General features: G+C 42.2%; 3 protein-coding genes across 4 annotated transcripts; 1 reads left to right on the plus strand and 2 right to left on the minus strand.

The window, feature by feature from the left end:
* Positions 1-27618: 27618 nt before the first annotated feature.
* LOC137294459 (uncharacterized) lies at positions 27619-27966 on the minus strand. Its single transcript, XM_067825481.1, has one exon. The coding sequence runs from the start codon at positions 27964-27966 to the stop codon at positions 27619-27621; it is 348 nt and encodes a 115-aa protein (XP_067681582.1).
* A 2154-nt stretch (positions 27967-30120) lies between these two features.
* On the minus strand, positions 30121-50039 carry LOC137294460 (uncharacterized). The gene is made up of 4 exons (XM_067825482.1): positions 49927-50039; positions 44795-45107; positions 34273-34357; positions 30121-30395 (listed from the first exon to the last, which is right to left on the minus strand). Exons 1-4 carry the CDS (start codon positions 50037-50039, stop codon positions 30121-30123), a joined length of 786 nt encoding a protein of 261 aa, XP_067681583.1.
* Positions 50040-57078: 7039 nt separating this feature from the next.
* Positions 57079-116890, plus strand: LOC137295415 (cyclic nucleotide-gated channel alpha-3-like). Of its 2 annotated transcripts, XM_067826776.1 has the most exons (25): positions 57145-57227; positions 57917-57944; positions 78668-78711; positions 82576-82723; positions 83942-84022; positions 84942-85019; positions 85587-85694; positions 88239-88344; positions 89485-89529; positions 90837-90918; positions 93691-93790; positions 96717-96781; positions 98520-98598; positions 100953-101071; positions 101232-101324; positions 104890-104986; positions 105495-105603; positions 106307-106344; positions 106748-106857; positions 108200-108269; positions 110814-110869; positions 111292-111428; positions 113400-113458; positions 113969-114001; positions 114798-116890. In XM_067826776.1, exons 1-25 carry the CDS (start codon positions 57145-57147, stop codon positions 115467-115469), a joined length of 2640 nt encoding a protein of 879 aa, XP_067682877.1. In that variant the 3' UTR covers positions 115470-116890. The 2 variants fall into 2 exon arrangements, with proteins under 2 accessions (XP_067682878.1, XP_067682877.1); XM_067826777.1 differs by lacking the exon at positions 89485-89529 and having other exon boundaries at positions 57079-57227.
* Positions 116891-119924: the final 3034 nt, after the last annotated feature.

Consider the following 119924-nt stretch of genomic DNA (forward strand, 5'->3'; position numbering starts at 1 on the left):
ATAAAAGGGTCAACGTGTATTTTATATAGTACTAGGGTAGGGTCTATACATCTATATGTCTTTCGAACGCCGTTTCAAAGCGATACAAGCCCCTGTGTGTGTAACATCATCACACTGGGGTACGCTGCAGTATTGCCAATAAACTGTGTAACATGTTGACACTGAGGTTGGTTGCAGTGTTGCCAGCAAACTGTGTAACATGTTGACACTGAGGTTGGTTGCAGTATTGCCAGCAAATTGTGTAACATGATGACACTAGGGCTACGCTGCAGTATTCCCATAGCACCATGGGATCAGTGGTATAACACCACGACATAGAATCGTTTGACTCAATCAAGCACCTGTTGCCCGCCTCCTCCATACTGGTGACTGTTTGCATGTTGTTAGGCGAGTCAAACATATTAGAATATCCATGACGTGTGTGGAAATCCCACCACTGACATGTCCGGCCGTACTTGGTAATGTTATGACGGCCCAAGCAAAGGGTTCCTGTCACGAAGCGCTCACCTGGAGAACAAAAGTAAAGTTGAGCGTAAAGAAGATGACCCACGTTTCTTCATAAATGGTTACTTTACATGTATATGCCAGTAACATCGAAACGTCAAAGTGTATTTATGAAAAGGGTAATATGATATTTTTGGTTCAGGAGACAGGAGAATGATTAATGTTATTAGAGACTGCAATAGATAAACAGGAGAATGCTTAATGCTGTCAGAGACTGCAATAGATAAATAAGGGAATGCTTAATGCTGTCAGAGACTAACATAGGTAAATAGGAGATTCATTAATGCTAAAACAGACTGCTGTAGAATACAGCACTGCTGTTAGACTTGCAGTGCAGTGATGTCATAGCGTTGTGACGTCATCAAATTAATGACGTCATAGCATTGTGAGGACATTGTGCAAATTCTACTTAGGAGATAAACATCATGTGTTGGCCAATTTCCGGGTGTTATTGAGTATTTGAAGCACGGGAATGCATTTGGAACCGACGGCGTGAGCCGGAGGTTTCAAATGAAATATTCCCGTGCTTCAAATACTCAATAACACCCGGAAATTGGCCAACACATGATGTTTATCGACATTGTAAACACAAAAGTAAACCAAAGGGTTTTAGTGTCTGCACTCGTTTACATCGAGTACGGGTACAGCAGTGAAGTGTCATCAGTAGACCGTTTCAGCTGGTTCCCATGGTAACGTCTGGAGTTGCTCATTTATGACGTCATTCTAACTTTACGTCACAATATGATTTGAATGTCGTCACCACTGTTGATGACGCAACAAAACAATTGATTACGTGTCAATACGCAGTGAATAGTCTTGCAGTTTCCGGGAATCTAATACCATTTGATCATGTTTTTCGACCAATCAGATTACAGAACACGGTGACTTTTGGTTTACAATGTCAAAACAATATCTCCAAAGAGATAGCGTCTAATCCCACACAAGCGATATCTCCCGTGAAACACAGTTTTTGATGACAAAGAATTGTTCACTAACAATTTTGATTATTCAGTTATGAATATCAATAACCGCTGGATCGCAGAACCTTGCTATCCTGACTAAGATTCTGCTGCGAATGGCATGTTTAATTGCTTGGAATTCATGTACTGTGAACGAGTGCAGACAGTAAAAGCCTTTGGTTTACTTTTTTTGTTTACAATATCGATTAACATCCTGTGTTGGCCAATTTCCGGGTGTTATTGAGTATTTGAAGCACGGGAATATTTCATTTGAAACCTTTGGCTGACGCCATTGGTTCCAAATGTATTCCCGTACTCAATAACACGCGGAAATTGGCCAACACAAAATGTTTATCTCCTACTTTAATTCTAACCAAGTGAATAGAATATTATAACGTGGCATACTACACTGGTTATATCCTTGCGGATGTTAGAGATAGGATGAGGCAAGATATGTATCTGAAACACATTTAATTTAATGCTATATAGAGCTTAACTGCGTTATGTGAGTAAGTTATGATTTAAAGTCATATCTTCATTATTTCAGCCATATCGTGACTAAAACTAGTTAAAAATTCATAATACAGACAATATAAAATGTAAAACCCTGTCAATGAAGGACAAACCGCGTCGAGGGCCGCCTCATATTACTGTAGTTGGTTTTTCGTGACATGGCAGGCAAGCCATTGTAATATGTAAGAATATGCGATCCTAAATTTCTTCTGAATAGTATATATCATAAGGACGAAAGAGGACGTACGGTTATTACTCAAATTCAGTGTATAAGGTCGTGTAAATGTGAAAAATGTCTGCGCTGAAAACAAAATGGTAACACGACGTCGACTCTCGAAAGTTAAATGCAGTTTAGCATAAGTTCCCCTGCTGTTGTTTACAGTTTAAAAACCATTGCGGCTATCACAATTAGCAAAACAACTTAATTCCTTCAGTGAATGAATTTCTCGACTTTGCATGTGTCCCTAAAACTTAGGCTGTTTTGTCCAACGGCACAAAATCTGCACAGCCAGTCAACTTGCATAACTCTTGAATGGTCTTGTGCTACTCCAAATGTTCCTTTGAACACAGTTCCAGGTAGCGTTACGCCTATTAAAGCAACATACCAACAACAATACCTTGTGCATTGTAGCCATGTAAGGGACACTGGAATATACATTGTATCCATGTAGGGGACACCGGGATATATGCATTGTGCCCATGTAGGGGATATTGGAATAAACATTGTATCCATTCATAGGACACCGGGATATATGCATTGTACCCATGTAGGGGACATTGGAATATACATTGTACCCATCTAGGGGACACCAGGATATACACTGTATCCATGTAGGGGACACCAGGATATACATTGTATCCATGTAGGGGAAAGCGGGATATATGCATTGTACCTATGTAGGGAACATTGGAATATTCATTGTATCCATGTAGGGGACAACGGGATATATGCATTGTACCCATGTAAGGGACATTGCATTATCCATTATACCCATGTAGGGGACACTGGAATATACATTGTATCCATGTGAGACACCGGGATATATGCATTGTATCCATGTAGGGGACACCGGGATATATGCATTGTACCCATGTAGGGAACATTGGAAGATTCATTGTATCCATGTAGGGGACACCAGGATATACATTGTATCCATGTGAGACACCGGGATATATGCATTGTATCCATGTAGGGGACACCAGGATATACATTATATCCATGCTGGGGACACCAGGATATATGCATTGTACCCATGTAGGGGACACCGGCCTATATACATTGTATCCATGTGGGAGACATAAGAAATTATCATTATAATTATCTCACTATCAAAAGCAAATCTTACCTCAACAACATTTGGATTATAAGCAAAATATATGTGGTGTCTGTTTCGTATTTACTTTCTGTATTTAATCCCCCTTTTCTTAACCAGAATATTATCTGATGTCAGTCATGTTTCATTTTCTGAATATAATCTTCTACCTTCAGCCTTCATCAAATGCCCCGTTTTTTTTAAAAAAAAGAGTTCAAGATTCTTTAATTCCAGCAAGTATTCTCATTCAAATGACTTATAACTGTTTGTCTGTGGTGTTGTTTTGTGTTTTCTTAATTTTAAAGCCATTTTAAATATTTAATCATGTGATCACTTTCAAATGTAAAAATGAATTCCCCTAGAGGGAAAAATAAAGTATTGTCATTGTCATACATTGCACCAGTGTGTGTCACACCGGAAATTGGCTTCATTAATTATACCCATGAGGGTTATAATGTGAAGAGCAATCATAATAAATAAGACTTACGCTCATATAATGCCACGTGAAACCCGATTGTAAGATCTAACAGCGGATTTCTAATTTATGAGGAAATTATGGTTTTACCTTCATTAATACTGATATGCCATTTTAGACATCAAGCATTTACAACATCCAATATTTTATATATATTCATTTGGAGCTCACAAGGCAATATCATAGCGTTTACCAAAATGGGCGAGTGGTTTTGGATATATCCGAATAGATTCGTTGTCTGTGTTGTTTATAATACCTGCCGTTTTACATCAAAATATTAGATAAGAGCAGTGTACAGCGTCACCCTGGTGGGATTTTCAAGATGGCCGCACTTCCGGTCACGTGATCCCCATGGTGACGTCATTCGATTGTTCTAGGATGACGTCATCAGTTGGTGTGTACGGGTGTGACGTCATTCGATTGTTTTGTGATGACGTCATCCGTTGGTGTGGCGTGGTCCTTAGCAACGGGGGTGTGGCTAAACAACGGTGGTTTGTGCCCGATCTCGCGGGATCTCGCGAGATGAAGCGTGTTTCAAGATGGCGGCGGCGGCAGACGGACGGCACGGCATGGCACGGGACAAGGGAGGGAAGGGGGAGAGTGGGGAGGGGGGAGGGGGAAGAGGACGACGGCAGCTCATAAAGAAAAAAAAAAGCCGGTTCGAGTGTTAAAAAGATTGTATGTCGAGTTTTCCTTTGGGGAGCGTTTGGGGTGGCCCTGAAAAGGGCCGTTGGTATTGTTTGGGGTTGGTTTATGACTGGTCCACTGCTGCTGGAGACATCATCGTCCATGGGTTCCAAGATGCGTTGCATGAGAGTGTACATGGTGTCCATGCGTTCTTGAACGAGGATGATCTTGTCATGGAGACCAGTCAGTATTCGACTGTTTACTCACTTTCTTCGGCGGTTCACTGGACTGGTTGGTGGGAGCCGAACGTTTCGAGGTCTTGTTAGGGCAGTTCATGCTCTTGTGCTCTTCATTGCCACAGTGACGGAAGGGATGTGGACAGTTGTAACTGCGATGACCTTCGTTTTTACCACAGTTATAACACGTGTCGTTATCGTGCTTGTTGGTACTGCCGTTGTTGGTCTTCTTTGGGCATATGTAATGGCGATGCCCTTGAACACCACACTCGGTACAGGTCACCATGGGGCAGTGCAGATAACTGTGGTCATCTGTTTCGCACAGGCGGCAACGAAAGGACACAGAGGAGGCGGTGGCAGCGACGGCGGGAGACGTCTGCATGCTTCAAGCTTCAGTCAGCAACTGATGAGAAAAGCTGGAAAACCTCGAGTTTATATAGAGTCGATGACGTCACGCTGGTGCGAACCGCCAATCGGCGTCACTGCCCTCGTGTGACGCGACGTCATAGGGGTGTGTGACGTCATGGGCCTGCCCCTCGGAAACAAAATCACTCCTCCAACTCCTGGTGCACTCTGCCAACTCCTGGTGCACTCTACCAACTCATGGTGCACTCCACGAACTCATGGTGCACTCCACGAACTCATGGATGACTGACACTGACTGACACAGGCCAACACTGCCAACACTGGCTCACACTGCTCAGCCTACGGTGACGTCATAGGGTGACGTCATAAACTGTCTATATAAAGCTGGCTCCGCGTGGATCTTGTCAGTTCTCATCATGCCGTCAACGACCACGAACAGCGATGAACTTGAAGCAGAAAAACAGGAAGAGGAGCCCGCGCCCTTCCAGTTGGAATCGGCACCCAAAAGAATGCTCAAGAAGTTCCAGACAGCCACCCACCGGTTCAAGCTCCAGTTCAACGCAGCTTGGCTACAGTGTCTCCAACCCGAAGATTTATCGGTCGTTCTCCGAGAACAGCTCGACGCCGTTTTGTTAGAGCTGAGAGACCGCGTGAACGGCCATGATGGTGATTGGGTTGGGTTAAGTTTAGAACGCCCCGCCCTGGATTCCGACATCCGAATCCCGTTACGTTGCATGGACGAGCTCAAGGGACAGGACATTATGGCTCAAGTAGAAAAGTTCAACAAAGCAGCCGTGAGTTGAACATCGATGACAGCATGGACATTTTCTTGCTCCACGTTGACGATCCTGAACGTATGGGCGAGGGATACGGGCGACCCAGACACATTGTTGGTTTAAACACTTTCCTAGAAAAGAAACAATGCATCATTCAAATCAAGAATGAAAACGATCCACTCTGTTTTGCTTGTGCCATCGTGGTGGCCAGCCACCATGTCCACAAACCGGATCCCGTGACGAAGGAATGGACCAAAGAATGGAAGCGTCTATGCGACCATCGGAGCCCAGTTCAACTGAAAGCAGCCAAGGCCTTATTTCGACAACTGAAGATCCCCGAAGGGCCGTGTACAGAGCATGCCACGTGGGAGACGTTTAGTCAACCTTTGGCTCCTTATTATCAAGTCAAAATCTACTCACAGGATACCATGAATCGTCTCCTGAATAAGAGCGAGGTGCCACAACCGACCAAGATCCTACACTTGTATCACCACCACCAACATTATGACGTCATCACGTCCATGCCAGCTTTCACAGGTGGTGTCTATTACTGCGAAACCTGTGACCAAGGATACCATCACCCACAAAATCATCGCTGCACTCGGGAATTTTGTTGTTCCTGGTGTCAATGTCCTGGATTCTGTGGCGACGTGGACAACGAAGGGCTCTCCTGCCTTCAATGGATGGTTTCGGAACCAATACTGTTTTCAACGTCATGCCAAGCATCCCAGCACTTGCTCCACCATTCACACTTGTCGTCACTGCTATGCCAGAGTGAACGTGAGAAAAATCCAGGGGATGGCCCAAGACAAGTGTGGCACGAATCGTGATTGCAAAATCTGTAAAGAGCCCTTGGAACCAAACCATCAGTGCTACATGCCCGTCATCGAATCAACCAAACACGATGAAGAAGAAGAAGAAGATGGTGAAAACAGCGATGAAGATGAACAACAGCAACAGTGTCAGTTTATCTTTTATGACTTTGAATGTACACAAGATCAAGGTGCACATGTTCCCAACTTGTGTGTCGTCCATCTGGGATGCGGTAAAGGTATTTCCGAGGCCTCAAGTGACCTTTGCGAAAAGTCCATGCCGCAAAGAAGGAGAAGGACCTAGCCGCATGAAAGTGTTTCGAGGGACGACCACCTTGAAGCACATGGGCGACTGGCTGCTCAGTCTGGCGGAAAAGAAAACCACAAAGAAACGGAAGGCACCATCATCAACAAACCGCCCACCCAAGAAACGCTCCAAAACACCCTCCCCAGATGATGTGGAACAAAATGAATACGATGACGAAGAAGAAGAAAACGTTGCCATTGACGATGATGACGTCATCGTCATTGCACACAACTACCGAGGGTACGATGGGCACCTGCTCCAGCAATACTTTCATCGTCATCTCATGAAAGCACCCCAGATCGTCCAACGGGGGAATCTCATCTTACAAATGAATGTGGAGCACCTCGTCTTCAAGGATTCCCTCAATTATCTCACAATGGCTCTCAAGCAGTTTCCAAAAACGTTTGGATTGGCGGAACTCAAGAAAGGGTACTTCCCTCACTTTTTCAACACCGAAGCTCATGAAGGCTATGTGGGTCCTTATCCTCCCGTGTCCACCTATGATCCTGACAGCATCAATCATGTGGTGACCCAGTGGGAATGCGATTTTCGGAAAGAACAAAAAGACAACGCAGATCTGAGAGCATTCCTGGATTCCTGGATTCCACGGACGCTTTCTTTGGAGGGCGCACCAACGCTACCAAATTGTACTATGAAGCCAAGGAAGAGGAAGACATCAAATACGTGGATGTGTGTTTGCTGTACCCTTACATCTGCAAATATGGTACTTACCCCGTGGCACATCCCACGATCAAGGATCACCCTCCCGTGTCTGACTTGTTTGAGCTACACGGTCTCATCCAGTGCCGGGTCTTGCCACCCACCGACCTCTACCATCCTGTTCTTCCTTACCGCGTCCAGGGAAAGTTGTTATTTCCTCTGTGTCGTACTTGTTCTGAACAAGAGTTTGTTGGTTCCTGTCCCCACGGTGAAGAAGACCGAGCATGGGTGGGTACCTACGTCAGCAAGGAGCTTCAGTATGCCGTTCGAGACTGCGGTTATCAAGTGCTTCATATCTTTGAGGCTTGGCACTAAGACAGTCTCACCAAGTACGACCCTGACACGCAAGAGGGAGGATTGTTTGCCAAGTATGTGAACAATTTCTTCAAGATCAAGCAAGAGGCCAGCGGATACCCTGAAGGCTGTACAGACCCAGACGCCTACATCAGAGAGATTCAGCGAAAAGAGGGCGTCACCTTGGATCACGCTCACATCTGCAAAAACCCAGAGCTGTGGGCCCTAGCTAAAGCTTGCCTGAACAACCACTGGGGTCAACGTTTGGTCAACGTGTCAGGTTTGACAAGGCAGAGTACATCAGTTCCCCGGAGAGGTACTTTGCCCTTCTCCGAGACGAACGGTGCCTAGTGAAGGACATCCATGTTGTCAATGAGGACCTCATACGCGTCACCTACGAACATCAACCAGAATTTCACAACCCACATCCTGCTCACAATGATGTCATTGCTGCCTGGGTGACAGCACAAGCCCGTCTCAAACTCTACTCCTACCTGAAACCCTTGGATCGACGCGTCCTCTATTTTGATATGGACAGCAAAGTGTACCGCATGGTGTACACCAAGCAACACATGATTTACGATTCCGAAGGCATGCCCGTGGAAACACTGCGTCATGGCTATAAGGGCGAGTGACTATTCCTGTGGACTCAAGGTGGTGACTGTTGTTCCTGATCATTCATGAACAAGAAAACTGCTAATACTGTATATATGGTTTGTTTGTTTATCAAGAGTAATATAACACCATGTTATGTATTGATATTCATGTGTGTGTGTAGTGTCATTTGTCTTCAGGGTTAGACGTGGTGAAGTCCATGGTCACCCGTTTATGTTAGGCACAGACCTGGTGGAGTCCATGGTCGCACACCGCCCTAGCACCTCATTGGTCAAACCCTGTTGTCACGTGTCATAAAGTCACGTGTCATAAAGACCTCCCCAACTCAACTCATTCAGACTTTAGTCGTCAGAGAGAACACGCATCTCTTGGTTTAAGTCTGTTGCACCCCCAAGCCAAAAAAAGCAAAAAATCGCTTCAGTCTCGTAGTAGCCATCAAAGATGTCGGAGCCGTGGTCGACAAATTGGTGGAGTTTAAACTCCTTACCATCTTCATGGAGGTACGACAAACCTCCTACAATCGGATCAGAGCTTTATTAGATGTCCTCCCCCGGCGAGGACCCCAAGCTTACACCCTCTTTTGCAAAGCTTTGAAGGAATGTGGCGAGACAGAAGCCATGAGACTGTTGTTAGTAGAGACTCCCAGAGAGACTCCCAGAGAAAGGCTCCCACAGAGGCTCCACTCACAGACAACTGACAGAGACGCCCGAGTGACGTCATCCAAGGTCATGACATCATCGCATGTGTGTATATAAAGAAGAGTTTGTGTGTGAGACTTGTCATTCATCATCATCATCGTCATGTTGTTCACGTTGTTGTTTGTGATCGCCACGTACCTGGAAGAAAGACACTTCTTAGAACAGTTCAGAGAAGCGGTGCAAGAGGCGGTGCAGAAGCAGTCACAGGCTCGTGACGTCAATGCGTGACTTCACAGCACGTGCAGCTGTGGGCTATAAAAACTCAGGATCCATCGAGACACCTTCATTTGTACCAGTTCAGTCAGCATGTCAACATCTCCACGCCAGCACAGTAAGTATGTTTTTCACTTACTTAACTCAACAAAGTACGTGACCGCACAGAGCATTTGTAGGCCCAAGGGCATCATGCGTGCACAATGCAATTGCCAAAACGTTGATTTTAATTTTTTTTTTCCCATTCCATGTTACAGGCGCTACAGATTGTCCACTGCTCCCTTCTTCTTCTTCTTCCAACATGGACCACATCATGAGGGCTGAATACATCAAATCCCCTTCGAGGTACTTTGCTTTTCTCCAGGATGAACATTATCATGTGAAGGACGTACTCATCATCAATGAGTCCCTCATCTGTGTCACTTATACCGTTCGTAAGTCGGAATCCTCCAAAGAGACAGAAGTCAAGACACCCAAGGCCGTCCCTCCTAAATGAGTGGTGATACCACCACCACCACCTTCCAAGACGACGACCCCTGTCACGATGAGGAGGAAGGAAGTGGTGGTGGTCAGCAAGAAGAAGAAAACACCCACCAAGAAGACACTGGCTCCTCCTAAGGACACCCCTGCCACGGCTCCTCCAAAACAAAAGAAACAGAAGAAGGCGGAGGAGGAGAAGGTTCCCGTCAAGGCATCCCCTAAGAAGGTGTCCAAGAGTACCTCTCGCAAGGGCACCTCTCCCAAGAGTGTCTCTGTCAAGGGTACCCCTCCCAAGGGTACCCCTACCACGATCTTAAAGAAGAAGGAGGAGGAAGCCCCTACCATCACCACCACCACCAAGGCAGCAGACCAACAGAGTGTCAAGAAACAGATGACTACTGATGACCTGTGGAACAACTATCAGCAAACTGCTGATGTTAGCCCCGGCAAGTCTTAAGTCTCCTCTCCTGCTAGCCCCGACGCAACACCCCACGTTGAGTTGCCTTCTGATCTTCAAGACTTGTATGATCTACTACCGATGCTACCACCAGTGCCTGCACCCCACTGGTTGATCATTGATGATTTGCTGGGCGACCATAGCAAAGAGGAAGAGGCAGAAGTGTTGCGATGGTGTACCAAGAAAAGTAATCATCGCAACACGTCCATGTTGTGCCTGACACAAAACCTCTTTGCCTCGTCGCCTCATCATCGCACCATTAGTTTAAATGCCCACTACCTGGTGTTGTTTAAAAACCCGAGGGATGACTCTCAAATGGATCACTTGGCTCAACAAATCTTTCCAGGAGAGACGGCTTTCCTTCGAGAAGCTTACGAGGATGCCACTTTGGCTCCTTATTCCTGGCCTGCTCCTACCTTCTGGCCTGCTCTTCCCTTCAGTCGACCCTGACCTGCCATGGGAGACAGACGAAAACGTGCTGTTGTTGCCACAGGCTTGTTTAAACCTGCTCGTAACCAAGATTACCAATCCACGCCTGTCTGTGGATGAACGTCTGAGTTACACCCAACTCGTCGCCAAAGGAAACCTCAAAGGAAACCTCAAAGGAAACCTCAAACGAAACCTCAAAGGAAACCTCAGGGGCGTCACTCCAGGAAACAGACCAAGAAGGGCAACGAGAAAACAGCCCCAGGGGCAGCCTTGACCCGCATGGTGTTGCGAAGCCAGAAGAACAAGAAGACAACAGCATTACCCCCACTTCCTCCACCAACGCTAAAATAGAGGTATCCCATCCTTATCCTCGTCAGTTCCATGGTAGCAGCAGTAGCAGCAGGAACATCATGTTAGCCCGTTTGAAACGTCACAAAGAAGCGCTCTGTCATGTGTGTAGCCCTACAGCAACACCAGCCATTTGAAACATGCTCCGTCTGAACTGATTCAAGCCATCTGCGAATGTGTGGTGAATTTGTATGGAGGTAACATTCCCATGACAGCACAGCAACGACATCGTTTACAAAAGCATGGACCACTCATGCATACGTTGATGAAAAAGAAAGTGTCTGTGGCTGAGAAATGCATACTGCTACAACAGAAAGGCAGGGGATTGGGTCTCTTGTCTGCCTTAGCATCAGTGGTGGGTCCTTTGGTGCCTCGTCTGTTGGGGCGATCATAAATACAGGGATCCTCTCGGATTGGGGTTAGTTGCCTCTGCACCATGATGAAGCATGCACGGAAGATGGTGATGGTCCCAGAAGAGGTATGGCAAAGTCTGCAAGACAAAAAACGACAACGTCATTTGCTCAAGTCTAACCTGTTGGAACAGAAACGGTTACACACGCTTCACGATATGGATACCCTCGTTCGTGATGACACGATTCCCTTCAGGGACAGAGAGCAGCAGTATAACACCTTGTTGCAACAGATGTTGGCGTTTCAAGACAAAGCAGCAACAGCAGCAACAGCAGCAACAGCAGCAACAAGAGCACGACGCACTAGCAACACACAACCATTGAACGGAATCCCTGCCAACACCACCAGAGAGGAAGGAACAACACCCATTGGGAAAGGAGGGACTCCCCCCATCTTAGCTGCTACCCGGTTTACTTACCGAGTCACACTCTTGCCTGTGTAGAGGTCGCCTAGAAGTCTTAGGGTCATCCTAAGCATGGAGAGCGCGAAGCCGGTTCCAGAGTCACTGACTCATGATGTTCTTTGATTCTTCTGTTTCAGAGCAATCGTCCTCCTCCTCCGACCTCATTCTGAATGAAGTGCTGCAAACGATTCCTAAAACGCTACAAGGCAAGGCCAAACAGCTGATGGCACGGATTCAAGCCCATCCTGAGTTGGGTTGGAAAGAAAATGGCCAATTCGTGGTGGAAGGGGAACCCATGCCTGGGACTCACATGGTGGATCTTATCAATGATCTGGTGCGACAACGGACCAAAGCAGATACTCCATGGGGTTGGAACGTTCTGGCTCAGTATCTCGCTTCCAGCAATGTCCCTCATGAACTGATTGGCAACCCTCTCCGTTGGTCCTGGATGATGAAAACGAAAGGGGCCACGCAGCAACAGCAACAGCACGCGCCTCCCACACCCGTGAAACGCCAGGCAGAAGGGACCTCCTTGTTTTTGACACCACCCCAATCTAACGTGGAATCCAAGAAGAAAAAGAAGAAGAAAGTAGCTGCAACGCCGCTCAAGGCTGAGACTCCCTCTTCCCCTCTGAACCGAGTTCATCAATGGATTCACTTTTAATCATAAAAGTGAGCAGATGGTGACATCAACAGCAGTGTTAGCATGAGACGTCCAAAGAGAAACAACAACAACAGCAGCAGCAAGTCATCCTCCTCCTCCTCCTCCTCCTCCTCTTTGTCACCTGCCTGGGCACGATGGCTTCACCATACCTATTACGATCCCAAACATCCGTGGCGGAGGGTGGCGTGGTTTGTGGCAACCCATGAAGTCCAAGACCGGCACCACGTTGATCGAAGCCTTTCAACAAATCCTGAAACAAGCTGAAGGATGTGTGCCCTCCATTTTACAGCCCGACAAAGGTGGAACGTTTTCAAAGAACGTTGAAAAACCGTAGGTGGCATTATTTCACCCAACATGGAACACGTCACTACCTCAAGGCTTTACCACAGCTGATGCATGCCTACAATCATCGGCTTCATCGTACGATCGGACAACGACCCGTGGATGTGCATCCCAACAACCCTTACGACAAAATTCGGATGTTGGATCACATGGAACAACAACGCCAGAAGCAACGGCAGAAGCAATGTCAGCAGAAGCACCGTCAACACCAGCGTTCTCTCTTGTTACCTGGGACCCGTGTTCGCTTGAACAAGACCAAAGGGACCTTTGACAAAGGGTATCTTCCCAACTGCACCACCGAACTGTTCACCGTGGATTGCGTCGTGAAAGGACGTGTTCCTGCTGTCTACCGAGTGACAGATGATCACGGAGAAGTGCTCCAAGGCACATTTAACCCGATGAATTACAACCCATTCAGAAAACAGATGACGTGTACAAAGTCAATCAGGTCCTGAAACGGCAGCGGCGTCAAAAGAAGGAAGAAGTGTTGGTGAGGTGGTCGGGCTACCCGGCCAGCTTCGATTCATGGATCCCTGAGTGTCGTACCCCTTCAACTGGTTTGTGCTTCACATGAACTTCGAACGCTTGACCAGGATTTACAGTTCAGGAGCACTGGATGTGACCATGATCGAAGAGAAATCATCCGAGCCGTCAGCGTAAAGGTGATCATTCCAGAAGGCATGTATTCCGCTCGGTGCTTCAGCGTGCGTGTCTGTGCACCATTGTTGGAAAAGCATACAGCTAATGTGTACCAGACGGATGCCAGAGGTCGTTACACCGTCACTGTAAACTACCCCAAAGAAGAACTCCAATTTGAAATGCGCGGCCCAACGCACGTCAACTTTTATGCTCCCACACCGAAAGGCAGGGTCATCTTGGGCTCTTCCTGCAAAACAGCCACCCAACCGGACCACGATGCCATCAGGTCTGCCTACATCACTCAACTGGTGTTGCCTGCTTCCTTGGTATGCATGCTTGGATTTATGCAGCTCCCCATGATCGACGAAGCAGAGGAAATAAGTCAAGTCTACACTTACCCTGTCCAAGTGAGTGTACGTCCTCTTGTTGTAGGGGAACAGGAAGCCGACCATCTGGCTGGCTTTGATATAGTGTACATCTACTCGGATGTGGTGGAAGATCAAATGGCTCCCTTACTGATGCATGTTCACGTATCTCGTCAGATGATGGAAGACAGCGTCGTGATGAAAACTCCCCAGCATGTACGCTACATGGGATTGCGCCAGGGAACCACTGATGCCATTTAAATCTATGTAATGGACGACATAGGACGTCCCGTGCCATTCCAGAGTGGGAAGACCATCGTGATACCCCTTTTCCGTCCCCGTTGTCTGGGCACGTACTGACATGGCAGGGCATCAGTGTATCCAACACCGGTGCAGCACCGGCTTGGGTGGCCAGCAACAACAACAAGGACGAGGTTTAGACACATACCAAGGTCGCATTCATCAACGAGGGAGAGGTCTCGGAAACATCTTGGGAAGCTTGGGCCATTCAGCCCTCTCCATTCTGAAGACGGTGGGAAGAAGAAGAAGAAACAACAAAAACGTCAAGCTTTGTTTTGAGTCGTCATGGAACTTTGTGTCATTGAACTTTGTCATTGGACTTGACATAAAAGGATCATTCCCATGGAAAAGTGTCAGTTCAACACCAGACACGAACCTGTCAAGACCTGTTGGACGTACCTGTTGGGCAGACCTGTTGGGCAGACCTGCCAAGATAATGCGTCAGGATGCTTGTGAATGTGCCAAGTCGCAGTTGGATCTCTTTTCGGTTCCCCCGTGTTGACGTCAGTTCAAGAGGGTCAGTGGATTCGATACAGTCCTCTTGCACTCCCTTCGGTGGTGGGTCCCCCCCCAGTTTAACATTGCTAACATCGATTTGAATCAGTGTTACCTCCGCATCTGCCTCAAAATCAAGAATACCGATGGCACGGATGCCACTCATGATGGGGATGACCGACGCGTCGTGGGGATGAACAACATGATGCATTCCCTCTTTCGAGAAGTGCGTGTGCAAGTGGGACACAACCAGTTGGAAATCACCCCCTCCATGGGAACCTATCCCTACCGAGCCTATTTGGAAACGTTAGTGAGTTATGGGAAGGCAGCCAAAGGGACGCATCTCCAGTGCCCAGGATGGTACACCAATGAAGCTGGGAAAATGGATGACTTCAATGCCGTCGCTCAGAATGTCAATGCAGGACTCGTCGCACGACGGCGGGTCATTCTACCCACACGAGAAGTGGAACTGACAGGCCGTCTCCACTGTGACCTGTTTCTCCAAGACCGGTATCTGGTGGATGGTGTCCCCATGAAACTAGAACTGATTTGGAGCCCGAGTGATTTCTACTTGAAGAGTGCTGGAGATGTGGAATGTCGATTTGAACTGACCAAAGCCGAGTCAACATCGATCCTGCCATCAGGGAACAGCACATGAAACACATGTCACCAGGAGTCATGGCCAAATATCCTTTGACCCGAGTCCAAGTCACGGCTCATGACATTCCAGGAGGAGGGCGCGATTTCCACAAAGATCAACTGGTGGGAGGACAACTGCCCAAACGAGTGGTGTTGGGACTGGTGGACAACGATGCTTTTGCCAGCAGCAAGGAAATGAACCCCTTCCATTTCAAGCACAACAACGTGACCAGTCTCAAACTGAAACTCAAAGGCCAGTAAGTGCATGGCACAGAAATCAAAAGTGACTTTCAGAACAACAGTGGTTCGCTCAAACAGTTGTACATGAACCTGTTTTGCAACACGGGACATCTGTGGCAAGAACATCCCTGCAACCTCACCCTAGACTAGTTCAGGAACGGATTCACACAGTGGGTGGTGGATTTGACGGCAGATCTGTGAGCAGACGAAGGTCATAACTACCCAAGACACGGGAAAGTTGGGACTCGAACTCCAGTTTGCAGAACCCTTACCTCGTCCGGTCACACTCGTCTGCTACGAGGAATACGAAAGCGTACTGGAAATTGATTGGTTCCGCAACGATCTGATGGTCTAAGGATGGATGGATTGATGACCAAACATGTGAATGCCTATGTCCAGCAGGACCCCCTGCTGCGACCCCTTTACCAAGGGACCTTTGCCCGAGCTCACTTTGCCATCACCGTGCTAAGTGAACGACACGGACCTTATCCTAAAACCTACATCGTCAACACGGACCCCAGTCATCTCCTGGGTGTGCGTGTATCATCCAGCACCGGGTGTCTTTGACTACATTGACAGTTATGGCTTTGACTTTCGGAATATCATCACCTACAGTGGATGGCTCACACAGCGGTGGAATGTTCAATCAGTTCAACCCTGGTTCACTGCCTCATGTGGAATGTATTGTTTGTGTGTCCTGGCTCATCGTGCCCACGGATGGACTTTCGACGACGTGATGGAACAGTTTGATCCATATGCTACCCTCGGCAATGAAGAACGTGTGAAACGCTGGTTTCAACTCAGACGCCTGCCAGACAACAACAACAACGACGTCCAGAATCCGCAGCCCTGTCAAAGGGCACAACCTTATCGTTCTGATGTTATGATGTTCTCTTCATGTTCGAGTTCATACCGTTTGTAAACAAAAGATCAGGGACGTCCCTAATCCTGACTCTTTTGTCACCATGGTTCTTGTTAGCAGGGAAAATAAAACGTTGAAAAAAACCCAAAACACATGTCTTGTTATGATGGTATGAAAGCATTCTTTAGTGAGATGTGGGTGGTCCTGAAAAGGACCGTTTTTTTTATCGTTGTGGTGATCACAACGACCACAGGGGCGGCATCGTGCATTGACATGGGGGAATGCCTAGCTTGGTTTTCTTGACGGGACACTTGCTTCCATGGGTAGCATGTAAGTGTCTTTGAGTCCCGTACCACAGTACACGCAGTAGAATGCCATTATAGGCATTGGTCCCGTTGGCGTACACAGGTAAACACCCATGGCCCTGGGTGCATTGCCATGCAGGCAGTGATGGTGGTGGTGGTGGCGAGGATGGTTCCAACGAAATCAACTCTAAATCCCAGTTTTCTTCCATGGTTGTCCGCTCCCGTCCTCCTCCTCATCCTATATAGCAGAACTCAGCCAATCACAGGACAACACCTCAAGATCATGACGTCACAACCTCACGCGCCATGACAACGTCACGACCTCACGCGCCATGATGACGTCACGACCTCCCGCGCAAGGACGACGTCATCGATGTGACGTCGTCGAGGATATATAAACGTTGCCATCACCCTCACATATCGCCGACTCCGTGTGTGACACGAAAAGTGAAAATGGCCCGACCAACACCTTACCGAAGAAACTGTGGACGAAAACAATGTCTCCGGTGCAGCCCGACCCTCCTCCACATGAAGAAGGAAGAAGAAGAAGAGAAAAAAGGGGAAACGCCCCTCATTCCCATTCCCACCACCACCACCACCACCACCACCACCACACCCTCACCACAACTAGAACCCATCATCAAGATTGAAGACGACGATGACGACGACGATGGGACGACGGGAGCTGGCACGACAGCGCGACCACCAACAACAACCACCGCGAGAACAGGCACTGCACCCCAGAAAACAGCAAACGCGGAAATGGCGACATTACAATAATTAGCAGACCGATGGCAATTCATCATGTGCCCTACCTGCCTGAAAGCCCATCCATCCGACCGATTCGATCTCGTCCCCACAGCCAAGTTTTATGTATGCCTCTATTGTGGTGAGGGTGTCCCCAAAGGAACCCAATCCATCCACGATGACATTTGTGTCGGCAAATATGTTTTCCGAGGACTCAAACTCGTCTGCCAATGTTGACTTTGAGGCACCTTTTCAGGGCCACCCCAAACGCTCCCCAAAGGAAAACTCGACGTACATGCTTTTTAACACCCGAACCAGCTTTCTTCATGAGCTGCCGTCGTCCTCTTCCCCTTCCCTCCCTTCCCCCTCCCCCCTTCCCTCCCTCGTCCCGTGCCGTGCCGTGCCGTCCGTCTGACGCCGCCGCCATCTTGAAACACGCTTCCTCTCGCGAGATCACGCGAGATCACGCGAGATCGGGCACAAACCACCGTTGCTTAGCAATACCCCCGTTGCTAAGGACCACGTCACACCCCGTACACACCAACTGACGACGTCATCCTAGAAAATCGAATGACGTCACCATGGGGTCACGTGACCGGAAGTGCCGCCATCTTGAAAATCCCGCCAGGGTGACGCTGTACACTACTGATAAGCACGTACAGCTCAAGCGTAACTACTTGCACATGCTCTGTACGTAATTCATCAAACGTTATCACATCTTTGTTTATCTCACACATATCCCTGTGCCAATGACAACTCATTCTGTACTTTTGTGGTAGTTTTTCTATCTCGAACAACATTTAATCACGCATGATGCACGGAAATATCCGATGTTTTGCGAGTGCAAATCGATGAAAGGGAGATAACTCTAAATCTGCTTTCCTTGTATCGTCTGCAAAATGTAGTGCTGGCCACGAAGATTTGCCTCTCATTTTAATGAATAAATTTTGACAAAACGTTCGAATGTTGGAATCATACCAACTCAAGCTTACTAAGACAAAACGTAAGAAAAAGAGCAAGAAGCAGGATTCGAATCGTTTGATTCAAACAGGTTGGCTGTGCGATCCGATACCGATGCTTCAAACAGTTCAGAATTAGCATTGAGGTGTTCCGTAAGATAAATACATTGTTCACTGGTCACTGAACCCTCGTGTTGTTTGTTTATGTTCCCCTCGTCCTTCGGGCTCAGGAACATAAACAAACATGCACGGTACATCAACCCATGCCGCCCTCGTCACCAGTGAACAACTTATATTGTTTATGTATTGTTTTACGCCGCACTCAGCAGTACTCCTGCTATATGGCGGAGGTGTGTAAACATCGAGTCTATGTCAGACAATCCAGTGATCAACAGCATGAGCGTCGACCCGTGCAACTGGGAACCCATGACATGGATCAACGAAGAAGGCTCGACCCCGTTAGTCGCCTCTAACGACAAGCATGGGTTGCAGAAGACCACTTCTAACCCGGATCTTCGCTGGTGCTACTATCATTAGCGTTATAAATGCAAGTGCAGCAAGTGTTTCAGAAGTGACGAGGCAGTAGGGGTTGGCTAGTGATTAAAGTGTTTGCTAGTCAAGCCGAAGATTCCCATTTCTGGTGTTCCCCGCTGTACCACTGCTGGAATATTGTTAGGCGGCGTAAAACAATATTCACTCACTCAAAGGATGTGAACGCCACTATATTCCAGCTATCATCTGTAGGTTTCATAGGAATAACACTGAATGGTTTTCTATCATTAACTGAATGCTTATCAAAGACTTTTTTCACTCGTAAACTCGGTTATCCGTGCACGCACCGCTGAATGCTTCTTGTGAAATGTAATAAAATCTTCCCTCTTGAGGAAACACTGTTTCATCTTGAATGCAAGTCGTCCGACCAGTAAGGTTTAGACTGATGCAAACGTCAATAGTTTCCCTATTAGGTTTCCCATTTGTCATTTTCATTCCAACGTGAAATAATGAAAACAGATACCCTTTTCTTATGCCTGTGACAATGTTCGTCCTGGTATGCTGAAGGACAAACTCTTCCACTGAAAACAGATCAGCTTGTTTTCTCTTCATCCATTCGAGACATTTACATTTTTTCCGAAGGAAGACCAATTGATCGATAGCATGCATATTATTATAAAAAAATTACAAACTTTATCTACTGTCTAAAAGTTCATTACCAATTTGTAAAACATTTGTCTTGGATTGGTCTTGGTGTGGTGTGGTGTGGTGTGGTGTGGTGTGTGTTGTGTTGTGGTGTGGTGTGGTGTGGTGTGGTGTGGTGTGGTGTGGTGTGGTGTGGTGTGTGTGTGTGTGTGTGTGTGTGCGTGTGTGTGTGTGTGTGCGTGGCGGGTGGATGGGGTGGTGGCTGTGTTAAAGTTATTGATGATTTTGTAGGGGGTGTACTCGTACCCTCACCATTTATACTTCTCGGTGCCTCTGCCACTGGTATATGCGAAAAGGCCTTGCAGGAGGAAAAGGTAACATCAACGATGATTCTGTTTCTGGGACGGGTAATCTGATGGCCGACAGGACGTTTTGGGTGTGGCGTTTTGATCTTGCCCCAGCCTCCACCAGAATGACTATAATCCGCCAAGATCCAGCCAGCCACCAGATTTCATAAACCGCACGTGTCCGATAATCTGTAAGCTATTGTGCTGTCTTTATGAATACGTTACAGCATTCAAAGCAGGATACATGTGACACAAGTGAATGCGGATCATTGTTCTGTAAATCCAGCAAGGAGCCATGCAGGTAGCACTTTATCTCCCCACAGTCCCTGGTATAGTGATCAACATTCATTTGATGGTGATCTATACCCCTTATTTAGCACTGTACTGTAGTCTCTAAGGAGTTATTTTTATGATAGTATACTAGTTTCAAATTAAGAGCTGTGATAATCTAAAAATTATCCTTCGATGAGAAGTTTTACATTTAAAAGGTCATTGACTTCAATATGGATATTAATCAAATTCGTCTCGTCACGACATCGCTGAATATATAGTCTGGTTCATAATTATTGAGAATTTTTCTTCTTACTTTGAGCTATCCTAACACCTCAACTGATTCACTGATACTTAAAACTAAGTAATGGTATAAGGGAGGTAACTCATCTTGGCCTACTGAGTATAGTACAATTAGAGTTACCTCCCCTGAATTTGTAGCAGACGTCATTTTCCTCAGCACTGTCAACAATGTCTGCTGAAGATAAAAGAAGGTTGATTTTTGAGTTGTGTAATCAAGGAATTGATGATGTAAATACATTGGCAGAGAGAACAGGAACTCCTGTTTCTACTGTGTATAGGATTAGGAAGAATTTTAAAGAGGGAAAGAATTTTGGGCACCAGAAAGGAGCAGGGAGACCCAGAAAATTGGACTTCTCAGATCGCGCCCGGCTGGGAATTTTAGCGTCTAAAAAGCAAAGAGCAAGCATCTCCAACATCAGGTATGAAATGATAGAAAGGGGATCAACAGTTGTATCAAAATCTACAGTTAGAAGAAATTTGATTGATCTTGGATGGGAGAAAAAGACTGGAATTCCTTCTCCTCTCATGAAACAAGAACATAAAGACAGGCGTGTTGAGTGGTGTTTGGCACATGAAAACTTTGACTGGGAAAATGTGATTTTTACTGATGAAAGCTCAATATGGGTATATCCCAATAATGTGAAAATATGGACAAAGTCTGCGTCAGCACCGTTGTATCGACGACCTAAATACAGCCCAAAGTTTCATGTATGTGGAGGGATATCCTTATTAGGAACGACCCCGCTGTGTGTGTTTGAGGGAAATCTGACAAGTCAACGCTACACTAACATATTAGATAATTTTCTCCTTCCAAGTGCACATGTGTTTTATGGAAATGACTGGATTTTGCAGCAAGATAATGATCCTAAACACACCGCAAAACATGCCAAGCAGTGGTTTCAGCAGAAAAATGTGACTGCATTACCATTTCCTGCATATAGTCCTGACTTAAATCCCATTGAGAACATTTGGGGGATGATGAAGGAATGTGTGAATCAAAAGGGGTTGACAAAAATTGAAGACATGAAGAGAGAAGTGGTACGATACTGGGATAGCATAACTCACGAGACACTAACCTCTCTGATAGGAAGTATGCCTACCCGTCTTAGACTGTGCCGTGAAGCTCAAGGAGACTTGATAAAATATTAAATTTTTACCTACACAACATGAAAAGGTCAGTTTACTTTCACAATACATTCAATTTTATCTGATTTGTTCTCGTTTAATAATATGAAATGCTTTAGCTATTCTCAATAATTTTGAACCATACTGTATTGCCGATGTCACTCACTATCTTCCACTATGTAATCAGTTTCAGTGTTGCATTGTCATACAAGGCAGTTCCACGAAGTTCACAGAAGAAACCATTTTGTAACAGTCCTATAAAATGTTTGTTTTTGTTTTCCTGCGACCAGCCTAGTTCCTGATGACCAGTCCTACCCAGACACGTCACTGGGAGTGAAGGTAACTACAACAGATGAATTGATTGTGTAGTTTTGAATTATGTTCCTATCGTCCCGCTCATAGGTACATAATTCTTCATTCTGGAGAAAACATTCACGTTGCAATTTGCGTATAATGCTCTTGATAAAAAGGGGCGGTGGGGAAGCCAAGTAGTTAAAGCGTTCGCTCGTTAAATGTGAAGTCAACTTCTGGCACCCATGTGAATGAATACTTCTTGCTTGAAGGTGGCTAAAACGTTCGTTCGTCATGCAAAAGACCCGGGTTCTGTCCCCCATGTTAGTACAATGTGTGATGCCCATTTAGTGTGTCCCCCGTCATGATTTTGCTGGGATATTGCTGAAGGAGGCGGTAAACCATATTCACTTACTCACCCATTCACACACTCACTCTATGCCAGATAGTTTCATAAAGGGCGTTATCAAAGTGCAGGACTAACATTTCAAATAATTTCTCAGTACACTCCTGAAAATAATTAACTGACTCACTGGTCTCAGATACTGAAACGTATTTATATAACAAGTCACACACTCTCTTGTGTATGTAGATGTCACAACTGGGTCGAGGCCCACTCACTTACTCATCAACCCCGTCAATACCTATGGAAAACTTTTCGCATTGGCGTTAATCCATCCGGGTGCGTTGACGACCATTCCTGGTGTTGTAGTAGATGTTTCGTGGTTCAGCTCACACGAAGATGTATCTATGTCGTAGTTGAAGGAGGCAAAATAACATCACACATGCTCTGCATGGCACAATGGTACTGGGTACAGGCTGGCAACAGATAATGTTATAAAGTGATAGGTACTGATAGGTGGTGAACCGTGATACTTTCCGTTGTTATGTTTGGGGTTGCTGCGTTTTCTGCGGCAAAGGGACTGGCCGTTTTAAGTGTGTGTAGACCGAAAGATTCTAAATCTTATACAAAGCACCACGACAACGATTGAAGGGTCATTTCAATATTACAACTGCGGTATCGATTTCAACACAATTGTATAAGGAACACGTACACGATGTGTGTGTTTGCGCATTCGTGCATGTGCCTGTTTGTCTGTGTATGTGTGCGTATGTAAGTAAATTACATTCTTTTCTTAGGTACATGAAATGAGGAAATGAAGATTTATGACTACATATACGAATTTCCTTTGTCTTGTTATACTGGTTTAAAGAATTACATATACTATGGGCTGGTGAATAAAACTTCATCGTTGTGCCCCAAATAAATTCAAAAAAAATACTGAGTCTAATAATATCAACATTAATTTTTAAATACTCCTGTAATATGATTTTGTCATGCATCAGACTCGTAACATTTGTGTAATTACTTACTTCATGTGGCAGACTGGCAGTAGATGGGTGTCAACAGGCATCACTTTAAACGATGCATTGCCACTGTAAAGACATTGGGCACCATAGCAGGGTGAGCCCGGAACACTTGTGACGTTAGCAACACCAGACATAATACTGTGATTCAGCTGTGAACCGATTTGAAAGCTGATGCCCGCCGGCGATTGAATAGGAAAAACTAATTTAAAATGTTTTGATATATTTAACTAGTTAGCTTTAAAGTGGCAGATTAAAATATATGATCCAAACATGCTCATGCGTTTTTGACTGGAATGTTCAGTCTCTTGTTTTGAACGTTACGAAATTTTATAAGTCCCGTTAGTCTATCGACACCTCGGCAGGTGTTATGATCAGGTTGCCCCAAAATTTGATGTACAAGATTATGTTCCCACTGGCAAGCCTGAGGTCTGTGATTGTCAGTTCCAGTAGCATTTGCTGATAATGTTCCTGGCTTAACGGCACAATGTACTTTCTCTTAGAGTTTACCACCGTGATATAAATGAAAGTCCAACATCGCGTTGACTGTCTTAACTGAGCATTTCAGTTAGGGATTCTTCATCAAAGGCTTCGGAAACTCATTCGAAAGAATAATCCAAATGTATTCTAAATATTTCAGTGTGGCAGTACATTGTATGGCGCGTGTAGTTTGTAGCACTTAATTGAAGCGCTCGTGAAATATCGAAGACGACGTTTTCAAGATTCATACCGACGGCATGTGAAGGTTGTGGAACTGGTCCCTGGGTAAAATTGCGATCATTCCATTTGATTGTCGGGGGCACAATCACTGGATTGTCTGATTCAGACTTGCTTTTGGACCGCTCGCTCTCTCGCTTCCTTCCTCACTCACTCGCTCGCCAGCCAGTCCGCCCAATCACTCACTCACTTAATTTGACATTTCACCTCCACATTCTTTTGAAATATTTGACACGAAGCGTCTTCCAATATTAATCTACAATGTGTTTTTACTGAAGTTGAAAGTATAACTGTAAACGATGAACCACGTAAATTCATTCTAAATCCTCTCATAGTTTACCTAATGCGGGGAGTGTGGCAGATTCCCTTTGTAATGTACCTACAATATAAAATACATACTGGCTAGTATTGACTTAGAGCATTAACACATATATTCATGTCATTGTTATTCAATGCTGGAAATCCTGTGATAGAACAACCCCCAAACCCAAACAATTGGGAGTCCACGCGTCGAGCATTTGTATTGATTTGGTATCGGTTACGTAGGTGATCAGCATTTGTTTCTCGCTATTTTCAAACAAAGAGTTATGGACTTTCTTTTACATGATTATATAACGTAAGTTGGAGAAAAAACGCCTGGCCATTAAACTACTTTCAAACCATTGTTATACCCACTGTATTAGAATAGATAAATCTAAGAGTTCACAGTTAATATAAAGATTTCAAAATGTCTGAAGAATAAAATGTCAAACCTGAGCCAAAGGAACAAAATGTTACGTGTACAAAAGCTGAAAAATGAACATGTCTAACCTTTGAGTGTTGAAGAGCAAGAAAAACGCTTTTTGATTAATTAATAAAAGACCGTATGAATATTTTCAGGTTAGATGATTTCAGTACTACTACAAAAAGGTAAAATCCCCTTCTCAGTTAGAGGAGATATATAAGACCACTGAAGCATAAAATAGGTAAGGCGTTCATAACATAGATCTCTCCTTTGACATTTTTCGAAATGCATCTGTTAGTTTGTAAACTGGACAAATGTACTTATGGATATATGTACATTTTGAAAATATGAATAATGATCTATATATTCATTGACACACTCGTGAAATAACAATCATAAAAATACCACTACCCCTAACTTATTTTGTCCAGTAGATATACATGTTTCAGTAGGACACATGGTGAGAAACAAATGGTTGAACTACAATGTATATTTGTTTCGTTTCCTTCCAAATTCTCAAGAAACTTGCATAAGAGATATGCTGTTAAATCATGTGCACTAACGTCACTATCTTTGACAACTGAACATTTTCTAAAGTCGCGTTTAGACATGAGTTCATTGTCTTCTGAAACAATTCAAGCTCGATCTGTGTCTAAAACCGCCAACTTCCACTGAACCATTGACGTAATTGTCATTACTTTTTGCCTTTTAAACCCACTGACTTTAAGTGTACATTTTTCAGTGACAGGTTTAGTTACATTGGACGTTCGATATCTCTGAACTGACGGCAAACATGACGATCAGCACGTCACTGCCACGCGTCAAGAATGCTGTTCAACAGTGCAGGCAAAAGGATTGAACTTTCTTGGCACTTTTTGTAATATGCTTTCATAGTTTATGATGTACTAAGCAAACATTGCTGAAACATTGTTCATGAGATAACAAAGATCATGCAAGACTGAATCATCCCGATAGGCAATGACTGGCAAATGCATAGACCTTCAGTTCATGTGAAATAAACATCCCACCATGTCGGTAGGGGCACAATCTGGACGAGTGCTTAAAAATAGCAGTAACTGTTGTTGCTACTAGGGCCTCCAACAACTGAATGCACTCATGCACCTTCACAGCCAAAGACGTCGTTTAACGAATTAGACTGATTAATAGGCATGCTTGAAACTCACTCCGCGCAACGTGACTTTGTAAACGATTACGTCGTCAGCCAGAATGTTATCAGGATGGAACTGAGTCAATATCCTGTGTTTGCATCAGCGCTATGCAGGTGGTCGACAGCATTCACCCACACATCTGGAAGACCAGTTCCTAATGGTTACTTCAAGATTGCTACCGCACTCGGAAATGGTCTGACCAAACCAAATGGCGTCAATGTTATTGCTCGAAGTGGAGGGCATACATTCGCAACCCAAAGACGCAACGACGCCAACCTTAGGATTGACATGAATCAGGGGGACACTTGCGTACTGGTCTCCACTACTCTTCCGATACGAGGTACTGCCTAGTCTTTACAGAGGGCCCTGCCGATGAGTGAAGTATGAATTAAGAATTTGGTTGATCATGTTCACTGTAGAGGGGTTCAACTGATTTTGGTTCAGCATAGCTGAATGAACCGATCTGCGTGTTTTGCAGTGAACATGATGTCAGGTTGCGCTACAGGGATGATATTCTGGACAAGAATGTGAATCGGATCGGCCTTAGCGAAGTCTGTAGTTCTTGGTTTTGCTAGGCCAAACACTCTTATCTATTTCAACACATGCACGCATGAACATATCGCGTAATTACGGTGATCCTAACCCCATAGTTTGGCCAACGCAAGAGGTCTAGATGAAACGGCATAGATCATCTAGAAAAATGGATCAGAGATGTGACTGAATGTAGTTCTCATGCTGCTGTATTTTAAGGCAAGTGGTATTTTGTCTTCTCTGGACCCTAGATTCGCCTTCCACTGATCATTAATGACGGATAACATTGCACCATGTATTTTTATTACCGATGTCTGACACATCTGTACTCATATGTGTTATACTAATTTACAGATTGTACGCAGTATAAACTGACGGGCAAAAGAAACTCCGCCTGGAAAAATGTTATGGCTTTAAAACAACAAGAACAAAGTGAAATATGGATGTTATTTGTTAAACAATGACACTGGCACATGTTCAGTACAAAGAATTCAGCTTTAACAGAGACTTTGACTTATTTTGGTCGACATGGGGTCAAAATAGAGATTTCACTGTCAGACGGTCCGAACGTGAAACACAGCAATCTGGGATTTGAAGTCACTAATAGCGAGTGTGTCCATCTCTGCATTGAATACACGCAAACACGCATCTTCGCATTGAAGTGGTGAGGCGTCTGATGACGTCAGCTAGTATACGTCTCCATTCTTCGACAAGTGCTTGAGCCATTTGTCGAACTGTAACTGGTGGGTTCTGTTTCCGTTGAATCTGTCGATCGAGGTGGTCCCGCAAGTGCTCGATGGGTGACATGTCAGGAGAGCGTGCAGGCCATGGAAGGACGTTAACGTTGTTGACGTGAAAGAAGTTCTCTAGCAAACGTGCAGTCGAACATTGTCCTGTTGGAACAATATCCCCTGTCGTTGTTGTTGAAGGATTGGCAGAACTGTCGGTCGAAGAACCTGGTCAATATATATCGCTGGCCGGTCAGATTACCGTTGATGTCTTCTGGCCAGCGCAAATGGCACCCCATACCATAACGCCTCCCACACCATACGGCTCTGCTTCCTGGAAGCAGCAGCGAGCTGTCCTTTCATCTCTTCTGTATTCTGTAGCCCTTCCATCGCTTCTAGATATACAGAATCTGCTTGGCCCTGATACCATGTGCACGTAGTCTTCTTGTTACCGTCCGTCGACCGACTGGGTAACCAAGAGCCGTTGCCGCTGATGACGTCACCGTCAGGAAGCGGTTTCTCAGTTGCAATAGCCTCAGGTGGCGATCTTCCTGCGCAGTTGTCACCCTTGGCCTGCCTGTTCTGGGTCTGTCTGAAGTCTGGTCAGTCTGTTGACAACGCCGACGAAGGTTCCTGACGGTAACGACAGAACGGTGGAACGTTCTTGAAACGTCACCCGCAGTGGCGCCCAGCTGCAGCATTCCGATGGCCCTCTCTCTCTCCTCTGGACTTAACCTTGTCATTGTTACGTGTTTTGTTGTTTGTTGTTTTCCGTCCAAAGTGGTAAAGAGTTGCGTTTTCTTGTGGTAATCAAACTAGTGTTTGAGGCAATAACGATGTAACAATTTATATTTGATACTGATTTTATATGTTGAAATTACGATACATTTTGCAACGTCAAATTTCTTTTGCCCGTCAGTATACATGGTTGAATGTATAAACCATTTACATGAAAAATTCACCCAACATGAGTCGTGAATATAAGAAGGCTTTCCCATCGGTAAATCATGTTTGACAATTTTCTTTTTTCAGTTGGCAGTTAAGTTTTGCACTCACATTTTCTGGGGGTTAGAATCGATGGTTTTGTCATGATTCATGTAACTGCCAATAAAAGGATTCAATTTGAGGTCTTGTAACTTTTTGATGTTTTCGTTTGTTTGAAAAACACCCTTTTACATAAGAAATTGACCCCCTCAGTGAAGTATACCACATGCTAAACTTTTGCATAGGTGGTAGAAGATGCAACGCGGCACACTTGCAACAAGTACGTAGTTCGTATGATGTATATTTGTGTTGTACGGAAGCGGTAAACTTGGTCTGATTTTTAAATCTCTTAATTACGTAATTAGGAGATGGGTTCTTTTAACTGCACAGGGTTGTATACTGCACACAAATAACATGTACTGTACATGTACACTGTAAAATATAGTGTCCTATTCACAGCAAATCCTCCCCAGGGAAATGAGTGACAAAGACCTAATGCTAAGCAAAGCGGATTTGTTTTGTATCTGCGAACTCACTGTATCGTCGATTGACGTCTTAAAGAATTTGTTTGCTTGTTGTTTACGCCGCACTAAGCAATATAACAGTTATATGCCGGCCCGTAAATAACACAGCTGGGAACTACAATGACATGACTGTGTCATGCAAGTCAGCGAGCCTGACCACCCGATCCCGTAAGTTGCCTCTATCGACAAGCGTGGATTGCTGAAGGCCAGTTCGAAACCGGATTGTCACAGACAACTGCTGAAATCAGTCTTTGCTTCCGAACAGAGAACCGCAATCAAAAGAACCTGAAATAGCTTTGAATTTCATCTCCAGCAAATACACCCGGAATACATTGATGAAACGATGTAATGACTGAGCCACCACAACCTGTATATTTGCCTTGTTAATGTGTTTGAACAAACAAAACTGAAACTAAAGACTGACAGCATCTGGACTAATTGAATCCATTAATTATTCATAATCACACTTAAGCCAAACATGCAAATGATTTCGGAAAATAGACTCATATTTGAACAGAGGGATTGTCAGTCTCAGAGAATCTTTCGTGTAATATTTATTCGAGAACATAAACATTGTAAGTGCGTTTCAGTTTGAAATGCCTTTCAGTTATTGTTATTTAATGGGGTCAGTAAAGATTGACACACTTTGCTGAGTTTCGCCCTTGCTTCTGGCTGACAAACCAAAAATCACGATTGAAGTACAGCTTCGATTGACAATGTCCGTGTGGTAGGTCGTTTACGAAACTGAGCTCTTCACAGCTGAATGCGGCACGCGTGCCCGGCTTATGACAAATCTTTAAATGTAGATTTAAATATACGGCGTTCCCATCACATAAGACTCATACGAGAGGTCATCTTTTGATAAAACGAATGATTACTGTAAGAACATACGGACGTGGAGTCTCTGTGTGTTGTTAATCGATACTGACAAAGATATACAACTAATCCTTATGTTATTTCAGTTGGATCACTTAGCCAGATTAAGTCAAATTGAGTTGAATTTAGTGTCATGTTAATTATAAACATACATTCATTCACGTACAACTTCCCAAACTTCCAAACTTCTCTCTCTAGAGTGTCTGGAATTTTGTGAGTCCAGAATTAAATTGTGACTCAAATTGTTCAGTCAAAGTGTCAGACGTTACCTTGCTATCATTCCCGTTGCTTTGGCATGCAAGTATGAAAATCTTTGTGACACAGTTAATCTTAAAGCTACAGTTCTGATTTAGTGTTGATTGCAGATTTCTGTCTGCCAATAGCATGGTGCACAACAACCTGTGCGTAAAATACAGTCCACTTGTACAGCGGTACCTATAAATTTATGGCACGCCATTTCTTGATAGAGGTGTGTCTCCCTCAACTGCCTGGTGCATTAGTCGTTTCTGGCATTCAACACTGAGGTACGTCGCAGTGATCCCATCGCTTAGCTGGGTCTGTGGTATAGCACCAGAGACTTGTTACACCGTCGGAGGTTGGTGAACGGCAGAAATTGGCCGCTGACTCCAAAGTGTCATCGTCAGGAAAGAAACTCGCGTGGTCACCATTGCCGGAGTGAGAATGTGTAGTGTGATCGTCCCATCGCTGACATGTGTAGCCCTCTCTTGTAGTAGACAGTGTGCCAGCATAACGAGCACGCCCATTCACCAACATGTAACATCGATTCACTGAAAAACAACACAATATGTATGATTTCAAAGTGCATATTGGTTTCTAGTCTCATGTAGACAAAACTGATGGCCTAATGCTAAATTGATAAAAAAAAAATAATGAAATAATGTGTATTTACAGCGCGTTGAATTCCATATAAAATATATGCTCAAAGCGCTCATATTTCAAGAACATACATAATAAAAACTTGTTTTCTGTGCGCAAAACAATAAAGTGGCTGGAGATATACGTTTGAACTGGTAGTGTGTTTCTTAAAGGGAGGCTTTTCTAGAACTTTCGAAAGTTTCAACAAAATGTCGTAGCCAGGACGTTTCGATATGAGTTAACATACGAGGGTTTCTTGACCAGAACGTTTCTAAATGAGTTAAGCCACGAGGAGTTCTTGACCAGAACGTTTCTAAATGAGTTAAGCCACGAGGAGTTCTTGACCAGAACGTTTCTAAATGAGTTAAGCCACGAGGAGTTCTTGACCAGAACGTTTCTATATGAGTTAAAATTATTTTTCGCCTGCAATACACGAGAAACCAGCACGACAATGTTTACCCCGCCACTTTGAATGCATTATCAGATACGTCGTTGCATATCCATGCGTGAGATTTCCAGTGTATCAGCCAATGAAATAATTTGTCATACATTTAACGTAAACGTGGTGGTCAAGCATGGCGGAGAGCAAGCCGCCCAAGTAGCAACTGCGACCAACATGCTATTTTTTAAAAAAAATGGGGGGAAGGGAGCAATCAAGATGAAACTCACGAGAGAAAGATCCCTTCAAACGAAGAAACACCACCATCAGTTCACATTTCCCCCCTAAAAACTAACTTGGATGCTGACACGAAGAGGATACATACCAAGCCAAGTGAGTGTATTCGTGAGATTATTTTAACAATGATGGAATGATATGCAAATTGTGCTGTGAGTCAAACTTAACACGGAGTAATCCATTTGTGACAGATGATGGTTGTTAAAACTTTTACTTTGAAGAGACATTTTGAATCTGCTGATCATAAACGTCCTTCTGGTGACTTGTTAGCCGAGAGCCCCAATGCGGTCCTTTGTATCGCGATTCAGAGTCATGTCTTGACTGTATAGGTCCGCACAGACTGTATAGGGGCTATGGACTAGTGAATTGTCAGCATATTCAACCTAACAAAGTTCATGATTGGTTCAAATATTAAATGAACATATTATGTTTTCTATTCTTTTTCTATATATTGAAATTTTCAAATTTTCAAGACCCTCTAAATTTTCTGGTGTCCCTTACAACCTTACATGTACATGTAGGGGCCTTGGGGCCATATTTTACGAAACTTTGGAACAACACTGTATATGAGTTAACATACGAAGAGTGCGTGACCAGAATGTTTCTATGAGTTACCATACGAAAAGCTCTTGACCAGACTAGCTATTCTCCCAACGTTAGTTGCGCTGCGAACTTCCTAAGCTCATCGTTAACACATTGGTCACAATCAGAGTTAAGATTTCCTAGGGACCGAACGTTTCGAACATGAGGGTCACGTCAAAGTTACTATTCGTGAGTGATAACACCTGCATCACTCCTTGTCATCTCATCGATACTGAAAATGCACGAAAGGACAATATTTTTCAGGGTAACCCTCTTTGTTAATATTCATTTTCAATAAAATGGAAATGTTTTATTTCCGATGTTTGAAATCGATTCTGTTGTTTATAAACCATATGCAGTTACCGAAAGTAAACAATGTGCACGCATATTTCAAATGCAGATGCGTGTATCTTTACACACAAATACACATCCGTGCTGTAGACATTACATCCCCAGCCTGTTCGAAACATTTGAGTTAAATGGTAGTCGTGGGAATGAAAACAGTAGGAAATATTGTGATTCTTTCACATTTACATATATATATATCCAATGTATTCCAAACTCTAACAATTTTATTTATGTTTTGCTAAGAATCCGACGCCGACCCTCAGTAAACAGTCTTCCACTTACATAGCGTTACTTTATCTCAGCCTGTCATCAGGAACTTGTTACGTTGAAGGTGAAAACAATCATTATTTATTTAGAGTAGTTTCATGCTGTGAAAAAGACCTGAGTCAGTGTGTCATTTGACCTAAAGCATTGGTGTGGCATTCACAAGTAAGGTTAATTTTTACAGAGACCCACCAGAGAATATCATCCAGGAACACAAATGTAAACCATTCCGCGCCATGACATTAAACCGCCGACGTAATATGCACAATATAATACGATGTAAGTGACGCTCTATTTTCGATTCTACACAGTTCACTGGATATAAGTAAGTTCTAAAGAAGTCTCGATTGTTGCTGAAGTGAAACTGACAAGCAAATTATATAAATGTTTCAGCAGGATTGACCAGAACATTTCACTATTTAGCGACATGTCCTCCTACCAGGAACACCTCCCGGAATCGTCTCTGAATGCATTTATTAGTAGGACGGGACGATGGGCAGACTAGTGGTTAAGGCGTTCACTCATCACGTCAAAAACGCTGGTTCTATTCCCCACATGAGTACAATGTGTGAAGCCCATATCTGGTGTCTCCAGCCGTCATATTGCTGGAATATTGCTAAAAGCGGCGTAAAAAGCAGATTCACTTACTCTTATTATGCTGGTTTGGCACATTCATCACTTTCAACTCACATCAGATCAATTTCTCTTTTTTATCTCCCCCAAACACCTTGCCCACTTTCTATTCCAGTACTTTCCAAACGTTTTCTATGATAATGGTGTGTGGGTTTTGTGATGGCTGCTTTGGAGTGCGTCTGTCATTGTCAGATCTGGACAGATTATCCAGGCTGACTTGGTCAAACCCATACATTAGGGCCTCAAACTACAGGGCCCGTGTCATTGCGAGGATTAAAGACTTTTAAGATATATATAATATTTTGAGATGACCCCCCGATTCCAAATGCTTCACAGTACAGCATATCGTGATGTACTGTGAAGCATTCTGAATCGGGGGGTCATCTCAAAAATAATATTTTTAAACTTTTATTCCTCGCAGAGACAGAAGTGCCTTTGTCTCAAACACCTTCATCAAATATATGCTTTTTTATTGTCCAGTCACTAAATGTAACGTTTGACCGATAATTGCTAACTAGCCGGTGAAGTTCAGTGCTAGAATATGGATTCCTCTCAGGCTCTTGGTATGGTTTATCAGATATTAAGTTATTTTCTTGGACACAACATGTCGCTTAAACCTTATTGACACGAGCGTCTTCTGACAGAAGGTTGGATTAGTCCGTGTTGTCATGTTACATCTCCTAGTGCCCGTCTTCTCTGCAATCTAAGAATGCGAAATTGTTATTTTGGGACGCTCAAATGAACGATGGAAATACTTTAAACACGCCTTGAGAAAAGGTTCCCCTGAGTTATGTTAGCTAGTGAGTGAGTATGGTCCAGCAATATCACGACGGGGAAAACCAAAAATGGACTTCACCCATAGTACCCATGTTTGGAATCGAACCCGGACCTTCGGAGTGACGAGCCAACGCTTTAACCACCGTCCCGTCTGAGTTAAGGTATCACTGCCTATGTCCAACAAGAAACAGTTTCTGATATGTGATTAACGTTGCTCATGTCACCAATTGGTAATTGGTATTTACTCATGGTCAGGGAGTGTACTACCAAACGTCTAACGTTCAACAAACATTTAGCCCCTAGATGTTTCTTCTTGAACATAACATGATAACACAGAAAAAATATTTTTCTTGAGTTTCTTTGATACATAGTGTTGATAACCTATGGTTGTTGAACAATTTGCATAACGTGATTCTCACAACGTGATTCTCAACCTACGGATATCATTACTCGCAGTGACCACTTGGTAATGAGACCACTTATATTAAAAATATTTATGATATGATTACCTTTGATGCATGTTGCAACTCCACCTAGAGGCCGACATTGCTCAACAGGCCCACACATATGATTCTCGCAAACGCCCGCCAAACTCTGAAAGACAAAAGAGTTTGTAAGTTATGTAATCGTCTAGGAGATACTGTCGCACTGACGCCCGTACAACAACAATCGCCATGTGATTGGAATATTGCTGAGTATGACGTAACACTTAACTCCCTCCCTCACTCACTCACTACAAAACAATTATCTAGCCTCTTGTAAGAATGCCGAGTTTTGATTGGTCCACGTAACCCTGATAAAAACCATGTATATCCATCACGATCCGCGAGCGGGAGTATAAAAGTCGTGTACTCCTGCTCGGGGAATACAACCTTACTCGGGACTGATAAAACCCCGTATTTCCCTCGACACGATGTGATAACTTATAGTGTAAAATGAACCAACTATCGACAGTGCGATATTTACATTGCTTTGCATGGTCACATTGTCTGGCTCATATTCATAAGTAAGGAACGTATAAACTTTATTGGAGGGATCATGAAACCATAACAAGTCGGGATAATTTCATTTGAAAATCCACCAGCGGGAAAGGGGTCAAACGACCATGTCACAAGCTCAATAACGGGTATGTCCACTATCGGCATTGACAACAGCAGTGTATCGACGACGCATAGAGCCTATCAAACGTGCAAGGAAGGCTTGTAGAATGTCACGCCAAATTCAAAGTTCTGTTGCAAGGTCAAGGACGTTATCCGTCGGATGAGGAAGACGGCGTAGACGTCGATCCATCTCGTCCCAAATATGCTCTATCGGGGAGAGATCCGTCGAATTGGCAGACCCAGGTAATTCAACGTTGTGGTGTTGCAAGAAATCCATAGCAATCCTTGCCGTATGAGGGCGGGCTTTGTCCTGTTGGAATGTTAACCTAGAGCCATGACGTCACAGAAAAGAAATTGTCACAAGTGGAAGAATCTGATCTTTGTAGCCCACAACAGTTAAGTCACCAAAGGCGTTCCCTGGCCTGCTGTTATTCCACCCCAAATCGTCACGGAATCACCACCAAAGCGATTCCTCTCCAAGACACAGACCTGTGCATAACGTTCTTGTGGCCTGGTAGCGTCTTATCAGTGCAGGTGTTCCGGTGGCAGTGGAAATGTGCATGTACTTGTCGTTGAGACATTCCACCACGGACCATCCCAATGGCCTCATGACGTTAGGCAGACGTTAGCCTTGGCATGCTGTGCGTTTCAATAGCCTTTCATTTATTTGGACGATTGCAGGGGCAGGGGTTGAGCTTTACAAAGTGACAGTATTGTGTGGCATTCATTTGCTCTGTTTTTCTTTCCTGAAAGACAACCACAAAACCACTGACGTCACGGAATGTGGCAAGTGCATGCATGTTGGATACATGTCTCTAATCTCTGAATTTAAATCCTTAGGTTTGATAAATTTAGATTTTTAATTTCTGTATGTTCAGTTTTCTTATGTGCTTAGTATAGCTGGAATATTACCGAGTAAAACTAAACTCACTCATTCACTTTAACAAAGGCAATGCCTAGAAACGTATGCCCGAATGGTGAATGAGTGAGTTTAGTTTTACGCCGCACTCAGCAATATTCCAGATACATGGCGGCGGTCTGTAAATAATCGAGTTTGGACCAGATAATCCAGTGATAAACAGCATGAGCATCGATCTCCGCAACTGGGAACCGATGACATGTGTTAACCAAATGAACGAACCTGACCGTCGGATCCCGTTAGTCGCCTAAGCATGGTCGCCTTTTATGGCAAGCATGGGTTGCTGATGTGCTCTTCTACCCCGGACCTTCAAGGGTCATGCTCAAATGGGCCCAAAGGCCAGTCTGAGGGTACATGATATAGCGTTACTGTTACAGTACACCCTCATGGTATCCTTGGTGCCGTTGGCTGGAGACCCTTGTCCTTCCGCGCTGACCATCCCATAGTAACGGTTTTTAGTACACGGATGTATTTAGAAGTGAATGTTCTTCTGAGATATAGCATATCAAAAATGCACAACTATAAACTGTCTGTTATTGAGCCGAAACGTTTTATCAGTGTAATTCGTTGTAATACATGGAGAAGCATTTTGGCAAATTTTACTGCAGTGTTCTTCCACCAAAGGTTCAACATGGGAGCATGCAAAATGTGAACGTTTCTGGAAAATTATGTAAATTAATTATATATGGAGATGTGGAGATGAATTCCAATTTTGATCAGGCATTCAAGTTGAGAAATCAATGTTTACTTTGAAACCGAAGCATCTGTGAGAAGTAAAATTGCAAAGAAATTATATTTTTTAATTAATGTATATGTTTATGTTTGTTGTGTATCAACTGGATAAAGCATCTCGGCTCCTCTAAATCCCCATTTGACCATGGGAAGAGCACATTTAAAATCATCCTGCATGGTGTTGCAGGTCGGATCCCAGTTTCATCACAGGGCTGTTACAAGGAAGAAATTATAGGCTTGGAGTAGATTGCCCCGGGTCTGAATTACATGATCATGAAATGGCTGTCCCACAGGGCAGCTCCCCGTATTGACGCCGGCATCCCACTGGCAGTGGTAAGAGGCAAATATAGCGGGCTTCCTGCTAGTTGTAGGTCACACCCTGTGGCGGTAGAGGAAGGGATTCCAGTAGGTGCAGGAACGGGAGACAGGAACCGCATTCCTTCCGGTTCTACCAGCAGGCTGGTCACGCAACAGGGTACTTTCAGCACATGTACTCAAAGATAGCATTTGGTATTGGACAAAATGTGATGAATTTTAAAAAATCACCAAATACTATTTATGGTAGCTGAGGTTGGAGTAGATCCTCCATATTGACGCTACATAAGTTATCAGGCCATAAAACTCAACCCATTTGCTATTTCGCAGGATATCTCTGGGGTTTTTGGAGAACTCAGAAATATTCTTATCTCTGTGGCGGTTCTGTGTACGGGGACAGTATTCACTGTTATCAGTCGGGACACTTGCCAATACCGAGGTCGATATGTCTGTTACATCATGCGTGACAGGGCATGTTGTCTCGATTAAAAAGCGAGTGAGTATGGTTTTACGCCGCTTTTAGCAATATTCCAGCAACATCACAAATGGGCTTCACACGTTGTACCCATGTGGGGAATCGAACCCTTCTTTTCCTCGGATTAGTGGTGGGCACACTTTGAACAGAACAGAAAACCACTTGACTAATTAGAGAGCTACTGTAAACACCTTTCAGAAGGCTGATAATGATATGGATGAAAAACGTCCATATGCATGCAGAGATACTCTTCAACAGGGATAGGTCACTCGCTTGCTTTCTTTACCATTTGTACTAATTAACGTGTGCCTCGTCATGCTCGTATAGCATTTCATTGGCGAAATGTCATTTTTCACAAACCTCAATTACACCTTAACAATTTTTAAGCCATGAAACTGTCACTATTACTTGCAAATACCTTTCAACTGAAGGTATGTTCTCCTTCTAAAAATTAAACGAATGTGTGAAAGAAGTTTTTATCGGCACAATTTAGTCTATCTTCGCGGTGAATCGAGAATAGGAGCCAGTGAGCTATAACATGCCGACTTGAAACTTTAATACAAATCTACTGTTTTAATACGGACACTAATACCAATTATTGGACTTAAACTGAAGTGACAAAATAGTTCACTTATCTTCTACATGCAGAATTTCAGTTGTCACAACACTCAGCGAACTTAGTCAGCTGTTGAAAATAAACCGGGCTCAATCTTAAATACTACGCTTCCACCATATTGGCTACACTGGTTACGTAGCGACCCGAGACATACGTTCAGCGGCTTTTCGAGGAGTTTCTTCTCCCCATCTATATCGGCTCCCTGGTTCACGTAATGAACGTTTGTCCCAGCACCTGAGTAATGACGTTATTCGTCCTGAAGTTTTGATCGCTGAGACGAGAGAAAGTTTATCGCCGCTCAAGACGGTCGGTCACGCAAAACATAAATCATTGTTGTCATCGTCGCTTCGACAATACACTATTTAAATGATTAGAATTAATGATTTTATGTGTGGATGTTTCCTCGATTCCTAACGTTCAGCTGTTAGACTTCAAGAACATCGATCCATATCCTTTTAGTCACGAACTTAGTCACATAGAGAGATTATTATATACTGTATGCGGACTTCAAGAAAAGGTTGTGAAGTGTAAAACAGGTATTTAGCAAACCGAGCATGAAAACCTAATCTTCATGTTCTGTTTCTTGTGAACAAAATCCGTCTAGGAACAGGTTGCTATGTAGCAGGTACGCCGAGCTGCGTCAAGCAATAAACAAACATACGCTTACACATCTTTGAGAGGCATTTAGAAGTTAAGGCAGTAAGACATGATAACAATATATGGATGAACAACTTTTTTATGCAATCATTGTGAAAGGGAGTCATTGGTACATGGCGACTCATTTCGCGATGTAGTCATTGATTTTCTGCGACAGATGTCAATAATGTACGCGACTGTGTTTTTCCTTTTCACTCAGTGACTTTTCGGTGGATATTCGAATCGTTCAAATATTGAGTAGTTGGTTTAAACGTATGTGTATTTCCAAAAGAAATATGAAATTGATAAACATGCACTATACTTATTTCAATACCGGTCCGGTAACCATGAACAATATGACTGGTGTACACATGTTTCGTTTCAAGACGTGCATTTGAAAAATCCGAAAAGGTCAACAAAGTAAGACTTGGGAGTTCTCGGTGCCAACGTGAAAGAGCTTTGCAAAATGGAAATCATATTACGTTCATCGATTAGAAAAATTGCAAATATTTTCATTGAAATCTGTTGGATTTTGTATAAACTCGTGTGCAGCTTTGATGATGTTGATGCATTTGGGCTCTGAATCGGTAGCTGGGACCGCGATGGGCGAGTTGACTGACATCCAATGCTCGAGGGAAACAAAGACCAGAGCCTTGAGCAAACACTAGTTGCATGGATATGAGCGCTTTATAAATATCCTATGGCATGGCTCGCTGCTTTTATTATCGTCTCCGCCACGCCTGTGGCTTTGACTCCGAGGTCCATCCATGGTATGACCCTGAACATGTCCAGGGCGTCCTGGAAAATGATGCTTTTAAACTTCTCTGGAATAGGCCAATATACAGCCTGAGACGAATTCCAGCCAACAAACCTGATCTTGTCCTTTTTGATAAAACCAATGAAATTATTTATATCATTGAATTTTCTGTCCCTTTTGACAGCAATGTGATTGGCAAGATTCAGGAAAAGCATGATAAATATGCGGACCTCGCCTTTGAAATGTCTCGCTTGCATCCCAAGTACACTGTCGTCAGGCTCCCCATTGTTCTCGGTGCCCTTGGTTTGGTACCTCCTGATCTCTTGGCGCAGATCAGGAGAGTGCCCGGGTTCTCCACCGGGAGCACAGCCCTTCTGACAATCTGGGTAATGCAGAAGGCGGCAGTGTTGGGGAGCCTCCATATTCTCCGGAAAGTTCTTGGTGGGTTCGACTAGGCAGTATTTCCTGGGAGAAGTCCCATTCGCTGTCTGGGCTGCGTGTAGGACAGGTCGAGGGCCCTGAGCTGATGATGAGCTTGACCAGCCTGACTGTGCCAGGATCACCCGAACCCTCTCTGCTGCATTTTCATTCTAATCTGTAAAAAATAATAATGATAATAACGATGTCATGTTTGTTCAGTTCCTTAACGAAGTACTTCGATATGCAGCTGTATTTAACCTATAACCTTCAGTATAAAAATCAGTATTTTCAACATGTGAACCGGTAATGTCTTCACGGTTTCGGTGGATCTACTTCCAGAATCAAGTCCCTGCTTGTCAAATCTGCGGTAGACAGAAGTTATAAATTCTCTTACTGAGTTTACGTTGCTGCTAATTGTACTTGGAAGTGAATTTGCCTCTGTGTTCTAAAGGTGATTGACAGTAGGCACGATCAGTTTCTGAGACGTGTTAATATTACTATGAATCTGCCTTTTGCCGTAACATGATATGCAACAATAATATTCAGCTAATATATAGTCAGGAACTCACTTCTGCCCAATATCAGCACGGAAATCCTCATAGAACTAAGACGAGAACGGTAAACATTTGCAAGTCACGTATTACGCCACTTTTAACATTCCAGCATTATCACGGCGGAGGGGACCTCAGAAATGGGCTAGTACCCATGTGAGGAATCGAACCAGGACCTTTGGCGTGACAACTAGGCTACCACACCGCTCCTCCGGTATAAACAAACAAACCAACCCGAACACTGAAACAACGCAGCACTAGCTTTCATACAGGAACGCTAGTAAAATCTTACAGACAAACACCCAGACACGCCATCAATATTTACGACGGAAATAATGGGCACAAAAACTTAGACAACACTAAGTAATTTGAATTCTAACAGACTCACTCAATGAATATCAAGCAGTTAAAAAAACAAACAAAACACAGTCAATAAATTAATAAACGAAAGAGTAGAAAGCACGCAGGATCTACACAGTTCACGTGGATTTCGGCCATGTTGGTGTGCTTGGTAAGGCCAAAGTGGTATTTGAACTCACAGGAGCTAACTTAAATATATACTGAACAGCAAAAGAAATGCAAGTTTCGAATCCAATCTCATGACTGTACGTTTTCGTGTTTATATTTTCTATTCAGACACTTGACAAAACGTTTTGTTCTGCTGTTCAGTATACTAATGGTATACTAATGGTATACTAATGGTATACTAATCAAAAGCCTACAAAAATATAACATCTTCCCAAAGTGGCAAAGTAACTGCCAGATTCAATTATACCGAGATATCTATTCAACAAGCTTAACACTGCCTTTCTTTGTACCTACCTGCTAATGCGTTTGACTTATGTTTCATTTTGTAGGTAAATCCATGTGTTTGAAATGCGTGTATTTTTTCTATGTTGTGAGTATGGTTGAACTTTTTGCTGACCTTCTTTCACCCCTTTGGTTTTATTCTTAACTACTTTAAGACGCGTCACCCGAACTATGTGTGACGTAATGTGACGTTGAGGAAAAGGTGCATACCGAGAAACACATGAAACCCACCATTTGCCGAAAATCACCTTTTCACTCAAAAAGATGCATAAAACGTGACAAAAGGACCGTGAACCAAAATCACACATAATTTTTTTAAGAGCACTAACTTGTTGACGTCACATAATGTCATGTTTATCAGGTGGTGACGGAGAAAGAGCTGTGGCCAGAAGTTCAACTCTCACAGGTTATCACAGCACCTACGACAAATTTACTGACCACATTCATGGAGAACGTGTGCCACGACCCCGGTCCGAGATCGTCACATCGTCCTCACTCCGATAAGGAGCGGTACCTTTTAGTCCTTATGGGGCACGGTTGTTACATGCATATAGTTTAACGACGATTTCATATCTTATGAAACAACAAGACACAATGATAAACTAATTTATTGTTATGTTTTACAGATTAAGATAAATATGCCTCAGAGATTGTCTGGATGATCGTGGCACAGTCAAGCTGGTGAGGCTCATCATCAACTCTTGCCCCCTCAACACGCAGCCCAGATAGCGAAAGGAAAGACGCTGCCTAATCGAACCCACCATGAACTTTCCAGAGAATATGTAAACTCCCAACATTACAGTCTTCAGCATTACCCAGAGTGTCAGAAGGGCTGTGCTCCCGGTGACGAACTAGGGCACTCTCCTGATCTGCACCATGAGATCAGGAGGCACCAAACCAAGGGCACCGAGTGGGGGAGTCTGGCGACATGTCCTTGCGACGCTGCGAGACAGTTCAAAGTTATTATCATTATCAGAATCTTCACCTTTTGCAGCGGGATAACATACGACCACATACTGCTAGACACAGTGCTACAAGAGTGTATTTTCTCTAATTTATTATTGATTAAGTGATAGTTATTATTGGGTCACGGTGTTTAGAGTTTTGAGTGATAGTTATTATTGGGTCACAGTGTTTAGAGTTTTGAGTGATAGTTATTACTGGGTCACGGTGTTTAGAGTTTTGAGTGATAGTTATTATTGGGTCACAGTGTTTAGAGTTTTGAGTGATAGTTATTATTGGGTCACGGTGTTTAGAGTTTTGAGTGATAGTTATTATTGGGTCACAGTGTTTAGAGTTTTGAGTGATAGTTATTATTGGGTCACGGTGTTTAGAGTTTTGAGTGATAGTTATTATTGGGTCACAGTGTTTAGAGTTTTGAGTGATAGTTATTATTGGGTCACAGTGTTTAGAGTTTTGAGTGATAGTTATTATTGGGTCACGGTGTTTAGAGTTTTGAGTGATAGTTATTATTGGGTCACGGTGTTTAGAGTTTTGAGTGATAGTTATTATTGGGTCACAGTGTTTAGAGTTTTGAGTGATAGTTATTATTGGGTCACAGTGTTTAGAGTTTTGAGTGATAGTTATTATTGGGTCACATTTCGTATCCTCGATAATAGCCTTTTAAATCAGCGGCACACTTTTACGGTAGCGCTTTAGAGTTGCCTCCCTTTGGTGTGTTCTGACTGTTGGTAAACACGTGGCCGATCGCGAAGCTTCGATAGTTCGCAAGAATGCTCAAGAATCAGTGACTGTGTTGTTGTGTTGACGGGACACACACTCAGAGTAATACTGGAGTTGTGTCATCACTCGGCCTATCTACATATGCCTGTCTCTTCGTGTGATCACCACCATCGACCTGCTGGTCCAAGACTGACCGCTCGCCGTGAAAGATTTAGTGGGACTGTTTCTCACTGAAAATCAAGACTTGGTGAGTTGATATTATATTTGTGACCCATTACTTTAGATTTGACTCATTTGCATTGTACTAGAAACCTCTATTGTGAATCCTTGTATCTTGCTCGTGTCTGCTCAATATATGTTATTGAATATTTTAGACTTGTCAGTGTTATATTTTGCTGGTTCAGAGAGGATTTCTTATACCTTTTATCACGTCAAATTATTAACCGTAACAACTGTATGGACTTTCGTCAGCAAAACAACATTTCTGCTCCACGCAAATGATGGCCATGCCTGTTACTGACACTGACATAGGAAAAGTCTTGAGAGCGTGTGTAAATCGGAATTGGTCCCCTTTAATGATGTCGTTAATTCATGGTTGCACTGAATGATGAATGACTGCTTTTCCCCCTTTTCTTGCATTTCCATCTTGATTGACAATTTCCACAGGGGCAGATTCTTTTCTTCCGTTACCACTAACTTTAAACGTTTTATTCACGTGATGCGTTTTAAAAGTAGTTCCGTATATATCTGAGACCCCATCAGTGACAACATAAACATTGAAGCCAGTTATATGAGTAACATGCTCATGTGACGCACAGCACATACTACAAACAACAAACGGTGCTGCTGAGTTGACTGGACACTACACCTAACCTTCATTGACTTAAGTACATTATTATCAAACCTGGCCTCACAAAATCCCACATAACTAGACCCATTATAACCAACAGCATAAGGTAGTTTTTCTATAATGATCGAGGCCGTTTGCTGTATTGTAGTGATTGTTTTGATGTTTGTATATTTTATAATGTTATTCTCAGATGTTGTAAGGATGTACTTGATAAAATGTGCTGAAATGAATTATATAGCACAACACAATACCTGGACATGGACAGAAAGAATATCGCTATTGTGATATATCGTTTTACGGTGCCTGTATAGAGCAATATAACGTTTGACAATTGAAAAACCCAAAGCCGTTTTGAACATATGCTTGTCTACATTTGTGAATATAATCCATGGATACACGACTACTGCGTTCATCGGAGTAGCTACATTACATATTCCTTATAGATGCTGACAACCCTTGAGGGTTAGAATATTGGCCTTCAGTGTTGGCCGGGTGGCCATCGGTTCCCAATTGCGCAGATCGATGCTCATGCTGTTGATTACTGGATTGTCTGGCCCAGACTCGATTATTTACAGACCGCCACCACATAGCTGGAGTGTGGCGTAAAACTAAACTCACTCAATCTCTACCTATACCATTTTACATAATCCATCACTTGGTACTTTGTCGGTGTAATTACGATACAGGTATTTTGTGGCGTTTCCATCATCAAGCTAACCTTCTGTGAAACAACTGGAACACAGCTGAAAGCAGCGGTACACTCCATTGATAACTAAGAATGTTACCATACATATAATCACGACTATAAATGTTTAACGTGACATTCGTCACGTCCCAGTGACAAGACTCATCACAGATTCTGACTAAGAACCATTTTGTATCATTTCGTCACATTAATGTAGACTTGTTTTGTAATCAGCTAGAGAATGTTATTGCGCAGTACAGAAAATCAATCGATCATTGACATGGAAATACACATTTTACATATTGTCACCCAAAAATGATGTTAATTTGAGTTGTTACGTCATGTCTAAAAGTAGGTAGCACAGTATCAACAACGCAAGTTTTGAAAATATTGCAGGTATGTTAAGGACACTAAACGGAACTTCAAAAAGTACCAGCATCTGCTAAAAACCCAACAAAGCAAACTTTAAGTATACATTGTACCTTCGGTATTTGCACAGATTCCGTGTACAGCCAGTTTGCAACCGACTGAAGATTACCCGGCTTGGAAAGTCTTGTTTCACTATTCCTTTCACATAGTCCAGAAACTTCGTAGTAGTTAAAGGATTTGCAAAGGGGCTCGACGACACAGAGAAGAGCACACACACCAACAGTCGAAGTGGTGTCACTCATGTAGGTATGGAGAGTCAACCTTTGACTAGACAAGTACCCCATGTTGCCACTGACTTCAAAGCAAGACAATTCCGCTACAGGAACTCCACAGAATAGTACTCCAAGACCAAACAACCACATATCCCTGTCTCATATAAAAATGTTAAATGTTGCTCGCGCTGAATATCCGAACCACCGTCAGCAACCTATGACATTAAGCACGTCAGGAAAAGGCCATGAAGTTTGAACAGTGTCTAATCTGCAAGTGGGAAATGTTAGACTAACAGTACACCTGAACAGGTATGAAAAGCATGCACCACAGCGCGGTCGTTTGCGAACAATGGGAACAAGGCTTGCCAATAATCAATAGCAGAAACGAGGCACTGAAACTGAAGAAAATGACAAATGGAATTCATCCAAGGCGTAAGAGAAGACTAACGGGATCGGGTGGGCAGGGTCACTGCCTTGGTTGACATAATCGGTCCCCAATTGCGCAGATCGATGCTCATGCTGTCGATCACTGGATTGTCTGGTCCAGGTTCGATTATTTACAGATCGCCGCCATATAGCTGGAATACTATTGAGTGTTGCGAAAAGCTAAACTCACTCACTCACTCATGCTTGGAGACATCCAGTCTGCGTTATATAATATACTTTATGTATTAATCATTGGTGTCTTTTTGAGGTATGTATTTAAACTGGTTCTGATAGGTTCGCATGACGCTTTCGTTGACTGGGTTCACTTCTGACATCGAACAATATTGGTTAACTGCAAATAAAAGCTCCCAAAACCCCTTCCACGTTAACAAAAAATCCACATTCGTAAAAGCAAGTCATATAATGCCATGTGTTTATGAATCACTATCACAGTGATGCTGGTCACTTTTTCTGCACAGATCAGTTTAGTGCATCTGGCCATGAAGCCTATGCACAGATAACCGTGTCTCGTCTACACAGAATATAACCTGTATATGCACTAGTTTTAATGATTACTTACCAAGATGCTTTATATTATACATGAGTGTAATTTGGTAATATACGTACAGATATGGAAATGGCCAGGTAAAGAGTAAGAGCTGTCACAAACGTGTAGTTTAGTAAACGCGAATATGCTGCTTCGTCTGAGACACAGCAATGAAGAAAAACCGGAAATATGTAATTGACTATCCAGGCAGAGTCAGAAGCATGCGATTGTGAATAACTATTAAGTGATGTCGGATTTTGGGATATATCCCCCACCCCCACCCCCACCCCTCCTCTCTCTCTCTCTCTCTCTCTCCCACCTCAACCCCCACTCCCTCTACTCCCTCCCCTCGCCTCCCTTACATACCTTCCAGTTGCATTGTGTTCCTCAATTTGGCGGTCGGTGGGGTAGGCCAGTGGTTAAAGAGTTCGCTCGTCACTCCGAAGACTCGAGTTCGATTCCCCACATGGGTAAAACGTGTGAAGTTCATTTCTGGTGTCCCCGTCGTGATATTGCTAGAATATAGCTAAAGGTGACGTAAAACAAAAGCACTCACTCTACAATTTGGCAAACAAGATCAAACAACATTACAGCAAGATATGTTATGAAAACGTCACAGACAGAGCATGCCCGAGTTGGGCCTGTACATGCAGACTGATGTCCTCCATGAGTAGATGACAAATGCATTAAATTGATTGAATCGATTTCAGTGTCACATCTTGTTAGCATTCACACAAAACTAATCAACATTAGAGATGGAGTAGTCTATTCAAATACCCTCAGGACGTTCTTAATAAATCATGCCACTGTAAAGATGTGAAGCCAGGCTAATATTGAACCACGTAAAGATAAGTATCTTCTTTGCAAGTTCAGGTTTCTGTGAAATGATAGCAGATCCCGTGAGTATGTACACGCCATTCAGTTGTAGAGGCATGTTTTGGTAGAAGACGTCTAGCTCTACCACCTTTACAAAATTAATCATAGTCGATGATTGAAATACCCGAGAGTACTGTTCCGACTGTAGATACGTGTTTGAACAAGACGTTTAAGCAGGCAGCACCTTTCAGTATTTGATGTGGAACAGTACCTACGGATTCTCAGTTGTCCCAAGTTTTTCTTTTCTTTAGGACAAAAATAATTTACAAATTCACTTATACATGATTTTGGAAATAAGTAAAACGTTTCAGAACTATCTCAGTGCCAGGGAGAAAACAGGTCACGTGCACGTGAATAACAGTTATAGGTACAGTCCGTTTGATTCCATATGAGACCGATGAATTGCTCACTAACACAAAATCTAATAATTGCAACAAGGCCAAAGTTTGCACAGCCACATGAAATCGACAGACCAACTCTGATGATGTGTCTCATAATTTTGGACACCCGAAGAAAAAAGTTGTTTAACAAACGATCACCATTTTCTTGTCATCTTTCGCTATTTTGTACGGGGGGGGGGGGGGGGGGGGGGGGGGGGGCACTTGCTGGCAGAACAGCCGGTAATCAACAAGCATCTGTTGTGAAGATTGGGTCATCTCTAAAGCCGTTATCCGGTTACCACTTGAGATGATCAATGGGAGTCGGTGTTGCCACTTTCAGAAGACGCCGTTGTCCGAATCGGTGTCGCTGTCGTCAGAGTCTACCCTGACGACGACTGGCTTGATGGTGGCAACCATTCTATCATGTCCCCCTTCTTACTGTTAGATGTTTGGGCCTTTGTATTAGGTACTTGAACGCCATGATATGGAGCGTTATCAATGACAATCAGACTTTTGGGAGGCAGTGCTAGTACCAATTGATTTTGTACCCTTTCTAAGAAAACCATCGCGTTCATTTCGGTATGATAGTCTCGGTTGTCTTTAGATTTTGCCGTGAAGACTAGGGAGCAGCCAGGTAGGAATCACCGACTCTTGCAACCAGCATGGCGCACAATCAGTCGCTCTCCCTTGCCAAGTGGTAATTTTCTGGCACAGGACTCTGAAGAGGAGCTAGCGAACCATTGTGTCCCTCTGGTATGGGAAGCATTTACCCATGTTTCGTTCAAATATGCAGGCTCGTAAACCTCTGTACGTTTCTTTCGAATTGTGCGTAAGTACTGGTTTCTTAGTCGAACAATATCAGACCTGTCGCACAGTGCACGTCTATTTTCTGAGCCTACTTTTTTGTAACGGAAACCATATTTGTGACGCAACTTCCATAACTGATATTTTGAAATGTCCAAAGAATGATTTGTCTGTATATGTGTGCAGGTTGAATCGGTACGGTTTTTCAAGATCCCTTCCGTCGTCCCAACAGCACGTGCAGTTCGTAAACGATACCTGACCAAAGCATATTGAGGCCTACCCCTTTCACCTTCGTTTAAAAAAAAAAGTTAAATGCTTTGCAAATAATTGACATAGCGGCGTGTGATAATCTCATTGTTTCAGGTACTGCAATCACGAATGTCTGGTTTGCCGAGCAAATCACACGTGTCAATTTCACAATTGCACCTTGCCCACCTGGCTGTTCTGCCAGCTAGAGTCAATCGACTGATTGACATGAGTATCGATCTGTGCCAATACATATTTCCCAATGCGACCCAACATAAAAAGTGAGTGAGTGAGTGTATTTCACACGGGAATATCAAGTTCAAACCCGACCTAAACTGTCTTTGTCTTTGCTGGAGGGTTAAGTCATATTACCATTTCATCCATCCACCATCCATCCACAGCTGGCTGAACAGAGGAAAATTTTGAACGGCCGACGTGGCCTGAATTCACTTTTTCACAATCTGTCAGCTTGACATTGGTGATATGTCTAAAGTGATGAATGAGTATGGTGCTGGGATTCGAACCTGCGATCATAGCTTTCTGGTGCGACTAAGCGACGCACACCTACACAGCAATTTGCTAGACACGCCTAGAATGACCGTGCGCCGTCATTACTATGAATCGTAGAGGTAATCGTTTGTCTTGGTCCTAAAACACACTTCACTGACAAAATAGATTTACAATATGTGAAATAATTTTCAAAACAACAGTGACAGATTTGCATTAACTCCAAGAAAAGAAGCCCTTATTGCCATTACGAGGGCTACGTTATTTCTGAAACCACTGGAGCTAACAAAAGACTAGTGAAGTCTGAAATTCTGCGCACGTTTAGACTGGTTGACTTTCTACACATGAGCACTGGTAATCGTAAGGGGCGACATCGCGACAATGTGATATATTTATTATGTCACGCTGTCGCGTATTTTCAAGCTTTTGTATGTCGTTCGTCGCCCTTTGGTTTTCAAAACGCAACAATGCGACAAATGGCCGAAATGTCGCGCTGTCGCACTGTCTCGCTTGGTAAATTTTGCCTCTTTTTGCTTCTTTTTTTTTGAGATGACGACAATGTGACAACGTGATAATATCCTTTCTAGAATTTCATACGAAACAGATTTCAGTGGCGAAAAGGGCAAAAGAGTGATAAAGATTACAGGAATGGATTATTTCAAATCAGTCATGTCAACAGTTGAGTAAGAGAATGTTCGAAAACGGTCCTTCTTTTCCATGAACGCTCGATATTGTGTCAACGCCTGATCCAATTCCTCAACAAGACCATTTTTGTCAGAAGGTAGTGGAGCGACAAATGCTGCTGTATTGTGACTATCGGGTAGAGAATCACAATGGAGTGTCTTTGAGCAGTATACATACATTATTGAACCTTAGTTTTCACACAAGCTGCGGGCAGCTTCATGGATGGTTGTCACAATAGTTACTCCGTGGCGTTTAACAAGACACTTTTTCTTTCGTTCTAAACTACGCTTTAGCTTTCACTACGACATATGCTCTTCACAAAAGAAACGCATAAGCCATTTGTAGTTTATTGCGTTAGTTTAGGAACAATTATTTCATGTAGTTGCAATGATAAAAATGTAAAAGTTCACACGCCTTTAGACAATGAGATCGCCAGCACAACATCAGTCTTGTAGTGTTTCTGTTTATTAGAATCCACAAGATGTCAAAGACAGTACAATTACTGCTCGGCACTGGCTCGACACAGACCATATAAACCGACGAAGTCGCTCTTGTGCAATTCTTCCTGCAGTGTGACGGCTGTTTTGACGTTGACGTACACGCTGACCGAGTTCATCCCATTGGTGTTCTATCGGGTTTAGATCTGGTGGTCGGGAAGGCCATGGCAAGACACTGAAGTGAGAACTGGCAGGGTAGAACAGGCTGGAACAACTCCTCCTGTGATTCATAATCGGAAACATGTGACGTGGACTTCGTTGATGTACCGATTTGCTGTCAATTTCCCCTGAACAACCACTAAATCAGATCTTTGCTTGCAGGGCACAACACCCGACATCGTAACAAAGTCCCCACTGAATCTGTTGACCTCTCGAATACAATTAGGGGCAAAGCGTTCATTTCTTCCAAATTGAAAATGCTGTCTTCCATCTTGTCCCTACCCACTGAACTATCACGAAACCTAAGTTAAACTGTCCAACCACGTAAACCTTTGATGCATACGTATGATTTAGACGAATTTGTTCATACATGTACAATGTTCCCAGTTTCAGGGGTCTTTTTCCCGTTCAAATGGTCAAGCAACAATTTCTCGCGACAACGGTGGCTTTTTCTTTTGTTTCTTATAGAAAATCAATTACAGGCTCAATAAAAGAAACTGGCTGTTCGGCGATTATTTAATTCGTATGTCAGGACATCGATACACTCACAGCCCAGTTTATACTTTAGGACGAAATTATCTCTGGAAGGTACCCGTGCGACAGATCGGCAAGTAAGCTATGTTGCATGAGGAACATGAGGAACAGTTCATGCAAAACAACCGCGTAAATTTTTGCCGGTCTGGTAGACTTATAATATCATATCAATCACATTGTAAGTTACAAAAATACTCTTGTGCAAATATTCTAAAGTGCAAAGAACACAGAACAGATTTAACCAGGTAGCCATATGAATTGTGAATTAGTATACGATCTCTTCCAACAGTCGCAGCCTGTGACGGTTTAGTTAACGACATGCTGCCTAAACCTCGACATAAAATATAGAAATACGAATTTTTAAAGTTTAAAGCTAAAATTCAGTTGTAAATACCAATTTCCTATGACACAGGGTATTGGAACTCATTGTCACCCGAGTTACTTGTAGTGTCTCTTTTCAACAGATCCGAGAAAATTCTGATTGGCTGAAAAGCAGGGCATAGTCTGAATTGATTAACGAGACTCGTGTTTCGGTTTGTGGATTAAACCAATCCATGGCAACACTTGGTCGATTTAAATTCGAGTGAGTGAGCAACGTCTTGTCAGCAACATCACGGCAGGGGACAATAGAAATATAAAAATAATAAAACAATAATTAAAAAATGTAAAAATATAGAAACCTCCATTTCAAATGATTATTCAAGTTTCGTGCTGTTAGAACATCTAACTCATGGAGGAATAGCAAGATCATGGATAAAATATTTTTATGTTTGAAATAGGTCCAAGTGCTAGGAAACAACTTCAGTCTGTGTATACACTTTCCACACGTCACTGAAATGTACACACTATTTCGGAACCGCTCAGGTAGACACTCTGATTCGTTCTAACAAGTGTATTGGTCGTGTAAGTATTTCATTATAGATTATAGACAACCGCACAGAAGTAGATATTTATTCCGCGAAGGCATGCAACTCGTCCGTATTCTGAACACATTGGATATATTGTGGTAATAGTATATGAATTTCAAGCATTTCAGATTACATCAAATTATATCGACAGTTATCTGCAACAATTCAGTTAAGATATACATGTATTTGTGCACACTTTGCCATCCTTTGGTTGTTATATATTTTTAGCAAAAAAACCCCGTAATTCATAAAAATTTGTACACAATTTTGAATTGAAAAATTATACCAGTATTATGTATATTGCGTTGACGATGTTGATTACACGTTTTAAAAAATGTTTAATTGCACACTTAACTGTACTATTGTAATAAAGACATGTGATTGTGTTGCGACCGTTGATAATGCCTCGGAGCAAAGTTGCACGTATGCATAATAGGTTACACTGTAGTATCTCACAACAAAATGCTCTGCAGGTGTAAGCTGAAAGATTATATACTTTTAGAGCACCACGAGAACGATTCATGGAGTATTTCAACATTACAACAGAGAGGTGTCGAATTCAACACAACTGCATGAAGCGCACTTAAAAGATATGTGAGAGTGTTGTTTGTTTGCTTGTTTGCGAGTGCGAGTGCGAGAGCGAGTGCGTGTGCGTGTGCGTGTGCGAGTGCGTCTATTAAATCTTTCCCACTCTGACAGAGAAACTGGTTGTTCGTTTGCCATCACATTAGACAATATTCAAGTTATATGTTTGAAAATATTCGTGTCTGGATTGGACAATCCAGTGACTTACACCATGAGTATCGCTGTACGCCATACGATGACATGCATCAACCAAGCCAACGAATCTGACCTTCCTCACGACATGCGTAAATGGGATTACTGTAGACCGATTCTAACGCGGACCTTGTGAAAACAGATTGTGTGGTTATGACGTGATGCTAAAAGAACACCACTAAACGGTATGTCGTGTATACGTGTATGTAGTTCTGTATGTATGGGGAGCATAATACGTATGGCTTATCCTCCAGATGCGAGATAGGTACGATGCGGTTAAACCCCCACAGCACTAAACCATCTATCGAACTTAAATAATCCAATTCAAATTTACAACAAAATTCCTTTTGCCAAAACATCAAGCATGAACATGCTAATGAAAGGCCAGAAGTTAACTATCCTTCTCATGATATGGACCTCAGTATATTCCACAAAATGTGATGGTAGCCAACAGGCAAAGACGTCGTCATGTCGTGTCGAGTTACGTCCCTTTGGTTATGTCAGAAAATTCTGCCACAGACCGTAACATGACTTGAATAGTGTTCGACGAGGCATTAAACCACACTCATCATTAGAATGTGTTTTGATTAGTATCTTACGAATTTTTTAACTGAATAGTCATGACATAATATATACTGTTTTACCATAACATTATACACAGAATAATGTGGGTCAATGAGTGAGATTAGTTTTACACCGCACTCAGCAATATTCCAGCTACGTGGCGGCGGTCTCTAAATAATCAAGTCTGGACCAGACAATCCAGTGACCAACAACATGAGTATCGATCTGCGCAGTTGGGAACCGATGACATGTTTCAACCAAGTTAGCGAGCCTGACCACCCGATTATGATGGTCGCATCTCACAACAAGCAGAGTCGTCTTTTATGGCAAGCATGGGTTCTAGCCCGGATCTTCAAGCGTCCAGAATAATATATTCAGGACACTAGCGATTACTCTAGCTTTGTTCTTAATACATTACGTTACAGTTTTACACTTGCATATGCAACTGACGCCAGAGCCTCAGTGTTTGGCACCTTAAGATTTTACCATATCTTAACTAAATCAAGTGAAACATTTGCTAAAGCAGTGTCAGAATACTTCGTTTTAATATTTGTCGTTACACTGCTCTACTGTGGAGTGCAACGAATAACGCTGAGACTAAGTTTACTCAGACTGTTGCTAAAGACGACGCACTGAACTGAGTTTCTTCTACATAAGCGCTGGGAGAACAGTGCTCGTAATGTGTATAGACAGAGCCCAGTGTTAATCCGCGATTAAGCCCAGTGCTCTAACATACCTTGATCACAATAAAAGTGACTTCTATTATGCTCAGTATATTTACATCCTACTTAAAGCCAGAATCCCCAACAAGCATTCATTATGAACGACACATATTTCGAATAATTGCAAGTAATGATAAGTCTCTACCGAAACCACGGAACAGATTAAACAGACCCCAGGCATTGCTATAAATTGTGTCGTCAAAGACCGGAACCTGCTTGTGTCTGTGTCTGAATGCGAAGACGTCGCGTGCAGCAGCTGCAGGAGTTATTGACATGATCTGTCTGGTGATGTGGCAAGTCAGTGATGACAGAGTAATGAAGACTCGCTGGACACAATGAAAGGAAACAACTAGAAAATAGGTAAAGTTGTATGGAGGATGTAATGTTGAAGTGATTCATTGTCTGTAATCTCTCCTCGTTTATGTCAGTGTATGGAACACCAGTAGGGGGAAATTTCTGTATGTATGTCACAGTTCGTAATTTCTCTGTCTCTGATTCGGCGAGTGTATCCCTTACTTGGGTGCTCTTATATTTGAATGCTGTCATTATATTCCTCGTTTATAACGTCCCTGTGATTTATATCAATATATCCCGTGTTTATAGTGACAGTGTGATTCACATCAGTATACCCCTTGTTCATAATATCACTGTGATTCATATAAGTTTATCCCACTTTCATAATTCCTTTGGGATTCATATCAATATATTCTTCGTTTATAACGTCACTGTGGTTCATATCAGTATATCCCTTGTTCATAGTGTCACTGTGATTCATATAAGTTTATCCCACTTTCATAATTCCTTTTGGGATTCACATCAATATATTCTTCGTTTATAACGTCACTGTGGTTCATATCAGTATATCCCTTGTTCATAGTGTCACTGTGGTTCATATCAGTTTATCCCACTTTCGTAATCTCTCTGTGATTCATATCAGTATATCCCACCTTCATAACCCCTCTGCGATTCATATCAGTATATCCCACCTTCCTAATCCCTCTGCGATTCATATCAATATATCCATCGTGTAAAATGTCACTGTGATTCTTATGGATATATCACAGCTAATGCTTCTGTAATATCTTTCTGTATATCCATCGTCTACAATGCTTCTGTAATATCTTTCTGTATATCCATCGTCTACAATGCTTCTGTTATATCTTTCTGTATATCCATCGTCTACAATGCTTCTGTTATATCTTTCTGTATATCCATCGTCTACAATGCTTCTGTTATATCTTTCTGTATATCCATCGTCTACAATGCTTCTGTTATATCTTTCTGTATATCCATCGTCTACAATGCTTCTGTTATATCTTTCTGTATATCCATCGTTTACAATGCTTCTGTTATATCTTTCTGTATATCCATCGTCTACAATGCTTCTCTTATATCTTTCTGTATATCCATCGTTTACAATGCTTCATGCTTCATGTCATTCTATCCTTCATTTATAATGCTTTTGTAATTTCTTTGACTATATCTCCCATTTGTGTCTATGTTTAAGATGATCTGATGATTATTGTGGGTGTATCCCTCCTTCGATTATAACGTTTTATCGTGTGTGTGAGAGAGAGAGGGGTGGGGGGGAGGGGAGGAGGGATGGAGAGAGAGAGAGAACCAGTACGTGTGTATCCCTCCTTCGATTATAACGTTTAATCGTGTGTGTGAGAGAGAGAGGGTTGGGGGGGAGGGGAGGAGGGAGGGGGAGGGAGAGAGAGAGAGAACCAGTACGTGTGTATCCCTCCTTCGATTATAGCGTTTTATCGTGTGTGTGAGAGAGAGAGGGGTGGGGGGAGGGGAGGAGGGAGGGAGAGGGAGAGAGAGAGAGAACCAGTACGTGTGTATCCCTCCTTCGATTATAACGTTTTATCGTGTGTGTGAGAGAGAGAGGGGTGGGGGGGAGGGGAGGGGAGGAGGGAGGGAGAGAGAGAACCAGTACGTGTGTATCCCTCCTTCGATTATAACGTTTTATCGTGTGTGTGAGAGGGAGAGGGTTGGGGGGGAGGGGAGGAGGGAGGGAGAGGGAGAGAGAGAGAGAGAACCAGTACGTATGTGTCCCTCCTTCGATTATAACGTTTTATCGTGTGTGTGAGAGAGAGAGGGGTGGGGGGGGGGGAGGGAGATGGAGAGGGAGAGAGAGAGAGAACCAGTACGTGTGTATCCCTCCTTCGATTATAACGTTTTATCGTGTGTGTGAGAGAGAGGGGTGGGGGGGGGGGAGGGAGGGAGAGAGAGAGAGAACCAGTACGTGTGTATCCCTCCTTCGATTATAACGTTTTATCGTGTGTGTGAGAGAGAGGGGTGGGGGGAGGGGGGGAGGGAGGGAGAGGGAGAGAGAGAGAGAGAACCAGTACGTGTGTATCCCTCCTTCGATTATAACGTTTTATCGTGTGTGTGAGAGAGAGAGGGGTGGGGGAAGGGGAGGAGGGAGGGAGAGGGAGAGAGAGAGAGAACCAGTACGTATGTATCCCTCCTTCGATTATAACGTTTTATCGTGTGTGTGAGAGAGAGAGGTGTGGGGGGGAGGGGAGGAGGGAGGGAGAGGGAGAGAGAGAGAGAACCAGTACGTATGTATCCCTCTGCACAATGCCAATGCCATATACTTGTATATCATTCCCATAAGTAAGAATTAGTTTATAATGCCTTCATTTGTAATTCCCCAATACACATGCGTTTATGATGTAGCTATATTCCCCATGTATGAATCCCCATTGTCAGTCAGTCATCATTAGTGCTTCAAACTAAATAGGACTGTAACTGACTGCTTATATACGCCTAGTAGCACGCCATTGTACATGTTACATTTACACTCAGTCTAAGCACTGATCTCTCACCACTTCTACAGATGTATATTTGGCTTGAGTTGTTGATGCATGTCCGAGCACTGCACATTGCAGCTGCCCTATGATGCTCCGATTCAAAGCAGGTCAACGTTTTCAATAAGCAGCCCTAGAGACTATAATAGACAAGTATTATTATTCTCCCTGGCAGCACTCATTGCAATAAAGTTTCATGTTTCCAATTGTTGAAAATTTCCATCCAATTCTATACAGATTGCTGAACCGTAACAGCTTTCCACTTGAGAGTACGTGGAGGGGCGTGTATGAAGGGAATCCTTATCTGAACATGAATTAAGCGAACTCGGTTTAAAGACATCCATCGTTGCAGTTGTACTTAGTCCGTGTTATGTGACCAAGGGGCATAACTCAACAAACGTTGCTAATCCCTGGGGACATGTTATTGGCGGGGGACATAAATCACTCAGTTGAATTAGCAGCCTATGGAAATCCATAACCTGCCGTTGTCTCCACATCCCTATTCTGTACACAATTCAGGTGTATTGACATACCAAATCAACACCTGCTGGGGACAATAACGCCTCGTTACTTTCCTCGGTAATACAAGATTAATCCGCCGATGCATTCAACACGTCGGTAAAAGTTGGGTGGATAATAATCACCGAGGGAACAAATTGCCGAATCACCGGTCGCGTCGTGGCCTCGCCAGCTCGCCACATGTGACAGTGTTTTCAATGTTTCAGTGGAAGAGATCGGGATATGTACGCTATCGTAAACGTTCTTGAAGGTAACAAACGAGGAGCAAAGCGACATGCCTCAGTCATGGCAGATTGGGGAACGCGGTAAGCGGTTCAAGACATTTAAAAGAAGGTATTCAAAATTTAAATTTAATCAATAATGAATAAAACTGTTAAAACGCTGTTGACATTATGTATCAGTGCGTTTAAATCCTATGTAAGGTAGTGCATGTCATACCTAGAGGTAGTTTAATAATGACGACCTGAATTGATATGATTCTACCATCATTAATTGATATTATTGTATCGTGTGTAGTGCCTATGCAACATTTCGGCACGGTTTGTTTAAATTACCTTTGTTCCGATCGAGAGGATAAGTAACTGCGTGTAGCGCCATGGTCAGAGCTTTGAAGTAGCTGGGTTCAAATCAGTCATAGAAACTGTCTGCTTCTGTTTACTCTTGCAAATAGTTGTCAGTTATGAATGATTTACGACAATCGAACTTGTCAAACAAAACACCCAACTACACACAGGCAGGAACTGATTTCAGTTAACTAGCATCCGAGGTAAAAACAGCTGATATTACTCGAAGTACTGATGGGACATGGTGCAGGAAAGGATGTCGTAATGGACACTGTGGTTGAGCAGTCGAGATTATGTCAAGCATGGCAACATTAGCGAATGTACACAAGCCCGATAGTTGAGGTCACACGGCTTGATGTGACAGCTGCCAGGATATTGTGTTACGTTCTCCCTTGCTGTCCCCATCAGTTATCGAAGTTTTCTTGTTTCAGAAATGACAGTCAGGAAAATAGTGATACGGTGAGTTTTGAACATTTTTCTTTTACAATATTTACTAATGGTATTGAAATATTTCAGTCTGATATAATCAAGTCAGTACGATGTAAATTTCATCAATTTTCACTAAACAATTGAGATTTCTTTTAGCACCCCTCGTCTGTACACAGTGTGCGAAATAGCCACTGGCCCGCCAGCCTGTGGCTTGTAAAAATCCAGTCGGACCAGTAAATGGCCACAGTGAACTATTTTATGGGCTAGTAACCTTCAGGTATAGCTTGATCGACTGGTCAGCAAGATTTGGAAACTATTTCACACACTGTGAATGTATATATGATGTACAAATCAATAGAATAATGAGCCTCGAGTTTGTCGAGTCACAGATCCCACTGAACACGAAAGGCGAAATAGCGGGAACAATTATGTCATGCACTTCATACATCAGTGTCGCGAAAACAAGAATGCAGTGAAAAAGTGCATGATGTGATTTAACCCTGACATATTATACACTGGATATTTTGTTGAAAACGATCCCATCGGGTAACTGGGAACAGTTGTTTTGCGCATACTTTAACGACACCAACGCGACGCTTTTCATTAAATATTCACCAATCTACCTGACAGATATTAGAGTCTAATTAGTGCAAAGTATTTGGAATGCACGGTACTGACATGTTGTCTAACAGCATGTGTCACAAAACAGACATGTGTTTCATTTCCTTATTGTTTTTCTTCACACGCGGTTGTCTAAACTTCTAGGAGGCATGTTCAAATCACAGCGGCAACTGTGTACTGAGGTTGTAGAATGTCATTGTGACATATTCGTATGAACGACAGATGTATTGCATATATACCTGGAGATTGACATGCTGTCACCAAGATGTAAATATATAACATCAACAACATACTTCCCATGTTCATGGTCGTCTGAACATACACTGCAATCATGTCGTTTACTGCGCATGTCCCACCGCCTGCGCTGTTGAACGTAATGAATTCTCGATCGTCTCCGTGTACAATGCAAATATGATCTCAATGGTAAACTTGAATGCATCTGAATTACCGTTATTTAAGGTAGAACTGTATGTATGAATAATCAGGAAGACTGTTGTAATGAGTGCATGGACGGTGTACTTGAACAACGCAGGGACAAGGCATATATTTGTTGAGGACAAATATGGCTGGAACGTGTTTGGTGAAAGGTGTCAGTTGTCGACGGGAGATAGTTGTCCGGTTCTTATGTGCATTTGGTCATTTGGTCTCAGTATAATGTACCACCGAACTGTTTAGCCTGCTTTAGAGGGCTTTGTTTACGTTCTCTATGTAATGTGACAACCATACTGCCAGAGGTAAGGTGCATGGTTTATCTGTTACTTTTGTTTCATGTGTGTCACTGACCGACAACGTGTATTCTGGAACTAAGGTATCATGCTAGTCTTTGCCGTGTATTCTGGAACTAAGGTATCATGCTAGTCTGTGCCGTGTATTCTGGAACTAAGGTATCATGCTAGTCTGTGCCGTGTGTTACATGTCCCGTACATTACGGCCGACAAACCACTGCTCCGTCGGTGGTGGATAAGCCCACCTTTACTACCCTGCTCTGCATGTGGATGTTCCACCAACACTAGACACCTTTACTACCCTGCTCTGCATGTGGATGTTCCACCAACACTACACACCTTTACTACCCTGCTCTGCATGTGGATGTTCAACCAACACTCTACGCCTTTACTACCCCTGCTCTGCATGTGGTTGTTCTACCAACACTACACACCTTTAAAACCCTGCTCTGCATGTGGTTGTTCCACCAACACGACACACCTTTATTACCCTGCTCTGCATGTGGATGTTCCACCAACACTCTACGCCTTTACTACCCCTGCTCTGCATGTGGTTGTTCCACCAACACTACACACCTTTACTACCCTGCTCTGCATGTGGATGTTCCACCAACACTACACACCTTTACTACCCTGCTCTGCATGTGGATGTTCCACCAACACTACACACCTTTACTACCCTGCTCTGCATGTGGATGTTCAACCAACACTCTACGCCTTTACTACCCCTGCTCTGCATGTGGTTGTTCTACCAACACTACACACCTTTAAAACCCTGCTCTGCATGTGGTTGTTCCACCAACACTACACACCTTTATTACCCTGCTCTGCATGTGGATGTTCCACCAACACTAGACACCTTTACTACCCTGCTCTGCATGTGGATGTTCCACCAACACTACACACCTTTACTACCCTGCTCTGCATGTGGATGTTCCACCAACACTACACACCTTTACTACCCTGCTCTGCATGTGGATGTTCAACCAACACTCTACGCCTTTACTACCCCTGCTCTGCATGTGGTTGTTCCACCAACACTACACACCTTTAAAACCCTGCTCTGCATGTGGTTGTTCCACCAACACTACACACCTTTATTACCCTGCTCTGCATGTGGATGTTCCACCAACACTCTACGCCTTTACTACCCCTGCTCTGCATGTGGTTGTTCTACCAACACTACACACCTTTACTACCCCTGATCTGCATGTGGCTGTTCTACCAACACTACACACCTTTAAAACCCTCCTCTGCATGTGGTTGTTCCATCAACACTACACACCTTTACTACCCTGCTCTGCATGTGGTTGTTCTACCAACACTCTACGCCTTTACTACCCCTGCTCTGCATGTAGTTGTTCTACCAACACTACACACCTTTACTACCCTGCTCTGCATGTGGTTGTTCCACCAACACTACACACCTTTAAAACCCTGCTCTGCATGTGGTTCTACCAACACTAGACACCTTTACTACCCTGCTCTGCATGTGGATGTTCCACCAACACTACACACCTTTACTACCCCTGCTCTGCATGTGGTTGTTCTATCAACACTACACACCTTTACTACCCCTGCTCTGCATGTGGTTCTACCAACACTAGACACCTTTACTACCCTGCTCTGCATGTGGATGTTCCACCAACACTACACACCTTTATTACCCTGCTCTGCATGTGGTTGTTCCATCAACACTACTCACCTTTACTACCATGCTCTGCATGTGGATGTTCCACCAACACTCTACGCCTTTACTACCCCTGCTCTGCATGTGGATGTTCCACCAACACTACACACCTTTAATACCCTGCTCTGCATGTGGTTGTTCTACCAACACTACACACCTTTACTACCATGCTCTGCATGTGGTTGTTCCACCAACAGTAGACACCTTTACTACCCTGCTCTGCATGTGTTTGTTCTTCCAACACTACACGCCTTTACTACACCTGCTCTGAATGTGGTTGTTCCACCAACACTACACACCTTTACTACCTTGCTCTGCAGAGGGTCGTCTCCTACGCTTTAGTGCGTCATAACGTCTCCCCCATTTTATTTGAGGTAGATCTGTATGCATGGATAATTAGGACTATTGTGTTACTGAGTGAATGGGGGTTGAATGTCGTTATTGATTGAACAGTGTGTTAAACACAAATATGGAACTTGTTGTGTAACACCTCACCTTACAACATGGACGACCTCCTTTAACGTCGTCTACTGAGGAATCAGTTCCTGGAACGGACAGCCCATACGGTACCATGTGTAAAAAATATTTCCGGGGAAACTCTGGCTAGGCTGTATCTCGCTCATCAAATCTTCAATGTGCTATTTTCTTTCAATATCCTATGAGCTGATTTAATGTTAAAATATATACAGCATTTGAGATAATTGTACTCTTTGTAACCAGTGGAGGCAGAAAAGAACATTCATTCATGCAGCAGTAAGGTGCGCGCTTTATCTATTTTATCTGTTACCCTTGTTTTATATGAGTCTCTCACCGACGACGTGTATGCTGGAACTAACGTATCAAGCTAGCCTTTTTTGCTTGTTACAAGTCCCAAACGTTAAAACCACTGGTCCGTCGGTGATGGCTGAGCCACTACTATTTAACCTTTACTACAACTGCTCTGCAGGGGGCTGTTCTGCCAACACTGTACTCTTTATTACAACTGTTCTGCAGGTAGATGTTCGACCAAGACTTTACACTTTACTACCCCTGTTTTGCAGGTGGTTGTTCTACAAACACCTCGCTCCTTACAAGAGCAGCTAGATCTGTTCTGCAGGTGGTTATTCTACCAACTCTAGACACCTTTACTTCACCTGCACTGCATGTGGCTGTTCTACCACTTCTGTGCAAACTTTACTACCACTACCCTGCAGGTTATGGATGACTCATGTCATCGTGTCCCAATGGCGTAGGTCGATGCTCATGATGTCAGTCACTGGATTATCTAGTCCGGGCGGTTATTTAGTCGCCGTGATAAGCGTTAATATTTGCCGAGTGTTGCTTTAAACAACTAACCAAACACACTACAATGCTACTACATTTACTTTTAAACAAAATACGACTTCCTAAGCTGATATACATGTATATCTCTGAAACTGTCAGTGCTACATCCCATTAGCTTAATCGATTCGAGATTCATATTTCATGGTACTGTCAGTAACGTATTGTACAGTTGATGCTATAGCTGCAATAGAAGTCTATGTGATCATTACACAGAATTTACAACATCCACATATTGGTATAAATCAATACAACCACGTACTGGGTGAGTTGTGGCCTTATAAAGAACGAAATTAATGTCATCTGTGGTGGTGTTTTAATCACTGTCGTTCCGTATGGTGATATATTGACTGCCAAAATAGCAACACGCAGTCATATATTCAGGACCGTGGCAGTCTCCCATTCCTTTACGTGGATCTAATAATTCGGTTATGTAGCAGCCCTGCAGTGCTACACCAACATTAAATAACAGGAAATGAAATATAAATCTGAAAAAATCACCATTCAATCAGGCGAAAGTAATTAGCCATTGTTTTTGTTGTAATTATGATACATATTAGTCGACTGAATGTTTATCGGAACGAAGAAAAAAAAATGTTCGTCTACAAAAACTCTCACTTCTCGATTCTGTGTGCAGGGCCTTCTGCAATCATTAATATGTAAACAGAGAAGGTAATTAATGTGCATTGCCTGCATTGTCACTAGATATGATGACGGTGATGATTGATACTATTATTATTAGTGGTGGTGTTCGTCGTCATTGTAGTAGTAGTAGCAGCAGCAGCAACAGCAGTAGTAGTAGGAGGAGGAGAAGTAGCAAGTGAGTTCAGATTTTAAGTCACATCGGCAATATTTCACCCATATGTTGACAGTAGTCACTGTAGTGTTAGTAGTAGTAGTAGTCGCCGCCGCCGCCGTCGTCGTAGTAGTAGCAGTAGTAGTAGTAAATTCGTGGAAATTTACAGAGCCAGTAGGCAGGAGTGTAAACCAAAAAAGACAACAATTCAAGTTCTTGGGTGTTCTTATTAAAGGGAGGTACCTATCTTGGCAGTGTCCACGGTAATGGACAAAAGATGTGTAGTCCGGACTGCTTTCCTATCCGGACAAATGAGTCGGTCCCAGTAGTAGTAGTAGTAGTAGTAGTAGTAGTAGCAGCAGCAGGAGTAGTAGTAGCAGTAGTAGCAGCAGCAGCAGCAGCAGTAGTAGTAGTAGTAGTAGCAGCAGCAGGAGTAGTAGTAGTAGCAGCAGTAGTAGTAGTAGTAGCAGCAGCAGCAGTAGTAGTAGTAGTAGCAGCAGCAGTAGTAGTAGTAGTAGCTGCAGTAGTAGCAGCAGCAGCAGTAGTAGTAGCAGCAGCAGCAGCAGCAGCAGCAGTAGTAGTAGTAGCAGCAGCAGCAGGAGTAGTAGTAGGAGGAGGAGGAGGAGGAGGAGTAGTAGCGGTGATGGTGGTGGTTGTTGCATCGACTAAAATACCTTCATTTCTAGGCTTCAAAGCGTCACCGAAACACTGCAAACCCAAGGTGCAAATCGATCGGTTGTGTACCAAAGAAGATCCCCTTTATATTTGGTTCATGTTCAACCACAATCACAGATAGCTTCATGCTTTTGTCAAGTTAATGTTAAATAAATGCCACTATGATCCAATGTCACTCAGCTCCAAAGTCATTCCGCGTGTAGACAATAAACACAATTTAATCAAACAGAAAATTTCAGCGATGTAAAGTTCCAATCATAAACCTACATAGCTGAAATATAATCTCTTACCTTCAGCAACAAACAACGAAAAAAACAAACAACCAACAGTCACACGGTAGAGGTGGCACGGTGTTAATTGTTCACACTACTCATTACGAGTTTTATATCCGTACAGTCACGGGGGTTTAATGTTAGGTGATAATTCTTCAATGTATCTGTATGCCTCTGAATAATACTGTCAGGTTAAAACCTTTTTTCATTTATGTGTCGTCCAGCTTCTATCGACACACTTCAAGAGATTTTACGTATACAGGGTGATATACCCGACATGGTATTTAGAAAACGTCTTACAGTGGGACTGATTTACAGAAGTATTGTGTTATTGTGTCGGGTTGTCGGTATCAGTCTGTCCACCTAGCTCTACCCCGCTGAAAGTTTTCAATCCGATGTGACATGATAATACAAGTGTTCTAACCTTAGTTTTCCTCGTCTTTGGTAATAGATGCCTTGATGTGATAAGAGGCATTCCCTTACCTGTTAAACACCTGTCAAGACCAACAGAACTTATTTCATCTACTTTTGTTAAAGAAATCGATCTACACAATAAACTACTGCACTAGTGTCACCTAGTGATTAAAACTGTAACATTTAGTAAAATACGTTGCACAATTTATGTATGGAAAAGTAAGTTCATGTTTTTGCATGCCCGCTCTCTTCATTGTTCAGACTGAATTTGAGAAACACATAAAAATACGTAGCACCAAACAGTGCTGAAATATGCTAATTTCATGACATCAGATCGATAAACGACTGGTTCTAATAGGGGAAAATAACCCTATGCAGCTTATTAGATAGTTTAAATCTACAAGTCGTATCTAAAATAACACTATGATCTTTGTTGCATAGTAAGATTGGGTTGTGTAAATGTGTTCATCGGATCCATACATGTACGGTACTCAAGGATGCGAATGGTGCTATTCACAGTATTACATAGAGAGTTGGGGGTTCTTGAATTCTATACATCGGATCTGTACATGTACCGTTCTCGGTAGGAAGGAATAGCCTTAAACACCGAATTACATTGTGAGTTTGGATGTGTAAATCTATACATCTGATCTATACACTATGGTTCTCAATAGAAGGGAATGGTGTTGTACACCTGATTGCATTGTCAGATGGGGTTGTGTAGATATATACTAGTGCGGTTCTCAAGGGTACGGAATGGTGCTATATACCGTATTAGATGGTGAGTTGGTGTTGTTTAAATCTATACATAGGATATGTACACGTACGGTTCTCACAGGGGAGGTAACAGCGCTTTACACCCTATTACGTTGTTAGATGGGGCTGCCTAAATCCAAGCCGAGAGCAGCCCCGAGCAAGACGTTACATAAGAACACATTACAGTTTGTAGCTAACCGATCAGGTAATGCGTGTCTGTTTGCGTAACAGATTCCTGTGTTCATAATCTGACCATGAACGATGTTTCCGGATTGCCGGTTATGTTGTACTGTCGCGATGATGAATCGTGACGTGTGACGCTGCCATCTGTTCGTCGTTGCTAACAACGTGTCCCGTATCTTGACCCTGGTAAGACACTATCATCTGGGAAGTGTGATCAGAACAAATACCACTGTAACATGTCGCCTTTCAGAATTTATAGCTAATTGTTGCCAGACCTTCATTTGTTTGTTTGTATTTGTATTTAAAGCCCTACTCAACAATATTCCCGCTATGTGACTGTCCAAGACATCTGCACACCTCCCAAAGTGTTCTGTGATGGATATGTGCATGACAATACCAAATATGATGATGATGACGACGACGACGATGACGACGACGATGATGATGATGACGACGACGACGATGATGATGACGACGACGATGATGACGACGACGACGACGACGATGATTTGAATATTTAAGGTGCTATTTCCGACATATATCGCACACGGTTTGCGAAAATAGTGGCAAATGTATGCCCGATTCTTTGGTTTGCGCTATATGTTCCGAGTTTTCCCAGACCAACAATTGTTTTGTCTTAGCGTGTGTTTATGACAGAGGGCATTGGTGGAACAGGGTACGATCACTGTTTCACGAGCACCTGGTATCATCATCATTTCATAACAATTCATGAAGTCATGTTCACTTGATTCGGAATAGTACAATCTGCTTGTTTCAGCATACGTGCCGTGATAATAGAACTGAGTTTTCGATACTTCAACAGTAAGTTGAAGACTATACACTTCTCGCTTTCCTGTTTCGATTGCGGTAACATATTTCGCTTATTTTAAAAGACAAATATTAAAAGCTGGGTCGACCTATTCCCGACATACTTAGCCCCAAACTATAACCCGGCTGAGACCCGTGTGACGATATGTAAAACTGTTACGATCACCCCAGGCAGATTACGTCTGGAGCATCTCATCTTTAGCATATCCACACCCAAACATTTTATACAACGAACGCTAATTTAGAGCAGCAGCTTCGCCAACACTGGAGTGTCCATTCTGTTCGGAGACTGTAGTGTCCTTAGGAAATGTCGATTGTCCCGAAGGGTGTGTTTTGTTATATTTATACCCACTGTTCGTCGGGAACTACAACATCTGCGGCATTTGGTATCCGGAGCGGTGAGATAGCTGGGTGCATGTAATGTCAAGTAGCCCATTACCACAGTGACATGGCTGTGTCGTTGAACGTCAGCATTACGACATCGTCACACGTAGCTTCAAAGGTTGTCGCCCATTCTGACATCAACATCTAATGATGAAAAGACAGAAATTTTAAATCTGGTACATTTAGTTGTCTTCAAACTAAATCGGTTTTAACTGAAACATTTGTCAGTGAATGCGAAACATTCAAATATCAAATTATTAAAACATAGAGACATATGTTACATTTCACCACTTTCTAAATGGCACTGGGTATTCATAATTCATAACTCGGCATTTCCAGATAGGAAATATGATATATGGAGAAATGTGAAAACGATATTGGACGTCGTTATATTGGAAGAGCATGTGTTTCGTCTCAAGAACTGGCTGTTACAACTGAATTTGCGACGACATTTAAGACAACAGGTGACGCTGCTGCAGGAATTGCCTTTACTACATCTATGTCGCTGAAGTAGTTTCTTTGTAAAGATCCGGGTTAGAATTGATCTTCAGTAAATCATGCTTGTAAGACCCAAATGACGGGATCAGGTGGTCAGGCTCGCCGACTTGGTTGACACATGGCATTGGTTCTCATTTGCATAGATCGATGCTCATGCTGTTGATCACTGTATTGTCTGGTCAGAGCTCGATTGTTTTCAGACCGTTGCCATATAAATGCAATATTGCTGCGTGCGGTGTAAAACTAGCCTCATTCACTCTTTGAGCTAAGTATGCTGTTTACAATATTTCAGCTACTCCGTAAAAGGCGAGCACGTGTTGTACCATTGTCCTTCCTGGTTCTCTATACACACATTAAGACCGCTGGTGATAAGAGAGCGAAAAATCAATCAGTTAATACTTCAAATGTTATAAATACTTGTGACCATGACCTTGTGTAAATGACCCAGCAATGGTCACTCAGTCTGTATTGACACGCTAATATCCATTACGAGATCTGCCACCTGTCGTCAAAACAATGTCGTAAACAACGGATTTTGACAGTTTCTGCGGTAAACACTTTTAGTACTGTCGAGTCTAAGGGAGTATTAAATGGAGCTGAAACATGCTGACTGATAAATTATTCTCAATATTTATTGTGTCCGGGTCTGCGGAGTGCACCCGGAGAACCCCTTGCAACTGCCAGGTAAGAACACTTCTTTTAATGATGTAGAACGCAACTATTCATTATGATATTATTAGCTGCTTGATTTTGTAATTTGATAGTCCACCATCATTTCTACCGCCATGCGGAACACCCGGGTTTCATTCCCCAAATGAACACCCATTTGAGGATGACGGTATAAATAAATCACCCGTTTTGGGGGCTGAAACAACATTCACATGACGACCTCGCCTACACTTCCGTCGTGATTGTCGTCACTGATGACAGTGTTGGTTTATCACGGTGACCCCTCGGTGGTTGTATCTGGCAGCAGCGTCCTTTGGCTGTAGTGGTGTCTACGTGATCGTGAACCTCTCAAAGACGTCATTAGCCTCCAAGGGATAAGACTATTTAATCCTTGACACCGTTCAGTGCTTCGATAATAGGGAACGGACTTACAATGGTCTTATCCACCTTTTCGGACATTAATCTGATACTGTAACGTCAGTAATAGGAAAGGCCATGAATGGTGTATTCGTCAATATTTTCTATACCCTACACTTGTGCGTATAACGGCGTTACGTCGTCGTTTGAAACAGTTTGGCAATGAATCAGACCTAGTCGGTAAGCAAGGATCCTACTCGCTGAGTCGGTCTCTAAAGACGGCAGCGCATGATGTGGGGTATCTGTTGAACAATGGCGGAAGGGGGCACATACGACATATGGATCTACTCTGGCCTGTTTCTTGTAAGTACATGAGAGCCTCGAGATATGGGTCACTGTCATTCACAATAATACAGTGCTCTCTTTCACTGTTCTAGCGCTGATTGGCTGTACCTCTCCCAATTGTTTATTTTCAGCCAATACCCTGAGGTCATTTAGCCATTGGCTGGTTGTTCGACAAGGGATATCAACAACAGCCTTTAAGAAATGTTAGTTTTAAATGTTGGTGAAATATGTCCGCTGAGCCGTTTTCTTTCTTGTTTTGTCTTCGTATTATTATGGTTATTATGATAAACAAACTGTGTTGGGGTAGAAGGGGTTGGAACTAATTCTCTGCTCTGTTGTCCCCTTCCGCCATATACAGATCCGGGATAGAATAGGTCTTCAGCAACCCATGCTTGCCACAAAAGAAGATCAAGTCCGCACGAATTTGATCTGCCTCTTGACAAAGGGAAGGTGTAATATTTCACACTGCTACTTGTCATTTCCTTTTTAACCAAATTTTCAAAGTCTGTTAAAATGATTAATGAATGTATTCTTAAAATAGTATACTGCTTCTTGACATTTCTGACACCACTTCATAACAGCTGAGGGACAATGACCCACACATTCAGCACTTCATAACGGCTGAGGGACAATGTCCCACACATTCAGCACTTCATAACAGCGATAACATTCCCTCCATGTTCTGGTGACACACCGTATGTGGCCAGCTGACGTTTACACACCTCACGCCTCTATCTTTGATCAGACATGGCCACTGACCCTCACAATCACTTACCGAAAACCCCCTCCCTGTGGATTGAACATGTCAAGGACAATTGACCACTGACCAGTGAGGGATACGTCGTAAGCATATGGTTCCTATGTCTGCGTGTGTCTTTAGGAAAATATTTAGAAGGGAGAAAATGTTCTCTTGCCGGTCCTTAAGTAGTCCTATTAACTGACTGTGTAGTCTCATTTAGAGTACTGTCAGCGGACAATTTACTGAAGACGGACTACTTGACTCAGGCGGACTGTTTGGTGTATCTTTTGTCACCAAAGGTCCTCTGTTTCCGTACAGAGGGGAAAAAGAAATTATACTTCTCAGTTTATTTTATCTTACCAAAATTAAGTTGGCGATATTGCATAAAAAGAGGATTATAGCTTAATCTGCACTTAATTTATTATTATTTTTTTTACAAAATGTTATTGAATTTATATTTTTACAAATTTGTACCGTAAACAAAACTAGTGAAGGGTAGGCAAAGTAGACATTTTATGTTTGAAAATCAACAGGATAACATCCTAGGTAGGCGCATGTGACCGCAATTTCATTTCTCGTCCATGTTTCTTGTCCATGGTTTCACGTTTAACGTAGCAATATTCGAGATATACATTTGCGGTCTGTAAATAATCGAGTCTGAACCAGACAATCCAGTGATCAACAACATGAACATCTTTCTACGCAAATAGGGTGCGACATGTGTCAATCAAGTCAGTGAGTTTGAACACCCGATCCCGTTATGACAGTCGACTCTAACCCTTACCCATGTCTTCAGTGAACCAATTTATTTCTGACACAAACTTTCCCAGGCTCAGTTCACTTGTGAATTGACTAATTATAAATGAATAGAGTAAAGTTTGATAACAGTTTCGTTTTTCAGTTTTCGAGTTCATAAAGAGCAAAGTCGGCATATTTTCTATAACCCGTCAAAATAGCATACACCCAGTTGAGCTTTTGTGTCTTTGAATGAGTTATAATTATCAGGTACCAACACTGGCTACTTGGCTGTGGTGGGTGTAGTGAGAGTTATTACTGCTTCTAGTTGAAGCTATCCAAAACAACTAACTGGCAACCCAATTCTTTCATATAACGGTAAGTCACCTGCCAAGCCATATTGCTATAGTTTATCTATGACGCCATGTCGTTATGAATCCATCAAACCATTACTGAATATAGTAATGAGAAATGATCGGGTCGTCACAAACTGAAAGAAGATTTGGCTGAATGCCCATATCTGTGGCATTGATAAAAGAGACGAATACCACATCTATAAGAAATGTCTACTGAAAACAAAGCCCACTGTACCATTCCAACTATATCATGTACATGTGTAGTAGTAGTAGGAGGAGGAGGAGCAGCAGCAGTAGTAGTAGTAGTGGCACACGTAGGTGCCGTTGCATCTGTGATACTGTCATAGTCATTGGCATAGTAATACTGTCATCATTGTCGTTATCATCATCAGAGGCAGCAGCAGCTCAAAAAACGTGGTCACGCTAGTAGCAGTAATAGGAGCAGCAGTAGTATCAGTAGTAGGAGGAGGAGGAGGAGCAGCAACAGCAGTAGTAGTAGTAGTGGCACACGTAGGTGCCGTTGCATCAGTGTTACTGTCATAGTCATTGGCATAGTAATACTGTCATCATTGTCGTTATCATCATCAGAGGCAGCAGCAGCCGAAGCAGTAATAGGAGCAGCAGTAGTACCAGTAGTAGTATGAGGAGGAGGAATAGCAGTAGCAGTTGTAGCTGCAGCAGTAGGAGGAGGAGGGGGAGGATAAGCAGCAGTAGTGGTATTAGTAATAGCAGTAGTAGTAGCCGTAGTAGCAGCAATAGTAGCAGTAGTGCCACAAGTAAGAATAGCAGCGGCATCAGTAGCGCCATGTGTAATACCAGTAGTAGTAGTAGTAGTAGTAGTAGTAGTAGTAGTAGTAGTAGTAGCAGCAGCAGTAGTAGTTGTAGCAGTAGTATTAGTAGTGACTATAATGGTATGACCCGTGCTAAAACAGCAGAATACACTCACACAAAACACTCACTCCATACGATGATAAATAATGACTTGCCAGATGTCTCATAAACAACACATACAACAACGCCCGTGTCAAATGCTACCAAATTTTATGGTAACATACCAATCTATAACACCGGTCATGGATCAATCGCAGAATAAAGTAAGTATGTAATTTGTACTGTGGTGGACAATGTGCTATGTAGCAGGCCTGGCGGCAGCGACAACACCAGCTTATCACCGTGTCAGGTTGAGGTCACGGCTGGTCACTTCACCGGTACATTGTTGTGTGTACCTTATCTTCCTCCTCATACGTAACATATAGCCCCTTGACGCCTCATGAATTTATTGACTTATTCTAGTCTTAAAAGCATATTTATTTGTTATAACGAGATGATATGCAGGGTCTTGACATTTTCTGAAGACTGGGGGTAGATTTTATCACGGAAACACATTTCTTTTCATGTTATTTCAGCTTAGCATGAATGAACGGAAATAACATTACGTGACATGTAGGTGAAGTAAGCACCATGGAATAAATGCAACATATCGATAATTCGATGTCTAAACACTAGAAGGGGCAACTTCCCTATTTTCATAAGTATTTTTCTCACACTTACAACGGATGAATTATTATTGCATTCAGCAATGGCAAATTCGATTTTTCAGGTAGCAGAGTTAATACCCTGTGACAGTGAAAACTGTGACCCTGCATTAACATTTGCACCTAAATCTCGTTTCCCTTCACTGACATAGTTTGCTACATATTAATAATTTTAATCTGAAGGGCGTATATATCAACATTCATCTGAACGGCAATCTACAACCGTACACAAGTCCGCATTATCAAGAACAATTATTTTGTCAGGTACTTTCTGGACGTTCTTATTAACAGAAGCGACAAGTGAGTGAGTGAGTTTAATTTTACGCCGCGCTTAACAATATTATACGTGGTGGCGGTCAGCAATTGGGATAGGATGACATGTGTGAACACGGTCAGCGAGTCTGACCACCCGATCCCGTTAGTTGTATGTGTTACTGAAGATCAGTCGTAACCCGGATCTTCACGGGTCAGAAGCGACAAGTACCATTTCCATAAGGATAAGAAATGCTGTAGTCAGTTGAAGAATTTAGCTCTGCGTTTATGAATCTCAACTGCCGCTATTTATTGACACACATGTTGTGATCATCCGCAGACCATGCATCTCATACAGACTGTAATTACTCTCTGAGTAGATGTTCCTTGTCAATTTGAGGCAGAATCACCAGGACAATAGCTCCCATTATGCCCCTAATCGGCGAAATAGGGTCCAACTCAACTAATGGAGACCCACAACACAACGCTCATCCCACAAGCCTACTTGAACATAGGGATTCTTTTCGATGTTGCCAACAGACGATATAGTGGTTGATTCTACAGCCCATTGTACAAATTATGCCCATCTTCATAAATCTCATTAATACGGATAATCGCGTTTCCACTGAAGTAGTCCGCATTAGCAAGTTTCTGAGTATACCCGTCAAGAGCAATTGCCGTGTGTTTTACGTCTTCGAAGCATCATTGGTAGGCGATGTTGTCATTTGCATGGCATAATAGTAGAAGTAGAAAAAAGTAGCTAAAAAACCTTCGATGTTTGCTGTTACAAATTTCACAGGGCGTGTACGGCAAAATTGTTTTGAAATCTGTTTGAATGGTCAGCCAAAATCACGTTTGGGTAACATGTTCATTTCACCTGTGTTTGTATTGTAAATATTGTTGACAGACGTGTCCTTCATCTTGTTCATATTCTATAGAAATTCTTCCGAAATTATTGGATCAATTACTAGAACATCACAAATCCAATCTGTTTCATTAATTTGAGTGCGTGTTGACCAGTCTGAAGTTCATGAAGCCAGACTGTTGATATTCTTTATCCGACCATCTTCCCCAATCTCCACTGCTCATCTCAATTGTGGAATTACCTCGGTAATGGAGGAATACGTGTCCACGACAAGAAAACAAACGTCTTGACTTTGAACTAAGCATTGTAAGATTGAAACATTCTGATGATCAATACCAATTTCAAATGATACTGACTAGAATGGACTTAGAACGTTATTGAAGAAATGCAAAGTCAATTAGGAAGACCCGGGCATCTCGGGATTAGGAGTTTATTAATCAAATGACCCACTCGTCGCTAACACCTAGTTCCAAGCCAAAAGATTGCCATTATTCCAGAGGAACATAGCAATTTGATCTGCCTTTTGCCCTGATTCCGAATGGTCCGAACTTCACATGATACGAAACTCGATGGCAAGGTTGGTTTACCGTTAGGACGGGGCGTGTTGCGGTAATATCCACTCTCAAATCAGAGCTCGTGGGAAATACCTCCTAGGGACGAAATAATCTTTCAGTCTATATCGAACGTTGAATCACGTTGGAGATCTGGTAGTAGATCACGCGCGCGGTAAAAACATGAAGTTATAGACGTAACGTAATGGAGGTCAACGTGAGACAAGGCACGCCATCGTCAGTGCATCCCGATCCTCAGGAGAGACAGCATGGCTTATCTTATCAGGGGAGAGTCGGTAAGTGTTATTTCTAGCAGACACGAGATCAGTTGCTTCCACGCAGTTTACTCGTTACGTGTAACTTCTGTTACAGGGACAAATATTTTACTTCATCAAAAAGAGTTTCATCGAAATTTGATTGTGTCTGTGTTAAAATTATTCATTTCCTGTTAAATGAAATATTTGTGTCTAACATGAAGCGATATTGCAAGGTTAAGAGTACATGGAAATACGGTTTGAAAAGGTTTATAGTTCACATGACTGTCAGAGTATATTATTCAAGATTGTATTTCTAAATGAATTCGATTATGCCAAGGTTCTTTCTGTGAGTTATGTGACGGTGTGAACGTTGAGGTGGATGACTAACTATGAGAATGAATGCTGTTTTCAATTATTAATGAATGAATTTAGGAAGGAAGGAAGGGCAGTGTTCACAATATTGCAGCATATAAGTTACATTTTAACATACTGAGGATTTCAACAATATGTTTTGACATGGGTTCTGCTTTAGGATATAACGTACTTGGTGTGTGTATTATTTAGGACTTGCACTAAACCTTTCGAGATGACAATGAGCAGTTTTAGCATTGAAGTTCACATTTCTCTGAAATGGCTGCGGCCCTCGTTCGATACAGGTTGTTCTTTAAATACTTCTTTGTTGTCATGCATAGACTTAAGGTGTTCACAATATGGCAGCATGACATTGCTTGCCAGTCTCGGAATTCATTCCATTGTGAAGCCACTAAAATTATTTTGATATCATATTTATGTTTCACTGCTGTCCTTACGAAAGTCATTGCAGAATCCCCATTTGTTTGTGTTTTAAAATGGTGATATTTTTCAAAGGTTTGTTATATTAATTGTCAACCTCCGGGCAAACGGGGCTATATTCCGAAGGTTAATTGGGTCAAAAATGAATTCTACGAAATAAAGTGTTCGATGGCATTGTAATGGCTAACGTGAAGCAGGTATAGGTATGGCAGTTTGAGTTGGTTCCCATTTACCAGGTATTCAGTCTAGAAACGACCCGTAAAGGTCCGGGGTGGAATTGAGGTAACAATGTGTATCGTTCCATTATCACAGGCTTGACCCGTGAAGGTCCGGGGTCCGGAGTAGGGCTTCATCAATCCAAGCTTGCCATAAAAGGCGAAAATGTTTGTCTCAGGAGGCGACTAACGGGATCGGGCGGTCAGGCACGCTGACTTGGTTGACACATGTCATTGGTTCTCAATTTCACAGATCGATGCTCATGCTGTTGATCGCTGGATTTTCTGGTTGGACTCGATGACCCTCAGACGGACGCCATATAGCTGGAATACTGCTGAATGCGGCGTAAAACTAAACTCACTCACTCATTCAGTCTAGAAACATTTTAATTGTTCTCAATGTTTCGGTCAAATCCAATGATCAAGTGTATCTTTCTTTTGCCGAGTAGTGTATGAGAGAGGGATCTTGACGGGCAAGGCAAGGAGGGTCATGTGTTGATTTAGTGGCTGAGAATGATTCTGTTTCTAAATTCTAAACGTTGAGCATGGTATCGTATGGCCCAAATATGACTGGCGAAGGATAATATATAGTATAACAATACGCAGATAAGGCTGGGGTCAAGTTCCAAGTAATCATCTACAGAGTAGGTACCTCGGCGTTGTTAGTCTTCACATTACCATATATGTTAATCATGCATTGCTCACTATTTACTCAATATCAACGTATAATGTTGAAAGTTGTCTCAAGGTGCTGTCACGTGGTACAACTAGCTGGTACTACAGTTTGTGGTCCATAAGATTCACCGTTCGGATTCACCGTTAAGGTAGTGTTAAATTTTACATGCTGACCGACTCCCCACGGTATCAGATAGTTTCAGTGCAGTTAAGATCTGCATATTGTACTCATCTACATTGATATAGTCAGTTCAACCACACCAGCCGCTGGCATAGGGATGCGTGTTATTCAAAAAGCACCAGCTACTGTTCAGTAGATTAGCATATATACAAATACTGTGAGCTCAAAACCAATCGCTACTTCCACGAACGTTACAGTTGACTCAGCTGAAGCGTCCCTTGATGATGTAGCTGCAACGTTGATGGCCGTTACAGACTGATTGCTGTCTAATCTAGTTGAAAACTTAATTGCCAGCTGTAGAGTCTGGACACAAGGGACGCTGTGAATCAAGCGGCTACCAGAAGGATATTCTCAACAACATGTCCCACATCCACGGGGAATTCGAATGACACAGATCGATGTAATAGTGTTTCAAGAACTGCTGAGACATAGCATACATGTAGCTGATTGTGTTGACGCGAAATAAACCTACATTTCTCGTTGCACATTCGCGATATTGTGGTTTGGTCGAAACTGTATGTGTTAATATTTATCTTACTTCACACATAACTGTCGCTGTCTGATCGGCTGAGCACGCTGTGTACAAGCGAGGTGGATTGCAATACACCCCTTTGTCAGTAGCAACTGATTCGGTACTACGTGGTAGATACTCTTTTTTTTATCTCGAATAACATAAAATGACGCATGGTGCACGGAAATTACCGATATTTTGTGAATGGAAATCGATGGAAGGGAGATAACTCTAAATCTGTTTTTCATGTGTCGTCCGCAAAATGAAATTCGTCCGTGAAATGTTACGGCCTTGTGTCTTTTCTTAGTATAATCCGTCCATTGTCTTAGTATAATTACTGCATTGTCCTAGCATTGTTTGGGTCTTGTCTTCGAATGATCAGTTTTCTTTCTATCATGATGTGTGTCCTGTCTTTCCATGTTTTTGTGTCTCGGCTTCGTGTAATCATCATTTGTCTTTGTCTAGATCTTGTGATTGAGTGATCAGTTTTTTGTCTTTTGCATTGTCTGGGTCATTGTTTCGTCTTACCATTCCGGGGCCTCTTCAAATAATCGTTGTTTTGCCTTAGCATAGTTAAGGTCTTGCCTGTGAATAATCAGTATGTTTGATACATTATCAGTGTAGCGTATTATTAATATATGTGTCTTGTTTAACCATGGTATGTCTCTTGCTGACCATGCCGTGTTAAACCTTTATCTTTGGCTTGTCTTAGCGCAATCGGTATTGAGCCTGCATCAAAGAATAACGACAAAACCGTTTCCTAGGAAATCCATTGATATGGACATCATCGTGGGTGCGTGTGTATGAGTCACTTTGAAATAGTGATATTACCAGGTGTTCGAGCAACGTTTTAGCCCATTCTGTCTCATTCTACTGTTAGGTGCTATCAGGAGACGAGCCAACCCAGAAGGACATATATTCAGGAGGCCGGTTTATTCGCTAAAACAGAAAATAAAGATAAGACTTCCATAGGCAGTGAACAAACGTTAACCTGAATCAAGAACCTCATTCCTCATAACAGTCGTAGCGCTAAGACCTCTATAAACGCGTGCCAGAATACAGAAGTTATGATCGTGTCAGTCCTTCTTGGAATGTCCTATGATTTGTACTTTGTTCGTTACGACGTCAGGCCGATATTGTTTATGTCGGCTTAGCTAAGGTGCTGATGATATTTCAATGTTACCTGTGCTTGCCAAACGTAAAGCAACGTCAGTGAATGACTTTACAATTGAAAACCTTGATGTTACGCTCCGTGACGTGTCCATCTGGATAAATTAGGTACTTGGTGAGTTCATAGAATTTCAAAATGCAAGCAAAAAGAGAAAGTTCAGAGGAGTGCTGGCGGCTTCATGGAGCAAACGCTCTTTCTACAAATTGTGAGAATGTCGTGCTTCCGGTAAAGAACAGACTAGAACCATGTTTTGCTTGTTTACCGCTGCAAGCTCCAATGTTCCAGCTAAAAGGCGACGGTTTGTGATTAATCGATCCTGAACCAGACAATCCAGTGATCAAGAGCATGGGCATTGGTCTACGCAGTTGGGATACGATGACATGAAAGTCAGCGAATGTGATCACCCGATCCCGTTATCCCCCCGACAAGCATTGGTTGCTGAAGATCAATTCTAAAACAGATCTTCACGGGTCGCTTTTTTAACAAGGGTGCAGTGGTTGTTAGTATGAACACTGATTCACTCCGGTAATGGAGACAGACATCAGCATCGTACTGTCCAAACTTGATCATCAACTTGGGCAACATTTACAAGTGCAGGGCCTCGTATAACAAATCCATCGTAAAGTTATGATTTTCGTGACACAAATGGTTCAAAGAAATAAGTGCATAAGTGTCATCTGTGATTTACAGCGATCAATTCATGATGTCCACCACTAGTTGACCTTGTCCGCGCAGATAACCTGATGTTGACGTTTTTGATAACTTTAATCAACAAACACCATTATATGGGAACAATATAGTTCCGTGATAGACATAGGCTTACGGCGCCATAACGCTACGGTCGCTTTGTCAAACGTGGCCTCAACGTATATATTATAATGTCTGGTAAAACACAATGTATATACAGCTACTATTGCCAGTATTAACGCAGCTATGATGCTTAGCATCGGGATATCAAGGGTGGATAGTCGTCGAAATTGTATTCTTTAACCACTTCATGCTAGGATAAATAATCACAAACTCAGCATAATAAATGCGTCAAAACGCTTTTCATCATCATAAGGAAATTGTTAAAAACAGAGCTCATTGCACAGTTCATCACTACATCTACAACACATTTCAGAATTACTATTGTGTGATGACACCAGGTGCTCCCGAATAGATGCCTGTATTTTGCCCCAACTTAAACATGTTACCGTGTAAAAATGTTACTTAATGCCTAAGACGTAACATTTGAGAGATGAAACAGTCAACAAGTGGAACAGCTATGCCAAGTCCTCAGCAGTATTCTATGCGACACTGCAGCAGGCTGGTGAATTTCCCAATACAACCACATCGATCTTGTTCCCCTTCAATACACCTCTCTCTCTCTCTCTCACTTTCAGCGCGACTCGCCAGAGGATGAGGAAGAAGTCACCCTCCCTTCCAGGTAGGACCAGTTTAACGCTCAGCATTCTTTACCTCGTGTCATTCGTATCTCTTCCATGTGTATCACACCAGGGGCTTAGTGCATGTGCACTATGAAGCGTTTTTACGCGTTCCCTGGACTGGCTTACATGTGTTTTAATGTTCCTCTTGTACATTGTTTGTGGAAGAGGCCGGTCCTGTGTTGCCGAAAGCGACGCGACTGGGATCGCTTGGTTTAAGGGCTTGTTTGTCGAAAACATTAACTTCTTTTTTGTTTTTTTGTTTTTTTCAATAACCTGACTGGCATTAGAAATATAAGGTTAATATTTATTGTCGCCATATATCGGTGGGAAAATCGAATTCAGATAATTATTTCATTTGGGACGGATTAACCGGTTTTCATTGTTTACATACATATGTATCTGTGAAATTATTGAATTACGTTAAATTATGCTAATTAGTTTATACTGTATAGCAAACTGCTTTGAAAGTACGCTTCTGTCCTGAGAGACACAGGCAGTATTTATTAAGTAGTGTGCGTGCGTGCGTGTGTGTGTGTGTGTGTGTGTTTAATTGCTCCACTTTAAGTGATATATAAAGGGTTTAAATCACAATTGGTAAATTATACAGATTAGGTCACAGTTGGCCGGTGGTTACACGAAGGTCTTGCCTTGTAGTGTGCCAAAAAACTATCACGTTACAATTAATTCCACCGTTGTTTAGGGGTTATATAATAAATTATGTATTCCATTGTAATTTTACAATTAATGGATGGTACCTTCATCTGCAACCGGTCTCTGTCAATTATCACCTGACATAAGCCATACTGACATACTAACCCATGTCGTGCTGTCAGTGGGTCTCAGTGAACAGGCCAGTGACGGTGGGTGATGGTCGGTGGGAGATCTTACAAAGTGTGGGTTACTGAAAGCTACCAGTGTTTTAATCAGTGTCCATCTCTTGGGAAGAGACGTCAGGGGTTACAGCCGAGGGCGAAACCATCACTGGACATTATACACTGTAATTACGGCAATATACATAGTCGTGAAATCACGAGTATCGTGTACGGTCAATTATGCAATGACCAGAGACAGTGACCCGAAAGATAGCTGATTATCGTGGACATAAGGGACAGGCAAGCAGAGATACCAAAATGACCATCATACTACCAGCATCACGGTGGGTCGTCTGTTTTTCTTTGTGTTTGCACGTTAATATATTCGGAATGACATATTAAAGCGAAAATTATCAATTTAGCCGTGAAAATGATTGGCCCGCAGCTTAATTTTAATAGTACTACAAGACTGGTAATCGTTTCGGTGATTTTTATGTAAAACTGTATGCAGATGATGTCATATATGAAATATTGGCTTTTTCGGGACTGACTGTTGCCCAGCTGACCCGTTAACAACATATGCGCTTTATATTCCTTCGACAAATGGCGTAACTTGTTTGTGTATAGCTAGTAGGTTGCCGGATTTACTTCACAAATTACATGTGCAAAAATACTTTTCGATAAAATCGTTGTGTGAAATTCATGTTTTCACAGCAGTTGTGTTTGATGATTTTACGAAATATGTTTAATCTGGAGTAGTAGTGATCGGGGTATCTGTGTATCTTTCAGTCATCGCCTGTTTCCTAAGCATAAAGTGTACAGGCGTGTATGTTATTTTTTTGTTTTTGTTTCGTTTGGGTTTTTTTGCATCCATTGCCTCAAACAAGTTTCGAATTTCATTTTAGAAGTACAAATGGCCGGATAAATATCACCCGTAAAACCATACTAAATGCCTCAATTTTGAAAAAGAAAAATCCAAGTTCAAGTTAAGTGGTTTTCTAAGGTGCATTGAAAGTAGGCTTTTGTGAGTTTGTGAGACTTTTCCGTGCTCATAATCTCGCACAAAGACCGGGTCTTGTCGGATGTAGAGGTGTGTGTATGCTCGCTTCCTGCACATTATCTCTGTTCAGACATTACTGGGACACGCCGAGACATGGCAGTGTCTTTCAAGGCGGGGCAGTGTCTTTCGAGGCGGGCTACTGTCTTTATCGAATAGGTGTTCAAGAACGACGTGTCATGTAAACATGACAATTACATGACTCAGTTTATTCCCATGTGCGACTGACAATGTTGGTGCATAAAGAAAGCGCTTAAATGCAAACACATTGTTCGGAATTCTGTAGTTGTACAGCTCCCAAGGGTAAACACGTGGGGAAAGTGGGTCAATAGTGATCTTCAGTTTCAGGGATATCCCGAGCGGTTGACACAAGGAAAACACGTTTAAATAAACACGAAATAGCCAGTAAACAATGTTATCGTGAAACATGTATTTCTCTGCCAATGTGATTTGGCGATGCTTTTCTAACTGTTGTTAAACGAGACAATCAACAAGAATCTTTTACAAGATTCTGTTGAGATGTATCTGCGTAAGAAAGACAATTTTCTGATGGCGTTGCTTTGATGTAGAAATATGTCGTTGTATTATGGCTGTGGTGTGTCTTTGGTGTTGTTCTGGGGTAGATGAAGATTAGGTACTGCTTGCAGGATGCTGAGCGATAGTCCTGTGTTAATTCTGCTGTTAAATAGCTGTGATGGTTCCATGATGTTGTTACTATGTGTTGTATTGCATATGATGTGGTGTTGTGTTGATCATACTGTTCTGTTTGTTGTTGCAGTAATATTGTTTTGATGTTGCTGTGATGGTTTGGTGTTTTATTGATATTTCAGTGATGTTTTTTTTGTTGTTGTTGCAAATATAATAATAAATAATATACAAACATATATGTAGCGCCGTATATGATAATATATAAAACAATCAAAGGGACTTAACTCTAAGTCATTCTGTTTTGGTATTGGTGTGATGTTATTTTGACGTCGTTGTGATGGTTTCGTGTTGTTTTGATGATGTAGGGATGTTGTTTCCTTGTAGCAATGCTGTTCTTTCGTTGTTGCTGTTATGTTGTTTTGGCATTGATGCGATGATGTGATGTAGTGGTAATGTTAATTTGCATGTGAAGTAAAGATATTTTGTTGTTTTGATGATGCCGAGATGTTGTTTTGACGTAGCTGTGGTTGAGGTGTGAAATACCATAGACAATCAAGTCACATAATATATGGAAACACCCATAGTAAGCATCGAGCTACGCAACTGGGAACCGATGACATGTGTCAGCCAAGTCAGCGAGCCTGGCCACCCGATCCCATTTGTCGACTCTCACGACATGCACGGTTTGCTGAAGATCAGTTCTACCCTGGATCTTCACAGACAGCTTTATTTACAAAGGGTTGAATGTATGAACTCTTATCCACGCCGGTTAAGGTGACATCAGCCACGCACTGTCAAAACTTGATCATCACCTTGATCATCACTTATGACAAGCGTAGGGCCCCGCATTTCAACTCGATCGTAATGTTACTATTGTCGTAACACTAACGGTTCAATGAACGGTTCAATGAAGGGATGAGTGGTGTGACTAACTGCATTCCAAAAGATGACAGCCAGACAGTATCAAAAGCATGGGTCAACATGCCCAAAGCCATCTTAGCGCTACGACTGTCGTAACTAGCATACTAGATCATGCTAGATTTACGTCTGCCGCAGCCTTACGATCATAATATGAAACAAAAGCCAAAGCCCACGTAGTGCTGGAATATTGCTAAACGCGGCGTAAAACTATACTCACTCACTCACCATATGAAACGCGTACTCAGGGCTTCCTTTAGGCTGGATTCCCTGGGGATTCAAGCTTCTGAAGTAACAAGTCTACCGCCAATGCGAGTATCCTGTTTTGGTCAGAACGTTTGGGATATGTGCAATTCCGCATGTGATTGTTATATGGGCTTTCGTGTGTGTGCATTAATAGTGATACACAAGCATTCATTCCTCTTCAGACCTCATGACAAGTGGAGACCGACCTTGCTGAAGGAGGGAAGCACCATGACAATGTCAAGGTCACATGACGAACCGGACCAATCAGAGATCCCCTCTAATTCCACGTCAACTGACGGCACCTCAGACTCCCCAAAGGACGACAAAAAGGTGACACAAGCAATGATTGCCAGCTTTCAACTTGCTGTAGCTTTTTAAGCTGGCCTGGATATTTTAGATCTGAGATAATCTCGGGTTTTCAAAAGAATGTTGCCGTTTATGTTTTTGTTTTTTGAGTTTAGGGATTTTTTTCTGCGATCGCAACCACGAGCAATCATCACATTTTAAGTTATATTACATACTCTATAAGTCATTCTAAATCATCTTTTTCACAACTTTATGTCTCGAAGACATATTAGTAGATAAAGTAACAACCTTGTGTAGTTGAAATTCCTCATAGTCTACAAAGAAGTAACCTCCTGCCCAGAAAACATGGTGGGCAGTTCGAAGGTGGGCAGTTCGATCCCAAGTGGTTTAGTGGTAACTTGACAGCACCTTGATCAATTACCCTGCTCCGGTGATTAAACAGTGACTCATCGACTCGGGATCAGCATACGGTTTGAGCGGGGGATCGATATTATACTGTAGTTCTTGTTCTGGCACTATAAAACCAGCGTTAGTACAACCAACCATGTATGCATGCATGCATGCACGCACGTTCAGACACAAACAGACACGCCCAACTTCAACGAGACAGTTATACTCCATTTCGACTATATGAATCTGCTACCGTCGTGGTTATACAACTGCATGCAGCGAAGACAGTGATTTTGCTAAAGTGCTAAGATTTATATCCTACGGTTTTGTTTATCACGAACTTTAGGAACATTTGCCAGTCCAGACACTTGAATCTGTCTCAGCGCGAGCAGGTGTTATTGACCCGGTGGCGACAATGCCGTGTTCTCCAAGCCATTTTATACAAACATACATTTATCGTTATCAAAAACAGTGCTCACCTGTGGCATTGTATCATCAGTCTTAGACAGACGGGTTCGCAGAATAATAAAGTAATGACTCCGACCAGAGTAATTTAAAGTTTATAATGTGTTAGAAGACCAAAACAGCAGTATTTGATCATTTCAAGAATCAGTATGTAGCATCAAAAATATCTAGGCAGCTTGGTCTGTTTAATGGATGATACTACCTTTCGATTGTCGTGATGGTAGTTTTATGTTTGCAACTAATACTAGTAAAACGTACCTACAGTAGAATTCTTTAATCGTCCTGTTGTTTCTTTGGTGAAAAGGCTATTTTTGCATCTGAATGTTAATTATGATTCACAGTAATCCTTATCACAGTGGACGTTTAATTATATGTCATCCGCTGCAGGTCACAAACTCGACCCCAGTGGACCCCACCCCTGAGGATCTTGTTCTGGACCCTAACGGGAAATGGGCGTACTACTGGATGGTAAGTATGCTTGTTGTATTTACTAGACAGGCGTATTCAGAGGCGATGTGCACGGTCCTCCGTACTCAGCAAATCTGGCTATTTGACTGCAGCCTGTATATAATCTAGTATGTATCAGACAATCCAGTGATCGATATTTTGAGCAAGGATGACACACGTCAGGTAGGCTGACTATCCTGATTAATTAAGTCATTTCTACCATAGAATACCCGCATGGATTCAGAGAAAAGTACATGTCATCAGCCATGTCTTTTATCACCCGGAATGTTTTGTTTTGTTCCAATGAGATGAAAACAGGCAGTGCTTTCATGGCGTTGTCAACATGTTTTCCGTTTTGATGGAATGATGTATCTGCTTATGGTTGTTATGTCATTCCCTGGATTTCGGCGGCTTTCAGGTAAAATAATTAACTCAAGTGTTGATGCGCTGATGGTATCTGGAGTCGTGGCAAGTAACAGTTGGCGCTTGTGTCATTCCAATATATTTGCAAGCGGTGATGTGGTTAATGTTGATGAACCACAGTGATAAGATACAAATCATGCATACATGTATTTATGTATTTTAAGTGGTTACATACTAATTCTCTCTCTCTTTACACAATACAAAGTTTAAACCCCTGTCCCAAGACCAATATAAGGCGGCGGTGTATAAAACATCTGAACCAGATAATCCAATGGTCAACATCATGACCATCGAAATTGGCAATCGGAATATGATGACATGTGTCAACAAAGTCAGCGAGCCTGACCACTCGGTCCTCTTACGACAAGCATTTGCCTCTTTCGACAAGCATGGGTTACTGAAGACCAAGTCTAACCCGGATCTTCGTTGGCATGTACTAACACGTTTGTGATTATGTCAGATACAGCAGTATGCGCCATGAACTTTAATAAGAGGATACGGTGTCGTGTGTTGCCAGGGAGTCGTTGCCTCCGCCGTCATGTACAACTGTGCTGTCATCATCCTCAGAGTCGCCTTCCGGGAACTTCGCGAACACGTGAGTACATCAGCGCCACCGACACGGTACCCATCTTGTTATGTTATGACGTCAGTGTTGTCAGTGACGCCTGTCAACGTTATCTGAAACTGTAATCTTACCAACCGTTTCCAATTAATAAGAGATATAGTTCCATAGATATACAACCTTTCATTACAATGTTTACGTTGTTTTGGTGTAGGAGCTAACACCGTTATCAAGCAAGTGATAAGTGTGTTACCATACCAAGTGATAGCAATGGTAGCATTGTAATAAAGAAACTGGAAATTCATATCCCTTGGTTATCACATCAACTTCTAAATGTCACCTTCAAGTAAACGTATCCTCAGTTACGACACTGAACTCGATACCACAGTGTTGGTCTTTGTTTTGTGTGGTCAATGACGTCGTTTACACAACGGATACTTAAAGCATATTATCATGAAGCATATCGTACGTCAGAGGTCATTAAACGAGTAATATGTTACAGTCAAAGCTTATTCTAATAATGTAAATACATTACAGTGAGAGAAACGGCATCGGTTTTGTCTAGTACACAACTCACACGTCTATTCCTGTTCATTGCAGTCAGTGTACCAGCGCATCTTTTCAACACTTGACAACATCGGTGACGTCATTTACCTCGTCGATATCGGAGTTCAAGCCAGGACGGCCTTTCTACAGGACGGCTGCTTGGTGAGATTAGCGACAGTATCAGATATAGTGACGCTAACATTAGTACTGATGTAACCCTTAACATCCATGTGAATAACTGACCCGTAAAGGTCCCGGGGTAGAATAGGCCTTCAGCAATCCATGCTTGCTATAAAGGGCGACTATGCTTGTCGTAAGAGGCGACTAACGGAGTCGGGTGGTTAGGCTAGCTGACTTGGTTGACACATGTCATCGGTTCCCAATTGCGCAGATCGATGCTCATGTTGTTGATCACTGGATTGTCTGGTCCAGACTCGATTATTCACAGACCGCCGCCATATAGCTGTAATATTGCCGAGTGCGGCGTAAAACTAAACTCACTCACCCATGTGAATAACAAACACTGCCGTCATCATGAGTAAGTCAATGTAGTTCCTCATAAGGTCCAACTTGGGAGATGGAAGAAACCCAGCGACTAAATTCAGTGATCAGCGTTGTGTCCCTTGACCAAGCTGGATCTGCTGGGGATGGCTCCAGTCCGATTTTTGCATCAATTGAGATTAAGGGCACATTCGTGATGTCTTTGAGTTTCCAACCCTTAGATAAATGACCCGCTGACGTTACCGATGCAGTAAAAACATGACGCACTCACTCGGAAAGGAAAATGCAATATAATCTATGACAGCTTATAGATATATACCCAATATAAAGATAAAACGACAAAGCCCAAACTGGCTGTTAAAGGCAAAGTATAGGAATGGGTCAATAAAACTCGTTGTTTTAGGAAAATGGGCAAGCATGCCTTTCTCTACCTGCAGCATCCGCTACTCTCTCAAGAGACCAGATTCCCTTTAAGAACCATTCTGGAACACATGATAATCCCATACTAATAGTACAATGATGGCTCCGATTCCCAAAGTGAGTGAGTGAATACTACTTAACGCCGCAGCTGCAGTTTTACAGCTATTGGCGACGAGACCCTGTTGAATGTAACGTGGACAATAGTCGTGGTTAGAAATACTTGAGTAAGATTATTTGCTAAGGGAGATTAGCACCACAGTGATAAGAGGCACCGTCAGTGACGCCATTTGTTTGGCGCAACGATACTGGCCAACGCCTTCGGCAAAATGTCAGAGATTATTCTGGTCATGGCGTGCAGCAGGATCGTGTAATTGGACGGAGATGATTTAAGAATCTTGTTAATGGCTCACTTCACCATTTGCTCTCTCCAGAACAGAAGTTGGACAATAATAATCGCTGAGTAATGATTGCTTTCGGCCAATGTCGTCATATTGCTGTCAGCTGTGCTAGATTCAGATAGAGTAGATAATATTCAAATGGTACCCATGCGTTTTGACATGTTATCAATCATTGTTTCAAGTTTGTTGCATTGATTACAGAAACCAGCTTAATCAATCTGGAACCTTCCGATAGGTTTTGTTCAATTATTGGGAGCAGCTACGAAAAAGGGCAATTCCTCATACACAGACAAAACCTTAATGTTAGCTCATGCTTGAGGAGTAAATATTCATGGCTGAGAATATCCTGTATGGACTAAATGGCAGGGTCATACAATTAGTACGACTCTGTTATCATGTCAACCAGTGTTCTCCAGCAGAAAATGAGCTCTTCTAAACTTCAATCGAACGTTTTATAATCATGAATAAACAATGCATGAGCTTTGTTGCTTTTTGGAGTTCATGAATGCCTCTCTGCAAATCCATAGCACCTGGTTGGTGTACATGCCGTCCTTGAACAAAATAATTCACACTGATTCTATACCATGAACCAAGATTTTTAAATGATAACGACAAAACACTTGGTCAAAATGTCTCTGGTTTGGAAACATGTCAGTTGTACGAGCATGTTTTTATACATTTCCATCAAGCGAAAATGTGAGCGTTTCCTGCCTCACCAGTGACACCCATCAAAAACACATGCAGAGGCAAACCAATTATTCACCTGACAAAAAACATGTAAACGTTGTGCACGCTGGGAATTGCACTGGAAATCAGTTTTGTGAATAATATAATTATATGTTGTAAAAAATTGACACACATCACCTATGACCTTTTGAAAGCAGCACCGTTGGGCTTGAAACGTAGGAGGATCTTTAGAATCTTCACCGAAATGTAGGCATCGTTCTGTAGGTATTTATACTGTCTACAAATGATTACATCAGCATTAACGTAGAGGGACTGAGTAATTTGAGTTTAAAGCGGCTTGGAACAGTCGTTTATTTAGATCATGGCCTACTTCTTATTATGGGAAGATCAACCATTAGTACAATGTGCTAAACAATACTCTAGTGCCCCAAACATTGATGTTGCCAGAATATTGCAAACTACAGCGTACAGCCCTTCTCATACAGTGTGGCAGAAAAAACCAATGGGAACCTTCCCATTCTGTTGAAAACTACCTGTCCCTGTTGTATGCGGCATGCCCATTGTTGCGTGTTACACGGATTATTCATTACTATAAAGCCATGTTACATGTACACTCACTTCGTCGATTTGATATGAAGGCTCTTTGACTGTATTTATGGTTGAGATCCAGTATTAAACACATACATAACGGACTTTATAGGTTCGGGATCCAGAACAGCTATTTCGTCACTATCGTGGGAAAACAAGGTTCCTGTTGGATGTGTCGTCAATACTTCCGCTCACCACAGCGTACGGGATGTTGACAGGTAAGGTCAGAGTCAAAGAACACCCACAACATGTATCTTTTAACGTCTTTCAGAAAACGACACAAAATTACATGTTAAATCTAGGAAAACGTTTTCTTGGCAAAGCACAAATTCTAGTATCTTGTTCAGTACCTCCTGAGAAGCGGAGTGGGTTAAATCGCTGACTGAATACTGGAGAGTAGGCCTCGCCTAGCTTCGGGAGTGTAGGTTCGAATCCCTGATTTGGATCAATCCCAGTGTACTAGTACTTTCTTAAGAAAGTGTAGACCCAGATTAAACATGAACATTTACGTAAATTTCAAATCATCTTTACACCAAACTTTAAGGGTAGGTAACAAGAAGCATATGTTGTTTACTGATTCTGTTTAAATGCATGTGTTTGTTAAGTAGTGAGACACATAACCGCATGAGCTTTAAAGTCGTACTAATGTCACCATTAATACTGATATAATCGTGATGTCCACATTTCATTATGTAAATGATGAACATACACCAGATGTTCTTTGATAGGAACATTAAATCTAATAAGTTACCTCTGTTGGACGTTAAGCACGATTGCATGGTAATTACTATTCACGCTCAAGTCAGACACTCGATATCAGTTATTCTGATTTTCAAAATACCCCACGCATATTGAAAGGTTTAGTAAGGTGTAACTTGTGGATATGTGGAGTTCATTTCTGATGGCGCCCTCCGTGCCTGGAACTATATAACGTTAAGTCACTCAGTTCCACCAGCATGATTTAGTCTTCAGTGCTTAGAGTACTGAGAATGTCTGACTTGAACTTGAATCTTTAGGTTCAACACGGGATAAGGGAACTTCACCCCGTTTCATTTGGCACGAGACTTCTGTACATTGAACAACATGCAAACACTAGCTGAATCTGTATTGAATCAAACACAGAACCAGGTTTACGTAAATTGATTAATCATTTGAAATATACTGAACAGCAAAAGAAATGCAACACTGGCTATTTGTCAAGTTTTGAAACGCAACACAAAAAAATGAATGAAAACTTTAGTGAGATTTCAAATTTGTTTTCGAAAATTTCTTTTGCTGTCAGTATATAATATACCATTTGTACGCGTGACGTTTGTTCAATGTATTTAGAAGTCACGTGATATATCCTTCTTTTGCAGGTGTTCTTCAGCTTCTTCCCTTTAGCATCATTTTTCACGATGCCAGTGAGTTCTCTCTCTTTAATATATATTTATTTCATTTTCACCTCTCTGTAGTAAACCCCACAGCCTTATCTTACATGACGGCCTTATCTAACTGGGTTTGGTTTATATATTCACCCTGTTCTAACTGACGTTTCTGTTACACTGGACGTCTTTTCAACTGCCGCTTGTCTCAGGAACAGACACATCCGCTACGCTTTCTTAAGCTTGTTTTGGTAATGGGGATGTGATGAGAGGCGATTATGATCTGTTGACGGGGTCTTGTAGTCATGTAAAGTGTTAACCATGGTGATCGCTACACCATGGTGATCGCTTCAGATTATAGCATCCTAAACCATGTGCATAAAGGCACTACTCGATATGGTTTCTTTTAAATTTGTACTCGACCGGTTAAAACACATTCCCCAAATCTTTGACTTGACATTTACAAGTTATACACATAAGTGAGATAATTAATGAATGTCAACTTCTTGATGATGATAATCCTTACTGTGATGTGTTGATCCAGCAGTCTGTTCTGAATGTAACTGACTGGCGACTGACTCTCCATGGTCCCGTTCCCTACAGCGATCATGGCGCTAAGATGATCGTAACTCCCATACTTTAACATAGACTTGCGTCTGTCGCAGCGTAGCAATCGCTTTGAGGAACGAGACCCAGTTCAGCATCTCGTGGATGTGGCGTCCAGTATCAAATATTGACTGCTGTATCAGTTACTGTTCCCTGGTAGAATAAATCAGATATCAGTCACGCATCCTCTGTCGTCGTGATTGGTTACGAGTAGTGCAGGGGTGAAATTGCCCGTGTAAAGGCAACAAGCACACGTTACCGTGTTAACGTTCTCACTTAATTAACGTTCTGTTTTAGCCATCTTAACCAGTGATTCATGGTTTATACCAGAATCACACAGTTGATGCTGAAAACTTGATATGAAGTTAATGTATGGCGTGAAAGAACAAGGCTACTTATTGCTTATTAGACTATGCTGCAAATGACACTAACTTTGCCACTGACATATTATTTTAGTTTTTTTAGGTTTTAATCCTCCATACATATTACTTTGTTCACTTGTATCTTCCATAACAAAACTGTAAATGTTGTCAGTTTGAACTAAACCTTGATAAAAATACAAATTGGGAGATGAGTCAAATATTTGTAAAGATTTTGAAAGGTACTTTCGGAAAATGATAGGCTCTGAAAATTACTTTTTTCCAACTACAAAAAGGAGAAAAAGATTTTGCCAGACGAAACTCATCAAATTACTCGAATTTGAATAGTGTTTTCTGATTAATCCCAATGTTACGCTGTAGCTCACCTTGCCGCCCCGATCATGAGGATAGCTCGCCTCCTCAAGTACCACACGCTGGCCAACTTCTTCCAAGCAACGGACAGGTAAAACATCAGCTTAAACAAACCCATTCTATCAAGTCAAATTTTTTTCCTGAGTTACAAACAATAACGTTTTAACAGTTGTTTCATAATTAGATTTTCTGTAGTGCTTTTTATCAAAATTGTTCATTTCGATTAGAAATTCTGTAAATTCCGTGGCATGTCTCAATCGAAAAACATGAAATCAATATTGATGTGATTTGCCATGGGGAATTATATTTTTTTGTTTCTGAGGATGGTTTTCAATTATTCCTACAAAGAAATATTGTCCAGATCTCCAAGAGACAGCTTGGATTAGTGCAATCTGTAAACGTCTGTATCTCGGTGCGTAGACCCTCGGCATTAGCGGGAAGAGCGGGATGAAGATCAACGTCAGTAACAAAACGTGACCAGCATCTGTGATGAAGCTGACTACGGCTACTGTTGTTTGTATCGACGCACAGGCAAGGTGGCCATGTGCATTTTGAAATTCATTACCCAGAATGTCATGTGGAGACTGAATAGGATCAGCGTTCAGCCTCTATGCGTGCCATGCTCCTGCATACGGGGATGGTAAATTGGTCTGTGACAGTACATCACGTATAACTTACCGGATTAATTTGAAACTACAAAGAGTTGTGTGCCGTCTTCTATATTATCTACCATGATGAGAGCTATGTGACAGATGAAGACCTTTGGAGTGAGCATTTTGCAGAATACGGAAATACTGTTCTAAAGACAGCTCATCTGTCAATATCGCGTTTCACGTGACCTGGAAATCCGATTCAGATAAATTTGACATGGCAATGCATAGAGTGGATTAACAACATGACAGCTTAGCACTATTGTAACGAAATGACCAAAAACCAATGCAAGAAATTTGACCAAGTCAGTAACGAGCTCTGGATCATGCTTGCTGGACCCAGTGTATCGCAGTCATACCCATATACAGAACTCCATGTTCGAAACAAACAAACATGATCAAGGTTTCCAAGCACGGATCCATCTCCACTGATTAACCGAGGTTTCTACATTTGGAATGTACTTCAATAACAGCGTCTGAAACACAGACCCACCGGAATCACGGCTTCGTAAACACATGTATACCGGAGTCACGACTCCGTAAGCATCGATGTACATCCAGGATGGCTTCACAAACACTGGTGTACCTGAAAAAAAGGCTTCCACAAACACGACACTTAAATTATGGATTCATAAATAGGTATATGCTTCATAGAATAAGTGTACGAGATCCATATGCTTGTTAATAAGCAGACACAATAAGACCGCTTCTCAAACACAGGCGTTCAGGAAACACGAATGCATTACGCCCCACAGTCGATCAAAACAAAATCGCCGCATAAAAACTAACAGATATAACAGCTTAACTAACAGACACACAAAAAACGGTTAAACTAACTGAATAATGAGGACCCAAGATCTCGGTTCAAGAAAAGAAGGAGCATCTAAATTACTGTTCTGGCATTCATTGCCGTCAACAAACAGGATGAAACTGGATCAGGGCGGAACAAAGACGGAAATTCCTGAATCAAAGATCGACGAACATGGCTGAAACTGAATCACAGCGTTCTTCAATATGCCTGGTCATCGTAAATACACAATGCAGATGATGCACAGATTCCGGACATGGTTGTTAGACTGGAGAAATTTATAGTTGATTATATTTCTCTGAATATTGTGTGCGTTTGTGTTCTGTGTCGTGTGGTGAAGCCATCATACCGCTCCCTCATCCTTAGCCATACGTCAACAGGTGTCCTGACGGTGTTCTCTCAGAATGAACCCCAGTGGAATATTAGTTTCATCGGCGTTTGATTTACCAAGATAGTGTCGCTTTACCTGCCAATCGTCGAAGCATTAGACTCATTGCTTAACACAGCTGGTGCTGTAGAGAACATTGTGTATATGGATTCCATACGTTACCTTTCTGAGCTACACGGCCATCGATCGGACAAATGAGTACAGTGAAGCTTCATCTTGCCATGTGATCCTGTTTAACTGCCCTGTCTTTTGATGTTGGAAGAACAGAATTTAATCACACTGTTGCATCTTAAACACTTACCATGACAAAAGGCAACACTGGAAATGGTGAGCCGAGACCATATGTCACGCAATCTTGGGATGGATAAGTAAAACCAAATTATATCTGCTGTTAAACCCATTTGTCTCTGAGCTCTACTTGTGGGTGAAAGTCATCACATTTGCTTCATTATCCTACACTGGTCTGATGCCTTCTTTTGATTGGTGAATACGTGTACAGTACTCTCAAGGCCGTTCCCGAAGTTGTCTCATGCTGACATTCCCCAACCGCTCATAGGACCTTCTTGTGGAGAACCGTAACATTTTGTCGAGAAACATAAAACATATAAGCATATAAAAGCAAATATTTACGTTGATGATATAAGGACTCTTATTCTCCTGTTGTTGATAAATGCGGGCAGAATTTCGAAACAGGAATCTCGCTCAAAGCTGCGATTAAGGTGTATTTGATTTTGTTGTAGTTTAACACAGCACCAAACAGAATGTTATTTGTGCACAATAGAGTTTTGAACAAGCAAAAGATTTTTCCATCGTAGGCATCGATCTACGTAGCTGGGAACCGATGACATGTGTCAACCAGGTTAGCGAGCCTGACCACCTGATCCCGTTAGACGCTTCTTAAGACAACCATGAGTTGCTGAAGATCAGTTCTAACCCGGATCTTCACGTTCAGTACTGTTGTGAGTTACATGAAAGGTTTTCATCTGCGTCTAGTATGTGACATGCCCTTTGTTTCAGCCACACCAGCAACCCCAATCTACTCCGGGCCTTCAAGCTCTCTGTCCATCTGTGGATGGTCATCCATTGGATCGGATGTATCTACTACATGACGTCAGAGGTCAGTCTGTCGGTCTCACTCGCTCTCTCTTGAAGAATTATCTGCGTCCTTGATTGTCTCGCGTTAGTGTCTCATATGACTTCATATCTGTGTTTCGGTGTGTGGATTACATATTGGAAAGAAAATGAACAGCTGCCGGTCAAATAATGTGCGTTGTACCATCAAAGAACGCATTTTTATGTAACACAATAATACCATACTGTTAAGGCAAGGGCACATGGTGCTTAAGGTCAACCCGAGAAAAAACCTGATTGGGTTAATATATCAGTACATACAGTCAAAGTCGAGGTTAAAGGATTCTTCGGAAGTAGGTCGAGATATCCAAGCATCGACAATGTTCCGGCAATATCACGGCGGTGCGCACGAGGAATAGACTAAGTCTTACATTTGATTGGATATGAGACACGCTTACACTTTAATACTACTGTATAGCGGTGTTCGGTTGAAGGTCATTGATGGTTCTGATGCTGGAATACTGCCGATGCTGATTACCTACACTAATGTTAGTATGGAGAATTTGGTGAAGATTACCTACACTAATGTTAGTATGGAGAATTTGGTGAAGATTACCTACACTAATGTTAGTATGGAGAATTTGGTGAAGATTACCTACACTAATGTTAGTATGGAGAATTTGGTGAAGATTACCTACACTAATGTTAGTATGGAGACTTTGGTGAAGATTACCTACACTAATGTTAGTATGGAGACTTTGGTGAAGATTACCTACACTAATGTTAGTATGGAGAATTTGGTGAAGATTACCTACACTAATGTTAGTATGGAGAATTTGGTGAAGATTACCTACACTAATGTTAGTATGGAGAATTTGGTGAAGATTACCTACACTAATGTTAGTATGGAGAATTTGGTGAAGATTACCTACACTAATGTTAGTATGGAGAATATGGTGAAGATTACCTACACTAATGTTAGTATGGAGAATTTGGTGAAGATTACCTACACTAATGTTAGTATGGAGAATTTGGTGAAGATTACCTACACTAATGTTAGTATGGAGAATATGGTGAAGATTACCTACACTAATGTTAGTATGGAGACTTTGGTGAAGATTACCTACACTAATGTTAGTATGGAGAATTTGGTGAAGATTACCTACACTAATGTTAGTATGGAGAATTTGGTGAAGATTACCTACACTAATGTTAGTATGGAGAATTTGGTGAAGATTACCTACACTAATGTTAGTATGGAGAATTTGGTGAAGATTACCTACACTAATGTTAGTATGGAGAATTTGGTGAAGATTACCTACACTAATGTTAGTATGGAGACTTTGGTGAAGATTACCTACACTAATGTTAGTATGGGGAAGTTGGTGAAGATTACCTACACTAATGTTAGTATGGAGAAGTTGGTGAAGTCTGTGTGCATTTAAAACGTCAGCGTATGAATATCGATTATCTGCCGAGAAAGACTGTATTGGACGTAAAAGCAAAGGTGATAATTATACGAATGAATCTCCAAAATCATTGATGAATGCAAAGGTTCGTTTGGCCCTGTCGTTTAAAAGATCAAGACCTGCAATCAGCAGGAGCGTTCCTGCCACTAACATTTGACACCCTGTGTCAGATATTTAGTGAAAGGAACCACTAAAACACTGACACTGCAACACCGTTCAAATCTGTGGTAAGCCAAACGCACTCACTTATTATATATTGTTGACTGTCAATCCACTTAATCCGCTGTCCACATATTGTGCACACTTTTAAAACAACCCCTTCTCATTTTCAGTAATGGACATCTAAATGGGATCAATATACCCTAAGTCAAAGAAAGTAAAGTGTTTCCATGTTACTGTCACTTTGGTTAATTAAAGTTAACTTCCTCCGGCGTCCAGAAGGAATCCTTAGTCGAGGGGACTGCGTTTGTCGATTCTACAAATAGGCTAGTAGACATTGTTAGTATAACCAACAGATGGAGGGCGAGACGTTGTTTGTGTGTGTGAGGTGGGCTGGTACAAACACTGTGGTCAATGCTCTGCAGATGTCGCCACGAGGCAGTCCCAGGAAGTGTCCGTTACTACGGTACACACTGAAGGATTCTTTAATCAATATCTTCTCAGTTACAGGCCATCGCAAATCCTATCATTTCAGACGGAACTGCGATAGTCATAATACTACTGACACTTTGCCTTCATGTCATTATATCATAAGACAGGAGTTAATACGCACAAGATTCCAGTTATTGTTACGCATAACATTCCAGTGTGGTCATGCATAAGATTTCGGCTTTTTGTTGAACATTCCCCTTTTTACGCATGATTCCAGATTTTGTTGTTTTCCAATGCCGGTTGTTGTTTGGCATACGACTCCGGTATAGTCACGCATAAGATTCCGGGTGTTTTACGTATAATTCCTGTCCCCATCAAAGTGCAAACCACTGGAAATTGTATTATCACAAACGTAGTGTTTCAGTTCTTGTCTGTTCTTCAAACATGTTTTAGCGATGTACAATTGTATATTGTACATACATGCATTATTTTGAACCTAAAGACGATATATCCCTCTAGGTGTTTATATGTATGTTTTAATAGTTAATGGGCATCTCTAGTTAAAGTTTTGGTCACATAATAGTTCATTCACATGATCATTTTCTACATTTAAAGTTGACTAGTTCCATCAACAGTTCTCATCCTACCTTGTCCTTTACAGATATTTGCACTTAGTAGATACTTTAAATATTCATTCAGTGAGCCGACACATCCTTTGAACTTTATCTTCAAGATCTGGAAACGGAATATCACTGAATTTGCTTACGAGATATGGGAGCAGTATTATACAATATGAACGTGATGTATCTCAGAACACATATGATATATCCACAAAACTTTGTGATTATTTATCTTGATTTGTTGTCAGGTTGTGTCATTATGGTATTCGTAACCTATTTGCTCCGTTTCCAGTATGAAGGCCTCGGCAGCAACGACTGGGTGTACCCCGACGGCGAGGAGTACAGCGCCCTCACGCGGTTAGTACATTTCTTACAGCCATCGATTTATCTGGAATTACTCTTTCCATTTTAACGGTTAGTTTTGTGTTCTACTATCGCGGTAGTAGATGGATCGTGGTAGTATTGTCATCGCTCGACTGCCATGGATATCACAGACTGAAATCTGCATTTAAGGGCCACGTTGCTCAACGATATCATGTCGTGGATCCCTCGCTTTGATATGTATCTGGCAACAGCGAGGAATAGGGATCATTTGGGGTCAGGATTCTGCTGTTTCTTTTACGATCATTGATATACGGATGGTGGAATTAACCGCTGTAATAAATGTGTCGTGTTATTGCGCTGATAAACTCCTGTTTGCAAGACCGCATCTCTCTGGTTCAATATATATAGTGTACTAATAGCTATGTTTTGACTTTATTCTTTCTCAGTGACGGTATGGTCATCGGCGGTGCGAGCGAGCAAGTCAGTTTTTATATAACATAGCGAAAAACAAAATTTGTATTCCAAATATTTACTTAATCAAAATATTCGGCAGGTGATTGGGCATGACGGGTCCTGATTCACAGTCAGCTTAATAATTAAACGGAAAATGAATGCAAGGAAATATTCATAGAAAGAGAAACATAAGGCATGATTGGGGCATGACGGGTCCTGATTCACAGTCAGCTAAATAATTAAACAGGAAAATGAAGGAAATATTTATAGAAAGAGAAAAATAAGACTGACTTAACCGACACTTCAGTCCCTGTAGCATCCCTCGTTTCAAGAACAATCCAAATAACAGGACACCACACCCTTACCGAAGTAGTCTACCACTAACAGTGAAAAAGACGAAGAACAAGTTATCCATACAGCATAGCAGTTCTTGGACTTATGATCAGGCGTGTGTTAAAATAATCTTTGTGTGATACCATGACGTTGTCTCGAATCTTCAGAGAAAAGAAACTAAATATTATATTATCATAATATTATATTATGTATGTGTTCATAACTCATCTCATCAAATCTGATCAAAAGCCAGTGTTCCAAAGTATTGTTATTTAAATCCGATGGAGGTCAAAGCTCCAGTTACATTTACGAAACCTTGGTCCAAGGTAAAGATGAACCGGTTGCTATAGAAGGCAGAGGAGCATACGTACCTCAGAATGATAATGTCAAATTTGAAAGGTAAAGAAAATGTTGAAACGCAGACACGACATTTATCAGTTATAAGTGACATGTTGACCTCCTCTGTCTTACATCGTGGGGGTTCTCGGAACTTCTGGCCACAGAAACTATATATACATAGGGCTTGTCTTAAGCGAGGAGGAAAAAACACTGTTAGAAACTCTAATTATGAATACGCCTTTCAATCTCATGGTTTTATACTTCACCTGACCTATTAAAATTGGTTTGATTCTTGCTCATGGTAACAGGAGAATGCATCCCCAGGACATCTGGACAAGTTCATATCAAGAGCCTAGATTTATGAAGCTCTCATAGTGTTAAGATAGTCGTAAGCCATACATTAACATTAACTCACGATTATATTTGCGCTAAGGGAGTTTCGAATATCTAGGCCTAATTATTGCAGTTCAATTCTGTAAAAGTCCAAAACATGAAACGGTGTCAGGAAACTTTCGTAACAACTGAGTTTGCTTATTTCTTATATCATACAAATCCTGACGTAGAAAAGAGCATGTATAAAACAATGACCTCTGTTCACATACTCCACTGTTTATGCCATCTACAACGACATGTTCTCTGTTTCTAGGAAGTACATCCGATGTACCTACTGGTCAACCATGACGCTGACCACCATTGGGGAGAGACCATCACCCATCACTGACCTGGTAGGTTTGTCTACACTGTATTGTAACTGTCTGATCTTTGCAACCAGCATCAGTCTTCATATGGATGAATGTCGTTCCAACCGCAGCGATTTACGCAATGAAACCCGTTTATCCCGACAGTACATCTTTCAGTGAAAATCGTCCGGAACAAACGACCGGATGAACGAATCATGTGGCATCGGTGATTCAGGCGGAATGCGATACTGTGATGGAGAGTTGTTGAGGATATTTACTTGACTCACTGTGAAGTGAGCTCTCTTAATATCAAAACTGTCGTTCCTAACGATTTTCCCCTACTTGGGAATTATTTTGCATTACCTCAAGGTCACATAGATAAATCCTGGTTATATCTTATTGTACATACAACCAACACTCGTCAGGAAGAATTTCTTTAGAGCCAGTTCATTACCACGCTCTTGCAATGCATAAAACGCAATGTTTTGCCCTCATGTTTGATAATTATGTTTCACTTCAATGGTAGTGATAGCATCCACATATTATGTATCAAATAGTAATATTTGTCATTTATCTGCCTAAATCACATTCCTCGCCACTGAATTCACGCTAATTATCACACAGCTCCATGGCGTAATTAACTTACATTCACTAATATTGTCATCATGATGGTAATCACTCTCAATTCATTTATTCTATGTTAAGTTAGCTCATCAACATGTTATCGCACCCTTATTGTTATCACATTATCATATTTACAAGTACAGTACATGCATCCTGTATATAAACTGTGGTATCCAATCATTCACCCATATGCTTGAAAACGGTGTAAGAACTTCTAGCGAAACGTAGCTACTGTGAATATAAGAAGCTGATCATCCATTAAGTTTTGCCATCTCTATACCACAAACTTCTAGAATGCCAGTACGATGGCGTTAAACTTGACAGCCTTCAGTAACAGCTGTAACGGTCTGATTTTGATCAATGACTGCAACTGAGTCTTGTAGATTACAGCTTGTTCACCTTGACTTTAGCTACTCTACATATGCATGACGCGGGAGGTCAAATGGCACACACGGCGGGTGGAATTAATGTCATTACAATAGGGGAGCACAGGGTGATATCAACGTTGCTTTCCTGCAAAGCATGCATGGTTCGGAAACATAAAACCATCTGTAGCCTTTTCTTTTTGAAATTTAGGACACTAATGACGATTTCTCGACACTGAGATGCCAAACGGCAACCTTGTTCGGACATGCTGACAATTGACTGAAAAAGGTGTCACCCTTCACAATAACAGACCAAACCATTTGATATGACACGGTCACGCAATGCATCAGTATTCACTTGATCATGTCAAGCTGCACAAGCTGTACACAGTGTAACTTGGGTGATGGTTTGGAGGAGCTAGACGATAGGTTAGCTGGAAGCAGTAATTAAGTAGGTAACTTGGAAGATTTCGACAGTTCAGGTCGTCTATGACGTAGAGTGCACTTGAAAAGGAAAGCTGACAGGAAATTAATTTTTGAATACGGACTACTGTCCGTCCTTGTGACGCATTTGTTGGCAGTGTTTGAAGTTCCCAATTCCAACCAGCTGTGTTACTATGGGAATCAGACTCATAATGTCTGCTAAAGTAAATGGTTTCTCTCCAGTGAAAGACAACCTTTTTCTCTAACAGCTTCTGAGAATGTATTTCCTGGCGTGCAGTGCCGAAGGGATCAAAAGTCCCTGTGTACCGGAAATAACATGAAGAATTTGTGAAATCTTGACACGGACCCCGAGGGGATCCGCTTAAAGTACATTGGAACTTGTGACAGGAGCATAGTTATACAAGATTTGACTGTCAAAAACACTTCCGGTTCTCACGTCTTAGACAAGAACCAACATAAACGTACTTGCCGTTGTCATATCGACCTGAAGAATGGATGGAGAGAGGCAGCTTTTTATTTTAATACAGAGGAAATTATGAAAGATTGATTGTATTTCACTATTTTCTCTTTGGACGTATTTTGTCTGATGAATACAATTCAGGTTATTGAGCGCGAATGTATTTCAACACATTCGAATTTAAGCTTTTGAAACGAGAACATGTGAATTTTGTCCAAAATCCTTCATCAAAATCAGTTGAAATATAATACAGCAATATTTCTTAAAGATACTTTCTAGTTTCGTATTACATTTGGATAATAAGGAAGAAGCTATTTCAATCAATGCTAAATATTCGGATAACTGCATCCCCGTCTTCAAGACCCCGTATGAACTTGGTTTCCCCCTTCCATACCTCTGATGGTTTCTGTTCACGTCAACACCGATTGTCACGAAACGATTGTCTCTTTGAATTCGAGAAGTCTTATTTACGTTACCAGCAGTGACCTCTCAACTTTGTCTGTTGCCAGGAGTATGTCTTCACTGGTATGACGTTCCTCATCGGCGTTTTCGTTTTCGCCGCCGTTGTTGGGAACGTTGGTGATGTCATCAGCAACATCCACGCTGCAAGGCAGGACTTCCAGGCGCGGTATGTAGGGCACAAGATCTTGTGTCTCTCTTGTTCCGTTTGACGAAAAAGCATGTTCTAAGAAATCCCAGAAAAACGAACAATTATTTTTTTTCTCATAGAACGTGTATGAAACTTTAGCTCAACGAAAGTGTCATCGTCTTTATCTTCTCGTGAACAGAATGGACCAGATCAAGTTCTACATGCAGCACCGTCACGTCCCCGAGCATCTGCAGGATCGGGTGAAGAAATGGGCAGACTACACGTGGAACAGGTAGACTCGGGATTGATGCTTATGAACTGTTATCCCAAATTAACCCGATGATATTCCGCGAGATATTTGCCACATACTCTGTTTAATACCGAACGATTCCTAGCACAAATTTCGGGGAGGTATAATCGGAGGTAGATATATATAAAACTGGTTGGCTTTTAGATACGTTTATCCGAATCTGTGTCTTTACCAGTTCCAATTACACTTAAAGATTTACCTAATTATACAGCAATTAGTGCAATGCAGTGATCCAGATTGGTAACCAGCAGGGTTGAGAAATAGGGAGTGAGGTATCGTCATTGTTCAGTGATAGGGAGTGAGGTATCGTCATTGTTCAGTGATAGGGAGTGAGGTATCGTCATTGTTCAGTGATAGGGAGTGAGGTATCGTCATTGTTCAGTGATAGGGAGTGAGGTATCGTCAGGGTTGAGTGATAGGGAGTGAGGTAACGTCAGGGTTGAGAAATAGGGAGTGAGGTATCGTCATTGTTCAGTGATAGGGAGTGAGGTATCGTCAGGGTTGAGTAATAAGGAGTGAGGTATCGTCAGGGTTGAGAAATAGGGAGTGAGGTATCGTCATTGTTCAGTGATAGGGAGTGAGGTATCGTCATTGTTCAGTGATAGGGAATGAGGTATCGTCAGGGTTGAGTAATAAGGAGTGCGGTATCGTCAGGGTTGAGTAATAGGCAGTGAGGTATCGTCATAGTTCAGTGATAGGGAGTGAGGTATCGTCAGGGTTGAGTAATAAGGAGTGCGGTATCGTCAGGGTTGAGTAATAGGCAGTGAGGTATCGTCATTGTTCAGTGATAGGAAGTGAGGTATCGTCAGGGTTGAGTAATAAGGAGTGCGGTATCGTCAGGGTTGAGAAGTAGGGAGTGAGGTATCGTCAGGGTTGAGTAATAAGGAGTGCGGTATCGTCAGGGTTGAGTAATAGGCAGTGAGGTATCGTCATTGTTCAGTGATAGGAAGTGAGGTATCGTCAGGGTTGAGTAATAAGGAGTGCGGTATCGTCAGGGTTGAGAAGTAGGGAGTGAGGTATCGTCAGGGTTGAGTAATAAGGAGTGCGGTATCGTCAGGGTTGAGTAATAGGCAGTGAGGTATCGTCATTGTTCAGTGATAGGGAGTGAGGTATCGTCAGGGTTGAGTAATAGGTAGTGAGGTATCGTCAGGGTTGAGTAAATGGTACTGAGGTGTCGTCATGGTTGAGTAATAGGTAGTGAGGTATCGTCATGGTTGAGTAACAGGTAGTGAGGTATCGTCATGGTTGAGTAACAGGTAGTGAGGTATCGTCATGGTTGAGTAATAGGTAGTGAGGTATCGTCAGGGTTTAGAAGTAGGTACTGAGGTATCTTCAGGGTTGAGTAATAGGTAGTGAGGTATCGTCAGGGTTGAGTAATAGGTAGTGAGGTATCGTCAGGGTTTAGAAGTAGGGAGTGAGGTGTCATGGTTGAGTAATAGGTAGTGAGGTATCGTCAGGGTTTAGAAGTAGGGAGTGAGGTGTCATGGTTGAGTAATAGGTAGTGAGGTATCGTCAGGGTTGAGTAATAGGTAGTGAGGTATCGTCAGGGTTGAGTAATACGTAGTGAGGTATCGTCAGGGTTGAGAAGTAGGGAGTGAGGTGTCGTCATGGTTGAGGAGTAGGGAGTGAGGTGTCGTCAGGGCTGAGGAGTAGTGAGCGAGGTATCGTGTATCGTCGCTTCAGCAGTAGTTGAGGAACATATTGACTCACTTTAGACCCATTAAGGGAATAACACCGTGACTTCAGTGACATGAGCGACCGCCCCAACCACAGAGCTACCGTACTGCGTCGTAACTGGATGCACAAGCCATAGGTTGGAGCATTGTTACAATGATGTCGAAAACGGGTGGTGCCAAGCATTACGAATGATTGTACATGACGTTCAGGGTGGTATCTTACAGAATCCCGAGGGTGAGCGAACAGGGTCACGATGATGCAGACGATGGGTAGCACCAAGTAGAACCAACCATATCTATTTGGCCCAAGTAATGCATCTGACCATATGTCGGTTATGAGTGAATCGACGCTATGGGTTTGTTGTAGTTGTTCAAGGACAATTGGTTTGACGTTTGAAATGCTTTAGAACATCCATTGATCCTTGGAAATTCTTTCAACAAATAATCTTTGTTCCATTTACAAACTGGGCTGTACTTTAACTGAAGGAATTCTCCAAGGCCCTAGGGGTATGAAACCCCACATTACCAATTTAATCTCAATCTGAAACTCGCAGTGATTTTCTGCAGTAAGAGCAATATAGGAAATGAACTGAACTACCACAAAGGACACTGAAGCTGGTTCTTTTAATTGTCACGTTTAATTTCTCTTCCGAAGTTTCAGAACGTGTATGCGCACACAGCCATGCTCTGACGATCGACAAACGAGGGATAATGCCATGTTTTATGCGAAGAAAGATTATAAAACAGACATTACTCAGTAATAGATTTAATAGGAGAGCACTTCACCTCTAGTTGTATGTCGTGTGGTCCAATAATATTGATTATTCAAAAAGGAAAAAGCGGGTTTCAGAACAAATACACAAGAATGGGACATTTTTAAAGACGTAACTGCAGTATAGAATTCTCCACCGCGGAAAGTAACAAAGCACATTGTCGTCATTAAGCGCCAGTAGAGTCAGTTTAATCCATCGTCTCCCTTTCTACGACCACAGTTTGATAATAAATCAGAGGCCCAACTGAAATATATCTCTCAGTGTAGTATCGGTTACTGTTTGAAGCAATTATATTTCCGATTTGTTCTATGATGGCACCGATTCCGTTAGCTTTACTGTAACCATGATGACCGTTGCCCTATATCATTGTCTCCTGACCCGTCTGTGACGTAGTGTGTCAGATGATGGTGGCAGCTGATGCCTCAGCTTGTCAAAAATACATGGTAGAGACGTATACCAGTTTTATATATGGCGTCTTGTGCCGATCATATCACACATTTGGAAGACCTGTCGACCTAGTTGTTCATGCTGTAACTATCAGTGTGACTGGTTCTTCTCAGGTTGGTCTGTTGTACTGTTTAGATGGTGCAGTCCACCCAAACATTGTATTGTACTGCTTGTACAAAGTGTCTATGAACGAAGATCCTAGTTACAACTGGTAACATATCCCTATCACTCTTCAGCAACATATGTTGAAGCGGCTAACGGGATTGGATGGTTGCGTAGATCGATGCAGACGTTGTTAATCACTGGATTGTCTGGTCGAGACTGGAGTATTTACAGATCACCGCCATATATATGGCACAATTTTGATAAGGGAGTTAAACAACAAACAAACCAACTATATATGAAAGGACGAGTTCGGGAAGTATGGCACACACGCAATCTGTAGATACCTGTGTCTGGATGATCGAGGCTGTAGTATTTACCTCGCTTACTTTCACACACCTGTGTTCCTATGTCTAAGCTGAAGGTCAGCACCGATTTTGTAGTGATAGTTTAGTGTTTTTCTGTGTATCTACATTTGGTAAAGCCAATCTAAAGTCGAGCATTGTGATGCCAGTAAGCAGTATATGCATGTATATCAATATTTGGTAGGACCAAGGCCATAGATGAACCCAGTGTATTGCAACTTCTACCAGAGAGACTGCGGACGGAGATCGCAATCCATGTGCATCTGGAGACACTGAAGAAGGTAAAACAAAGCGACCGAATAGCCACTAAATGGCCACTCAATTATGTGAGTGAGTTACTCATTAAGGCAGCTTATTGGTTTAATTTCACACAGGAAAGTCGTGCGATAGGACACGTGAGTTAGACAGTTGTGTAACCTGTGAACTCTATCATTACGGACATATCAATGATTCCATGTAGGAATAACACAAAGTCAGATATACACGTGAACCATTTTACACATCCCGCGAGCCCTTGTTGTAATGCTGAAAGCAAATCTTAATTTCCTGCATGAGAAATCTGGGTCTGGAAAGCCTTTGGAACGGAGTCCGATTCAGGTTACTGTGATTACTGTGCGATTCGGCCACTCATTGTCTACCGAGTATCGAAGCCATTCGTAGCGCAAATGTACCCTTGTATGAGTTATTTCTCCATGCATCTTGAAATCAGTGGGTCTTTATGTGAAGATGAAACGACAGAAATAATAGTGTTGATTACAACATTATACAAGCTGAGAAATGGTTGTTCAGGTGAAGATTTTCGAGGAGTGTGAAGAGGGACTGCTGAGGGAGTTGGTGCTGAAACTGAGGCCCCAGATCTATTCTCCGGGAGACTACATCTGTCGCATTGGAGAGATAGGTACAGTCTTACACTGACACAAAGTCACACTGTTGGGGCTCCTAGCCCTGGTTTGTGGAGAGACCAGCGCGCACACACATACACAATGTCCTTCAACATTCCACATACACACATACACACTACACCAACGTCCTTCAACATTCCACATGCACACACACACACACACAATGTCATCATTTTGGAGCTCGTAAGGGATATGGCCCTGAAAGACGGGTTCACAGTCACACACGAAGAATCGTTCTTTTGAGGTTGCTAAGGTTCATGGTTAGACTGTTGGTTTTCATGTAGACACGTAAGTGCTCTAGAACAATGGGACAGAAACTCAACACCACAATACATGTCCTAAATATTAAACATTGTTCCTCCGAGTGCTATTGATTTGAGAAGCACCTTGAGACAGACGCACAAGACGCCGATCATGAATACATATTCGATATACAATGAAAAGAGCAACATCAAACACAATAACTAACTGTGTTTACCATAACAATCGCATGTGTAAGATTCAAATCAGTCAGACCACAATCCCCGGAGAAAAGGGTTTTAAAGCTAAAACTGTTAAATGTCTGCATCTAGGAATATATAAATCATGTTCAGGCAGAGTGCTGCATTTTATGTCATGAATATGGAAGTTTCGGCGGCTGTATGTATATGTGTAAACTAAAAGCAGAGAAGGGAAACGCTCATCTTTTTATCTTTTCAGGTCGTGAAATGTACATTCTGAACCATGGACGGGTAGAGGTACGTGTGAATAGATAAATGTATGAATCACTGAGTGGGTGTGGTTTATGTTGCTGTACTGTTCCATCAATATAATGGCGGGATGTGGGGGTGGGGGGTGGGGGGCACTAGAAATGGGCTTCAAGCATTGTACTCATGGCAGGGAATCGAACCCGGGTCTTCGGCATGACAAACGAATGCTTCAACCACTTGGCTACCTCTACGTCCCGAATGAATGAATGAAAATACGGACACAATCCCTTTATGTTCAGTGGGAACATATCTGCAATAATCGTATGTAATAATTAGATAATATAGATGAAAATGTTTCAAAGATTCCCGTTTGTATATTGCCCGATACTGTCCTGTGGGTGGTGGTTGGGGGTAGATATGATTGACCTGACCATGTTACTGTCTATCCTAGATTCTGGTCCCTAGTGCTGTGCCGGGTCAGAGGACCCAGGTGGCTGTCCTCACCCCAGGGAACTACTTCGGGGAGATCAGCCTACTCAAGCTGGACGACGGGCAGAACAGGTGAGAGATGTTGGATCACACTTTCTTAAGTATTAATTCTACAGCTCCGTTTGCACTGAGAATGGCAGTTCCACACACCATACACACTGTATACTGGCATATCTTCCTTGGCCTAAGGCTTCGAATATGCAATCCATTATAGAATGTGATGATATTTAAGAAATATTCTAGCTCGGATCCATTCCGATCTACTCACTACACTACACCACACTACACCAATGACCTTTAACATTATATTAGACTTCCAGCCTACACTACACCAGCGTCCTTCAACATTCCACTTCCAGCCTACACTGCACCAACGTCTTTCAACATTCCACTTCCAGCCTACACTGCACCAACGTCCTTCAACATTCCATTCCAGCCTGCACAACACCAGTGTCCTTCAACATTCCACTTCCAGCCTACACTACATCAGTGTCCTTCAACATTTCATTCCAGCCTGCACAACACCAGTGTCCTTCAACATTCCACTTCCAGCCTACACTAAACCAACGTCCTTCAACATTCCATTCCAGCCTGCACAACACCAGTGTCCTTCAACATTCCACTTCCAGCCTACACTAAACCAACGTCCTTCAACATTCCATTCCAGCCTGCACAACACCAGTGTCCTTCAACATTCCACTTCCAGCCTACACTAAACCAACATCCTTCAACATTCCACTTCCAGCCTACACTAAACCAACGTCCTTCAACATTCCACTTCCAGCCTACACTAAACCAACGTCCTTCAACATTCCACTTCCAGCCTACACTACACCAACGTCCTTCAACATTCTACTTCCAGCCTACACTAAACCAACGTACTTCAACATTCCACTTCCAGCCTACACTTTACCAACGTCCTTCAACATTCCACTTCCAGTCTGCACTATACCAACGTCCTGTAACATGCCACTTCCAGCCTACACTAAACCAACGTCCTTTAACAGCCTACACTCAAACCTCAAACAGTCACAATGTCAAAGTCTTCTGCAATCATAAGTTCCCCCGTAACAAGCTGAAACAGTTTTATTCCTTCGTTGTGTGCAGAAACACTGCGTTAATTCTACAGTTTAAACAGCAATAAAGCATTCTAGACGTAATCTAAGGTTTAATACACTGTAAAACCAGGAACATGCAACAGCGTGTCTATTTATCACTCCCGTTAGGGCATTGAGTAACAAGCCAAATTTTTCCGCAATGAATTTATTAATGCTATAAACCTCCTTAACAAGCCTCCGACCGTCATGTAATTCGATTAAAAGGCCATTCGTTATGTTCTGGAATAATACATCCCCCTAAAATAGTCCATGTCTTATAGACCGTGTTTGAAATTTGTTTTTTATTTATGTATCAGACGTACAGCGGACGTGAGGGCTATCGGCTACTCAGAGCTACTGTGCTTGTCCCGCCGGGATCTCCTTTCCGTGAGTCACAAACTTGGCATGCGACACAAATGAAAAAGCAGTAGTAATGGGATTATTTTCATGTTTTGTTGAGTTCAACCTTGACAGTTACTAGGAACGTATGGTGGCCCTCTTTATTCGATTTTTACTGTCTCTGCGTTTTATGAACGTACAGTGCTGCCGCTTTATATCGAGGTCTTGTAGTCGCTTGGAATGACTGTTCAAATGTTTATGGTCACATTTCCATTGTAGAAAGTAAAGTGGCTAATTATGGAATAAGAAAGACCAAGAGCGCCTCGTCTTCTAGAAGTGCGAATTGGTTCCTCAAAATTTACCTACGATACTTAATGTGTTATCTACTAGTTTTTATTCCTAAATAGTCATTGTCATACCACTATCAATAAATATGTGTTATTATGAGTTTCAAAGAACACTGAAGGAATGTTGGTCAACCCAGTGAATAAAGCGCCGTCACGCTTGAAAGTGAATATTGATAATGAATTATACATAAAAACCAATTTTGTTAAAACCGTAATTTGCTGAAAGGGAAAAGATGCGTTGATTCAGATCGTGTAGACGTCCGATGGCTTATTGCCGTTGAGTGAGTTAGTGAGTTAGTTTTACGCCGCACTAAGCAGTATTCCAGCTATATGGCGGCGGTCTGTAAATAATCGCGTCTGGACCAGACAATCCAGTGATCAAAAACATGAGCATCGATCTGCGCAACTGGGAACCGATGACATGTGTCAACCAAGTCAGCGAGTCCGACCACCTGGTCCCGTTAGTCGCCTTTTACGACAAGCACAGTCACCTTTTATGGCAAGCATGGATTGCTGAAGGCCTATTCTACCCGGGACCTTCACTGGTTTGTTGTCGTTGATCTGCGTTCAGAAAACAATTGAAGGATTGCCATTCAAGCCGGCAGTTTATGCCTGAATGCGAAAATGACGCTCGTGCATCTCGATTTAAATGTTGTGCTTGTTCGGGCTCTTCTCTTTCCATAAGAAAAGAATCAAACCTCTCGAACAACGCTTTATTGGGCAGAATAGAATATACGACCAGGAATCATGCTTCACTTAAACTTAATTTTCAATGTATATTTGAAAAAATAGGTTAAGTACTTAAGTACTTAAACATAAATTCATTTCCAATATTGCCTTTCACTATACATCATTGACTCCAGTACTCAATGCATAGTACATGAATTAATTAACATTAGCAGGAGTTCATATATGCAGACACGTGTGACACACAACCTAAGGCGTCAGAGGCGACACAAGTGTCTATGGACACGACTGACACCTGCTGTCGTTGATTTCAATAAATCCTGAAAACTATGACTGTCACTGGGCTGTATCATGTTTCTAGGAAATTATTACTACATCGTCACTATCACTGATAGATATTTGATCTCAAAAATCTATAACTCACAACAGACAGTCCAACTCCAGGCCGACAGCTGGCTTGGTTTTAGTGACAGTGTAATTAACGAATGAGTCTGGCACCTATCTGGGCTAGTCGGACTTGCACGCACAGTTTCTGTCCATTTTCCTTGACCTTATAACCGCTATAGCCTATTTCTTCAGCTAAGAACTTGACTTCAGCAAACTATGTTTGTATGAGACGACCACTGGACTCAGCAGTCCGACTGACACACTTGCATGTGTTTAGATCCTATTTGTGTAGAATAGTGCTTATTCTGTCAACCACTAGGGTGCCTGAACCAGTCCAGATTACAGTCCGCCGTTATATAACTGGAAAGTGTTAAAAACGGTGTTAAACAAGTATATAGAATCACGTGGAGATATTTATGTATTCTGTTGTGAGGATTTCTGTTGAATTTCAAAGGTTGCAACAGGTAAATGATCTCTGTAGTAATAATGAAATGTCCTTCCTGGCCAAATTATTATCGTTTCGTTTGTTACCTTTGCATAATGTAGTGCTTAAAAAGCAAGATTTCGGGATGTTAACTTCTTTATTGTGGATAATTATTACCATGTTCTGTCAGTGTATCGTTGACCTCGTGTTTACATATTCAATCCTGCTTGACCATTGTTATACATGTTATTTGCCTCGTGTATATATAAATACGGTGGAGTACACACACACACACACACACACACACACACACACACACACACGAGGCAAAATATGCATAACAATGTTTTACTACCTACTATTCACCTGATAAACAAGCATGCACCCACAAACGTTGTGTTATTCACAACATCCATACATCCAATATCCGTAAATATTACTTTTCTTATGCATTCTACTTCTATTTGCCCTTCCCTTCCTACGCTTCGGGTGGATCTTTGTTTATACTAGGATCCCACGTTCCAGTTATTTAAAATCTGCGGCATATTGCTTCGTGCTGCGATATACAATAACTGAACCAACATATTACAGCGAATCTGTCTTTGACGGACTTGCCTGGGACCGACTCATTTGTCCGGATTGTACAGAAGTCCTCGGCAGACAATGTTTGTCCGTTACCGTAGACACTAGTCGACGTATCTGTGGGTTACACTTTCGTCAAACTTGTATCCATGGTAACTGTTTTAGGCTCTTGTGGAATACCCTAACGCAAAGGAAATACTGGAAGCCCAGGCTAAAGAACGGTAAGTAACTTTCTTCTGACCAACCAGGGCCTAGATTTTCTGGCACTTGTCCCTTTACCGTGAAATATTCAATCCGTTCAATCAGTGATCTATAGGTTCGTGTCTGTATACTGCACTGATACCACGGTGTGTTTTTGGTACACTGTGAGTTGGCGAATCATTAACAAAACATACATTCAAAATGGTACCCATAGATTTGTGTTAAATGTTAAAGACTTCCAGAGTCACAGTTTGAGCATTATAGAAAGGTGTTGGGGATCTATTGGAATTAAATTTGTGTAAGACATAGAACATATTCGTTCATTATGTAGGACCGCAGTCACAGTTTGAATAAAATGTATACAGGGATTTATGTGTGTGTGTTGTGTGTGCGTGTGTATATATATATTGGAATGACTGAATGGTCACGTTTTGTTTCTCAGGATGATGCAGACAAAGGGGGTACAGAAGTCGGATTCCGGCACCGGCCGGGCAAACACCGCCCCCAAAAGGCGGGCACGCGACATATTTGCTGACGTCATGAGACAAGAAGGGTTTGCTAAGCTCATATCTGCGCGAGGTATGTATAATTATTATTACAAGCAATGTACGATACCTGGCTTTGATACCTGGCCCCCAGCTTATTAACATGAGGGAACTGGTGTTTGTGTCCAAAATGCACCAACATTTCGTGCCATGGTTTCATGGTGTCGTGGGGCTGTGGAGTAGCCAAGTGGTTAAAGCGTTCGCTCGTCACGCCGAAGACGCGGATTCGATTCTCCACATGGGTACAGTGTGTGAAGCCCATTTCTGGTGTCCCCCGCTGTGATAATTTAGCATAAAGCCTCATTCACTCGCTCTGGTGACACCTAGTTTGTGATGTATAAAACTCGAAAAGGATTTCATAAGTTATGATTACCTTAATGAAACCAATGGACTAATGAAACAATGTTCGAGTACAGAGATTATCGGTTTATCACAATGAAGATCCATGTACGGTCCTCCACATGAGTAGTGTGTTAGATCAACTACGTGTATCATCACTGACGAACTCACTCCATGGTCTAGAGGTGTTTTATAAGTAAACAGAACCTTTGGTTTCCTAGATGGATCAATGTTCCAGACAACTCGTATTACCAGATAATGTTTAGGTATGTTTAAGAAAAGATTAGGACCTCTGGTGCCACTCTCGCCCACCAGAGCATTGTATGTGTAAATGAGTTAATTTGACTTTCAGACTACAGTTGACAATCAGTGAAACAGTATAAAATTATAGTGGAAAGTATCTATCAAAATGCGAAGAACTGGCGTTGTATTTCGGTTTTCGTAATTCCACATGTTTCAAGATTTAAAACGAACAAGGGAAATCGATTGGTTTGTGAAGAACACGACACTAAAGACACGCGACTATTCCCTACACGGGGTGTCAGTGCGTTATAGTTAAAAATCCTGACCTTTCTGGGTTTTAACTGAACGTATGGTCTTTCTATCATTTAATAATCTCGTGTCTGCCAGCCCTATGTTTTAGTATACACCAGTCAATTTCATTTCGGTGGTATTTGCGACTGTATGCGACATCTGGTGGCCCAGTGTACTAACCATCTGGCGCTGTCACCCCTTCAATCGATCCAAGCCAGTGTTTCCTTTCATCGATACGCGCCGCCCCTGAAATCCATATGCACATTAAACTTCAGTTAGGCGACGGTTACAACCACACCTGAATCCGTACTTTGATACTGGGGCACAGATTTCTAAGATATGTAAAGCGCCACAATAGTTATACTCTGCAGAGTTGCCCCCCTTCACAGTGCACGGATCCTCGAGCTCAAGGGTTCCACGAATGTGGAAATAGTCAATGTGAATGGTGGAGTAATGGTGTGGATGTGTTCTTTCTGATTAAGATGCCAGGCCATGCCATGATAGACACTAAATTTTAATGTGAAACCGACTGAACTCACTCCATACAAAACCGTTTAAATTATCGATAGGTTAGGTTACTTCATATTTGAAAACATCTTATTTTAAGGATCAGTGACTTTCGCGCCAGTGGATTCAATTAAACTTTAGAACTATCAAATATCAATATTGTCATCACTTTGGTACATTATAAACAGTATACATTTATAGACTGACACTCCGGTGGGTTTTATACATTTAGAGACTGGCATTCCGGTGGGTTTTATACATTTAGAGACTGACACTCCGGTAGGTTTTATACATTTAGAGACTGACATTCCGATGAGTTAGCCCAGCGGTTAAAGATTTCGCTCGTCACCTTATTGAAACTTCAGATATACTTCTTAGTAACTGAAAGCACCATCCCAAACTACTACTGCAACTTACCTGAGTGGGATTTTTTAAGTGTTGGTAGTACAGTGTTGAAAGAACTTTATGGATAACGTCTTTTATTTCATTAGTGGGACGTTTCGATACAGATTCCTGCATGAGGGTACAATAATCTGTATAGAAACGCACTGCTGTAATGTATTGTGTGCGCACACGTTGGCCTTTTACATCGTATAGGTTCTTTTTAATCTTTATCAATCTTCAGGTCAAGAAATGAGCGAGCTACACAAGGTGATCGCCGATTTGAAAACTGTTCTCCTGCAGGTAAATATCTTCCATAGATCATGATTCATAGAATACTGGAAAATAACATATCTTATCCATGACATGTTGTATTTGGCAATGTCTAAATATACGGAATTCGCAGCGATCGTGAATATGAAAATCATGTCGGGTTTAACCGAGGCAAATTTCTCTTGAGAAATAATTCGACAAACGAAATTAGTGGTCGAAGGAATATAGCAGAAAAAAAGTAGAAAAGAACTTTCAGAACAGATATGGGATAATTCGATTCCAGATCAAAGCAAAATAATGGTCGAAGGGGATTGAGAATTTAAGAGTAGAATTTCAAAACATATACGAGATACAAGTTTTACATTTGTTAATATCGGGTATAAAATGAACATTGTCGATTAACCTATTTTCTTGTCAAGAGTGTTTTTAAAAACAATTGAAAACGAGATATAAAGGAGAAAAAGAATATATACAAATAGTATGAATGGATGAGAAAATGACGAGATATTAATGAGGTACGATGTATACGTCATGTTTCAGGTTTCGCAGTGCAACACTAAACCGAAATGTCAGGTGAGCGTTTGATAGTATGTGATCTGGTTCAACTATAACTTTAGTGTTCATCAGGGGCAACTGTAACTGACGACTGACTGGTGATGGAAATGTCACGGCAAGGCAATCGACGGCTTTTGGCAGAGTTTCTTTTGGCAGTGTCATTAGCTTTGTATAATTAGTGCAGTAATTCACATTCCTAATCATTGACAAACACTAATTGAAATAATCACTAATGTTGAGATTCAGAGGTGTTGTTGACTATACACTTTGAACACGCAGACCGGATAAAATGAACGCCAATGCAGGTCTGACGTATGAGTGACTTGAGTTGACACTTAGGGAACCAACAAGGAAATCTGATATAAGCAAATAGTTGACACTCTTTATCATGGTCACTGATACATTAACGTATCATATATACAATACAAAAGAACAAGCAAACAAACATATGCAATTACATATTCCCTTGTATCAATGCGCATCTGACCATATGTCATTACTCGTAGAAAGACTCCTTCAGATAAGCACACATTAATTCATAGCAAGCTCGCCGGCATAAGATGATTAGTAAGCCCGAGTAATCACACTTTATCAACTTGGGGCACTGCCATACTTTATTTATTCATCAACGTTGAGAACCCACCGTCTCGTATCCTAACACCACGATTACATTAAATCGCCTCGTGCGGCGGCTATAAGTATGAAGAGTAGAAACATAGTGTACAGTTGCATGTTGAGAACTAAAGATTAGGTATTGATATTGTCAGGGTTGTTTTTTCCGAAGACGTAAGCTGTTGTTTGGTTCTTTTCGCAGTGTGAGGAATATCAGAGGAGACTACGTCAGAAAGATAAGTGTCTGAGGAAAGCCACAAGACGGGTGACGGAACTAGAAACCGTCTTGCGGATCCGTCGCAGTTCTAGCCTACCCGTGTCAGTCCGGGATCACATCCCCAGACAAGACAGTACCCAGAGCGATGACTCATATGCGAGCAGGGGTCAAGACTTTGCGTGCCAGTGCCTGCACGACGTGCGCGAGTGCAATAACGGAGTTATGTCCCCCTTGATAGCTCGAGGGTCACAAGACATTCTCTACCTCGACCGAAGAGCTTCAAGAGGAAATTCTTTCGGAGACGGATGTCACAGATGTCTCTCACACCCAGATAGTGTCTCATCTAGTTCGTCTCAATCTCACTCAATGGAATTGCTTTCAACTGAAGCTCATGTCCATGAATACCAAAACGACTCTGTTAAGAATGGAAACTTTCACACATGCGCACGGGAGAATAACTCCAACGGAAACGGTTCTGTTAGCCATCCAGCCAATCAGGAACCACTTCCGCCTCCATTAGATCAGTACTTCCTGGAGGAACTAGACGCTGTGTTTGGAGATTCCTCTTTGCTTTCTGTGTCAGAGTCAGGACTCATCCTGAGCGACGTCAGTTCCAACAGTGACAACAGTTCCATCGACGACATCGACGACTTGTGATACACGTCCCTATCACCACGTTCCGTACTCAAGTCATCCATGTACAATATGTACAATAGAGGAGGCACCCTCAATGACACTGTGGATGCCTATGAGATCACGTTCTATTCAAAATCAGGCATTAATGTAATGACAGCTGTTATCGATGTAGAACATTGTAAATGTTTGGATTATATGTCAGCTTCATGACATTATACAAATTCCTACGCAATATGGTTCTGTGATTGGACAGAATGAACGGCAGATGTTTTTCATTCACGCTATGAGTTTCACTGAACCAAAGCATTATTCTGTGATATGTGTAAGTCTGTGTTGTTGAACACATGCCACCTTAAGGCGGCGTATGTTGACTCGCCATGCTTCCTGTAGTCATGATATACAGTCCACGGCCGAGTTTATTTTCCTTGGTTTAACATTGGCTAGTCAGTCGACTTTTCAAACAGACTTAAGCTGGATTCATTTTGACTATTCAACTGATTCATATAAACGTGCGCATTGACTAGTCCATGAATTCATTTAGATTGACTTCGAGTAAATATACCAGCCCGTGGCTTCATAAAAAGTCCATGATTCAATTAAGGAATGGTAAAATGATTCACAAAAACTTATAGAACTAAACTCACATGGATACAGGTCAAATTGGCACACTTGGTCAAACGTGTCAAACGTGTCGTTTTCTAAACGCAAGAATCCAATCTTTAAGAATGCCAGACAAATTACTTTTCTACTGCTTGTGTGTTACATAACATTCTTTGACCATATCAAAGAGAATAGGAAATGTGATGTTTTTCTTTCAGCTTACCCAAGAAAAAAGGTAGGCTTACTGGGATAGGAGATGTATCAGTCTCCTTTTACATAAAACAGGATTATAGAAATGCTTATGTCTAAAACATATGGGATGTTGGTCGGTGCTAAAGGAAACTAGTCAAGCATTAACACAAGTGCAGTGTGCGTATGTCATGATAACGGGGTTGGCTGACGCTGTGTGGGCCCTATAAAAGGGAAGTTTGAAGAAAAGGGGAAGCAGTTTTGAGGAGACTGACGATGCCATGGCGGTATATCCACTAAACATTCGTCAATTGAGCAAATTGTTTCTCTAAAACAAATCAGAGAAATAAGCACACAGAAAATGAGCATACACGTGCTTCCAGTACGCGCATTTCCTGCTCTCTGAGGCTCGGAACTTATCAATCAACCACAGTGTTACCAATGTTGGTATGAAATAGACAGGGACTTTATGAAACGAGTCCACAGTTTGTACGGGCAGATCACTGTGTTCTTGTATGTGTTTTATCATGGCATTTTCAACTTCTATACGCAAATACTCCAGAGTCGCTTTTTTGTTTTGTTCACATTGTATTACGTATGTTTGTCGATCTCAGAACATTGAATTACAGGTTATATTATATACTGAAACTGAAGTATTTTGTTTGTTTGATTATATTTTTATGTGGATTCGTTCGACTAGTATCTTTTCGTAGCCTGTTAACATTTGTTACGAAACTCATTCAAAGAACGGTCTTAAAGTCCCTTTAAACAACATGATAAATGTGTTATCGAACAATCGTTTTAAAAAAACGATCTCGTTGGCATTGATCAGTGGTCCCCATCCGATCGTCTTCAAACAACGGCATCTGAGAATAGGCAGTGAAACTAACAAGACCTCACTGTGTCGTGTTTGCCAGGTTGCTTGGTGGATTGACCCCCCTGTTAAAACACTAGAATTAGTTTTGACCTATGTCTGTCGTAAGAGGCCATTTACACGATTAGGTAGTCAGGATCGTCGTAGCATGACATCGTATCGAGGCTGCATATGGCAGTGTTGAAACAGAATGGCCCAATGTGTTTCTTCACACACCGTCGTGACAAAGGTGTAATATTCGTCAGTGTGGTGTTACATGACACACTACAAAAGAAGGCAGAGACGATGAAGCAGCTATCGATCTAGAGCTTCTTTTGACGTAGCACCCTTTACTAGGGTTTACCTCAACTCCCATTCTTTAACATTGTACTAAGGTTACCTTAGTGACTGTTTTGCGAAAAGAGGCACTGTGGTCGTATTTTCCCGAACCGACGCCTCACGTCGCTTTCTTTCTAACTACTAGTTGATGAAATCTGATGGTCAGGCTCTCCTAATTGCATAGATCGATGCCCATGTTGTTGATCACTGGATTGTCTGGTCCAGACACGGCTATTCACGGACCGCCATCATATAACTGAAAAATATTGCGGAATGTGATGCAAAACTAAACTCACTCACTCACCTCTGACACACATATATAAAAGGTCAACGCCAGAAAATACAGTGTCGGTTACCCGTCGATTAAATTGGGAGTAAAAGTCAAAGTAAAGGTGAACATTACATGAATGAATCACCGGAAATGTGTGATGACACCAGGTGTAAGCATATCCCACGCGTTTCGTTGCCTGACGTCAAACAGCCATTCCGACCATGAGACGATGGTTGTAAAGGTCCCTATGACGCACATGTTGCCTGAACGTCCGCTATTTGTGACTGACGGGGATGTATTTTCTCGGATACACACTTTTCATTCTGGTGGACCGGGTCGACGTGCACGTAATTTGTGTCTTGTTCTTAGTTAGTCCCCCTGCAGGAGACCTCGGTAACTTTTGGTTGCGAAAAAGTAGCATATGTTCTGAACCACACGCAAATAGTAGCGCAAATAGGCTTGCGCGACAGAGAAAAATTACCAGTCTTCCTATCCGCTAGCTCGCACATAGGAAGACTGGTCATTTTCTCTCTTTTGCGCAATCGTATTTGCGCTACAGTTTACCCGTGACTGAACATACTGTACTATACACGCCTAGTTTCGCACGCCTCACACTTCTCTTTCAAATCACAACAGGCAGCACATCTCGATGAAACGATCTTTGGACGTATCAGTGGCAGTCACGTAAGATGATCCGTTGTCTCAGTCAATATGTCGAGGCTTTTTAAATTCTTGTTATAAGTCCTCGAAATATTGAAAGGGCGTATATCAGACTTCTGTGTTGTACAACATATGTGATTCGGGAAGTACGAAAGCATAGTTATATGGCTGCTCTTTAGTAGTGTTGATATGTTAGCTATACTGTAGCATATTGCCGCCTTAAGTGTGCCATGTACACCGAGAGGGTTCAACTGATTTGGCTTCTATGTGGGCTTCATTTACTTAGTTCCACATTCCTGTGGTAAAGAGATGCAAGACCAGTCGTTTTTCAAAATTGACATCTAAACAATTCTAGACCTCTAATTTCTTTCTTCGCACTTAGTGGTCAAAGTTCTAAGCCGCTCTCATTCTGTAGGACAGTATTCAATTTCAACCAACATTCCACCACTCTCGGTGTTTTACGGACTAGCAGACACTGTAGCTGTCTCGGAAAATCAACCAATCGTTATCTCAAAAAATCAACCAATCGTTATCTCGTAATGACCTTCATACAAATGTTGTGACGTCTATAAGGTGTGATCACTGCTGTGTACTCGAACATGAACGCGAATCTGTGCTAAGAGATCATCGCTGGAAGAGTACAGAATTGAGGCAAGATGATGCGTGATTCAACGTCATTAGTGTTAGCAAGATCGGGAACATACCATTATTCACAAGGCTTACTGGAAAATACATTAAAACTGGTTCCAGAGTTACTTTCCGAAACAAGCATAACGCAAAGAGGAGCACAGTTTACAATGAGACCAAAGTAGATGTATGAATACGTGTGTAATAAAGAGATCGTGCAACAACACAGATAACACAATGGGTCCATTATGATAATGATGATAGCAATGTGATTGGAGGATGTAATTAGCTAAGACTTGCATCAGTGCTACCAATGATCGCACAAAATTTCGCCATATTATTGTCTTTCTGCTGAAGTAGCAAGGCACTGGAAGACATAGTTTCAAAGCAGATACACATATTCTTAACAGTTAACGCGTACCAACACAGAACAGAAAAAAATATAGGGAAGCACTACATGGGATTTATATTTCCAGGAAAGCATTTATACTGTTCATGAGCTATAACTTATTTTTTTGCGAACATACAATACCAGAAGTATTGCATAATTTCACTGGGAACCCAAACCCAAGCCTCTGATTGCACAGCTTTCATGTGTGTGTGTGAGTGTGTGTGTGTGTGTGTGTGTGTGTGAGTGTGAGTGTGTCTGTGTGTGTCTGTGTGAAAGACAGTCCAGTGATTAACGGCATGAGCATCGATCTACGCAATTAACAACCGATGACATATGTCAACCTAGCCAGCGAGCCTAACCACCCGATCCCCGACGTAAAAAGTTACACGAAAGATTGTCATTATTGTACAAGAGCAGTACCACCACAGCCTTGCATTTTGTACCTGCCAATGTTGGCATTAAAAGCCAATGTGAATTCAACTCATGTCTCTCGCGGGTATTTCATAAAGCAATTTGGGAGCATAACTTCGGTCCGAAACAGCATCT

Source organism: Haliotis asinina, chromosome 8 (genome assembly GCF_037392515.1).
Source record: "Haliotis asinina isolate JCU_RB_2024 chromosome 8, JCU_Hal_asi_v2, whole genome shotgun sequence".
In the NCBI taxonomy this organism is placed as follows: Eukaryota; Metazoa; Mollusca; class Gastropoda; order Lepetellida; family Haliotidae; genus Haliotis; species Haliotis asinina.

What these genes read in the sequence shown, in the direction of transcription:
- LOC137295415 (XM_067826776.1), top strand. Translation starts at nt 57,145, where the DNA reads ATGTACGCTATCGTAAACGTTCTTGAAGGTAACAAACGAGGAGCAAAG. An exon ending in CTGTCGCATTGGAGAGATAG is followed by an intron (nt 105,604 to 106,306) that starts GTACAGTCTTAC and finishes TTATCTTTTCAG; the next exon opens with GTCGTGAAATGTACATTCTG. An exon ending in TAAGCTCATATCTGCGCGAG is followed by an intron (nt 111,429 to 113,399) that starts GTATGTATAATT and finishes ATCAATCTTCAG; the next exon opens with GTCAAGAAATGAGCGAGCTA.
- LOC137294460 (XM_067825482.1), bottom strand. Translation starts at nt 50,039, where the DNA reads ATGAACTCGGTCAGCGTGTACGTCAACGTCAAAACAGCCGTCACACTG. An exon ending in TGTCGAGCCAGTGCCGAGCA is followed by an intron (nt 45,108 to 49,926) that starts GTAATTGTACTG and finishes TATATGAGACAG; the next exon opens with GGATATGTGGTTGTTTGGTC. An exon ending in AATCTGTGCAAATACCGAAG is followed by an intron (nt 34,358 to 44,794) that starts GTACAATGTATA and finishes TTTGTCTTTCAG; the next exon opens with AGTTTGGCGGGCGTTTGCGA.
- LOC137294459 (XM_067825481.1), bottom strand. Translation starts at nt 27,966, where the DNA reads ATGACAAGGTTAAGTCCAGAGGAGAGAGAGAGGGCCATCGGAATGCTG.